The 129,172-nt window shown below is 51.4% G+C and overlaps 4 protein-coding genes and 1 pseudogene across 21 annotated transcripts; 3 read left to right on the top strand and 2 right to left on the bottom strand.

The window, feature by feature from the left end:
- Positions 1 to 15,814: 15,814 nt before the first annotated feature.
- MDH2 (malate dehydrogenase 2) lies at positions 15,815 to 28,569 on the bottom strand. Its single transcript, XM_061401970.1, has 8 exons — positions 28,340 to 28,569; positions 24,793 to 24,961; positions 23,233 to 23,316; positions 22,662 to 22,771; positions 21,124 to 21,249; positions 18,832 to 18,909; positions 17,821 to 17,920; positions 15,815 to 17,480 (listed from the first exon to the last, which is right to left on the bottom strand). Exons 1-8 carry the CDS (start codon positions 28,403 to 28,405, stop codon positions 17,299 to 17,301), a joined length of 915 nt encoding a protein of 304 aa, XP_061257954.1. The 5' UTR covers positions 28,406 to 28,569; the 3' UTR covers positions 15,815 to 17,298.
- On the top strand, positions 27,724 to 60,416 carry STYXL1 (serine/threonine/tyrosine interacting like 1). 14 transcript variants are annotated; one of them, XM_061401950.1, is made up of 10 exons: positions 27,724 to 27,986; positions 36,605 to 36,708; positions 37,613 to 37,674; positions 38,367 to 38,496; positions 40,992 to 41,093; positions 41,254 to 41,399; positions 50,068 to 50,213; positions 52,964 to 53,061; positions 53,613 to 53,725; positions 60,180 to 60,416. In XM_061401950.1, the coding sequence occupies exons 2-10, from the start codon at positions 36,606 to 36,608 to the stop codon at positions 60,309 to 60,311; spliced, it is 1,032 nt and encodes a 343-aa protein (XP_061257934.1). In that variant the 5' UTR covers positions 27,724 to 27,986; position 36,605; the 3' UTR covers positions 60,312 to 60,416. The 14 variants fall into 14 exon arrangements, with proteins under 14 accessions (XP_061257934.1, XP_061257932.1, XP_061257937.1 ...); XM_061401948.1 differs by having other exon boundaries at positions 27,724 to 28,012; XM_061401949.1 differs by lacking the exon at positions 27,724 to 27,986 and adding an exon at positions 28,628 to 28,764.
- A 3,255-nt stretch (positions 60,417 to 63,671) lies between these two features.
- On the top strand, positions 63,672 to 69,195 carry TMEM120A (transmembrane protein 120A). Of its 2 annotated transcripts, XM_061401946.1 has the most exons (12): positions 63,675 to 63,861; positions 65,520 to 65,638; positions 65,851 to 65,967; positions 67,335 to 67,394; positions 67,584 to 67,679; positions 67,761 to 67,850; positions 68,045 to 68,110; positions 68,212 to 68,273; positions 68,381 to 68,473; positions 68,566 to 68,630; positions 68,707 to 68,775; positions 68,853 to 69,195. In XM_061401946.1, exons 1-12 carry the CDS (start codon positions 63,781 to 63,783, stop codon positions 68,964 to 68,966), a joined length of 1,032 nt encoding a protein of 343 aa, XP_061257930.1. In that variant the 5' UTR covers positions 63,675 to 63,780; the 3' UTR covers positions 68,967 to 69,195. The 2 variants fall into 2 exon arrangements, with proteins under 2 accessions (XP_061257931.1, XP_061257930.1); XM_061401947.1 differs by lacking the exon at positions 67,584 to 67,679 and having other exon boundaries at positions 63,672 to 63,861.
- Positions 69,196 to 69,346: 151 nt separating this feature from the next.
- On the bottom strand, positions 69,347 to 123,683 carry LOC133238627 (NADPH--cytochrome P450 reductase). Of its 4 annotated transcripts, none has more exons than XM_061401943.1 (16): positions 123,581 to 123,683; positions 94,659 to 94,850; positions 81,989 to 82,037; positions 78,095 to 78,223; positions 76,465 to 76,614; positions 75,913 to 76,037; positions 75,425 to 75,514; positions 75,022 to 75,120; positions 73,934 to 74,050; positions 73,712 to 73,830; positions 71,729 to 71,910; positions 71,464 to 71,613; positions 70,897 to 71,167; positions 70,673 to 70,818; positions 70,510 to 70,595; positions 69,347 to 69,838 (listed from the first exon to the last, which is right to left on the bottom strand). In XM_061401943.1, the coding sequence occupies exons 2-16, from the start codon at positions 94,841 to 94,843 to the stop codon at positions 69,694 to 69,696; spliced, it is 2,043 nt and encodes a 680-aa protein (XP_061257927.1). In that variant the 5' UTR covers positions 94,844 to 94,850; positions 123,581 to 123,683; the 3' UTR covers positions 69,347 to 69,693. The 4 variants fall into 4 exon arrangements, with proteins under 4 accessions (XP_061257927.1, XP_061257928.1, XP_061257926.1 ...); XM_061401944.1 differs by lacking the exon at positions 123,581 to 123,683 and adding an exon at positions 116,944 to 117,123; XM_061401942.1 differs by lacking the exon at positions 123,581 to 123,683 and adding an exon at positions 95,781 to 95,867.
- LOC133238296 (large ribosomal subunit protein uL6-like) lies at positions 106,971 to 112,013 on the top strand (annotated as a pseudogene).
- Positions 123,684 to 129,172: the final 5,489 nt, after the last annotated feature.

Genomic DNA, 129,172 nt, shown 5'->3' with positions numbered 1-129,172 from the left:
GCCATGGCCGGGTGTGTGGAGGGGCGAGGGTAAAGGAAGCCATAGGAGGAACAGGGGTGCGGCACCCTCCCAGGGTGAAGCCTGTGCCTTAAGTGAAGTCACGTGAGTATTTTGAAACGTCACTGCACTGATTCGGTCCTGACCAGCGCCAGCCTCAACTCTGTTTGGGGCTAGTGCCTGGGAACACACTGCTCCAAGCTGGGCAACCCTCTTCCTGCCCTCCCCTCGTCTGCCTCTGCAGCCCCTGCTCCCTGGATTCACAGTGGGAACTGCTTTAGTGGAGAAGGGCAGAGGGACCTGTAAGCAGGCTTCCCCAGCTGCCTTGGGCCCTCTCTTCTACCAGACCTGGGATGACGGAGCCCTGGAAGCCTAGGTAGCCTCTTACCGCCAGTCACCCCCTCACCCCTGTACTCCCAGTTCAGAGGAACGGACCTCTATCTTGGTTTCCCTACCAGCCTGCCAATTTTCCAAAATGAGCCCCTTCCCTTGTGTTACTTATTTCAGCCAATGGCATCGCCACCTGCGCTGGTTTTCCTCTGCTTGCCCCTCTGGCCCCTGCTCCTCCTTCTCTGCCCTCTTCTGGGTCTTGGGAGGCTGACCTCTGCAGGTTGATTACCCAGGTTCCCTTGTTCTTGGCTGCTGACTGGGTTCATCTGAGGGGATGCATCCCCAGCAGAACGAAGGGTGGGAGGAGAGAGGTTAGGTGTTTATTCCCCTGCACAGTTCCTCTCCAGCTCGGGTCCAGTGTCCCCACATCCACCGCTCCATTCTCCTGGGCAAGCTCTGGCATTGTTTCCTCCTGGTGGCACTTCAGGCCTGGAGGTGCTAATGGCTCCCGCTGTGATAAGTCTCTGGGTGCTTCTCTGCCCCCCACTGGTCCATTCTCCTATCCCCAACCCCATCTCTGTGTTTAGTCCCTTCATCAGACTCTCTTCCATTAAACTTTTGGAAGTGCTGGTGACTTCATTCTGGGTCCCTGGCCCATCACCCTCCCTCTTAAGTCCAGTCTCTAAGTCAGAACCCTGTGAGTTTTTGAGCTTTCCACTTCCCCCTTCTCCCTGAAGACCTTCTACCTCCTTGAACTGTGTCTTTTCTTCACCCCCAGGGTGTCTGCCTGGCCCAAGCCTGGGTCCTGGACGCCGGCTAGTGCCTGTTCCCTCCCCGCGCACTCTCCCCTGAAACATACATCTTTGCTTGGCTAGCACTCAATCAATGAACCCTTCCAATGAACCTCACAAAATAGCATCTCCCAGTCCCACACTATCGTTCTTTCTTATTCTCCTTTAAAAAAGTTTATTGTGGTAAAATACTCATGACATCAGTCGGCCATTCTAAGTGTTTACAATTCAATGGTGTTAAGTGTATTCACACCGTTGTATAACCATCGTCCAAACCCAAGCTGAAACTCTACCGGTGAAACTCCCCTGGTACCACCGTTCTACTCTCTGTCTCTGTGAACCCCACAGCACTGGGGACCTCTTGTCAGTGGAATCATACAGTGTTTGCCTTTTGTGACTGTCTTATTTCACTCAGCAGAATGTCCTCAAGTTTCTTCCATGTCGTAGGATCAGTGGACTTTTGGGTTGTCGCCACTTTTTGGCTATTGTAAATAATGCTTCAGTCAACATGGGTGCGCACATGTCTGAGTCCCTGCTTTCAATTCTTTGGGTTAATACGTAGGTGGAATTATTGGATTATGTGGTAATTCTCTGTTTAATTCTTGGAGGAACCACCATACTGTTTTCCATAGCAGGAAAGACCCTGAGATGAGAGGCTAGGCTGGGTCAGGCTGTAGTGTTTCACTCGCCAAAGTTCTGAGGCCAGAGAATGACTTACAGTGGCTTTGACCTCAGAATTGGCCCTGCCCTTTCTCTCTTATGGTTCCCTGGTGGCTCAGAAGGTAAAGAATCCACCTGCAATGCAGGAGACCCAGGTTCGACACATGGGTTGGGAAGATCCTCTGGAGAAGGGAATGGCTGCCCACTCCAGTAACCTTGCTGAAGAATTCCATGCACAGAGAAGCCTAGAGGGCTACAGTCCATGGGGTCACAAAGAGTCGGACATGATTGAGCCACTAACACTTTCTCTTTTCCTCTGCCCTGTCTCTGACACCCTCTCTCAGTGCCAAGCTGCGTCTGGAACGTGAATCCCATGATGGTGGGGCTGTGTCGTGCCCACCTCCCATCACCCACTCTAGCTTGGAGGAGGCAAGAGTCATTGCTTACTGAGTTGAGTTGTCTGGTTTTCTATCTCCAAGCTGCTCTCTGTTCCCCACGCCCATCTCCCACTTTAGTTTTTCGTTTGTTTGTTTCTCTACTCCTCAGACAGTGGAGTCCTCCCTTTCTCTCTCCGTCTGCCTTGTCTCTTTCCATTTATCTTTCTGTACGATGTGATGCAGATGAGCCCCCTGGGGGCACTTGACTGAGGAGCCAGCACCCTCTCTTCTGGCACTTCTCAAAGTGTTTTTTCCACCCTCTGCATCAAAACCACCTTAAGTGCTTGTTGAACGTGCTGGTATCAGAGTCTCTCTCCAGACCTACTCTAATGGTTATCTACTGCTGTGCAACAAACACTCCAACACTTAATGACTCAAAACAACAACCGATATTTCACAAGTTTGTGGGTCAGAAATTTGGGCAGTTCTTGACTATAGGATTCTTCTGCTCCACGAGGCACTAAATGGGGACACTGGGTGGTTTTCAGCTGATGGATGGGTTGTGGACTGGAAGGGCCAGAATTTCTTCATTCACATGTCTGGGGCCCTGGTGGGGACAGCTGGCAGGGCTGAGCTCAGCTCGACTCCTCTCCTTCTGTGAGTCTTCTCAGGATTCTCCATATGGTGTCTCCAGCAGAGTCGTCAGACTTCTTACACAGCGGGTGAGGGCTCTGAGAGGAAGCGTTCCAAACGACAGGAAGTAGAAATTAGAGGGGAAGTAGAAATTAACTGAACTTCTAAGGCAGGGCAAGGCTCAGCAGACACAACATCACTTTCCCCATTTTCTACTAGTCAAAGCAGCTACAGAGTCCACTCCATTTAAAGCAGTGCTTCCACAGACTTCCCTGGTGGCCCAGTGGTTAAGAATCCGCTTGCCCATGCAGGGGTTGTGGGTTCAGTCACTGGTCCAGGAACTAGTCCCACAAGTGCATTGGATGCTCAGTCGTGTCTGATTCTTTGCCACTGTATGGATTGTAGCCCGCCAGGCTCCTCTGTCCGTGGGGTTTTCTAGGCAAGAGTATTGGAGTGGGTGGCCATTTCCTACTCCAGGGGATCTTTCCTACCCAGGGATCAAACCCACATCTCCTGTGTCTTTTGCATTGGCAAGCGGATTCTTTACCACTGAGCCGGCTGGAAACCCCCGAGAACCCACATGCAGGGCAGCTAAGCCTGTGTGCCGTAACCACTGAGCCCATGCTCTAGAGTCTGCACTCTGCAACAAGAGAAGCCATCGCAGTGAGAAGCCCACACATCGCAACTACAGAGTAGCCCCTGCTCGCTGCAACTAGAGAAAGCCCACGCTTTCCAGCAGCAACGAAGAACCAGTGTGACCAAAAAGAAATAAATAAAAATAAAGTGGTGGTGCTTCCTCACTCATACCCACAGGTAGGGGACAGAGATCGCCCCTCGTGATGGGCAAGGAGTTGGTGGCCGTCTTTAATCTGCCAAACCTACCGAGTCACACCCTTTGGGGGTAGACCCACAATTGTGCTCCTGACCTTGAAAAATGAAGGCTATGGCCCTCATCTACCTGAGACCTTGCCCTCCTCATCCCCTGGGTTGTTGCTTTGCCTCACGGCTACTGGAGCACCCTGGGAGGGAGAGTCTTGAGCTGAGTCCAAAGGGTGGGGAATGTGCGACTGACCCAGTGGGAGGAGTGGGGTCTGGAGTTAGACCCAGGCCTGAAGCCCTGGTGTGCTGCTGACTAGCTCTGTGGATCTAGGAAAGTGATTTAAGCCTCACTGAGCCTCAGTCTCCTCATCTGAAAATTGGGCCAGCAATACCTGTCTCTGAGCGTTATGCGCCTTTCCTAATTAGAGATCATCTCGTGGTCACAGGCTGCAGTGAACTGGTGATGCAGGTGACAGGCCAGTGATGTTCTGCTGTCTTTATCTGGAAAATGACAAAACCCGGGCGTCAGGGTCCCAATACCATAGCTGTTCACTCTTCTCCTGATCCAACCCCAAATGCATTTCCCCCTGTTGTCCTTTCTCTCTCCCTGCTCCCTTCCTTGTCACACGGCTGCCCCCTTGGAGCCCAGCACTCTGCTGGGTCCTCTGCCTTCAGGGACCACGGTGCCTCTTTCTCTCGGTGCCTCTCTGCCTGGCCCACCCCAGGCCTCTTCCTCTCTGTCTCCCTCCCCTCCTCCCAGCGCATCACTCTCTCATTCTCTCCGCAGAACCTGGGAAATTGAGGACTCCCTTGCGGCAGACAGGCAGGGCTGACCTTGAAGCAGATCTTTAATAAAAAATGAGCAGAGGCAGCAGCTTCCCTCCCACTCCCCTGCCTGCTTCCCCTGCACTCCCCTCCAGCCTGGGCTCTCTGGTCCTTCGCCTGTAAATCTGCCATAAGGGGCCATTGCTCTGGGTTAAGCACTGCCCTCATTATGGTCCTTTTTGCTGTTGTTCAGTCGCTAAGTCGTGTCTGACTCTTTGTGACCCCACGGACTGCAGCACGCCAGGCTTCCCTGTCCATCATCAACTCCTGGAGTTTACTCAAACTCATGTCCATTGAGTCGGTGATGCCATCCAACCATCTCATCCTCTGTCGTCCCCTTCTCCTCCTGCCTTCAATGTTTCCCCGCATCAGGGTCTTTTCCAATGAGTCAGTTCCTCTCATCAGGTGACCAAAGCACGGAGCTTCAGACTTAGCATAAGTCCCTCCGGTGAACATTCAGGACTGATCTCCTTTTGGAGGGGGCAAGTCCCTGGGCTGTGGGAGTGTGAAGGGAAGAAGGTTTTGTTAGAATGGGTGGGGGTTGGGGTGGGGCAGTGGTGATAGTGAGAGGGGAAGGGGGTTCTGCTCTGAGGCTGCGGGCCCTGCCTGTCTCTGCCTTAGAGTCTTTCATGAGAATTCCCCTCCCTGCTGAGGCCTCACAAGCAGCTCAATGGTTCAGCCCCACCCTGGGCTGGACCCGGGGGCCTGTCGTCAGCAGCCTAGGCCTCACCCGCAGACCTGGGTCCCACTCGGCCTGGGCGCAGGAATGAGAGGGACGCGCACTTTGAGCACTGCCGTATCCTAGCATTTGGCCTCATTCCCTCTGAACCTCCCAATGAGCCCCTGCGCCGGGGATCACTGTCCCATCTCACAGATGACAACACTGAGGCTCAGAGAGGTCCAACGCTGCTCACAGCCACCCAGCCCACACGTGACCTGGGCGATGACTTGAGCCACCGGCTCCTCCGCTCAGCTGCTGCAGAGATGCCTCCTCCTGGGTCATTCCTCTCTCCTCCTGCCTTCAGTCTTGCCCAGCATCAGGCTCTTTCCCAGTGAGTCGTTTCTTCCCATCAGGTGGCCAAAGTATTGGAGCTTCAGCTTCAGCATCAGTCCTTCCAGTGAATATTTAGGGTTGATTTCCTCTAGAATGGTCTGTACCATGCAATGCGTGGGATCTAACCAACAACCCCTGCAGTGGAAATGCGGAGTCTTAACCACTGGACCACCAGGGAAGTCCCTATGTATATTTTATTTTAATAAAAAAAATTTGTTTTAGATGCTTAGGAGAAGGGAGGGTCAGGGTGAGGAGATAAAGAGAGTAAAAGAAAACAGAAATGGCAGCAGAGGGACAAAGGAAGGGGACGGGCGGGCAGAGGACAGCCCTGCCCCTTCCCCCGTCACTGTGGCCCGGGATGTACATTTCCTGTTTCCTCGGCAGGACCCCCATAGGCCCTTACTCATCGCCCATCATCTCACCATCCCACACTGGGCGCCGACTGCGTCCGGGTCCAGAGAGAATCCAGGTTATCCCTGGGGGCAGGTGCCCTGGCCTGGGTCCCTCATCCCCAAGGAGTGTGCAGTGAACTCTTCTTAAAGTCCTTGAGCGCCATGCCTGGGTCCACGTGTTCACACCAGGACAGGGCAGGCGGGCGAGGTTGAGGAGGGCAGGGAGGGACGCGGCCGCAGAGATGGCAGCTGGGGCTGTGACCCAGTTTCACCACCAGCCTTCCTCTGCCAGCAGAAGTGATCCCCAATCACCTGAACCTGCCGTACACGTCCATGAGGCACACACACGGCAGATACACATCTCACACGTACCCCATGTACATGTCACATGCGTGCAGTCCCGTACATAGCCCCTTACACGTGCCCCACACACACACACACACACTCACACACACTCATGAACACTGTTATATCTCTACACCTGGATGACCCAAACCTCAGACACACACATCACACAACTCCTGGCATATGCAGCACGCACATACTCCCACACCAACATGCGACCCGCACACGTGCATCCACGCACAAACACACACACCAACACCTCAGACCCGGGGACAGATGGCTAGAGCTGGCTTGTAGGATGGGAGGGGCACACCCACGCTGAACCTGACACCCCCCCACCCCCGCACCTAGAGGTGGGAGGGGAGCCACTGAGGGTCTCTTTTTCTTTCCATTTTTATTTATTTCTTAAAATTTATTTTTCAATTTATTTTTTTGATTGAAAGATTATTGCTTTATCGAACTTTGTGGCTTTCTGTCCGATATCAGCAAGAATCAGCCACAGGTACACCCGTGTCCCCTCCCTTCCAGACCTCCCTCCCATCCCCTTCCCCACCCCACCCTCACTGAGGGTCTCTTTGAGGGGGGGTCTTAACCCAGGCCCCACTTATTTCATGGGGCCTTTCCTAGCTGTTCAGTGGCCCAAGAGAAGGCCACAGGCCTCACCCCAGCTGGAGCCGAAGTCAGTGAGCTGGGGGCAGGCCGGGGAGGCAGAGCCAGGGGCCTGGACCGCAGCACGTGACCCTGCGCTCTGGGGAGGGGGCTGCTGGCCTGGGAGCGCCTGCCTGGTGGGACAGGGGGAGCGGGAGGTACTTGGGAATGACCTGCTTGCGTGTGTCTGTGTGTGTGTACACGCAGTGGTATAAATATGATGCATTTAATTGCACACTACCAAAAAGCCTCCTTTTTCTCCCCCTGGCCCTGCTTTAATGATCCCTCCAGGGACCCCAGCAGCCTGAACCTGCTTCCTGAATCCCGGCAGCTCAGACAAAGCCAGGCTGGCCCAGCCCTGCAGGATGGCGGTGGGGAGGACCCTGCTCCTGTGCCCTGCCTGGGGCTGCCCCAGGACCCCAGCTTCCCCTCCTCCCAGCAGCCTCCACTCTCAGACCCAGAGACTCCCCCGTGGGCCCCAGGAGAGCCCTGACCTCCAAGTGAGTAACATGACAAAGACGATCACCATTTATTGAGCGCCCACTGTGGGCTGTGGATTGATTTATTTATTTTATTTAAAAAATTTTTTTAAAAAATGTTATTTTTTGGTCATGTGGTGCAGCATATCGAATCTTAGTGCTCTGACCAGGGAAAGAAACTGTGCCCCCTGCAGTGGACGGGCAGAGTCCCAGCCACTGGACTGCCTGGGAATTCCCCCGATGAGGACTTTAGACACTTAATCCTCTCAGCAAGCAGGGGAATGGCCACAATCCAGGCGCCACAGCTTTGGGGATGGAGCGTGGGGAGGAGGTTTGGGGTCTGGAGTGAGGCGACCCCTTCTTGGCCTCCAGTAGCCTCATCTCCCAGGCTGTCCTTTGAGACTCCACCAGTCCTGTTGGACTCTCCTTCTGGAAGGCTCTGTGGCACTGGGAAGCTTGGAGTCAAATTTATAGTGTAGCAAGATGCCAGGGAAAATTCCGCCATTCTGGTCCCAGCTCCACATTTCTGTTCCTCTGAGCACCTTCTGTGCTGCTATTTAACTCTTTCTTGAAATCACTTCCTGTTTGTGCTGAGCCTTGTCTGAGCCATGCTGTCCAGGGTGCGGCAGGCTTGATGTTCTGGTTTCGCACCTTGAGATGCTCGTCACGATAAATGTCCGAAGTCCAATCAGGGTCCCTTGGAGAGGCCTGGCCTCCTCCTGCAGTCTCTTCTGCAGCTGCTGGGACAGCCCCCCTCCAGCAGCCATGGATGACCCTGCTCCTTGCCGTGGAAAGTGCCCCGGGGCTGGGGTCTTCTCAAGCGTCAGTGGGGACTCAGTCCCACCTGCCAATCACCACCTGCAAGATCCCATGACTGAAGCCTCAGTTCACTGATCATCCCACATTGTATCTGTGCCCAGGAGGTGCCTGGCACAGAGGAGCTGGCCCGTGCATGCATGTTGTCACATGAGTCGTGTCTGACTCTTTTGTGACCCCATGGGCTGTAGCCCACCAGGCTCCTCTGTCCATGGGATTCTCCAAGCAAGAATACTGGAGTGGGTTGCTAAGCCCTGCCCCAGGGGATCTTCTTGATCCAGGGATCGAACCTGCACCTCCTTCATCTCCAGCACAGGCAGGCAGGTTCTTTATCACGAGCGCCACTGGGTAAAAGGGGGCTAAAGCTGCACTGGGCTTTCATCAGGGTGGGGGCTCCTGGGCAGCCCCTCCCTGCTTCCCCCATTGTAATGGGGGCCTCCTCACAGCTGTGAGATGGCAGACGTGGAAGGTTCAGGGTGAGGACAAGATGCTAGGTAATGCAAGGAGGCACTGCCTGGTCAACATCAATGGGCAGTGGGAGGGGCTTGAGGGTCCCATCGCTTCCCCCCTCCCCCACCTCTCCTTTCCTGAGCCAGACATTTCCTCCCCCCACCCCCTCCCCCAGTCTGGGCCAGGCACACCCAACTTCGGTCTCTGCTTTCACATCTTATGCAGTGCCTGCCACTCAAAACACACACCCCACGTATACACACACCAGACACCTACACAGACACACACACACCACACAAAATCACCCAGGCCCGTGAAAGAAGCACTCCCAGTCACCCCTGCCCCAGCCCCAAGCATCCGATCACCATCCGGGTCAGGAGCGGAGTTAACCTAATTACCGTCCTGTGGTCTGCCTGGCACAGGGCTCTCCGCCTGGCTGGGAGAGCATTAGCACCAGCAGGAGCCCGGGAGGGAGCGGGCTGGGCTGGGAGGAGTTATTTTTAGGCAACGGAGGTGGGGTTTGTAGTCGATCTGGGCTGGAGGCTTCAGGAGGAGGGGGCTTCACAGAGTGATGGTGGGGGGTAGTGCTTAGATTAAGGGGTGGCCTTTCCTAAGAGGGACCAGGCTGGCCCTGGGCTCTCTCAGGAAGGAGGCGAGGGGACCCAGAGAAGGAGAAAGAGACTTGCCAGGATCTCCTTACAGGAGCCGTCCCGCTGGGCCGGGTTGCCAGCTGGGAGAATATGAAATGGCTCTGAAGTGGAGAGAAGGCTCTGTGGGAGCTGATGGCTCCTCCCCCCACCCACAGACAGACAGACAGACACAGAGGGTGGGAGCAGGGCGGTGCTTCCCCGTCAGGCCTCAAGACAAGCAGCCGGGCATTGGCAGAGAGGGTGACCTCCTGAGGGGACACCAGCCCCTCTGTGAACGGCCAGTCCCCTCCATCAGCCCTGATCTGGGGTCAGTGTTCCCCCCACCCTCTATGGAGTGCCTCCAAGATCCTGTCTCCTGGGGTGGGGGTGGACATCGGGGAAACCCCCAACTCCCCATAGGGGACATCAGAGCATGGAGAGTTAGCAATCCAAGAAATCCAAGGGTCTGGTGTCAAGACACAGAACCAGACTTCCCATTCTAGACAGTGAACCAAGTTAATGGACATTTACACTCATTTAGGGGAGCGGTTGTTGGTGGTAGGTTTTTTTTATGGTATATGCAATCATATAATACCCATTTGTTTTCATGTAATAGGTTGTGGACCCACTCCAGTTTTCTTGCCTAGAGAATCCCATGGATGAGGAGCCTGGTGGGCGATTCAGCAGCAAGCAGCAGCAGCAGCAGCAATAGGTTGTGGAGAGGTTTTTCTTCCTGTTTTTTTGTCAGATCAGTGCTTCCTTGGAGAGGAAGTGTGCGCGTGCTAAGTTGCTTCAGTGTGTCCGACCCTATGGACTGCAGCCCCCCAGGCTCCTCTGTCCATAGGATTCTCCAGGCAAGAATACTGGAGTGGGTTGCCATGCCCTCCTCCAGGGGATCTTCCCAACCCAGGGATCAAACCCGCATCTTTTACATCTTCTCCTGCATTGACAGGCAGGTTCTTTACTGCTTGCACCACCTAGGAGGCCCTGGGAAGGAAGAAGGGGCAGGTAAAACTGCTGGGAATCACCCCAAAGCCTCGCCTCTGGACTCTGCCCCCTGGCTGAAGCCAGGCTGTGGTGGGGGACTGTGGGGGGATGTGAGGGGAGGGTGTCAGGCCTGTGGGCTCTGCTGGGGGTGGGAAGCTTGCCCTCTGGGACTGCCTTCCCCAGCCCCACAGAAGGCGCCTCATACCACAGTCGTACTGAAGTATGCAAGCATTGGCTAATGGGGTTGGGAGACGCCAAGCTGCCAGGTGGTACCTCTTTACCATGGGGCGGACCAGAGGGGCAGCAGCTGTGGATTACGTGGTCTAAGTGTTTCCCAGCCAGGTCAGCTGTACTGGGGCAACCAGTCAGCAATCAGCCCGCCTGGCTGTGCCTTTCAGTGCCCGGTTCTGGGGACCCTGTTCGGCTTCATGAGGGAATTGAATTTAACATCTACACCCGAGCTGTAGATGTTAGGGAGGTTGCCCAAGCCGTGAGCCCGCAGGCCCAGGGATGACAGGCAGCAGGATGTGGGTGGCCTCTTAAAGTGGGTTAATTGAAGAGATCCATCTCAAGCGCTTGGGGATTAGAAAGCGGAGCTGTTGAGAAAGGACCCTGTGGGAACTCAGGGGCAGGCAGGGCCTGGCCCAGCTCCCTCCAGGGCCGAACGAAGGAGGCAGGCTGCAGGTGTCCACAGGCTAGGCCTTCCCTTCCGGCCACCCAGTGGCTCAGTCCACCCTGGGTTTGGGTTACTTAATCCCCACCCCCTCGGGGTGTTGGACAGAGTGGCCTGTCCCTACTGTCCACTCAGGGCACTGGAGACAGGAGGAGCCAATGGTTACTCGGTTAGCGTAAGTGGGAAGTTATCCTCTGCCTACTCCTCTGGTGGGGCCTGTGGCCATGAGTTATAGGGTTATGGTTAAGTGAAAGTCGTTCAGTCATGTCTGACTCTGTGCAACCCCATGGACTGTATGTAGCCCATCAGGCTCCTCTGTCCATGGGATTCTCTAGGCAAGAATGCTGGAGTGAATAGCCATTGCCTTCTCCAGGGGATCTTCCCGACCCGGGGGTAAAACCTGGGTCTCCTTCATTGCAGGCGGATTCTTTACCGTCTGAGCCACCAAGGGTGGGGGTGGGAGTGGGTTTTCTTCTGAAACTCCCCACCTCAACTCTTCTGTGTCTCCAGGCTGGTTTCCAGATCTCCCTGGACTCTCTCCCACCTCCACTACCCCTGCCTGAAGGTGGCTGCCCACTCCGGTCGGGGTGAGCAGAGCCCAGACCCATGGGGAAAGCTGACCCTCCAGCCACCGCCTGACCCACAGGCCACAGGACTGATGCTGCAGCGCCAGCCTCCAGCTCCCTCTGCTGGCAGTTTGGGAGAACTACCTGGGAGGTTTGGCCTCCCTCCTGCAAGGTCCAGGCTCATCCTGAGCTAAGCTGTCACCCAGTCTGCCTTAGCAGTGGGGAGGCAAGACTCCGCTTTCCTTCTAATTACCCCACATGGCTGGGTCTACCCGGGACTTAAAGGGGAGCTTCTTTGCAGGACCGATTCTGTCACCATATAATGACCCCGAGTAGGTGCCCCAGAGCCTCCTCTCTGCTCTCTACAGACTGGTTGTTGGCTTCCTCCAGCAAAGACTCAGCCAGCTCATCATGGTCATTAACACCATCCACTCAGTCCCTGGGTTTTGTTCCTTGCTGAGCCGGATGGGAGTCGTGTGTCAGGAGGCAACCAGAAGGCAGGGGCTGGCAGCCAGTTCACAGACTGCGAGGCGGATAATTGGAGCTTGAAAGCGGGGAGCGTGGTTAGTTGAACCTACGCCGCCAACGGGCTGATGGACTGCTGGAGGGTGGAAATGAGGCTGCTGCTGTTTCCTCCATGTCCCTGTCACCCTCTGCCTCCCTGCCACATGCTCTGGTCCTTGCCCATTCTGCTGCCAAGTGTCACAGGAGTGGTCCTCGTGGCGTCTTTTTTCCTTAGGTGTGGCCGGCTGCAAAGACATCACCTGGATCCCTCCCTCTCCAGGCTCCTGGGTCACAATCTGTATCTTGACAAGCCTCCTCCCAGGACCCTGTCACCAGTCTGCTCAGCGCCTTTGACATCCTCCCAGTTCCCACACCCACAGGACGAGGTCCAGTTCTGCAGCCTGGCATTCAAGACTCCCCAACTCCACCCTGAATGGCCTCACTCCCCTCGTCGTGTAAGCACTGGCCATACCTCAAACCCATCTTAAGCCCATTCTCTTCAGCCCGGGAGTCTCCAGCCTGCCCTTCCGGCCAGCTGGAATCCTACCCCACCTGCAGGGCCAGGTCTGATGGCGTCTCCTCCTCCCTCCCGGCTATCTTGATGGGCAGTCTCCTCCAGTCCTGGCCTCTACCAAGACGTGCAGAAGTAACCTTGTCCTCTTTGGAGTCATTTGGTATTTGATCTGCATTTTTCTCACTGATTCTCTCGTCCCTGACTTATCCGTAAGCCCTAAAAGGCAGGAGCCTTATTGTGAAAACCCTTAGGGAAAAGAACTCTGGGGCAGCCAGTGTCCAAAACGTGGTCACTGACCACCTCATCCCCTCAGAATAATCTGGGAGAATCTGGAATATTATAGGTGCTTGGTCCTTGCTCTCAGAACTTCTGAGGGGTAGGCACAGGAAACCTGCTTTAATTTTTTTTTTAAACTTGACAGACTTCCTCAAGAATCTGTCTGCCAATGCAGGGGACACGGGTTCAATCCCTGGTCTGGGAAGATTCCATGTGCCGAGGAGCAACTAAGCCCGTGCACCACTACTGAGCCTGCGTTTTCTAGAGCCTCTGTCCGTGACAGGAGAGTAGCCCCCGCTCGCCCAGCTAGAGAAAGCCTGCATGCAGCAACCAAGACCCAGCGCAGCCAAAAATAGGTAGATCAAAACTTGGCCACAATGTGCCTGGGATCGTAGTTCCCAGCACTCTTTAGCATGGAGTCCTCACCACTGGACTGCCAGGAAATTCCCTTAAAATTTTTTTTTTAATTGAAATACAGTTGATCTACAATATTGTGTTGATCTCTGCTGTACAGCACAGCGATTCAGTTATACACACGCACACATCCTTTTAATATTCTGTTCCATTATGGTTTATCGCAGGATGTTGAATATAGTTCTCTGTGCTCTACAGTAGGAGCTTCTTATTTATCCATCTTATATATACTAGTCTACATCTTCTAATGTAAACTAGATAATAGTTTATATCCCAATCTCCTACTCCACCCTCCCCCTTGGCAATAACCACGGTCTGTTTTCTATGTCCGAGTTTCTTTCTGTTGTAGGTAAGTTCGTTTCTATCATATTTCAGATTCTGCAAATAAGTGATGTCATATGGTATTTGTCTTTTTTAGTAGGATAATCTCTAGTTGCATCTATGTTGCTCAAATGGCATGATTTCATTCTTTTTATGGCTGAGTACTAGTCCTCTGCATACACATGCCACAACTTCTTTATCCATTCCTCTGTTGATGGACGTTCAGGTTGCTTCCCTGTCTTGGCTATTGTGAATAATGTGGTTACAAACACAAGGGTATATGTATCTTTTTGAATTACAGTTTTGTCTGAATATATGCCCAGGACTGGGATTGCTGGGAAGTGAAAGTTTCTCAGTCGTGTCCGACTCTTTGCAACCCCATGGACTATACAGTCCATACCCACCCCTTCTCCAAAGGGTCTTCCTAACCCAGGGATCAAACCCAGGTCTCCCGCACTGCAGGCGAATTCTCTACCAGCTGAGCCACCAGGATCACGTGCTTAGTTTCCCGAGAAACCTCCATACTGCTTTCCACAGTGGCTGCGTCAGTTTACACTCCCACCAACAGCGTAGCAGGGAGGAACCTGCATTTTAAGCAAAGTCCTCGACGACCTTATGTGGTAACCACTGGTGTATGGAGGTGGGCGCTGACCTGACCATCCTAAACCAAGACAACTTGCTGAGTCATCTGCACTAGGTCCTGCCTGTCAGGGTCACGGCAAGGATCCCAGGGAATAGCAAACACACCCCAAAGAGAGCTGGCACAGTGCTTCACATACAGAATCACCAGGAGGAACTGGTCCAGCAGCACCATGACGTTCACAGCCACGCTCTTCCTAGGAGTGAAAACCCAACCACCTAATTACCCAACAGAGTGGAGTACATCTTACAGTACATTCACCTTAAGGATTACCCAGCAATTAAGCAGGCGATATGGGAAAACGCATATATACTTACAGAAAAGAATCACATGTAGCAGCTGATCTCCAAAGTTGGCTCCCACGGGACCAGGCCTTGGGTACTCAGGCCCTTGAGGCTCTTCCCAGCGTGGACCAGGGCTTGCCTTGTGACTTGCTTAAGCCACAGGGATGTAGCAGAAGTGATGCTGTGCTGGTTCCGAGCCCAAGCCTTAATGCCAGGCAGCTTCTGCTCCTGCACTTTTGGGAACCCTGAGCCATCAAGAAGAAATCTGCGCACCCCACTGTGGGGGCCTCATGGGGCCCAGCTGTCCTTTCATCCCCCCCAGTAGCAGCCGTGAGCCCGAGACATCATCTTGAACGTGCCGGGCTGGCCAGGCCCCTACACCTAGCAGAGCAGAATTTTCTGGTGGAAACTTGTCAACTGCAGAGTCGTGAGAAATTCTGCACCACTACAGTGTGCTTGTTACAGAGTAGTAACCAGCAGGACAGGCTGCACGTGGCATGAGCGTTCTCTCTGCTTTTGAAATATGCAAAATTAACAGAATAAATGCTACCGTCAGCGGTCATTTCCGCTTTATTATCTGGCTTACGTTTCAGGTTTTCAACAATGAACAGTATCATTTGTGTAAGAAAATAGCGCTGTCGTACCTGACATTTAATTGGGGGGACAAGAAAGCTGCAGATAAAGTGTCTGTCCACTGGGCGAAGCTCCATCCCCCACCTGCCTTTCACTGAAGGTCATCACCCATCGTCAGGAGGTTCTTTCCTAGGTATGGAGCTCTCAGTTTCCATTTCGGAGGCCACGGCTTCTGGGGAGCAGCCTGTGCCTGAAGGGAGTCGGGCCTCCCTTTAATCCCCCACACTTACGCTAAGCCCAGTTTGTGTGACAAGGCCCCTTCTGGCTCCTGACGAGGGCAGGAACCCCCCATGTCCGCGGCCCTGTGGCTGCAGCTGGTGTTCCGGCTTGGCTGTTCCCGCCCCTGCCCGGCCTTCCTCACGATTCTGTCACTGCCACTGAATATCAGGGCTCAACGAGAAGAGGATGTAATCCAGCCAGCGGTGCTGGTTGCTGGGCCAGAAAAACCACGGGACAGGAGACAGCAGCCTGGCGGCGCCCACTGAATGGCAGCAAGCGGGGGAGAGAACACGAAGGAATCAGGCCTGAGTGGGCCTTGCCCACCTCACAAGCCCAGGGGCGTGACAGCTCACAGCGCAGGCGTGAGAAGCAGTTACTGATAGAGATTTTAGACCTGAAGCTACTGAGGAGACCAGGATGCTTCAGTCTAAATTTTAAATAACATGTAGTTCTGACTCGTGATGGGAGAGACGCCAGACAGACACTCTGTAGTAGGCTCTAATGGGGAAGAAATCACAGGATTTAATTGGAGGAGACCTTGAAAAAGAAAATCAAAGCCTGCTTTTATTGATGCACCGACAGACTGACTGAGATTGCAAAGGGGTGGTTCGTTAATACAATCCTCCTCAACGAAGCAAATTGAAACGACAAAAGTATCTGAAATGGCTTTACAGTGACATGATGCCTTAATAAGTTAAGGAGACCGACTGCTCGCTAAGCGCCTTCTCATTTCATGTTCTTGACAAACTCCTCTCCTTTCTTGATGGAGGCTTTCAGCTCAGGGATGGCCTCAGCAATCATCTTCTCTTCGAAAGGGGAGACCTTGCCGATGCCTAGATTCTTCTCGATGCCCTTTTTCTGAAGGAGAGAGGGGAGATGGTAATATTTTACAAGAAAGCTTCCCTGAATGAGTTTGTTACAGAAGAGCCTGCTTGTAACTTCGTCAGCCCCGCCTAGCCTGTCTACACCAGTGGCCGGCGGCTTTGGGCAGCCTGTGGAGGGAGTCACACGCATCGGAGATGGGATGGGACAGGAAGGGACGGGTGTGAGCTGTGCTGGGAACTCAGGCTGCTGTCAGCCAGCCCAGGCTGGGGGCCAGGCCCCAGAACTCGCTGTGCACACAGCCCGATTGCTCACACGCCAGGTCTGTCTCCTCATCTGCCTCACAGAAGGCTGCCAGAACAAACCTGGGTCAGTTGGTACACAAAAAATTCAATAATTAGTAACACGAGTTGTTCTCCCCAACATAGAGCTTACTTCTCGGAGCTAGTTTCTTTCCCAAGTTGGTTAAGGACTGAAGAAACACTTAAATGTCCACCAGAACCCAATGTAAATACGTAGGTAAATGCTGGTTATTAGGAAGACAGCAGCCTGCCATCCAGGCCTCCTCAGACGCTCCCTGGTCAGAACCATCAGCCCGGGGCCTCACCATGCCACACACACCTGCTCAAAGGGCTCCAGGACTGACCTCTTCAGAGTGAGTCCCGGGGATTGTGGACACCAGGGGGCTGTGGGAAGGGCTTCTTTCTGGGCACGAGAGGAAGGATCCCAGCAGGTGCCCATGGCTGAGACACGGCAAGCTGCTCCCTGAACACCCGGTAGGAGTCAAGCAGACTGGACAGCTGTCCAAACCAGCCTGGCTGAAGCCAGCAACTTGACTAGAAGAGCCCTGTCACAACGGCCCAGGAACGTTGGAACTGAAGGTCCAACAGGCCTCGGCAGGCCCTGGGCTCAGGACAAGCACAGGCTGGTGTGGGGAAGCCGCTACTGGGAGCCGTCTGCAAGCCGCCTCGGGACACAAGGGTCCCGTTAGGATGGCTGCCCTGGTGGTCGCTGCCAACCAGCTGTTGGAGCCATGAGAGCCCATCAGCCCCACAGACGGAGGTGTCTCCCTGCTCCTGATTCGGTGGCGCTTCTACCCTCCAAAGGCGGCGGGATGGTCCCAGCTCACGGACATCCGAGTAACAGAGTGAAGGCTCCAGGTGCAGCAGCTGATTCTCCACTACAGAACGCGCTCCTCCTTCAGCTGAGCCCCGGCCCCCAGGTACGTACCCCCAGCAGCAATGGTGTGGAGAAATACGGACAGTCCGTTTCTTGGGACTTAACGAAGGAACATTCGACGACGCCTTCCTTTCCATTCATCGCGTCCACGAGGGAGAAGACAAAGCGGGCTCCAGCGTATGCCATGGACAGGGTGGCAGAGCCTAGGAGGACACATGTGGGTCAGCCACGCCAGCGCTGTGACCTGGAGATCCAGGCGCGCTCTCCTGCCAGCTGAAAATCTACCTGCATAACCTCCAGCCTTCTAGTCATCGGGAATGTATGTCAGCATTCCCTGACCTGACAAATGCATGAACGGCATGGAATTAGCTCTGCTGACCTTAGACGCTACTCCACGCCGCCCAGCAGGCCGAGCTGCCCTGACTGGGGGGTGGCATGTCAAGTGGATGGAGGTGAAACTGAGAAAAGGCTCTGCTCCTTGCCAGGCGCTCGTGTCTTCAGCTCAGACTCTAACCAGGGCCCGGGGCCACCCCTGAGACCTACCCGCTCCGGCCTTCGCCTTGACCACCTCTGTGCCAGCTTCCTGGATCCGACCGGTGAGGGTGGTCAGCTGGTCCTGGGGAAATTCCACCTTGGGGGTGCACTGCAAGCAGAAGCCACAGGGACCACATGAGCAGGGTCAGGCTCCAAGGTCCCGCGCCCTCCTAACCCCTGGCCCATGGGGGCCGGGCATCGCGCTCATGTGGGAAATCAGGACTCTTTCTTTAAAGAAAAAGCTGACTTTGTTGGGCGGTGCAGTGAGATCCCTACTCATTTTTTAAAAACTTGTTCTATTTTGGACTAATTTTAGACTTACTAAAATGCTGTAAAAATAGCAGGAAGATTTTCCTCACCTGCCTTACCTGACGTTAACATCTTACATAACCAGGATGCAGTTATGAAGAGCAGAGAATCAGTATCACGTGTGATGTACTAGACCACAGACCTTATTCACTGGTCACCAACTGTCCCCCTACCTCCCTCTGCTGTTCAGGGTCCTGGCAGGGCCCACTGCACTCAGGGATCGCGCCTCTGACTGCTCCCTCCGCCCTCCCCTGTCTTTCATGACAGGGGTCAAGGGCACTGAATGCTCGCTCTAAGGGATGTCCATCAATTCAGAGTTAAAGTGTTTACTCAGTATCTCCTTCCGAGGTCAGAGGTTCCGAGGTGATTTATCTCATTCTCGGGGGTGTTTACTTTGTCTCCTCATTTTTATACAGAGACCTTGCCTGCTCTGACCTAACCGGGAAGGCAGGGGGTGCTTCCACCAGCAGTTTTCAGGGTGTGTGGGAGCTGGCCGTTCTAACACCTTCTGGCCACACTTGCTCCCACAGCCCCCAGGCCATCGGGAGACCCCCCCAGACAAGTGGGGTGGGGCTGCACCCACAGTGGGAATCCTTTCACAGTAACCACGGAGGGTGAGGTCTGCCTGCCCCAGGGCCCCACCGTCAGCCTCTGAAGGGCGCTCGTGGGCTGGGGCCTCCGGGCGAGGAGACACACACCCGTGACACACACCTGGGAGATCAAGGGGATGATGGTTTTCCCAGCGTGGCCGCCGATGACGGGGACGTTGACTCGGGCTGGGTCCAAATCCTGGTCAGGAAAAGCGTGAAGTCTGATTAATTTTTAAACAAGCACTTTGAGTGTCAAACCCATCGTATGCACCTTAAGCAGCAACATTTGGAAAATCCACAAAACTCAAGAACAAAACAAAGGAGCCGGGAGAGAGGCCGCGGGCGAGTCCGGCTGCGCTCACCTCTCCCACCAGCCCCCGCGCCCGCACACTCTGACGTCAGCTTGAACACGTGCAGTGAGGAGTACCTGGCGTCTGGTGAGGACATGTAAGGTTCTCCCTTCACAACGGGCTGGCAACTGCCTCCGTGGAGGGTCCCAGCTGGTCCCCCTCAGCCTGACAGCTTCCTGGGACCAGAGGACGGCAGCCCTCCTTCCCACACCTGCCGTCACGCCCGTGTCAGCCCAGACTCACGTGCCCACACTGTGTTCACCGTGAACAAAGCAGATTCTCTTTCCCTCACACGAGAGCGAGATTCTAGAAAAGCCAGGGCTGAGAAGTCTGTCAGCTCAGTGATTGGAACCAAAAGGAGGGAACCACGTGGAAAGGGGTCACGACGCCACAGTTAGTTAAGCGGGGCTTGTTGAGACGGCTGATTCACTTGTTAAACCTGAGGCATGATTGCCCGCCCCTGCCTCCCGCCGAGAATCTGCGAATCAGGTATTTTTTATCACAGAAAAAGACACTGGTGGGAGTTATGGGAGAGGGGTTGCTGCCGCTGCTGCGTCGCTTCAGTCGTGTCCGACTCTGTGCGACCCCACAGACGGCAGCCCACCAGGCTCCCCATCCCTGGGATTCTCCAGGCAAGAACACTGGAGTGGGTTACCATTTCCTTCTCCAATGCACGAAAGTGAAAAGTGAAAGTGAAGTCGCCCAGTCGTGTCCGACTCCTAGCAGCCCCATGGACTGCAGCCCACCAGGCCCCTCCGTCCACGGGATTTTCCAGGCAAGAGTCCTGGAGTGGGCGCCATTGTTAGCAGTCCCCAAACGCTGCAGCTGCTAGAGAGAGATGCCCTGAGTTAGGAACCCGCTTCACCCAGCAAGGGGAGCCCAGTCACAAGGGTGGGCGGGCCCAGCAGCAGAGGGCTAACGGAGCAAGGAGCTTGCACAGGGTGCCAGGCTGGGCACCTGGGACATGGCACCAACAATCCCACTCCAAACACACGTGTGCTGAACTGGTTATTCAATCCAACTGTCTCCAAAATTGTTGCGGTTCAGTCATGTCCAACTCTTTGCAACCCCATGGACTGCAGACTGCCAGGCTCCCCTGTCCTTCACTATCTCCCAGAGTTTGCTCAAACTCACTATCTCTGGAATTAAAGCGTCTCTTTCCACTTTACTCCACAGAGCTCCCAGGCCCTGGGGCCACGTCTCAGGATCTGCCCCATGGAGAAGAGAGGCTGAGGAACACGCCACAGCAAGAATGGCAGTGGAGAGAGGTGCTGAGTGCAGGGGCGGAAGGTGGAGGTCAAATCCTGTGCCTGCCCTTCTCTCCAAGCCACGTGCATGGCAATTATTCCTAACTGGCGGGAGGTAGGATGGGAAACCTCTTCTGCAGAGTCACAAAAAATGGTCTGAAGCTCAGGAGGGATGTTTACTGGGGAGGGAGGAGTGGTTCTGCAGGGTCCACAACCAGGGACTTTAGACAGTGAGTTGTGAAACACACTGAGGACTCTGGACCCGGCGCCGGTGCCACACCCACCCCAGGACGAAGGCAGCTTGGAAGAAGCCGGCAGCTGGCGAGAGCAGAGGGGAGTCTAAGTCACTAGCGTTCCCGAGGAGGAGCGAATCAGGACACAGACCGGGATAACAACGCTGACACTATCTCAGGAGCTTGCCCAAGCCCATCCTGTTTGCTGATCTTATCATTTGCCTAACGATGAGCAGGTCAATCCTGCGAAGGCCAGTTATCAGAGGTGGAGAGTACCAGGAGCACAACCCGCTCCAGCCAGCGAGAGACCCCGGGAAAGCCTGCACCCTGGATGCTGCGGGGAGGAGACGAGCTGGTCAATGCAGGCGCTGGCCAGTCTCAGCCCGCAGGCGCCCGTCTGCATTCCCCACGAAAACGTGAGAGCTGCCGCCCATGAAGGAGGTGAGCTTTGAAGACATTTAACACTACCCTCAGGTTACACGTGGCCTATGGGGCCCTGGTGTCCTCCACGCCCATCAGTGAGCCAAGGATGGACACGGAGGATCAGAAAGGCCACGTGAAAGACGCCCGATGCGGCTCTCACCTTCAGCTCTGCGACGAAAGCGTTGGCTCGGACAATGTCCAGGGTAGTCACCCCGAAGATTTTGTTGGGGTTGTACACTCCGTGTTTCTTGAAAACCTCCGCTGTGATTGGGATGGTGGAGTTAACCTAGTAAATCCAAGAGAAAGGCAGAATTCACCTGCATTCTGAGAGCAGAGCCATGCGACAGAAGGAAAAATCTCATCCGACTATTAGCAAGCCCGAAGGTGTCACATTAAGTTGCCCTGTCTGGTAACTGAGCCTCACCATGGAAGGCCCCCTACTCTAAAAGACTGCTTCGTCCCCTAGCCCCCCACCCTGCCATGTGAAAGAAGCCCTTCACTGCTGCGGGCACTCTTCCCCTTGGTGACCTCCGACCCCAAAGTTCACATATGCACGTGACCCTTCAACAGTCAACTTAAAAATGTGACGAAGGCTCTGCAAGCCAGGTTCTGCTCCAGCTGGGCCTTAGGCCCTAAAGACCATTCTTTAAAAAAAAAAAACAAAAAAAAAACCAGCCTAGTACAGAGCTACAAGCTCAGATGGCCCAGGGCTAAGTTCCAGCTCTGGCACTCTGCATTGTAACCCTAGGCAAGTTACATCAACTCCCTGGGACTCAGTTTCTTTATCTGTAAAGATGGAAGAGTAACCTCATGAGGTTACTTTGAAGGCTAAGTGTCTTAATATACGGCAAACGCTTAACATATTACCTGGTACATGGAAAGAATTAAGACAAAACCAGCAAGATTTATATCAGGTACTGGTTAATCAGCTCCCCAACAACTTCTGACCAGTGGCCCCTGAGGAAAGGGGAGCTGCTTGGAAAGGGCTGGTCCCTCTTCCCAGAGGCCCTGGCCTCAAGCTCGGGGTGTTCACCTGCGGCCACGTCCCTCAGTCAACAGCACTGTCATCACACTTCACCCGGGTCCTTCTCGTACTCGGAGACCGGAGTCCAGATTCAATCAGGAGGGAGGGACGGAGGAGGCTGCTGTCAAATGCAACCAGGGGCCCTGCTGGGGTGGGCATGCGCGCCCTAGCTGACTTCTCAGGGGGACACAGCTCCCGACCCGGAGTTTCTGAACTGAGGAACAATCTTCCTGCAAAAACCAGCGAGCAGGGCCTGGGTAGGGGCGAGTGGAGGCGGCCGTGTATGTGATCAGGTGTGAGTGTGAGGAGGGAGAGGCCGGAGTGGCAGGAACTGCAGAGCCTGAGTGGAGCACAGTCAAAGAAGCTAACAGGCTGCCGCAATCTCATCTACGGGCGGCCTGAGGAGCAGACCTCCTTTCTAGGTGGAAGGACTAGGACACCGAGAGGGGAAGTGACCTGCCTTCAAAGGCACATGCTTGATGGGAAATTCAGGTTACCACTCACATGGTGCAGGCCAGAAAGAATCCTTAGGAAATAATTTAAGGCCTCTTAGTATGCATCCCCTTTATCCACTTCCACACATCAACCTGCTCATTCTCCACTTTAAGCACAGCCGCACGCTGAGCTTTCAGGCGGCACTTGCAGACGCCCACCTGCCAGCGGCGGGTACTTACTGGATTTGAGATGATGCAGATCATGGCTTCCGGGCAGTGCTGGGCACAGGCAGCGGTCAGGGTGGCCACGATCGTGGCGTTGGTATTGAACAAGTCATCTCGGGTCATACCTGAGAATGATCCAATTCAATATTGTTCATAGAGCACAGGACGAATTCCCAAACATGTGCCAAGTGCTGTGTGTTTGTTGTTAAGGATGTTGAAACGTGAGTGACACAGGGTCCCTGTCAAGTAAATCCGTCTTGTAGGGAAAATGACCCAGTGTGACAAGTGCCAAGACAGAGGTCAGTGTGGATCGAGTGTGGGGACGGGAGATAGGGGATTATACCCGAGGAGGATCAGTAAGCCTTCCAAGGCAGAGATGCGTGGAGAAAGGGCGTTCCGTGCAGAAAACCCAAGAGACTGGGCAAGGGGACCCAGTGACCTGTGCAGGGCTCTGTCTGCACCCCACGGGCATCTGGGAGCCTGGAATCTTTTCTGCAGCAGAGAAAAAACCAGCTCCACTTTTCATGGAAAACCACATCCTTAGCTGACTTTCAGGGAGACACTAGGCAAGGCTTTCAACACACACCTGGTTTTCTTGGGACTCCCGCCGGAATGACCACCACATCGCAGCCCTTCAGGCAATCTGGCAGCTGCTCAGGTCCGAGATAGCCTGGAAAAAAAAAACACTCGAGTGAGCAATTTCACAGTTTCCGACCCGCAGAGAGCCCAGGAGGACAGCCCCACCCAGGTCCAAATCTGACCACAGGCCTCAAGACAGGATGGAAGGGCTATCTGTGAAGGGGTTCCTCTCCTTGAGAACTACCGCCATGGTCTGGACGACTCCAGCTGGCAGGACAGTCCCTTTCATTCCACTTTCCCCAGCCTCTATGGCCCAGCCCCCCTACAGAACGGCATAAGCATCCAACTCGGCCACTTGGCCTTATCTGACGCGACTTGCCAGCACCTCGGAGTCCTGCTCAGCTCCCGCTAAGAGCTGCTTATTCCACATCACGGTCATCCTAACAAAAACTCCATTTTGGGGTCAGATCAGAAGGTGCACTGGAGGCCAGGAGAGAGACTCCACGACACACAGGGACTCTACATATTAGCACCGGCTTTGCTTATTCCTATCACCTGAGGAGAAGAGGGTTCACTTTCAAACATCTCGGGAATTGGCTCCAAAGACCAAAATCTGCTTTGATTTGACTTTTCCCTATTGTGTGAGCTTCTGGAAACTCTGAAATATACAGCCCAAGAGAAAGTAAGCCAACTAATGCACAGGGACCTTGGAAGGCACACAAGCAAGTGACCTGACAAGTCAACCTTCTGTACTGTCTGCACCCACTGAAGACACGTGCAAACACCATCGGCAGCCTCACACCATCAGTGGAGACAGGAAGCAGTACGAGGCTCCTGCACAGCAATCTGACATTCTACAGTAAAAGCTGTAAAGCAGCCGTTACTTGCTCATTCTACTTTTACGATCCTAAACAAAATGTAAAGATAACAAGATGCTTATGCTTACATAAATACTTACAGTACAGCGCAACACAAAACAGCCCAATGGCCAAGAGCATGGGTATAACAATAAATAAACTGTAACTTACAATAACTCTTTAAAAATGATTTTACCAAAAATTTGGTGACGTGGATAAACGCTACTATAATGAGCAGGCTATACATAACTGTATGTGATTATGAATGACTTCTTGGATAATATACCTATATTCATTTCAGATTTCCCTAAGGTGGCTGTGCTTTGAAGAAGCTGGCGGAGGAAACCCTGGGGTGGAGGGATGGCCCGGCCCGGAAGGCACTGGCAGCACACCAGGGACAGCACCGCTTACTGCCCCCACGTCCCTGCAGAAGGCTCCCCTACCCCTCCCCCTACCCTCCTATTATTTTAAATCATACAAAATTGTAAATGGGAAGATCAGGCCACTGTTGTTTTTCTGAAAGACACTAGTTACATTTTCAGATGCAAGTGCAAAAAGCTGCAATAATTCATAAAATGTAATTCTAAAATGGACACGGAAACCCCAAGTCTCTGAACACCTAGTTCCACCCAAGAATCTCACTCTAAACCTGGATCCTGGTCTCCTGGGGAGAAGAGGTGAAAGGTCTGTGGGGTCAGCGGGCCCAGTACCTTTCACGGTCGCTCTGGTCTCGATGTGGCTCAGGTCGGCGGCCACTCCGGGCGTGTGAGCGATATCGTAGAGGGTCAGGCGGCTCACCAACGGGCTGTTCTTCAGAAGAAGCGAAAGCGGCTGCCCAATTCCTCCAGAGGCCCCCAGCACGGCTACTTTAGCATTGTTCTAGAAAGAGGCAGAGAGAGAGGACTCTGAAGACGGACTCAGCATTAAAAGGATTCACACGTAAAAACTGCAGACTGCGGCCCCTGGCCTCTTTTACTGCAGTGGTCCCAAACGAAGAGGCGAAGGTATTCCTACCACCCCAAAGCCCTGTTTCTTTCCGGACGTTCAGAGGCATGCCTCAGGAAAACGGGGGACAACCTGTGCCTTCAGGTGCTGTGAGGGTCAGGGCACACTTCTCCCGTACCCTCGAGAGACAAGCAGACTACTCACTCGGCCGCTGGACTGCTAACAGAAGCCTCTCCTGCAACATGCAGTTTTAAAAACTATAAACAAATATTTCTGAAATCCTACCAATGGGCCAGTGCTTGGACCTGGGGGCTGTAGGAGTGAAACAGACCTTGGCCAGCTCCCGAGTGGCCAGGCAGTGAGATGCTCAGGAGCTGAGGGCAAAGAGCTGTCCTGAAGCGAAGTCCTGCCCTAAAGCTCACTCCCCTTACACAAGAGGCACTCTCCCCTCTAGGTCTTGCGCAGGGCCTAACCCAAACCCCAGCCATCCTCAGGGAGGCTGCTTCCAGCCTAAACTCACAAAACGAGAAGGGGAGCCTATACTGGCAAGCAGGCCAGGAAGAAGACAAACTGAGAAAAGAGCCTCTGCGGGAGTTCAAAGGCTGGTACACAGTCCTGGAGGGCAGCGTCTACACTACGGCTCCAAGTTGTGTTCCATAGCAACCGAAGCCAGCAATACAGGGCTTCTGTCAACAAAAGCAAACCCAGCAAACCAAAACAAAAAAAAGCCCTCAAAAAAACACCTCATACACAGTGTGATTTGCTTGAAGAAATTAAAACTCGAAAGGGGATATACTACAAGTTAGATTCAAATTCACGTGTTCTTTTTTTAAAGTTGTACCCCTGACTTCACAGAAAAGTAGCTGGACCAACCACCCAGAACCTGAAGTCTGGAATCTCACCCACCTCTGGAGCTTCAATGATCACCCTCACACCTTGTTCCGAATCCCAGGGACTCCCAGATTCCAACTCCACATCTCCAGTTCTGTTAGGCATTCCACTGGTCCCACTAACCCAAATGTGTAAATAAATTTATCCTCGCTACCTCTCCCATCCCTGTCCCCAAATGGCACCTGTGTTCACCCACATTCAAACCTTTATTCCTATCTTCTGCCTCTTTCCTTACTGGAGACACCCAGTTAAGACACGAAGGAGCTGGCATCTCAAACATCTTCCTAACCTGCCCCTGATTTCCACTCTGATTCCACTGTCTAACTTAGGTCCTCAGCTCTACCTCTCAACCATCCTCTCCCAAATTCAAAGGTTTCATCATTGCCTTGCTCAAAAATCCTTTCAAGTTCCTCATGCCCAGATTTCTCAGCCTGGCTCCCACGACTGACCAGGGTTCCAGCACGGGGAGCACAGCACAGTCCCCTTGGTGTGTGGGATGTAAATGTCAAAGATTATGTCTTAATTCTATCTAACAGGTGAAGAATTAACATCTACCAGGAAACAGACAGACCTGGTGTCCTCAACTAGGGTTCTTGGATCAATCAGTCCCCTGTGACAAACAAGATGAATGCAACACACTCTCAGTGGAATGAGGCCATGTTACTTTTTGTATAAGGTTTCATCAGCTCAGCTAATATTTATAAAAACATAACTTGTAAATGGTGGAATCTTTACAGTGAGATGAATCTCTGCTATTGCAGGACAGCGCATGATCTCTTCCTGAACAAGCTGTTGCCAGATTTCACATCCCTTCCCAGTGTTTGGCACACTGTTTAGCAATGGGCTTTGAAAATGGATATACAGTAACACTTCCTTCACAAGTTTGCTTTCTAAAGTCTGTATAACAAACTTTATTTAACAGCTTGTTTTTAAATTTTTTTCTTGTGTTTATATATTAAAACATTAGTACATACAGAGACATAAATACACGCAGGTTGAATGCTCACTCCATTTTTCCGGTTAATGACACAGGATCTAAAGTCTCTAGGCCAATGCACCATCTGGCTCAAGCTCATCTTTCTGACTTCTACACCTGCCTTCTCAACGACTCTGTCTGTATGTCCAGTAGGAATTTTAAACTCAGCATATCCAAACCTGAGCTCCCGATATCAATACCACCCTCAACTCCCATCACTCTTTCTGAGCAGTTTTTCCTACCTTAGCAACTCAACTCCAAAATCCAAAGCCTTGGTTTTCTCCATGTTCCTTCTTCTCTCAATACCCCTCATGAAATCATAGCAGCAAATATGGGTCTTATCTTCAGTTAGGTCCCTTCCCCCACTCCTCAGCGTCACTCTTCAACACCCCCACCGTCCTAGGGTCCTAAGCTTACTCACTTTTGGCTAAGTGCTGCTTCTCACTCACCCCAGTATCACCGGCAGCACCCAACACAGTTCTGGGCAAGCAGATACTCAAAGGTACTTATGTGTGTATTTATTTTCCAAATGAACTGAACACACAGGAGACGGGTCTGAAAGGCGGAGGCTAAGAAATGCAGAACCTCATTTAACAATCACCTCCCTTTTAGGGCAAGGTACTTAAGAGGCGATGTGGGCATTCCAGGGTTCACTTACTTGGGTTGTATTAGAATCACCCGGGGCACTTGATAAAAACAGAGGCCCAGCAGGTCCTACCTCCTTCACTGACCCTCTGTCTCTGATCTTTATCAGTACTCTGGTGATTCTGATACACACCAGAGTTTAGGAATCGCTGCCCGAGACGGCTAAAAATAGCTTAGGCTTAAGCAGTCCCAGGCCAAGCCAGGCCCAAGCGGCCCACCCGCAGGCAGCAGCGTTCAAAAGGTCCTTAAGAGGAAGCAGTCTTCCGGTTCTTAGAGGGAAGGCTTGGTGATCCGAAAAGAAAAAATTACAGTGGTCAGGAGAGGGGAATTTTAATCCTCTGGCCAAAAGACTGTGTAACCTTGGACCAGTGTTCTACCCTGGGTAGCTCCGTCTGCACTATGAAGTTAAAAATTACACAATGCTGGTACGGAAGCTGCAACAACAAGGTTAGTCTCTCAGAATACTACGGAAGGTAAGTTACTTTAGGCCCTACAGCCCTGGCTTCTCAAGCTTGAAGGAGCACAGGTCAAGAGCAGACTCTGGGGATGAACTGGCAGGCTCGGAGAAGAGCCCCGGTACTGGAGCTGGACTATTTCCCACCTCCCTGACTCCGGGACTTTCTCCCGCGCACCTCCAGCCCAGTATCAGGGCCGACCCAGCCGACACAACTGCGGGTCTGCACCAGGCGGCCCAGCGGTCCAAGCTGACTGACCCGGGGTCAAGGCTGCTCGCGAGCCAGGAACACACGTGGCCTAGGCCAGGGAGCCTCCACCTGCAGGCTGCCCCTCGCAGGGCCTACCTGGGCCGAGGTGCTGAAGCTGCGGCGGAGAGCGGTGCCGGCAGGCCGGGCGAGGGCGGAAAGCATGGCTGGGACGGGCGGGGCGCGGACAGGCTGGCAAAGGAACTGTCACCAGACAAGTGACTCCAACGACCTCCACACTGCACAAGGCTCCCGGCGCTGCTCCGCCTTGTCTCGCGAGAGCGGCGCTGCTTCCGGCGCCCTCACGTCCCAGCTCTCGCGGTATCTCGGCCACATCCGGGCTTTCTAGGAGGCCCGCAGAAGGGTGCTTCCCGGAGCGCAGTCCTGGGCTGGGTCATAGCGCTGGTCGTGTTGCGTACGGCCTGTGAGGGAGACGCGGTCAGAGTGGGAGGGAGAGTCCGCACTCGAGAGGTGGAAGAAGACGGGCTGTAGGCTTGGAGAGCCTTAGAGGAGCCATTTTGCAGGTGGGGCCCCAGACAGAGGCTCTGACAGGGCGACCGGCCGAGGTCAGGTCGGAGGCCCGACGGAATGGGTGCGATCCGAGCCGCTCTTCCCCTCCGCCAGCTCAGCCAAACCCACCCATCCTGTCCCTGGGGACTGGAGGGGCTCCGAACTCTGGAAAGCTCTGGAAAGGAAATGGGGGAGGGGAGGTTGAGAGCCCCGGGATTGAGGTGGAGGATGGGGGCTCCTCTAATTTGTCAATCCTGTGCACCACCCCTGATTACACCCAGTCCGTCCACTTGTCGTTCCTCATGATGCCCAGGATCTTCTATTAAGTTTACAAAGTTTTAGGGACACCACTCCCGAGAATGACAGACCCTGAGCAGTGACTCATCGCTAGAGTTTACAGATGCGGTAACAGATATCCAGGTGATAAAACTTGCAAAGTCACGCCGTCCCTTCACCTCTGGTCGGCCCAGCAATGCTGTCAACCTGGCCACGTCGTTTCAGCTTTAGGAGCCAAGAAACCATGTTGAGCACAGTTAGTGGATTTGTTCAGAGTCCACCACAGACAAAGTGAAGACATGGTTTTTGCTCACTGGAAGCTTTCCATTCAAATGTATCAGTATACTTAGAAGCTTCGTTTGTCCTGCTGCTATTTTCTGGGGGTGCAGAGACCTCCTTGCCCTCCAAAAGTTCAGGGTCAAGTGGGGCAGATCGGTGTGTTGCAGGTTGTTACCTTGGAGAAGTGTGCAAACCCAGTGAGGGGGAACCGATGACAGCCTACTTGGGAACGGGGTAGCAGGAGGTGAAAAAGAACAGTTAGCCCAAGTACTGACGAACATACAAGTAGGAGGGTGCGTGTGATGACGGGCTTACTCTTCCCTGCCTCCTTTCCATTTGTTCATTGAGCTACTAAGATCACTTGCTTCACAGGTGAGCGAGGATCCACACATTTTCTGCCTTTAAGGAGCTCACAGTCTAGTGAGACAGGTACATTGCAAGCAGCATGATATGGGCAACACTAGAGAATTATGAGGGGCTGTGGGAACACAAAGTGTACGTTAAGGGAGTCAGAGAAAGCGAGGTTTGGAGAAAGAATGAGACCTATACTCTACAGGAACAGATCACCTTTAATGAGGCGAGAAGGGGCAGCAGTCAGATGAGTGAGCTGCTGCGCTAAGTGGAGAAAAGAGGAGGTATACAGGCAACATGGATGCGGAAATACATTGTCTCGAGGGGGCTGTTTTTCTTCAAGATTGTTTGGATTAGTTAACTTTTAACAACAAGGGCAAGGTATTCCTGAGGCCGGCTGAAGACTGGGACTGGCTGGGAGCTGGACCTAATCAATCTTAATGTCCATTCCTTCCTTCGGGGGGCGAGGGGGCGTCGGGGAGTTCTTTGTTCTGTATAGAATGCTGGGGAAGGCCCCACCATTGGAGGGGAGTTTTAACTCCAGGCTATTTTGAGCCGTGTAGCTTTCCTTCACAAAGGAGGACTATCTAACTCAGATTTGGGGTGGAGGTGGGGGCCGTGTGAGAGAGGACTTTGGAGGATGAAACATCTAAGCTAAGATGTAAAGGAAGAACAAGAGTTAGACCGTTCAGCGCCACAGGAGGGAGAGATCCTTGCACGTGGGCTTTGGAGTTCCCAAAGGAGGGGCACTGAGAGTTGGGCATTTAACAATAGAAAGTGTTCAGATGAGAAAGAAAGGGAAAAGAGCCCAAAGGAAAACCTGTAGGAGGGGACAGTGAACAGATCATTTCTGTTGGGAGTTGGGACATGAGAACAGTGTCCTTTATTGTATCACTGACTGTGTTCTCTTGTTAATTGTTTACCCCTGTATCTTACCACTGGAACTGAAAGCATCGTGCAGTCAGGTACTTTTATCTCTTTATTGTCCAGCACCTGACTAGGTTGAGAGTGGGTTTCTGAATTTGGGGAGAGTCAAGTGGTTTTAGATACAAGACTGGAAACCCCAGATTGTGCAGGGTTTATGCATGTTAGCGGAGAAGTTTGTGTTTTATTGCTTGGGAAGCAAGTGTTTGTCAGAGGCTTTTGTGATGCCACCAGAACTGTGTTTGAGGAAGATTAGACCGACTTTGGTATGTCAAAGATTCCAAGGGGAAAATGTGCAAGGCAGGGAGGTTGTTCAGAAGGCTTATCTTCCATAGTATTTTGAGAGACTAACCTTGTTCTTCTTGTAGTTTCTGTGCTGCAAGAGTCTTCAGTCATGTCCAACTCTGTGTGACCCCAGAGACGGCAACCCACCAGGCTCCCCCATCCCTGGGATTCTCCAGACAAGAACACTGGAGTGGGTTGCCATTTCCTTCTCCAGTTCATGAAAGTGAAAAGTGAAAGTGAAGTCGCTCAGTCGTGTCCGACTCCTAGCGACCCCATGGACTGCAGCCTACCAGGCTCCTCCGTCCATGGGATTTTCCAGGCAAGAGTACTGGAGTGGGGTGCCATTGCCTTCTCCAGCAAGAGTCTTAGGAGATGATAAATAATCTGAGTTTTGATGGTAGTTTTAGAAATGGGAAAGTGGGGCCAATAAGGGAGGGGGAAGAATTGATAAGAATTGTTTGTGCCTATCTGGATTTAAATAAAAGTGCTGTGGGAACTCAGCCTGAGAGAAGTTGTGTGGAAGGAGAGCTGTGTGGAGAAAAAGAGCTCTGTTTTAGATGGGCTGAATTGGAAGTGGTGATGAATTGTCCACATAAAAATGTCAGTGGACACTTGGGGGATTACTCCAAGAGGCAGTATGGGATTGAGACTCCTGAGAGAGGCCAGGGCTGAAGTTGTCCCTGTAGAGGGGAGAGTTGAGGCCACAGGAGAGGAACTTGAGTCAGATTCTCATGTTCACTGCTACATCTGGGGGTGGGACTTCTCCCCATCCCTGCCAAGTCAGTCAGCCCCTGTCAGCATCTCTAGGGCAGGGAACCCTTACCTCCCAAATTCTCTATTGGGCCATCCCCACCCAAAGTAGAGAAGTGTCCTCATATTTCAGGGGATTACAAAAACTGCCATATAGTTTACATACGATACAGTATCCAGATCTTAAGTGTGCAGTTTGATAGTTTTGACAGTTTGTAGTCTTGTAACCACCACCCAAAACAAGCTATAGGAACATTTTCTTTATTCCAGACAGTTCCCTTATGTCCCAGTCCCCCAGAAAATAGAAATACCTGACTTCCTGATTTCTATCACTATAGATTAATTTTTCTCGTTCTTCATTGTATATCTTTATGCACAATATAGGAAACACACCGATACCCTCTTTGCTGCACCCCACACGAGCCACGCATAAGCACGCATACTGACCATTTTGTTCCTTGCGAGAGGCTTTGGACCACGGTCACGAGCTATCAAAGTTTTGCTCTTAGGTGCACATATTCTGTGCTAACTTATCTTCTCTTCAACCCTAAAATTGTACCACAAGTGAAGTATTTTACTCAAGTGAAGTATTTTACATCTTTCATATCCTTGGAGCTAAAATGAAGAATTAGATTTAATTGTCCAACCTGTATGAGAGTTTTATTTCCCTCTAGGGACCCTAGAATATTGGAAATTGGGGACATGCATTTTAAAACAGAACTATGTTTATATAGCTTAATTTTCAGTTGTGGCCCATCCCTGCTGGGCATCAAAGGACTTGGCTTTCCAAGTTACATGCCAGCAGAGCGCGAGGAGGTGGTGGACTGGTGACAGCAGAGGCAGCCTGGAGCTGCTGGCCAGGAGCTCCCAAGAGCTGAGATGCTGATGGTGGCAGTTCTGAGTTGAGAGCAAAGGCTCCAGTCCCCTGGGCCAGCCAGAGGTCAGGGAAATGAAAGCAAAGCTGGGTCCAGAGCTTGGGCATATCCAGGAACCCATGTCAGGAGCAGAAGGTGGGGCACAAGCCTGGCTTAGCACCTCATCAGTATTTGTTTTATGGTTCTATATAAAAGTTTGATATCAAATTATTCTTAGGACCTAAACGGTGGAGCCAAGAACCTCTCATACCCTTCAGAGTTTGGAGCAGGAATTCCCTGGTGGTCCAGTGACTAGGACTCCATGTTTCCACTGGCGGGGGCACAGGTTTGATCCTGAGTCAGGGACCTACGATGCCTCCTGATGCTCAGTGTAGCCAAAAAAAAGAAACAAAAACGAGTGTGGAGTTGTGCTGGAAGGGCTGTTAGCTGTGTCCAGTCCTCTGCCTGCCCAGTCCAGTGGCGCTTCTCACTGTGGCTCACAGGGCTGCGTCTTCTCTCAGGAGTGTGCTGTTGGGGGGGGCGGGGGGCAGGACAGTGCACACCCTCCTGAGGTTTGCCAGCAGGTGAGGCAGATCTTGCCTGACAAGTGGGAGTGCACCCTTTGGGAAGGAGAGATGTCAGAAGGAGTTGATTCCTGGGGCTAGACTAGGTTTTTACCTGAAAGCCCAGAGACAGTGTGTTAGCTAGTGAATGAAGAGATGGAGGTTGTCATGGGGAGAAGCAGATGGGAGGGTGAGGATGGACTCTGAGTGATCGCTTTTAGGTTGGCTTCATGAAGTTTGGGGACTGGACACAGAGTCCATCCCCATTCCCTGATGCTCACCGCCTCCAAAATGGCCTGAGATCAGGACTTTCAGAGGCAGAGGACCTGGGGGGATGAGTTGGGAGGTCCTTTAGGAGGGCTCTGTGTGTGGCATCTAGGTGTATGGCATTGGGTCAGGATAGGCCCATTGGTGAAGGCAGGAATGGTGACTAGTAATAATGTATTGGTTAAACACGTGCTGACTGAGCATTGGTCTGCATCAGAAATCCTGGGCACCATGTGGGGGTACTGCAGTGAACAAGAAGGGCAAGGCCCCCACTCTTATGAGCCATGCATTCCACTATGAGGAGACTGATGATAAAAATAAGCAAATGAGTGAGTACAGGTGAAGACAATGAACTCATACTTCACAAGGATCACCCTGACTGCCATGTGAAGTTTAGACTATAGGGAGAAAGCAGAAGCAAAAAGCCCAGTTGGCAAGTACTGTGTCCTTGGGAGAGAGATGCTAGTACTTTGGTCTAGAATGCTAGTACTTTGCTAGCCCCCTGGAGATGGGCTTGGAATGTATATATTTAGGTGTTGTTGCTTAGTCACTAAGTCATGTCCGACTCTTTTGGGACCCCATGGACTATAACCCACCAGGCTCCTCTGTCCATGGGTTTTCCAGGCAAGAATACTAGAGTGGCTTGGCGTTTCCTTCGCCAGGGGATCTTCCCGACCCAGGGCTCAAACCTGCGTCTCCTACATTGGCAGGCAGATTCTTTACTATGAAGCCACCTGGGAAGCCCAATATATTGAGGTTGTAGAGCTAATAGATGGGAGCTAATGGGAGGGAAATGAGGGATTAGACATGTGACCTCGAGTAACTTGGTGGATAATGGTGCTGTTTATTGAGACAGGGAAGACTAAAAGACAAGAAGATATTGGAGATGTGGGCTTGTATAATTTAAACCTTCTTTTTTGGCTACATTATACTTGAGCTACCTACCAGGCATCCACATGGAGCCTGGAGCTCAGTGGAGAGGTCAAGTAGAGGCTATGATTTGGGAGTCATTGGTATACAGGGGGTCTTCCAGGGACTGGATGAATCCCCTAGACTCTAGGGGAGTGGTGGTTGTCAACTAACGGTGACTTTGCCCTTCTTGCAGGGGACATTTGGTGACGTCTGGAAACATTTGTAATTGGAGGGTGGGAGTTGGTACTGGCTTCTGCTGGAAGGGGCTGGGGATCCTGCTAAACATCCCGTGGTGCACAGGTCAGCCCCACCACCAAGAATTACCTGGCCTCGCATGTCAGTGGTACCAAGGCTGAGAAGCTCTGTCCCAGAGTGAGAGTGTAGGTAGAGAAGAGAGGAGATGACTGTGTCTGAGGGTGTGCTCGTGGGGAGAGTTGGAGCCATCTGAGAGGGAAGTGGGAAGCCTAGAGAGTGGGGGGTCCTGGGAGTGGAGAGTGTTTGGGGAAGGAGGCATTCAAGTGGGTTACAGAGGAGTGACTAAATGGATTAGGCAGGAGGAGTATTTGTGATGACCTTGATAAGAGCAGTTTCTGTGGTTTGGGGTTAGAAGTTCCAGGGGAGAAATTTGTACCAATAGCTAACAGTTACCGAGCCCTTCCTCCCTGCTCAGAATGTCTTCCGTGTGTAGTTTCATTGATCCACACACAACAACTACTATTATCCTTGTTCTACAGAAACGGCAATACTATTTTTACCCCCATTTAACAGAGGCAGAAACTGAGGCACAAAAAGGCTAATTATTCCCTGAGGTCAGGCAGCCAAGAATAAGTGGCACAACAGGCGTTCAGTCTAGAGTTCAGAGGTGAGGAAGTGGAGGCCGTGTAGACATATCCCTTTTGAAAGGTCTCAGGTGACAAAGGGAACAGAGACAGGCACGGAGGATGCTGGCACGCCACTGGGAATGACCTACATGGAGACCGAAACTGATGGTGTTGGAGGGGAGGCCGAGAACTGAGGTGCTGGAGGAGGCGAGAAGGTTCAGGGCCCAAGATGAGGAGTTAGCCTTTCTGGGGAGCATCGTATTGGCAATTCTGAAGTGGACCCTAACTGTCCACTTGAGCAAGATTGTCCCTGGACTTGACTGGCCTGCAGAGGTCTGCTGGCTGCTCCTGGTCGTTCCCACCCCAGCTAAAAGGTAACCTTGCAGGAAGCTTCTTCACAGGCCTTCTCCCCTCAGTGTCCGGGGGCAGCAGAGACTGTTGTGCCCAGGAACCAAGAGCAGCCCTGTAAGCAGGAGCCACAGCCCAGGCTGGCCGGGCAGTTCTGTCAGTACCAGTGAGCGATGAGCCACCTTCCACGAAGCACCAGGATCTTTACAATAAGCCCACAAGGCCCCTCACAAGGGACCTGCACCAGCCTCCCCAGGGTCTCCGTCATCACTCTCTTCTCACTGTCGTCACCCCAGGCTCCTTTGGAAACCTCAGGTGCTAAGTTCCCTCCTGCTCTCAGGAGTGTCCCCACCTCCTTCATCCTCTCTCCCTCCTCCACCTGCCTAAGTCTTGCCTAACCTCCTGTCTCAGCAATCACATCTCAGACAGCCCTTCTCTGACCACCCATCCCCCGACTAGGCGAGGCCCTCCTGTTGGCACCTCCTGTGACACTGGATGCTGACCCTTTTATAATGCTTTCCCTGCTTAACGAAGTATTTTTTGGTCCAATGTCTGCATTCCACGCTTGACTTAATCTTCATGAGGGTGGGTCTAGTTGACCACAGTTATTTCCAGTGCCTGGCATGTAGTAGGTGTTCAGTGATGATTTACTGAAAGAAGAAATGAATTGGTGACTGTTTTACAACCTGTTTTATTCAGATATGTTGTGTGCAAAGTTTATCTCCCCTACACACATTTCACTTTAAGTTTTTGAAGTTTCTTTGATCACTTTGGTGATTATTTTCACCTTTGTTTGAACACATGTTAAGAAAGTTTAATTATCTTACTTGGTAGTCCTTCATCTAAAATAGAAAGATGTACTAAGCTTTTGGGCTTCCCTGATAGCTCAGTTGGTAAAGAATTTGCCTGAAATGCAGGAGACTGTGGTTCAATTCCTGGGTTGGGAAGATCCCTTGGAGAAGGAATAGGCTACCCAAGCCAGTATTCTTGGGCTTCCCTTGTGGCTCAGCTGCTAAAGAATCCACCTGCAATGCGGGAGACCTGGGTTCGATCCCTGGGTTGGGAAGATCCCCTGGAAAAGGGAAAGGCTACCCACTCAATAATATTCTGGCCTGGAGAATTCCATGGACTGAATAGTCCATGGGGTCGCAAAGAGTCGGACACAACTGAGCGACTTTCACTTCACTGAGCTTTTATTAATACGTTATGGATTCTTTCCTGTAGGATGACCGGTTTGGTTTTGTGTGAACCAACAGAGCTTTATAACATCTTGAATCAGGTCACAAAACTATCCAGATTAACTGAACCCAACTACCTCTGTTTATTGGGTGAGTACTTTATTTATGGGTGTGGAGGTCTTAGCTGTGGCAGGTGGGGTCTTCCGTGGCGGTGGGCAGACTCTCTCGTTGTAGTGTGAGGGCTTAGTGGTTCCACAGCATGTGGAATCTTAGGGATCGAACCTGCACCCTCTGCTTTGGAAGAGGGCTTCTTAACCACTGGACCACCAGGGAAGTCCCAGTTACACTTGTTTTTAAGCCAGATAGACCATGTCTCTGACCTTTGCTCAAGACTATGCGATGAAGATTCACTTATGTTGTTGCATGGAGCTAGAGTGTAGTTAGTTCATTTTTGCTATTAGATCATTAAATTCTGATTTAATGATCTAATTTAATCGGTAGTGTACTATTGCAATAGGGAGGAGCCCAGAGTGAACAGGACTCCAGTTTGCACAGAGGCCTTTGCGATGGAGAATGAGGGAGTAGAGAAGGGGAATGTGGGGCTCAGAGTCAGGGAAGTGAAAACTACGAACTGGGTGGGAGTTGGACCATGTGAGACCCAAGGGGGCTCGCTAACTGGTGCTTATCGAAGCTAGGCTCTACCCTCCTCAGAGGCGGGAGCAGGGGCCCTGTCTTCAGGTGCCAGCTGGAGCAAGAGTAAGTTCTTTGGCGGCCTTGAGTGTCCTCAGGCAGACACTTCACAAGGGCTGGAGTCAGCCTTGGAGGTACTCTTGAGCTGTATCTGAAGGTAAAGATGTCTTCAGATGTAGTTTTTTTCCCCCATTGATTTCTAAGTTCTTTACAAATTCTGGATACAAGATTTTGTTGGTTATTTGTATTAGAGCTATTATCTCTGTTTCTGGCTCATCGTTTTACTTTAACGTATTTTAGTGCTCTCATTGGTCACGTGTTCCTTTGCAAAAGCAGTTACTCATTCAATGCTTTTCCTTTTCAGATGTGCGGTCCAAACGGGAGTATGATGAAAGCCACGTGATTACAGCACTCCTTGTGAAGAAGGTATACTGACAAGAGTCTGCACGTGGGGCGGACGGGCTACCTTACTGGAGGGCCGGAAGAATGGGAGGGTTTATCCGAGGTCCAGGAGGGACACCTCCTACTGGACACTGTGGGCGGCAGGGGCAGGACCCCGTGTGTCCACCACAAGGGTCTCTGACACTGTCACATACTCCCTGAGGCCTCTCCCTGTCCCCCATGGTCAACAGCTTCATTAAGAAATGTTTATTTAATTCTTTGATGTGCCAGGCAATGTTATGAACCCTGGGGTTGTGACTTTTGCCCATTCAGGCCTGTCTGCTTACTTCCCTCTTCACGGCAGATTTTGGATTTGGTCTCCATCGCCCACACCCTTCTCCAGAGGATGTCAGTAGTTCCAGTGGCCGCAGCTGCTCTCTCAGCACCTGTGCCAGGGCTCCTAATCAGCTGTGGGCTGGTCACTAGACCACTGTTCTTTGGCCAGGGTATCATCTCTGGTCCAGTCAGCCGTGGACAGCTTCTCCCAGGGGGGACCATGGGTGTGGAAGACTCTTGGAACGTGGCAGCCTCTCTGGTCCACTCTCAGGGCTTCCGGGCCTGTGTGTAGTCAAGGAAGGGGGAGCTGTCCCACCTGGGCTCCTCCCAGTGCTGGTGTGCAGGGCGTGTGGGCTCAGCCTAACCCACCTGCCAACAGGCTTCTCCGGTGGTTTCTTTAGAGGGCAGGCAAATATCTAATCCCGGAGTCTGTGGATCTGGAGTGTGTGGAATACTGTGTGGTATACGATAACAACACCATCTCCCTGGAGCTAATGCTGAAAGACGACAGCACTGATGACGGCAAGCACAGTGAGTCTTTACCAGAGCAGCAGGACGAAGAGTTAGGCTGCTGAGCGCCTTTGCCACATGCCGGGAGCTCTGCCTGGGCCACCTCTACAGAGCAGCCCTATGGGCATGGCAGTGTCAGAACCTGGGAAGGGTCTGGGTTGTTTCCTTCTTTGCAAGGTGACAAGTGAGCCAGCCATGGTTTCATGGATGCTGGCATAAGACCTGAGGCTCCTGGCTCAGAGATAAAAGACTTTATTTCTCAGAGCAATAAAAGTGGCCAGAAGACAGTGGGTGGTGGTGTTAGAGACCTCTGAGCTTAGGGGGCCTAAATCTTTTCTAACAAACATGCAGAAAGCCTGCCTGCCCTTGACTCTGGAGGGAGGAACTGTCTCTATCATCCGAGGCTGTTTATTACACAGATATCCTTGAAAAGCCAGCGCCTTTGTTCAGAGGACATGTAGAAACATGAAAGGCCGTGGAGAGTGGTCTCCTAGTAAGTAACGTCTCTGTTTTATAGGGGAGGAAACTGGAGTCCAGGAAGGTGAAATAGTCGTTCCCCATGTCTGGGACCGTGGGTTTCTACTGCTATGTAACAAATTACCCCCAAAGTCAGTAGTTTAATACCATAATCGTTAGTTGTCTGCTTGTTTCTGTGGCATTCGGGAGCACTTAGCTGGGAGATTCTTGCCTATCCTGAGGCTGTAGACATGACGTCAGCCAGGCTGCTGTCCCGAGAAGGTGAGATGGGGCCAGGATGACATGCCTCCGAGATGGTCACTCCCGTGGGAATAGCCAGGAGTCCTCTGTTCCTCACTGCACGAACTTATGCAGCGGGCTGCTTAGACGGCCTCACGACAGGGCAGCTGGTTTCCCCAGAGGGAATGGGCCTAGACAGAGGGAGAGAAGGGGACAGCTACGCGCCTATTTATGACCTGGTCTTGAGATGGAAATACTAGGTCACATTCTGTTCATTAGAAGCAAGTCACTGAGTACAGCCCACCCCTACAGGCTGCTGCTGCTGCTGCTAAGTCGCTTCAGTCGTGTCCGATTCTGTGTGACCCCATAGACGGCAGCCTACCAGGCTCCCCTGTCCCTGGGATTCTCCAGGCAAGAACACTGGAGCGGGTTGCCATTTCCTTCTCCAACCCCTACAGGAGAGGGGAATTAAACTAAAGGGAAGCATTTGAAAGCGTTTGTGGGAAGAGTTTTTAAACCACCACACCTAGTAAGTGGTGGGGCCAGGATTCAAACCCGAGTGATCCTGGAGAACAGTCACTTCATCCTCGAGCTGGACCGCGGCCAGTTCCAGTCTGCTTCACTGAGGCTCCGCTGCATTCTCCATTCAGCCCCTGCTTTGGGCTGACCACGCGTTGCTGCTGCCGGCCGGCTCAGTGACCGATAGGGGTGGATGAGTTCCATGGACTGGGCACTCATACCAGTGGCCACTGGGTGGCGTTAGGCTTCCGCCTGTAATAACACCAGTTTTCCCAGGAGGCCCTTAGCCAGGAAATTGTCCCCTCTTTGCTACACTCGTCCCTGGTCTGCAATCCTAGGATTGTCGGCTGAACCCTGAAGTCCTAGGAAATGGTGGTCGGTGAAAACAATCCCCTCTACACTCTGTACCTGACCTCACTTTAGCACTACGGAGTCGCCATCCTTACTCAGTAAGAAATCACAATCACAGAACAACAAATCCCAAAACCACACACTGATGATTTGCTTACTCGGGGAAGGTTGCACAGTCAGGGACGACCGCAGTGGCCAGTGGCTTGACGGCCACAGTGTTCTTTGTTTACTGATATGGCAAGCAACATTCTTTGTCCATAGTGTATACTAGAGAGAAGTTGAACATGTGCACACAAAACCTTGTACGTGGGTGTTCCTGGCAGTCTGATAATAGCCACAAAATGGGAACACCTGAAATAGTCATCAACAGATCAGTGGATAAACCAGACATGGAGAGCCACACAGAGGAATATTATTCAGCTGTGAAAAAGGATTGAGTGCTGACACTGGCTGCAACATAGATGAACTTTGACAACATCATGCCCAGTGAAAGAAACCAGACGCAGAACGCCACATTTATACAATTCCATTTCTATAAAATGTCCAAAATAGGTCAAGCCGTAAGAAATTAGGTTAGTGGTTGCTTAGAGCTGAATGTTTGCAGGGAAGTGAGAAATGAAACCCCCTAACTGGTACATGGTTTCTCTTGGAGGTGATTAAAATGTTCTGAAATTGACTGCAGTGATGGTTGCACAACTGGGAATACATTAAAAACGTTAATTTATATACTTTAAATGAATGAATTGTGTGGTATATCATTTATGATATTGTATATACATATATGTGGCTCAGCTGGTAAAGAATCCACCTGAAATGTGGGAGACCTGGGTTGGGAAGATCCCCCGCAGAAGGGAAAGGCTACCCACACCGGTGTTGGCCTGGAGAATTCCATGAGTATAGTCTGTGTGGTCACAGAGTCGGACATGACCCAGCGACTGTCGCTTTCATAGGCACGCGCACACTTCACTTGTCTTGGATCGTCCTTCCTTGCAACAGTATGGAAACGAAAAGGAAATCTTGGAGTTTACAGACAAAGATCAGCTTACTCGGTGGTGAATCGCTTTTTAAATTTTAATTGTAGCTTTCATCTCTATTTATATTCACTTCAGTTTCCTCGATAATTGTTTTCCAGAGTGGAGTGCCTGCCCACTGGGCCTCTAGGCACACGGTGAGCACAGAGGGGACAGTCATCTCTTTGGTCTCTGCTCTTAGGAATAGTGCTTGGAGCGGCTGTTGAGTGTGGCAGAGCCCTGACCCACCTCACGCACCACCCCGTCCTTATCCTAAGAGGAGGCTACGAGCTCTTCTCGGCCATGTATCACTTCTTCCGGACACAGAAGATCATCTGGATGCCTCAGGCAAGCTGCGCACCAAGCACAGGCAGGCTCGGGCGGGAGTGGGGCCTTTCCCTGGGGGCCGAAGGGGTCGAGAGCAGGGCTGGAGAAGCAGGAGACAGATGACGTGGAAAAGGTGGAAGAGGTGTTGACGGAGGCTTGGGAATGAACTCGGGCAGCCAGGAGGTGCAGTCCAGTCCAGTGTGATGAATTATAAGTGCCAGATGGAGGCAGAGCCAGTGTGGCGTTTCATCAATGAGGCCGGTTTAGAGAGCAGGGATCCGCGGCGGGGGTTCTGGGTGATGGGCCGTGGTCAAAGCCACACAGGCGGGGCCATCCTTAGCCGTCTGGCCTCACGAACCCTGGCTGGGTCCAGAGGATACAACGAAAGGGTGAGAGAGCAGCCCCTGCCTACAAGGATTCCTTTGTCTAGTGGGGGAGACCAGGGTTGTGACAAGGTGTGGCCGAGGTGTTATGCAAGGTGTCCGGAGCCAAACCAGAGGGTGAATAAGGTGAGCACTGGGATGCAGTGACAGGCAGACAGGGGCACTCCCTGCGGGGATTTCATAGCATCCGGTTTCTTGAAGAGTCAGGAGTGAAGTGGAATGTGGACCTGCAGGGGTCTCATTCTTTCTAGCGATTACTTCAGCCGTGCTCTCACTCGCCGTGGGCAGCATCATGGGCCGATAACATACTTTCCAACCACTCTTGGTTATGAAAAATTTCAGTTTCATCATATTATAAAACAACTGGAGAAGTGTGCCTAGGAACTGGAATTTGGTGATAGTAAGGAGTTCCACCTGATGCGAAGAGCTGACTCACTGGAAAAGACCCTGATGCTGGGAAAGATTGAGGGCAAGAGGAGAAGGGGACGACAGAGGATGAGAGGGCTGGATGGACATGAGTCTGAGCAAGCTCTGGGAGTTGGTGATGGACAGGGAAGCCTGGTGTGCTGCAGTCCACGGGGTCACAAAGAGTCGGACATGACTGAGTGACTGAACAGCAAGGAATTATTATTATATATTTTTTAAGGTTGTGATGACATTATTATGGCTATGTTTCTGAAAACGCGAGTCTCTATCTTTTAGAGATACATAATGAGATATTTATAATGAAAATAACATGATGTCTAGAATGTCCTTCAAAATAATCTGGGGAGGGTCGGGAAGTTGGAGGTACATATGAAACAAAATGGGCCATTAGTTGATAATGAATGCTTGCTGAAGGGTGAGAGATCCAGAGGTTTGTTACATTCTTCTCTCTACTTTTGAAATAATTTTTTAAAAGGGAATAAAACAGTCCAGTACAGGCTAGACTAGTTTAGCCTCAACCCAGGTCTTCTTTCTTCTCCCTTCCTGGAGTTGGGCAGCTTTCCATTGTCTGTGGGCTCGGGACTGGGAATGGGGAGGAGTGTATGATAGCTTCAGGGATACCTCCTTACTTCCCCTCTTCCGGTCCTGGTCCCTTTGGTGCTGGGGGTCCGGGTGGGCCCTGTCTTGTGTGACTGGCTGCTTATCAGTGGTGGGGACGTGCTTTCTTCTCATTTTGCCCCGCTTGGTTCTGTGTGCCACAGATGATGGCCTTTGAGGCTGGTTTCCTTTCCATCTGTTACCAAGGATCCTTCAGAGAGAGCCAGCTGAGAATTCCTGACAGGAATGCCCCCAGGTCCCTTCCCTTCCCTTGGCAGCTCACGACCTCCCACCCCATCCACATTCCTTCACCTGAAGCCCAGAATGAGCCCCCGGAGGGTGTGATGATGGGAATGAGGCTGCTCCTGGCCTTGCTGGCACGGCTGCTCCAGCCAGCCCGTGTGAAAAGGCGGGGACCCACGCCTGGGGTCATACCTGTTCCCAAACACAGGGTATGCGTGTGACGCTCTCCAGGGCACTTCCTCACCTTCCACTGAGCTGTGATTCTTAGCTCAGCAGCTGTACAGCCAGTCTTCCCGGGCCCCCCAGGCACCCCTCTTTTCTCCCAGAGGAGCGTCCTTACTGGCTTTGCAGGGACGAAAGAGGGCCTTTCTTGTCTGCAAACATGACATGCTCATAACTCACCTTCTTTCTTTTTCTTTTTTTTAATATTCACTTTTGGCTGCAGTGGTCTTTGCTGCTGTGCATGGGCGGAGAGCAGGGGCTGCTCTTGTTGCGGTGCTTGGGCCTCTCATTGCAGGGGCTTCTCTTTTTGCGGAGCACGGGCTTCAGTAGTTGCAGTGCATGGGCTTAGTTATCCCGTGGCACGTGGGATCTTCCCAGATCAGGGATCAAACCCTTGTCCTCACCATTGGCAGGCAGATTCTTAACCACTGGATCACCACAAAAGCCCCTTTATTTTCTTTTAAAGCTTTAGGAAGTTGGAATTGGCATAGGTTAAAACAGCACATACTTAGAATGTACAGTTCGGTCAGTTCTGACGTGTATACCCCTGAGACTGGTCCTTGCCCCATCTTCTTAGGTAGTTTGGGAAGAGGGATGGGGTGGTATCTAGCAGGGCCTGGACAGGTGAGTTCTATGCTGCTTGTTCGAGGCCCTCGTAGGATGTACGTTCCTAGATTGGCTTCTCCCTACTTCGGGACTTTTGTTACTAATTCAGGGGCAAGAATGAAAGCCCCACTCCCTTCCTGTTATGTGTTTTGACACGTTATGAAGCAGATGTGTCTCTGCTGCTCCCCAAGGAACTCCTACCAGGGGGATGGAGGCACGGAGTTTAGACTCTGAGATGGCCCCTCTACTTTAGACAGAGTGACTTCTAATTTCCTGTTTTATATGTTGTTGTCTAGTCACTAAGTCATGTCCAACTATTTGTGACCCCATGGACTATAGCTGTGTCGGGAGAAAGCAGTGGGCTCAATTTGGACACGTTAGTTTGTGATACTGGTTTCTCTTACATTTGTTGACGTGGTTATCAAAACTGTGTCCTCTAGAATTAACAGGCAGTGGCTGTTTAGAGCAGAGCATTTTTTTATCCATGTCACACCCACTCCCCCACGGCCCTTAAAACTATTGGGAAAGTAGGCTGGTTCAAAAGCATCAGGAAGATCCTTGACAGATTTGTGGTGAGACTGAGTGAGATTTTCCAGGTGAAACCATGAGGAGTCCACTTGGCTCCAGCAAGCTGAGCGTCCTGAGGGGGTGGTCACCCAGAACCCTGGGGAGTGCTTTGGGTCACATTTGCAGGTGGTGGGCCTGCCTGCCCGCGTGTGGAAGGGCCGAATGTCTCACAGACTTGGGGGTTGACTCGGAGTGGTGTCTGCTTATTGATAAAAAAGCTTTTGAGGTCGACAGTTTTGGAGGAGTGTGGGCTGGTGGGGGGTTCACTGGGAGGGGAGGTGTGCTGAAGCCACAAGGCTCTGAAAGGCGCAGGTGGGCTGCACACTAGCTTGAGGTCTTAAGATGTTGTTTCTGAGTTGAACTTGGAGCCAGAGGTGGTTTAGAACTGGTTTGACCTTTAAAATTATATTGGTTAGCATTTCCTATGGAAAACTGGTGAAAAATAGGGGGTTTCTAGACAGTTTGAACATTCTTTGGCATTGCCCTGCTTTGGGATTGGAATGAAATCAGTCCTGTGGCCACAGCTGAGTTTTCCAAATTTGATGCTGAAGTGGAAGCTCCAACAACTTTGGCCAATGATGCAAAGAGCCAACTCATTGGAAAAGAGCCTGATGCTGAGAAAGATTGAAGGTAGAAGGAGAAGAGGGCAGCCGAGGATGAGATGGCTAGATAGCATCACTGACTCAATGGACATGAGCCTGAGCAAACTCTGGGATACAGTGAAGGACAGGGAAGCCTGGCATGCTACATACAGTCTATGGGGTCACAAAGAGTCAGACACAACTCAGCGACTGAACAACCACCACCACCACCAGATCATATTCAATAAACATCAATTTATTCAATGCTAGTGGATTTCTTTTTCTTTTTTTCTTGTGAGGTTATGCCTAGGTTTTATATTACTAAATATAACAAGTAAGTTTTCAGTCTATGCCAACAATAAACAAGTATCCACTGTTTTATTACAGACATCTGAACTACAAGAGGTCACCCAAGGAACCATTAGGGGAATTTTCATTAGTTCTGGAGGCATGCTTTGAGAACAGTCTTAGACTGGTGTGATTCTCTGGCTTGTTTATAAGTCTCATTAATAATTGTTTAATAATTATTTTTATTAATAATTGTTTCTAACCACCTGATGGGTGCTCTAATAATCTTTCCTTGGAAACACTCAAATTTTGTGATCCAGCCCCCCAGCTTTATTGAGGTATAATTGACATATAAGACTGTGTAAGTATAAGGCATACAACATGATTTGATACACATATATGTTGCCACTTCCCTGGTGGCTCAGATGGTAGAGAATCTGCCTGACATGCAGGATACCCGGGTTTGATCTCTGGGTCAGGGAGATCTCCTGGAGAAGAGAATGGCTACCCACTCCAGTATTCTTGCCTGGAGAATCCCATGGACAAAGGAGCCTGGAGGGCTATAGTCCATGGGGTCCCACAGAGTCAGACAGGACTGAGCAACTAACACTTTCACTTCATATGTTGCAAGATGATTACCATAGTAAAATGAGCACATCCATCACCTCACACAATTACCATTTATGTGTGTGTGAGCGATGAGAACATTTAAGATGTACTTTCTAGAAATTTTGTTAAAATTTCAAGTATATAATACTGTGTTGTTAACTGTAGTCTCCATGCTGTACATTAGATCCCCAGAACAGCATCGGACCTTGCTTCTATCACCAGTCACATCCACAACAAGAGATGGCGAGAGTGAACGTCGACATTCTAGGAATCAGCGAACTAAAATGGACTAGAATGGGTGAATTTAACTCAGATGACCATTATATCTACTACTGCAGGCAGGAATCCCTCAGAAGAAATGGAGTAGCCATCATGGTCAACAAGAGTTCAAAATGCAGTACTTGGATGCAGTCTCAAAAACGACAGAATGATCTCTGTTCGTTTCCAAGGCAAACCATTCAATATCACAGTAATCCAAGTCTATGCCCCAACCAGTAACGCTGAAGAAGCTGAAGTTGAATGGTTCTATGAAGACCTACAAGACCTTTTAGAACTAACACCCCAAAAAAGATGTCCTTTTCATTATATGGGACTGGAATGCAAAAGTAGGAAGTCAAGAAACACCTGGAGTAACAGGCAAATTTGGCCTTGGAATACGGAATGAAGCAGGGCAAAGACTAATAGAGTTTTGCCAAGAAAACGCACTGGTCATAGCAAACACCCTCTTCCAACAACACAAGAGAAGACTCTACACATGGACATCACCAGATGGTCAACACCGAAATCAGATTGATTATATCCTTTGCAGCCAAAGATAGAGAAGCTCTATACAGTCAACAAAAACAAGACCAGGAGCTGACTGTGGCTCAGATCATGAACTCCTTATTGCCAAATTCAGACTGAAATTGAAGAAAGTAGGGAAAACCACTAGACCATTCAGGTATGACCTAAATCAAATCCCTTATGATTATACAGTGGAAGTGAGAAATAGATTTAAGGGACTAGATCTGATAGAGTGCCTGATGAACTATGGACTGAGGTTCGTGACATTCTACAGGAGACAGGGATCAAGACCATCCCCATGGAAAAGAAATGCAAAAAAGCAAAAAGGCTGTCTGGGGAGGCCTTACAAATAGCTGTGAGAAGAAGAAAAACAAAAAGCAAAGGAGAAAAGGAAAGATATAAGCATCTGAATGCAGAGTTCAAAGAATAGCAAGAAGAGATAAGAAAGCCTTCTTCAGTGATCAATGTGAAGAAATAGAGGAAAACAACAGAATGGGAAAGACTAGAGATCTCTTCAAGAAAATTAGAGATACCAAGGGAACATTTCATGCAAAGATGGGCTCGATAAAGGACAGAAATGGTATGGACCTAACAGAAGCAGAAGATATTAAGAAGAGGTGGCAGGAATACACAGAAGAACTGTACAAAAAGATCTTCACAACCCAGATAATCACAATGGTGTGATCACTCACCTAGAGCCAGATATCCTGGAATATGAAGTTAAGTGGGACTTAGAAAGCATCACTACGAACAAAGCTAGTGGAGGTGATTGAATTCCAGTTGAGCTATTTCAAATCCTGAAAGATGATGCTGTGAAAGTGCTGCACTCAATATGCCAGCAAATTTGGAAAACTCAGCAGTGGCCACAGGACTGGAAAAAGTCAGTTTTCATTCCAATCCCAAAGAAAGGCAATGCCAAAGAATGCTCAAACTACCGCACAATTGCACTCATCTCACACGCTAGTAAAGTAATGCTCAAAATTCTCCAAGCCAGGCTTCAGCAATATGTGAACGTGAACTTCCTGATGTTCAAGCTGGTTTTAGAAAAGGCAGAGGAACCAGAGACCAAATTGCCAATATCCACTGGATCATGGAAAAAGCAAGAGAGTTCCAGAAAAACATCTCTTTCTGCTTTATTGACTATGCCAAAGCCTTTGACTGTGTGGATCACAATAAACTGTGGAAAATTCTGAAAGAGATGGGAATACCAGACCACCTGACCTGCCTCTTGAGAAATTTGTATGCAGGTCAGGAAGCTACAGTTAGAACTGGCCATGGAACAACAGACTGGTTCCAAATAGGAAAAGGAGTACATCAAGGCTGTATATTGTCACCCTGCTTATTTAACTTATATGCAGAGTACATCATGAGAAATGCTGGGCTGGAAGAAGCAAGATTGCCGGGAGAAATATCAATAACCTCAGATATGCAGATGACACCACCCTTATGGCAGAAAGTGAAGAGGAACTCAAAAGCCTCTTGATGAAAGTGAAAGTGGAGAGTGAAAAAGTTGGCTTAAAGCTCAACATTCAGAAAACTAAGATCATGGCATCTGGTCCCATCACTTCATGGGAAATAGATGGGGAAACAGTGGAAACAGTGTCAGACTTTATTTTTTGGGCTCCAAAATCACTGCAGATGGTGACTGCAGCCATGAAATTAAAAGACGCTTACTCCTTGGAAGGAAAGTTATGACCAACCTAGATAGCATATTGAAAAGCAGAGACATTACTTTGCCAACAAAGGTTTGTCTAGTCAAGGCTATGATTTTTCCAGTGGTCATGTATGGATGTGAGAGTTGGACTGTGAAGAAGGCTGAGCGCCGAAGAATTGATGCTTTTGAACTGTGGTGTTGGAGAAGACTCTTGAGAGTCCCTTGGACTTCAAGGAGATCCAACCAGTCCATTCTGAAGGAGATCAGCCCTGGGATTTCTTTGGAGGGAATGATGCTAAAGCTGAAACTCCAGTACTTTGGCCACCTCATGCGAAGAGTTGACTCATTGGAAAAGAGTTTGATGCTGGGAGGGATTGGGGGCAGGAGGAGAAGGGGACGACAGAGGATGAGATCACTGACTCGATGGACGTGAGTCTGAGTGAACTCCGGGAGTTGGTGATGGACAGGGAGGCCTTGCGTGCTGCGATTAATCAGGTTGCAAAGAGTCGGACACGACTGAGCGACTGAACTGAACTGACTGAATGTCTCCCCATTTTACCCACCCCCTCAGGCCCTGGAAATACCATGAGTTTTGCTTTTTCAGAGTTTCACATGTGAATGAGATCATGCAATGTTTTTTTTTTTTTTTTTTTTTACTTATTCACTCAGGACAGTGCCCTCAAATTCCATTCATGTGGTCACAAATGACAAGATTTCCTTCCTTTTTATGGCTGAACAGCATTCCATTGTATATACATGCCATATTTTCTTTATCCATTCATCCATTGATGGACTTCTAGGTCATTTCTGTCTCTTTTGTGAATAATGCTCAAATGATCATGTGGGGTGCAGATCTATCTTTAAGATGGTCATTTCATTTCCTTCAGATATATACCAAAAGTGGGATTGCTGGATCAAATGGTAGTTTTGTTTTTAATTTTTTTGACATAATTTTTTAAATTAAATTGTATTTTATATTGGGATGTAGTTGCTTTACCATGTGATATTAGTTAAAGGGGTACAGCAAACTGGCTCAGCTGTGTGTGTACATAGATCCACTCGTTTTCAGAGTCTTTCCCCGTATAGGTTATTATAGAATACTGAGTAGAGTTCCCTGTGCTATTCAGTAGGTCCTTGTTGATGATCTGTTTTATATATTGTAGTGTGTGTATGTTAATCCCAAACTCCTAATTTATCCCTCCCCCTACATCTTTCCCTTTCGATAACCATAAGTTTGTTTTCAAAGTCTGTGGGTCTGTTTTTGTCTTGTAAGTAAGTTCATTTGTATCACGTTTTTGTGTGTGTGTGTGTGTGTTTTCTTTTTTCTTTTGTGTTTTTTTGTATCATATTTTTAAGATCCCACATATAAATGATACCATACAGTGTCTGTCTGTCTCTGTCTGACTTATTTCACTTAGTTATAATAATTTCTAGGTCTATCCATTGTTGCTGCAAACAGTGTTACTTCATTCTTTTGTATGGCCGAGTAACATTCCATTGTATATATGTACCACATCTTCTTTATCCATTCCCCTGATGTTGGACGGTTAGGTTGCTTCCACGTCCTGGCTACGTAAATAGTGCTGCAATGAACATTTGGTTAGTCTCATTCACTATCCCAGTTTGCCTTTCTAAGCTTGTTTGCTGAGCTGCATCTCAAGAGACAAAACAAAAACAGCTTCTTCTCTGGGGATTGTTATCACAGCAGGCTTTCTCCATCCCCTCCTCAGGAACTGGATGCCTTCCAGCCATACCCTATTGAGATAATGCCAGGCAGGATCTACCTGGGAAATTTCAAGCAAGCCTGCGACCCTAAAATTCAAAAGGATTTGAAAATCAACGCACATGTCAACATCTCCATGGAGACAGGGCCATTGTAAGTAGAAATACCATTGATCTTTTTATATTAGTATTATTTATTTATATCAGCCTTCTAGTGTCATGCACTGATAGGATTGAAAGGGCTTTTAGAAACCAGTACACACTGGAATGGGATCTGCATTGTTCATCTATTCCTAGCCTGCTCTTGACTTCCCGGCATGAGCATAGCATCCTCTGCCCCAGACTGAGACCCTACACTTGCCCCACACCCCATACTTAAATCTCACCAAAAGTAATGCTTTTTTGGTGCTTTGACATTCTGATGCAAAATAATCCTGGTTTACCCTGCTTTTCTTGTCTCAGGCCCTCTGGGAAGTAGCCCTTCTCTTAGTCCATCTGGGCTGCTGTAACAGAATACTGCAGACCAGTGGCTTATGAACAATGGGGTTTCTCATGGTGTGGAGGCTGGGAAGTCCAAGATGGAGGCACTGGCAGATTCCGTGTCTGACGAAGGCTTGCTGTTGGTTCACAGATGGATTCTTCTTGCTGTGTCCTCACTTGGCGGAAGGGGCAAAGCTCTCTAGGGGTCCCTTTTACAAGGGCAGGGTTCAACATATAAATTTTGGGAAGACACAAACATTGGATACAGCAACTGTTATGCCTCAGATTTTCCCTGGTGCTAGGGACACACACACACACACACACACACACACACACACACTCACCATTGTTCATGGAGCAGGAAAGTTCTTTACAGCCTTGCTTGTCAGCCTGTGTCTTCTCAGCTATGTCCAGTCATGATCACCAAGGCCTCTACTTCCTCTAGTTCCTAATCAAAAGCTAATAAAATTCAGCTCAGAGGGAATTTATATAACATAAGAATTCGGTGAGGCATCTGATAATAAAAATTACTATATGAAAATCAATAAATCTAAAGAAAGTCACATCAAGGTACTTAATGAGACTGCTGAGAACAAGAGAGAGAGAGAAGTGAAAAGAAGCAGATAAGTAAGACATGACTTTCAAAGGAACAGTAATCAGACTGACGACTGACTCAACAGAAATCAACAAAAGGGAAACGTGGAATATGTCTTTGCAGTCTTCCTGGTGCTTCCCCCTACCTACCGTTCACAGCATTTGGGCTGGACTTACTGAGGTACACTAATGGATGGGCTAAAGCAAAAGTGATGGGCGGGCACTTCTGAAATTGGGTCACAGAAAGACCGTGGCGTCTGTCTTACCGCTCCGTGCTCACTCATCCTGAAGGGAGTCAGCTACCATGCTGTCAGCTGTCCTCTGGAGACAGGTCTGCATGGCAAGGGCCTGATGGCTTTCAGCCAACAGCTAGTGATGAGCCGAGGCCCTCAGTCCAAGAGCCCGTGAGAAACTGAATCCTGCCAACAGTCATGTGAATTCCCCGGTGGCCCAGCGGGTAGGACGTGGCACTTTCATTCCTAGGGCCTGGGCTCAGTCCCCGGGGAGGGAACTATCTCGCAGGCTACACGGTGCAGCGAAATAAATAAATAACATTTAAATTTCTGATTGTTGCTAGTATATGGAAATCCAGTTGATTTTTATATGTTAACCTTGTATCCTTCAACCTCCTCCATCCATGTCTCCTCCATGTTAGGCTTTCCCCAGCTCCCTGCCCCTCCTCTTCAGCAGCATGTGTAGGTCTTTATCCTCAAGCCTAGCCGATTGGATTAGCCATGTGTTGTGTGCATACCTCTCCCATCAGGGTGAGAGCTCCCTGAAGCTGGGAGAGGCCCTATTTGGTTCATCTTGTGTCCACTAGGGTCCAGCTCAAGGTCTGGCACACTATAGGCATTGAGCGAGTGTCTGGGGAAAGAACGGATGATGGGGGATAGATGGATGAGTGGGTGGTGGGTGGGTGGTCGGGTGGGGAGGGAGCGAGAGAGGAAGGGGACGGGAAGGATGGAGAGACAGAATGAATGAATGCATGCATGCATGGTGAATCGTGCTTGTATTTGTCACAGCAGATGCTCATGAAGAAACTAAACCAGAATATTTTCATTCTTGAATCTACTGCACCTTTCTGCATGCCACGGCAAATGCCCAGCAAGCTGTATTCTTCATAAATAACATTTACCAAGTGCTCACTGCACACCGGGCATTGTGCCAAGCTCCGTGCAGGCATCTTCTCAGGGAATGTGCCTCATGCCTCATCTCCCTCTTCTCTCTCCCTTGTTCATAAAGCTTTAGCCACTCCGATCTCCCTGATGTTTCTCAAGCATACTAAATATCCTGGCCCTTGGAGCCTTTGCACTTGGATTCTCCTCTACCTGGAACACTCTTTGCTGAGATAACCGCCTGGCTTGTCCCGTCACCTCCTTTAAACCTCTTCCCAATATCACCTCCTCAGGAAAGCCTTCCCTGACCACCCTATCTAAAACAGGAGCCCCTCCACTCTCCGTCAGTCTTGTTAATTGACTCTCTGTCAGTCTTGCTTCCTCCATTTAACATGGCAGACTCATTACATATTTCCATCCTCACCATCTGCACTGTGTTCCAGGAAAGCACCAGGTTTGGTCGATAATAATAATACCCCATTTATTGAGTACTGCATGTGTCAAGCAGATTGCTAAATGCCGTACATAGATGAGTTGATTTAATCTGCACAGCACCCCTCTGAGGCAGGCGCTCTTCTTCTGAGAGGGGATCATTTATCTACCCCCATCCCCCTGCTCAGCATCCTCCCCTTATGGTCCTGTTGCTGTGGATGAAGGGACACTACAGCCAGGCTCTGGGCGAATCTGCCCGATTACATGCTTTTCTTTTGTTTAGTTTTGTAGGTGACGCCGACAAGCTTCTGCACATCCAGATAGAAGATTCCCTGGAAGCAAACATTACACCCTTTTTACGCCACCTCTGTCACTTCATTGGTAAGGGGCATTCTTCAACTAGGCCCCAACTGGCCTGTGCCTAGGGAGCAGAGGGGTCCATGGCACCTTGTTCCTATTACTGACAGTGACTCCCAGCTCGCAGGAGAAAAGGGGCAGGGCTAAGCACGGTGCAAAACCTCATGAGGCAGGCAGTGCACCGCTAGCACATGTTCCGGATGAGGAAACGGTGGCTTCACGTGCCCAAGCCCCACAGCCAGTGCTCACTGGTTGTGGTTCACATCAGGCTACACAGCCTCTGTCAGCACCCAGGTGCCTGTGGGGATGGTCCTTCCATCCCCACCTGGGAAGTCAGCCAGTGGCCGACCTTCCTGGGAGGGAAGCATGGATAGCTCAGAGAAGGCCTTTCTATGATGATGCTAAACACATCATCTGCCAGGCAACGAAACAGTATCCGAGAGCTGTCACATGACCCGCCTAAACCGTGGTGTGCTGGTTCTGAACCTACTCTTGGATCCACTGAGGCCAGGCGTCTTCTGGATCCTCAGGGAAGGAAGCCACGCACAGCCTTCCACCTTTCCTTCCCTCTCCAGATATTCACCTGGAGCTCAACTCCGTCATCCTGGTCTTTTCCACCTTGGGCATCAGCCGCAGCTGTGCAGCCATCCTGGCCTACCTTATGCATCGGAATGGGCAGACCCTGAAGGTACGTATTGCCTGGTCCAGGAGGTCAGGTCAGAACTGCACCTCAAAGGAATGGCTCCCCAACACTGCCTCAGGACCTTACCTGATGGTGAGGAGTTGAGAGGGCAGGGTCAAGGGCTTTACCTAATATACCACGCCCAAGAACAGGGTGCCAAGAGCTGGGCTAGAGGCCTGAGGCTGGGCACCTGGGGCAGGCCTGGGACGCAGGCTGGGCAAGGCTGTGGCCATCAGGACCACCTGCACCGCCCCTAGTGCTGCCCAGCTCTCTGCTAGTGTTTGCTCAGGGCTTTCCAAGGGAGGTGCGTTTTGGCTGCTGCAATGTACCTGTTGGCCATCTGTATGTCTTCTTTGGAAAAATATCTATTCAGAATCTTAGCCCTTTTAAAAATCAGATTCTTTGGACTTTTTTTGTTAGTTTCTTTCTTTTTTCTTTCTTTTTTTTTTTGCTGTTGAGTTGTATGACTTCTTTAAGTACTTTGAGTATTAACCCATTATCAGTTATATGATTTGCAAATATTTTCTCCCACTTCTTAGGTTGCCTTTTCCTTCTCTGTTCAGTTCAGTCACTCAGTCGTGTCTGACTCTTTGAGACCCCATGAACCACAGCACACCAGGCCTCCCTGTCCATCACCAACTCCCGGAGCTTGCTCAAACTCATGTCCATCAAGTGAGTGATGCCATCCAATCATCTCATCCTCTGTTGTTCCGTTCTCCTCCTGCCTTCAACCTTTCCCAGCATCAGGGTCTTTTCAAATGAGTCAGTTCTTCGCATCAGGTGGCCAAAGTATTAGAACTTAAGCTTCAGCATCAGTCATTCCAATGAATTTTCAAGACTGATTTCCTTTGGGATGGACTGGTTGGATCTCCTTGCAGTCCAAGGGACTCTCAAGAGTTTTCTCCAACACCACAGTTCAAAAGCATCAATTCTTTGGTGCTCAACTTTCTTTATGGTCCAATTCTCACATCCATATGTGACTACTGGAAAAACCGTAACTTTGACTAGACAGATCTTTGTCAGTAAAGTAATGTCTTTGCTTTTTAATATGCTGTCTAGGTTGGTCATAAGTTTTCTTCCAAGGAGCAAGCGTCTTTTAATTTCATAGCTGCAGTCACCATCTGCAGTGATTTGGGAGGCCCCCAAATAAAGTCTGTCACTGCTTCCATTGTTTCCCCATCTATTTGCCATGAAGTGATGGGACTGGATGCCATGATCTTAGTTGTTTGAATGTTGAGTTTTAAGCCAGTTTTTTCACTCTCCTCTTTCACTTTCATTAAGAAGCTCTTTAGTTCCTCTTCACTTTCTGCCATAAGGGTGGTGTCATCTGCATATCTGAGGTTATTGATATTTCTTCCTGCAATCTTGATTCCAGCTTGTGCTTCATCCAGTCCAGCATTTCTCATGATATACTCTGCATATAAGTTAAATAAGCAAGGTGACAATATACAGGCTTCTTTGTAATCTTTTTTTTTTTTTTTTTCTGACTGCACTGCACGGCATGCAGGATCTCAGTTCCCCCACCAGGGATTGAACGTGTGCCTACTGCAATGAAGTGTGGAGCCTTAACCACTGGACCACTGAGGAAGTCCAGATTGCCTTTTTAATTTGCTGATGGTTTTCTTTGTTGTGCAGAAGCTTTTTAGTTTGATGTAGTCCCACTTGTTTATTTTTGCTTTTGTTTGCTTTGGGTGTCAATTCGTAAAAGTCACCACCAAACTGATGTCAAGGAGTTTACTGCCTATGTTTTCTTCTAGGAGTTTAATGGTTTCAGGTCTTCTATTCGAGCCTTTAATCCACTTTGAATTGACTTTTGTGTATGGTGTAAGATAGTGGTCCCATTTCATTCTTTTTTTTTCCCTTTGGCTGCATGGCTTGTAGGATCTTAGTTCCCTGACCAGGGATTGAACTTGGGCCCCCGGCAATGGAAGCAAAGAGTCCTAACCACTGGACTGCAAGGGAATTCCCACCAGTTTCATTCTTTTGCATGTGGCTGTCCAGTTTTCCAGCACTACTTATTGAAGAGACCAGTCTTTCATCATTGTATATTATTAGCTTCTTTATCCTAAATTGACCATATATGTATGGGCTTATTTCTGGGGTTTCTCTTCTGATCCACTGATATATGCGTCTATATTTTATGCCAATACCATACTGTTTTTTTTACTATAGCTTTGCAATATAGTTTGAAACCAGGAAGTATGATGCCTCCAGCTTTGTTCTTCTTCCTCAGGATTGCCCTGGCTATTTGAAGTCTTGTTCCATACAAATTTTAGGATTGTTTGTTCTATTTCTCTGAAAGATACCATTGGGATTTTGATAGGGTTTGTGTTCAGTTTGTAGATTGCTTTGGGGGGTATGGATATTCTAACAGTATTCCTCCAATCCATGAGCATGGGATATCTTTCTGTTTACTGGTGTCTTTAATTTCTTTCATCATTGTCATAGTTTTCAGTGTACAAGTTGTTCATCTCCTTGGTTAAATTTATTTCTAGGTATTTTACCCTTTTGACACAATTGGAAGTATTTTCTTAATTTCTCTTTCTGATGGTTTTTTATCAGCATGTTGAAACATAGCTGATTTTTGTATATTGATTTTGTATCCTATAACTTTGCTGCTTTGTTTATTCATTCTAACAGTGTCTTTGTGAAGTCTTTGGGGTTTTTATATATAATATGTTGTATGCCAAGAGAGACAGTTTTGCTTCTCCCTTTCCAATTTAGATGTCTTTTTCTTACTCTGTCTAGGACTTGCAAAACTATGTTGAATAAACGTGGTAAGAGTAGGCATCCTTGTCTTGTTTCTGATCTTAGAGAAAAGCTTTCAGCTTTTCACTGTTGAGTATGATGTTAGCTGTCAGCTTGTAATGTGTGGTCTTTATTATGTTGAGGTACATCCCCTTGATACACACATTTTTGAGAGTTTTTTTTTTAAGAGGCAAATGCAAACTATGTGAACATGCTTTTTATTACCAGGTTCTCCAGATATGTTAACACATGGTTACCATTTGTACAACTTTGCCCTGGGCCATCTGGCTTCTAAAAGGTTAATTTTGGGCCCTGTGGCAGATTAGGGATTCCAGTTCCCCAAGTCTACTCTTCATACCAGAACAGCACTCATCTCCCTACTTGTGATGAGAACACCTTATTCTGTCTTCTCCCACCTTCCTCATATTTTCTCAACATTTCCCCTTAGTAACTTCTGCCACAAAGCCTTCCACTCTGCTTTGAAGCCCACTCACTCACTGACTCCCCACTACCCAACCTTCTGGAAGCTTCTTCCTTTCTTCCACCCCCTGCTCATTTTGATCCCTGTTCCTACGAATTTTATTCTTTTGATGCTAGCATAAGTGAAATTTTCCTAACTTCCTTTTCAGATTGTTCATTGTTAGATACACAACTGATTTTGTATCCTGCGACTTTGTTACATCCTAACAGTTCTAGTTTTTTTTTTTTTTTTTTATTTACTCTTTAAGGTTTTCTACATATGAGATCCTTAAGTTCATATCAGCTGCAAACAGCTGCAAAACTTCATATTTTCCAATTTGGACGCCTTTTCTTTTCTTTTTTCCTAATTGCCCCAGCGAGGACTTCCAGTACAATGTTGAGTAGAAGTGGTGCAAGTGGGCATCCTTACCTTGTTCCCCTTAGTCTCACAGGAAAAGCTTTCAGTCTTTGACCACTGAGTATGATGTGAACTGTTTAATACGTGACCTTTGTTATGTTGAGATAGTTTCCTTCTGTTCCACAGTCTGCTGAGGCACCACTTTTTCCTCTTTCCTCCATCAGATGGAGACGAGCTGATGACCTTCCTTCATGTGATAACCTTTTCTGTATTTGGGGATGGGCACGTGAATGAATTTGTTTTCCTTCTTCAGTTTTCCTTCTTCAGAGAATTTGCCCAAGTTCTCTTCCTCTTGCCATTCATGTACCCACTTCCGATGCAAACCTTTGTTTTTATTTATTTATATTCTCTCTGCAAAAAGCAAAGGAGAAAAGGAAAGATATAAACATCTGAATGCAGAGTTCCAAAGAATAGCAAGAAGAGATAAGAAAGCCTTCTTCAGAGATCAATGCAAAGAAATAGAGGAAAACAACAGAATGGGAAAGACTAGAGATCTCTTCAAGAAAATCAGAGATACCAAAGGAATATTTCATGCAAAGATGGGCTCAATAAAGGACAGAAATGGTATGGACCTAACAGAAGCAGAAGATATTAAGAAGAGATGGCAAGAATACACAGAAGAACTGTATAAAAAAGATCTTCACGACCCAGATAATCACGATGCTGTGATCACTCACCTAGAGCCAGACATCCTGGAATGTGAAGTCAAGTGGGCCTTAGAAAGCATCACTACGAACAAAGCTAGTGGAGGTGATAGAATTCCAGTTGAGCTATTCCAAATCCTAAAAGATGATGCTGTGAAAGTGCTATACTCAATATGCCAGCAAATTTGGAAAACTCAGCAGTGGCCACAGGACTGGAAAAGGTCAGTTTTCATTCCAATCCCAAAGAAAGGCAATGCCAAAGAATGCTCAAACTACCGCACAATTGCACTCATCTCACACGCTAGTAAAGTAATGCTCAAAATTCTCCAAGCCAGGCTTCAGCAACATGTGAACGTGAACTTCCTGATGTTCAAGCTGGTTTTAGAAAAGGCAGAGGAACCAAAGATCAAATTGCCAACATCCTCTGGATCATGGAAAAAGCAAGAGAGTTCCAGAAAAACATCTATTTCTGCTTTATTGACTATCCCAAAGTCTTTGACTGTGTGGATCACAATAAACTGTGGAAAATTCTGAAAGAGATGGAAATACCAGACCACCTGACCTGCCTCTTGAGAAATCTGTATGCAGGTCAGGAAGCAACAGTTAGAACTGGCCATGGAACAACAGACTGGTTCCAAATAGGAAAAGGAGTACATCAAGGCTGTATATTGTCACCCTGTTTGTTTAACTTATATGCAGAGTACATCATGAGAAACGCTGGACTGGAAGAAACACAAGCCGGAATCAAGATTGCCGGGAGAAACATCAATAACCTCAGATATGCAGATGACACCACCCTTATGGCAGAAAGTGAAGAGGAACTAAAAAACCTCTTGATGAAGGTGAAAGTGGAGAGTGAAAAAGTTGGCTTAAAGCTCAACATTCAGAAAACGAAGATCATGGCATCTGGTCCCATCACTTCATGGGAAATAGATGGGGAAACAGTGGAAACAGTGTCAGACTTTATTTTTCTGGGCTCCAAAATCACTGCAGATGGTGACTGCAGCCATGAAATTAGAAGACGCTCACTCCTTGGAAGGAAAGTTATGACCAACCTAGATAGCATATTGAAAAGCAGAGACATTACTTTGCCAACAAAGGTCCATCTAGTCAAGGCTATGGTTTTTCCTGTGGTCACGTATGGATGTGAGAGTTGGACTGTGAAGAAAGCTGAGCGCCAGTGAATTGATGCTTTTGAACTGTGGTCCTAGGGAAGAATCTTGCAAGTCCCTTGGACTGCAAGGAGATCGAGCCAGTCCATCCTAAAGGAGATCAGTCCTGGGTGTTCATTGGAAGGACTGATGCTGAGACTGAAACTCCAATACTTTGGCCACCTGATGCAAAGAGTTGACTCATTGGAAAAGACCCTGATGCTGGGAGGGATTGAGGGCAGGAGGAGAAGGGGACAACAGAGGATGAGATGGCTGGATGGCATCACTGACTCGATGGACGTGAGTCTGGGTGAACTCCGGGAGTTGGTGATGGACAGGGAGGCCTGGCGTGCTGCGATTCATGGGGTCGCAAAGAGTCAGACACGGCTGAGCGACTGATCTGATCTGATTCTTTCTGGCCGTGCTGGATCTTTGTTGCTACCTGAGGGCCTTCTCTACATGTGGCAAGTGGGGCTCATTCTTGGCTGTGGTGCATGGGTGGGCTTCTCACCACGGGGGCTTCTTATGTTGCTGCAGATGGGCTCTGGGGCACACAGGCTTCAGTAGCTGTGGTGCACTGGCTTTGTTGCTTTGAGGCATGTGGAATCTTCTGGGACCAGAGGTCAAACCCGTGTCCCTGCCTTGGCAGGAGGATTCTTAACTACTGGACCACCAGGGAAATCCAGTGCAAATCTTTTTGAGGCAGCGCTGAGTGGCAGGCATGGGCATGGTGCTTCCTCGTCCACAGTAGGTTTCCCATGTTTTCTCAGCCTTCACAGGAGCCACCTGACAGAAGAGTGACTTCTGTCTCTGTGTTCAGTAGCAGAGGTGCAGAGGGGCTTGCCCAAGGCAGAGCCAGCTCTTTGACTCCTTCACCCTAGTCTGTTAACCGCAGGCTGCTGCTGTTTCTTTGTCCTGCCCTTAAGCTCTGCTGCTGGCCCCTGGGCAAGTGTCTCTTGTCCCCCCTGAGCTGGCTCTCTTCAAGGTGGAAGGGGCCCAGTTCCAACCCTGAAGTCTGCTTTTCTCTCCTCGGTTCACAGAAGTCCTGGGCCTACCTCAAGAAGTGTAAAAACTACATGCGTCCAAATCGCGCTTTGGTGGCTCAGCTGTCAGAGTGGGAGAAGGTTGTCCTCGGAGACATCGTCACGGACATCCAGAATCCACCCTACTGATTCTGTGGTCCAGCTATGGGGCCAGAAGAACCTGACTTGGGGGCTTTTTGTGGGTAGTGGGCCAGGGTGTGTAACCGAGGAATAAGAAGGCCTTTGCTGCCTGGAGCCTCGTGCCAGCCTCCTGCCGTGGTTCTTCCCGGGTTCCTCATTGGTGCCACATAGCAGGTGTTCACACTCAGCAAGAACCCATCCCTTGGGTGTCTGGATCACGCCCACTGCACTCCCGAGGCTGCCTTGGGAGGAGCATCTGGCTGCCAGAGCACCTGCCCCTCCTGTCTCCCATAATGTGGTCCCTTGGGAGGCTGCCCCAGGGGAGCTCCAAGTCTTCCTCCAGCCTCGTGTTGCTCCACAGGGGATGTCAAAATGCCCACCAACCGGCGGAGATCCCCAGCCCCTGAGATGCCAAGCCCAGCCTTGGCTCAGGTGCTAGGCTTCATAGCTTTGAGAGACTCGTGGCACAAGGGCATCTCCTTGCCTCATCTCCAGCACTCCTCGGTGCTCCCACTGGTCCATTGCTTGTGCGCTGGATCTTTCCTTTTGTTGCTCCCCACTCATTTTTGCCTGGCTGTGTTCACCATGAAGAGAGTCCCACCCTCCCATCCCCCACGCCAGTTCAGTTCAGTCGCTCAATCCTGTCCAACTCTTTGAGACTCTGTGGACTGCAACACGCCAGCTTTCTCTGTCCATCACCAACTCCCAGAGCTTGTTCAAACTCCTGTCCATTGAGTCGGTAAGGCCATCCAACCATCTCATCCTCTGTTGTTCCCTTCTCCTCCTGCCTTCAGTCCTTCCCAGCATCAGGGTCTTTTCAAATGAGTCAGTTCTTCGCATCAGGTGGCCAAAATATTATAACTTCAGCTTCAGCATCAGTCATTCCAGTGAATATTCAGGACTGATTTCCTTTAGGATTGACTGGTTGGATCTCCCTGTAGTCCAAGGGACTCTCAAGAGTTTTCTCCAACACCACAGTTCAAAAGCATCAGTTTTGTGCTCAGCTTTCTTTATAGTCCAACTCTCACATCCATACATGACTACTGGAAAAACCATAGCTTTGACTAGATGGACCTTTGTTGGCAAAGTAATCTCTCTGCTTTTTAATATGCTTTCTAGGTTGGTAATAGCTTTTCTTCCAAGGAGCAAGCATCTTTTAATTTCATAGCTGCAGTCACCATCTGCAGTGATTTTGAAGCCCCCCAAAATAAAGTCTCTCACTGTTTCCATTCCAACCCCGTGCCAGGGTTTCTAGAAATTCCTCAGGTCTTAAAGGGAGTTTTCCTCAGAAATGTGCTTCTAAGTGAGGGCAGCAGCACCCACCGAAAAAGCCTGGAGTCAAGGGACCAGGGGACTGATGGAGAATTTTAACATGTCTGTCCACGGTCGTTCAGCAAATGTTTCCACCACCTGGACAGGGTCAAGGCATACAGGTGAACGCTATGTTGCCTGCTAGGACTCTACAGAGGGTTGGAGGAGCGCCCCCGCACCCCCTCCCCACTCCACCCCAACAGAAGCCTATGCCCTCAAGCAGTGGCTTTTTGCCCAGGGGTAACTCACATGCTAGTAAAGTAATGCTCAAAATTCTCCAAGCCAGGCTTCAGCAATACGTGAACCATGAAATTCCTGATGTTCAAGCTGGTTTTAGAAAAGGCAGACGAACCAGAGATCAAATTGCCAACATCCGCTGGATCATGGAAAAAGCAAGAGAGTTCCAGAAAAACATCTATTTCTGCTTTATTGACTATGCCAAAGCTTTTGACTGTGTGCATCACAATAAACTGTGGAAAATTCTGAAAGAGATGGGAGTACCAGACCACCTGACCTGCTTCTTGAGAAATTTGTATGCAGGTCAGGAAGCAACAGTTAGAACTGGACATGGAACAACAGACTGGTTCCAAATAGGAAAAGGAGTATGTCAAGGCTGTATATTGTCACCCTGTTTGTTTAACTTACATGCAGAGTACATCATGAGAAACGCTGGGCTGGAAGAAGCACAAGCTGAAATCAAGATTGCCGGGAGAAATATCAATAACCTCAGATATGCAGATGACACCACCCTTATGGCAGAAAATGAAGAGGAACTAAAAAGCCTCTTGACGAAAGTAAAAGTGGAGAGTGAAAAAGTTGGCTTAAAACTCAACATTCAGAAAACGAAGATCATGGCATCTGGTCCCATCACTTCATGGGAAATAGATGGGGAAACAGTGGAAACAGTGTCAGACTTTATTTTTCTGGGCTCCAAAATCACTGCAGATGGTGACTGCAGCCATGAAATTAAAAGACACTCCTTGGAAGGAAGGTTATGACCAACCTAGATAGCATATGGAAAAGCAGAGACATTACTTTGCCAACAAAGGTCCATCTAGTAAAGGCTATGGTTTTTCCAGTGGTCATGTATGGATGTGAGAGTTGGACTGTGAAGAAAGCTGAGCGCCGAAGAATTGATGCTTTTGAACTGTGGTGTTGGAGAAGACTCTTGAGAGTCCCTTGGACTGCAAGGAGATCCCACCAGTCCATTCTGAAGGAGATCAGCCCTGGGATTTCTTTGGAAGGAATGATGCTGAAGCTGAAACTCCAGTACTTTGGCCACCTCATGCTAAGAGTTGATTCATTGGAAAAGACTGTGATGCTGGGAGGGATTGGGGGCAGGAGGAGAAGGGGACGACAGAAGATGAGATGGCTGGATGGCATCACTGACTCGATGGACATGAGTCTGAGTGAACTCCGGGAGTTGGTGATGGACAGGGAGGCCTGGCGTACTGGGATTCATGGGGTCGCGAAGAGTCGGACACGAATGAGCGACTGAACTGAACTGAAGGGCTTTTCAGGCAGTATAGGCTTTAGTGAGCACTTGAACTGGAGCGGAGCCTGGGATGGCTGCAGATCTGTGGCTTAGGCACCTCCTGGTAAGCAGGGCAGAGACACCGGCAAGTTTTCAGCAGGGACACGATAGGGATTGGTTTTAGGCAGGGTAGCCTGGTGTCTGTGTGAAGGGGCAGTAGCGGTGAACCTGGAGACAGGGAGACATAAAGAGGTCCTCGTAAAAATCCAAGCAAGAGAAGAGGCTCAGAATTGCCTCCCTGCCAAAGAGCAGCTTCCCCAGGCGGAAAGTGTTTGAGGCAGGATGCCCCCTCCCTGGGCCTTGGTTTACTCCCAGAGTGACCGGCAGGGACACTGCTGGCAGGACCACGCAATTGGCATCCCGCGTAGAGCCGCCCTCCACGCTAGAGCGGCCAGGCCAGCGGCTCTCGGACCCTGTGGCCCCGCCCCAGCCCCAGCCCGGCCCCGGATTGGCTCTGGCGGGGGGCGGGGCCAGCGGGCTCGCGGCCCCAGGCTTTTCCCCATTGGTGGTAGCGGCGGCGCGAGCCCGGAAGCGGACGGGGGCGGAGGCGGCGGAGGCGGAGGTGCCTCGGGCCGGCCGGGGTTGCGGTGCTGTCCTCGGCTCTTGGCTCCTCCGGCCCGCGGCCCGGCCGCAATGCATCCCCCGCCTCCGGGCCCGCTGGGCGACTGCCTGCGGGACTGGGAGGAGCTGCAGCAGGACTTCCACGGCATCCAGGTGAGCGCCAAGGCGGGCTCCCATTGGTTCCGAGCCATGTCTGTCTGGCTCGGAGTCAAGGGTCGGGTAGCCCCGGGTCGGGCTGCGGAAAGCTCGGGGTCAGGGTGGGGGACCCTGGTGTTGCTCCCGACGGCGGCGAGGCCCTGGGTCCCGGTGTCCCCGGTTGGACCCTCCTTTCGGCCTCAAATCTATGTCCGGCGGTGGTATCTTTCGCCCGCGCAGTCGCCGCGACACCGGAGTGACCCTACTGACCAGGGCAGACCTCCGGTCTCTCGTGAAGATCTCGGAAAGAGGCCCCGACTCCGACCTAGTCCCCTCCCAGGAGAGTCCGAGCTAACCAGGGCCAGTCTTGGGTCAATCACTGAGCAAACGCGCCGTGGGCGCTGGCCGGGCCGGCCTTCCCCTCCCTCGGGCCGGGCGGTCTGGGCTGAATGTGGCTGGGGAGCAGGACGGGAGGCCGCGTGGCCTCGGTCCGGAGAAGTGGGATTTAGGTGAAGTCCCTGGATGGGGGCGAGGCCGGTCCTGGGTGCAGGACAGCTTCCAACCACACAGGACCACGTGGCTGCTGCAGAGAGTGAGGGGAAAGTGGGTGGGCGGGGCCCAGCCAAGAGACTTATGGGTCTGACAGGGGTGGGAGTCTCTCTGAGACCAGTGGAAGCCTGGCATAGCGGGGGTGGGTATTGTCTGGATCTGGCTGCTATGGGCCGCTGTGCTGTTCTGTGGACAGGCGGACAGGGGAGTGTGGTGGCTGGGGGTAGGCCGAGGTGGCCCCTCCTTGAGCGTGAGAAACAAACCCTAGCCAGGGTAGAGCCCAGGCCAGCTGGGCACTTGATCAGGCCTGTGCCTCTCTTGGACTGGTGCCAGCCCTTTCCTGTCCACATTGAGCCAGACTGCCCCCTGGCCTGTCCTGGCCAAGCCGCTATCATTCGTGCGTCTCCCCAGGGCCCTGAGCAGGGCAGACCCAGGCTCCCGAGCCTGGGCACCACTGTCCTGGCCTCAGCCCCTGCCTGACCTTCCTCACACTGCCCCTTGCCCCCCATCTCCAGGCTGCTCCTCGAGACTCACCCCAGGGGGCAAAGTGCTCTGGGAAGCCCTGGGCCAAAGGTGCTGGGGGGAAGGGTAGAGGAATGGTCTAACAACAAAAGGCCCAAGGGCTGAAGCCTGGTGACCTTTAACCCGGGAGGAAGATGCTGGGAGTGCCAGAGCAGCAGTTATCTTGGACAACTTCAGCTTCCCTCTCCCTTGCAGGCTGTCTGGACGGGAGGCTCTGAGAAGGCCATGGATGGCTTTAGGCTGCCTGCTTGGTCCAGACTGTGGACCCGTGTGGGCTTAGAATGCAGACTCAGGATGGGCAGAGAGGGGTGCGAGCAACTAGTAGATGGGCTGAGACTAAGAAAACGTTCCGAGAACGTGTCTGTTTCTGGGGGCTAGGTGCTGGGGGGGCTCCTGGGTTTGCCAGAAGAGCCCCGTCTCCTTGCCTGCCTTGGAGAGAGAGGACCCTCGGGGCATTCCTGAGGCTGGCTCAGCTGGCTGCCTCCTTTCCTGCTGAGACCCTCCTGGGGAAGCCCTGGGCGAATCCGTGCCCCACCCCCTTCCCAGCAGGCTCTGGCTTGGGGGTCCCCTAGCCAGCCTGAGCCTTCCCCCTCCCTGGTCCCCAGGAGACCCACCGGCTGTACCGCCTGAAGCTGGAGGAGCTGACCAAGCTGCAGAACAGCTGTACTAGCTCCATCACTCGGCAGAAGAAGAGGCTCCAGGAGCTGGCCCTTGTCCTGAGGAAGTTAGGACCTGTCCCCCTACATGCTCCCCGCCCTCCCTTCTCATACCCCTGGCTGTGGACCGGGGGTGGGTGTTGGGCCTGATGGGGTAGGGAGCTGGCGCTGACTCCGAGGTGCCCCTGGGCACGGCTTCTCCCCTCTCTGGGCTGCGTCTGCTCCCCTGCCTCCCAGGGGTCGGGTGTTCTGACTCTGGCTTCTGCGGCCCCACCTGCAGATGCAAACCCTCCCTCCCGTCAGAGGCCGAGGAAGCCGCGCAGGAGTTGGAAAACCAGATCAAGGAGCGACAGGGCCTCTTTTTCGATATGGAGGCCTACTTGCCCAAGAAGAATGGGTGAGCCACCCCTCCCCCAAGCTCGGCTCACAGCCCTGTCTCCCTCTGCTTGGTTTCCTGGACCCAAGGGGGCCGTCAGACCCGGTCATCCCTCAGGGACAGCCTCAGTGACTGTGACAGCTCACTGTGATGATGGGTGCTTTGTGCGGGACATACAGAGAATCGGGGAGAGCACAGACAGGGGTGCCTCACCGCTTGGGAGGCCGGAGACAGCCTCTTGGGGTAGGTGACCCCTGGGCTGCGTCATGAAGGATAGAGGAGGTGGCCGGCCAGACCTGGCGAGGTGCAAACAGCAGGTGTCATGTCCAGAGCATAGGGTAGGAGGCGAAAGGTTGCAGAGAGACCAGCTCAGGAGCCAGCCTGTGGTGCTCCCCTCTGGCCCAGTGGGCAGGAGAGAGCGACAGCTCAGTTATGCATTTAGATCAGCCGCCGTCACAGCAGAGGACGCGGCAGAACCGGGGCTCGGGGAAAACAGTCCAGCAGAGAGACTGCGGGGAGAAAGCCTGTCCCAGAAGGCAGGGGAGGGAGTGGGCCGCAGCCTGAGATCAGATGGCCCCCCCGGGGGCACGGTGGGGGCCGGACAGAGGTAACACTGAAGGGGAATGTTTCCTGGAAGTCCCGGTGACCTTGGAGAGAACCGCTTCCAGGAGGTGGGGCTGGAAAGGTGATATTGGGGATGACAGAGAGCCGAGGAGACAGCCAGGTTTAGGCCACGCTTGTGAAGCTTGGAGGTGAGTGGAAGGAGAAACCAGTGCCTGGAAACCAGTAACTAGAGCTCGTCGTGAGGGTTAAGGGGTCCTTCTGTTTGGGTGTGCGAGTTTGTACACAGGAAGGGCTTGAGCATCTCTACCTGCTCAGTGATGGAGCCTGCAGAGGGTGAGACCCAGGAGGGGTGCAGTGTGCACTGGAGGGAAGTCCCTGGGGCTGTGGGAAGGGGTGGTCTGGGAGGAGGGGCGTCCAGAGAGGAGGGTGGGGAGGCAGCAGGGATAATGTCACCTGCCTGAAGGTGACAGGGTGGAGGGTTTGGGGGAGGGTTGGCCAGGGCGCCACTGGGAATGGGAGAGGGAGGAGCTTGCAGCGAGGCGGAGAGGCAGCCTGGCCTCCAGTCCCAGTCCCCGCTGTGCCCTGTAACCTCTCCGCGGCCTCAGGCTGGTCCCTGAACCACCGTGAGCCCGGGCCTCGGGCTTGCGTGTGAACAGGAGCCCATACGGGTGCCGCTGCTCAGTACACGGCTGTGACTCTCAGATGAGAGGAGCTTGGATGGGGTGGGTGATGGCACCCTTCGGGGTTGGCAGGAGGTCACGGTGGGGTCGCGGGTGTGGGTGGCTGCAGTGGGCTTGGGGCTGAAGGCTACTCTCCTTCCCCAGGTTGTATCTGAGCCTGGTTCTGGGCAACGTCAACGTGACACTCCTGAGCAAGCAGGCTAAGTAATTTGTGGTCGCCACACTCCTCCCCCTGCAACCTCCCGCCCTGGGGCCCTTTCCAGCCTGCCCCAGCCTCCCTGGCTGAGCCTGGGGCTCGGGGGCCACTGCCCGATGGCACCCCAGGCAGCCCATCGGGAGGCCTGGCGGGGCCCCGCCAGCACCCCAGCCTGTCCCACGAGTGTGTCCCCCCAGGTTTGCCTACAAAGACGAGTACGAGAAGTTCAAGCTCTACCTCACCATCATCCTCATTCTCATCTCCTTCACCTGCCGCTTCCTCCTCAACTCCAGGTGGGTGTCCTGTGGGGGCGGGGCTGGCTTCCCGGACCCTCTCCAGGCACCAGCACCCACCCTCCGCACCCCTGCCCACAGGGTGACAGACGCTGCCTTCAACTTCCTGCTGGTCTGGTATTACTGCACCCTGACCATCCGTGAGAGCATCCTCATCAACAACGGCTCCCGGTGGGCGAGGGCGGGGCCCCGCCCCCAGGGTGGGAGGGCGCCCCTGGAGCTGCCCTGCAAAGTGGGGGCAGTGGGGGAGCCATGGCTGAGAAGCAGGGGGTACTGGCTCCTTCCCACTGCAGCCCCGCTTCCTGCCCCCCGAGCCCTGATCCTGGGGCTGAGGGGACAGGGGTGACGGCGGCTCCCTCACGCAGGATCAAAGGCTGGTGGGTCTTCCATCACTACGTGTCCACGTTCCTGTCAGGAGTCATGCTGACATGGTGAGCGGGTCGGCTTGGTCCCCGGGCCTCGGGGGAGCGAGGGGCAGGGAGAAGGGGGGCATCCCTGAGCCCCTACCCTGCCCTCTGCTCTCTGCTCTCAGGCCCGACGGCCTCATGTACCAGAAGTTCCGGAACCAGTTCCTGTCCTTCTCCATGTACCAGAGTGAGTGTCTCTGAGGTCCCAGCTCTGCTTAGGACTCGTCCCCAAGGAAGGGCAGGCCCGGGCTTGGGGCTGCGGCCCAGTCCTGATGCCCCGCCCCCCCTCGCCAGGTTTCGTGCAGTTCCTCCAGTATTACTACCAGAGCGGCTGTCTGTACCGCCTGCGTGCCCTGGGCGAGCGGCACACCATGGACCTCACTGTGGGTGAGTCGGACGAGGCTGCCCTACCCTGCCGTCCTTGCCTCTGGCCCGGGCTCTGAGTGACGGGTCCTCTCTGCCCCGCTGTGCCCCTGCAGAGGGCTTCCAGTCCTGGATGTGGCGGGGCCTCACGTTCCTGCTGCCCTTCCTCTTTTTCGGACACGTAAGTTGTACCCGAGCCCCCGTCCACCTGGCTGTCTCGAGCAGGGACCGTGTGTTAAGAGCCCCCTCCCTCCCAGTTCTGGCAGCTTTTTAACGCGCTGACGTTGTTCAACCTGGCCCGGGACCCCGAGTGCAAGGAGTGGCAGGTGAGCCGGGCCCCCGCCTGGGGAGGATGCAGGAAGGGCTGGCCCGGCTCCCATCCTGACCCCGATTGCTCCCCCAGGTGCTCATGTGCGGCTTCCCCTTCCTCCTCCTCTTCCTTGGCAATTTCTTCACCACCCTGCGGGTCGTGCACCAGAAATTCCACAACCAGCTGCATGGGAGCAAGAAAGAATGAGGCTGGGCCCTCCCTGCCCAACAGCACCCCCGGCCCGGAATGGGCTTCTGAACCTCTGTGTGGAGGGGGTGGGGGCTCCCGGTGTCCGAGAGGGTCTCATCTGCCCTCCCCTGGGTTTTGTGGGCTCTGTGGGCCCTGAAGGCGTTGCTGGAGAGGAGGACCTGGGCCTGTGTCCCCGCCCCTGGGAGCTGGGCACCAGTGGCCTGAATAAAGGAAGACAGCTCAGAGAGCCTGTGTGTGTGTGCTCCTGCGGGTGAGATGGGCTTGGGGGGCCTGTCCCGCCACCACTCGGGACCTGGGGGCCCCCGAGGTGTCTCTGGGGTCTGAGCTAAGGAGACCCAGGTGGAGGCCTCAGATCTGTGCAAGTACTGCCGGGCAAATACAGAAAACAGAACTTTATTCCAAGGGCCAGAGGTTATTTAAAATTATTTACACTCATCGAAAATCACAGGAAGGGGCCAGGCCTCATCAGCTGAGAGGCGGACCCCTGTGTTCAGCCACTGAGGGTCCCGAGGCACTCACACACCTCAGCCTGTGACCCTCGGCCGCGCCCCCTGGGCTGACTGGAGGGCACGGCTTGGGCTGGGAGCAGCCTCTGTCCTGGGCCTGCCTCCGGGGCCACACCCGGCAGAGCCACCCAGGAGACCCAGCAGAAGGGAGTGAGGCGCGAGATTACATGATGGGGAGGAAAGTCTGTAGGGCATGAGCGGCGGAGCAGGGGGGCGGCCTAGCTCCATACGTCCAGGGAGTAGCGGCCCTTGGTCATCAGCTTCTTGACATAGTCCACGGCCTGGGCGTGCTCCATGGCCCCCTGCTCGGCCACGATGTCGTAGAAGGTGTTCTGCACGTCCCTCGCCATGTTCCGAGCGTCCCTGCGCGCAGAAGGGAGGCGGCACTGGGGGAGGGCCCTCCACGGGCAGGCCAGCCCCCAACCCCGGCCTCTGCTGCACGCACCACCCCTCGTCTGCTCCACCCACCCCCCGCCCCACTCACACCCCCCACTCACCCCCCGCCTCTGCCCCCCTCACCCCCTCCTGCCCCACTCACCTCCCCTCCTGCCCCTCTCACCCCCCATCTCTGCCCCCCTCACCCCTCTTCTGCCCCCCATCACCCCCGGCCTCCCTCACCCCATGTCTCTGCCCCCCACCCCCTCCTGCCCCCTCACTCCCCTGCCCCCGTCACCCCCTCCTCTGCCCCCTCACCCCCCCACTCACCCCCAATCCACCCCACTCACCCCCTCCTCTGCCCCACTCACCCCTCCTGCCCCCCACCCCCTCCTCTGCCCCCTCACCCCCCCATCCGCCCCACTCACCCCCCCATCCGCCCCACTCACCCCTCCTGCCCCCACACCCCCTCCTCTGCCCCCTCCCCCCCATCCGCCCCACTCACCCCCCCATCCGCCCCACTCACCCCCAATCCACCCCACTCACCCCCTCCTCTGCCCCACTCACCCCTCCTGCCCCCCACCCCCTCCTCTGCCCCCTCCCCCCCATCCGCCCCACTCACCCCTCCTGCCCCCCTCAGGCACCCACCCCCCACTCACCCGCACACGTAGATGTGGGCGCCCCCCTCGTGGATGAGTTTCCACAGGTGCTCCTTGTCCTTCTTGAGTAAGTGCTGCACGTATACCTGAGGGCGGGGGTGCCTGTGAGGGAGGCCGGTCGCCCCCTGCACCCCACCACCCCAGGGCCTGCCCCCGGCCTCACCTTCTGCGGCTGCTCCCGAGAGAAGGCCACGTTGAGCTGGGTGAGGGCGCCGTCCTTGTGGAAACCGGCCAGCTCCTCGCGGTACAGGTAGTCCTCGTCAGAGCGCCGGCAGCCGTAGTAGAGCAGCGTCTCGCCCACCTCCTTGCCTGGGGCGAGGGTGGCCAGGTGAGCGAGGGACCCAGGCCCGGCCCCCTGCCCGGAGCCCGCCCGGGCCACACACTCACCCTGCTGCCTCAGCCACGCCCGCTCCTGGATGAAGCCTATGAAGGGGGCGACCCCGGTGCCAGGGCCCACCATGATAACGGGCGTGGTGGCCTTGAAGGGCAAGCGGAACTGGGACTTGCGCACGTACATGGGCACCAGGGCCCGGCCACCGTTCTCCCCGGCCGGCTCCTTGGCCCGCAACCAGCTGGTGGCCACGCCCTTGTTGATGCGGCCCGTCTTGGTTTCATACTCCACGGCCACGGCACAGATGTGCACGGAGTTGGGGTGGACCTAGGGGTGTGCAGGGGTGAGCATGGCTGTGCCCGGGGTCCTTCCCTCCTGCCACCCACCCCGTCACGGGGTCCCTGCTCAGGGCCCCTTCCTGGCGGCCAGCCTGACTGGCTCTTGGCACCAGGGCTGGAGGGCAGGGTGCGATCTTACGGTCCAACCTTCTGGATACACAGCCCGGGAGTCTTGAGCAAAGTGCCCGCGGATATGGGGCAGAGCTGGGGCTGCGGCCCAGGGACCTGGGGCTCTCTGAGGAGCCAACATTGTCTTCTCTACGGGGGCGGGCCCGGAGCCCCCACCTTGGAGGATGAGGCGATGGAGTAGTAGCGGGCCTGGAGACGAGGCAGCAGCTCGCACAGGTGGTCGATGGGGGGCCGCAGGGACGGGTAGTCCTGCAGGATGGCCAGGATGTGCCGCCGAGCCTCCAGCACCCACCTCAGGTATAGCTCCTGGGAACACAGACGTGGGTAAGATGGCAAGCAGCCCAGGGGCCCAGGCAGCTCGGGGGATGGCCGGGCCGGGGAGCTGGCACTCTGGGTGCTCGGGCGCCGGGGGCAGGCCCACCTTGCCCTCGCCTGACGAGGAGGCCATCTTGCGCAGCTGCTCGTGCTCGGCGGGCTCCGAGGCGTACTGCGCCAGCTCGTAGAGCACGTTGGTGCGTGGCGGGTTGGTGATGTCCAGGTAGTAGGTGAGGGCCGTGCGGTAGGAGGTGGGGCAGGGGAAGGGGTGCTTCTTGTTGGACTCCTCTGCAAGGAGAGGGCAGCAGGGTTCGGGGTGAGGGGCCACCCCAGGGCTGGTGGGGTGCCACAGGGAAGGGGTGGGCCAAGCCTCGGTGGGCAGGAACCAAGACCAGCTCTCTTGGGGTCTTCCTTGGGTTTGGGGCAAGGCCTGAGGCGCCTGGCTGCTGGACAGCCAGTCTCATCAGAGGCAGGACGCTGCTGGGGGCGGCCTGTCACTGTCCCCATCCAGGACGGTCACTGCTCAGAGAGGGCGGCCAAGGGGGAGCCCCCCGGTGGGGCCTGCCTGCCTGCGGGTTGGACCTGATCCACCGTGGGGGCTCCAGGCTCTGATGGTGAGATGCCAATACCGGGCCTTCGGCTGTGATGACAGGGCCCCTCCAGCTCAGGTTTTATTCTTGGACACAAGCAGAGGCTGGTGCACGCCACACCCACATGCCAAGCTTTTGGGGTGGCATCTTGTACACTCAGGTGCTCCGCCAGCCCTTGCCGAGGGGCTTCCACTGCCACAGTCAACAGGCCGGCTTTCCTGACACCTCCCCACGGCCAGGCCGGAGCAGGGCTGGACCCAGGGGTGACTCCACCTCCTAGAGGCACGACCGCAGGGGTGTTGACTCCTGTGCACCAACGAGCCCCAGAGAAGCACAAGGCTGCCAAGCCACCCAGAGAGGAGAGGGCCTGGCCCAGGACGGCTCAGCCTTGAGGGCTGAGGGCCTAGCTTTGGGGGAAGGGTTGAACTCCTTACTGAAGCACGACCTACATACAGTGTACAAGTCACACGAGCAGAGCTTGATGGATTTTCGTGAACTGAACGCCATTGTGTACCCAGTGCCCACATCAAGCAGCAGGTGTTCCCCGCACCCAGGCACCCTCTTGTGTGGGCTCAGGAATGGGGGCTCAGGCCTCGCACCACAGGGCAGGTGTGGGCGCGCCTTCTGAAGTCCCACTTCTGCCTCGCGTTCTGAGCCTCCGCAGCCCCCTCTCAGAGCAGCCCCTGGCAGAGAAGGGCCCCCACCACGGGAGCTCAGGCACTCCTGGGAGAGAGTGAGCCCTGACAACACCCCCACCGCCAGAGAGGTGCTGCTTCAGACAGCACAAGGCCTCCCCCGCCCCCACCAGTGAGAGGAAGAAGACCCGTCCACGGCCCACGGGCCAGCAGGTCCCCTGCCAGCAAGAGGAATTCCGCTGCAGACCAGCCCCCTTTCCTGTCCTCTCAAGGCCGACTCTGGAGCCTTGAGAGGTGAGGAGGAGCAGCCCAGGCTCGGATCACCAAGGACACAGGTGGGCGAGTGGGACAGGGCCAGGCCGAGGTGGGCCCCAGGTTGGTGGACGGTGTGGGGCGCTGGGGGGCGGGGTCACAGTCAGAGGCTCAGGCCGGGGGTGCAGGCTGAGCACCCTCAGTGCACCTAGAGGCTGTCAGGATTGCTGCCTCAGACCCCTGTGCACAGGTGAGGAGACCCTGGAGCTGGAAGGGCCTGCGGTGGCTGGCTGTGGCTCTCTTCCCCACAGGACATGGGGCTGCATGGACAGCTGGGCCTGGCTCTGTCTTCAGGCCCCTATTCCCTCAAGGGGGTATGGCAGCAAGGGGATGGGGAGCCCCAAAAGGGAGCCTGCCAGACCCTACAGCTGCCTTCTCCCCCTGCCTCCCGGTTTGCTCTGCAACTTGCCCCTCGGGTCTTGGGTATGAGGGCTTCCAGGATACCAGGTTTTAGGTCTAAGCAGAAACAACCTCTGGGCCTTTCCAGGGGGCCCATTCCCACCAGCGCCCTCAGGCCCAGGTAGGGGGGGAGGCCTGGGACCCAGGACTCACCATCAAGGTTGTTCAGGGACATGATGATGTCCAAGTTGGCACCCAGGATCTCGCCAAGCTGGTTCACCAGGGCAGAGTCATTAGCCGGATAAACAGCCACATGGTCCCCAGACTCATACCTGGGGGTGATGCGAGGCTCAGGGGGAGGGTGGAGGGCAGCTCTGTGTGGGAACAGGAGGCCTGGGTGAAAGCTTTGGGGAAGGGCGTGGTGGCAGCTGGTACCTGATTCTGGAGTCCGAGATGTCGAGTTCCAGGTGCATGAGGTGCCGCTCGGCTCCCTGGTTCAGCTTCCGGTTGGTGGTGACCACAGCCAGGAATGGGTTCTTGGCGTCGAAGGGGCTGGGTGGGGCGAGCAGTGCAATGACTGGCTAGGCCTCTGGTCTGAATCTCCACACCCTCAAGGACCCTCCCGACCACACAGAACACGGGGAACCTCAAAGCTGGCCTCCTGGGTCATGAGAAAGCCTCTCCAATGAGGTAAAGGGCTTTCCCGCCCCCGCCAGAGTGGTGCTCCCGGCACCCGCAAGGGGGCAGAGCCGGGTTATCAGCGTCCCTGTCTGCAGACACAGAAACTGAGGCTGGTCTGAAACCTGGGGGACCCTCCGCACCTGGTACCCACTGGTGGGCAGAGCACAGGAGGGCCTGGCCCAAGAAGGTGGTTCCGTAAGACAGAGGAAGGGCCTGGGTCCTGAGTGACTAGCCAGGGCTGCACAGGACAGGCTTTCCCACCGGGAAGTCACTGAAATGTGCTGTCGGCCGCAACTGCAGTGGCTGCCTAGAGTGGGGCTGCTGGAGGGTGAAGGAGGACCTTCCTGGGCGGCTCAAGGTGTCTGGGTGGGGCCCAGGTGCAAGTGAGGGGCCCCAGAGAGGAGCACTTAGGACAAAAAAGTCCAAATATGGAGGCAGATTTGAAGGAAATGAGCCCTCTGGCCAAAGTTCAGCCTAGACCCAGAGCTGAACTCGCTACGTCCTGGTCCAGGAAGTGGTGGTCACCACCCCACTGGATATTTAACAGGCAAATGAAGTACAAACTGAACAGGTGCCAGTCTCCCCGAGGCCACGCTCTGGACCAAAGGACCACCGAGAGGGGAGGGGTCCCCAGGGCCCTGGGCTCAGAGCAGCCTCCCCTCTCTCTGCTCCGGGCCTTGTGCCCTCCTCTGGGGCGGATATGGACATGTGTGTGGCCCTGGCCAGGCCCCTTCCCAATGGAGGGAACGAGGAAGCCCATGGGATGGGGCCCGGCAGGAAAGGCCTTGTGGAGACATACAGAATGGCCAGCCATCTGGGCCCCAGCCACGCTCTCGACTCACGGTTTCTGGTTCTCGTAGCTCTTCAGGCGGCCCATCTCGCCCGTGTACACCTTGGCCATGTCCATGTCTGTGTGGACCATGAGTTCGTACTGGCGAATGCTGGAAGGGGGAGACCCAGGGTGAAGCTGAGGGCTGGGAGGGTCCCCAGGAGGGAGTGAGGCTGTGAGACCATGGGGCACGCCTGAGGGATCCGGGGCCAGGCGTGACCCACGAGGAAGGAGATGTGTGAGTGTGGGGCAGGCAGGAGAGGTGAGGCAGCCGGGCTAGTAGGCCCGAGGAGGCCGGGAAGCCCACCCTGACCCTTGCGTGCGGGTCCCCTTCCACACCCCGACTGAGCCTCCCCCAGCCCCACTGCGCCCACCGGGCCGGTGCCCCACCCACGGCCCCAGCTGTATGCACTCACCTGGACTCCTCTCCAGTGGCTTCCACCCCGAAGTGCTCGCACACGGCCGGCCAGAACTGCTCTCGCCATGTGATGAAGTCCTCCTCCAGGCTGTGGACCAGAGGGGATGAACCCGGGGCCAGATGGGGCTGCCAGGCCAGGCTTAGACCCTCTGTCCCCTGGCTCCCCCTCAAGCTCGAGGGTTCATTTTACACCAGCCCGCCCAGTGATGTAACCCAGGGCATCAGGAAGCGTCCAGAGGGTCTGCAGTAACCACGGGCAGCCCTGTCTGAGCTGGGTGAGCTGGGAGGGTGTGGACAAGCAAAGAAGGCGGGCCTGGTGATGGGGGCTGGCCTTCCTTCTCCGTGGTGAGGCAGGTCACAGGGGTGCGCAGACACTAAGGCTCTGCCCTGCCCTCCTGGGCCCCGGCCAGCCTGAATCTGGGGCTCCTGACACTCGACAGCCTGGGTGGGGGTTGAGGGTGGGGCTCGGGGTGGGGGGGCACTCACTTCCCGTCATCGTCGCCCAGCCCCAGATCAAAGATTCGCTGGGCCCCGAGCTGTTCCAGCCGCTTGTCCACGTACTTGCCCATGGCGTTGAAATGCTCGTATGTCTTGTTCCCAAGGGCAAACACCTGTGTGGATGAGGGGCCAGGGTCAGCAGGTCCGGCCAGACACCTTGTACGGGGAGGCCCCGGAGCGGATTTGTTTCATGGACCCACAGCTCAGGCTCCTCCATGACCACTTGGCCTGGACCCTGGCAGCTGCAGGGTGTTCACCCCACCTGATCCCTTGCCCGGCCGAATCCTGGTCAGCCCACTCCTCCTTTCTTGCCTTTTGTCTCTAGAAGCTAATGCCCCTGGGCACGGTGGGGCTGGGACAGGGGAAGAGGGCTCTTAGTGCCGGGGCTGGGCGGGAGAGGGTCACCGCGTGAGCCCTTCCCGGGATTCCCACCTACAAGCTCCCTGCCAGGCCTGGGCTCTGCAGATCGAGGTGAGAACTGGAGGTGTCCTCTTGGACACGAGCTTCTGGAGGTCGCACGAGCCCACACGGGTGACTCACCGCGTACTTGACCCCAGAGAGGTCCACGTCCGTCTCCTGGAGCCAGTCGTAGAAGTCCTGGGCATTGTCGGTGGGGTCCCCCTCGCCGTAGGTGGCCATGCAGAATATGGCCAGGGCTTTCTCAATCTCTGGTAGGCTGCTCAGGTCGGCCTGGGGGAACAAAGACAGGGCCAGGCCAAGTGACCATGACTAAGCTGGCTCCCAAGTGCAGACGGGTGAGTTCTGGGCTCAGGTGAACGGAGTGCATCTCAAGAATGAAGAGACAGCAGGCCCAGAAGAGCATGGCGAGGGCCTGGGTGTGGACAGCAGCAGCTGGGTTCCAGGCCAGGAGTGGGCACGTGGAACACGTTGCCACCTCTGGGGCACCTCAGCACCCTACGGAGTCCCGGGGGGCCTGAGTTCATGTGATTCCTAACCAACTGTCTGTCAACTCGAAACCCAGGTCCTAAGACAGAGGGATAGTGGTGCCATCCCCAAGACTGAAGGGGGCGTGTGTGTGGAGTAGGCGGGGGCCGGTTTGGTTAAGGTGAAGGAGGGGCACAGGTGGGAAGCAGCTGGCACTCAGAAGACAGGGCTTCTCAGGGGAAGTTCATTCATCACGTTGGAGCCCACGTGATGACTGGCAATGACCCTGTGGGGAGAAGCAGGAAGGCGCTCCCTGGGGCGTCTTCCCAGGACTAGCTGCTTTGTCAGCCCCGCCTCTCCTGGGGCCTAAGGACCACTCCCCTTTCTCTGCCCACCGTGTCCCCTGGGGCCAACGGCATGGCCGTCCCAGTGAGCAGACTGCTGGATGTTTCCTGCAGTCTGGAGAGCTATGACCGGGGAAGGAGCCAGTGCTGGGAGGAGCGTGAGCAAGGTGAGTTGGCCCCTACGGCCTCAGAGACAGGCTGGGTGTGGCTGGGGCCAGGAGGTGGGGACTAAGTCCTGCAGACAGCACTGTGTGGGCCCAAAGGAGCCACGTGCCGAGGACAGCTGAAGGAGGAGACGGGGGAGGGGGGATCCTATAGCCCCAAATGGGGGCTTTCCCCTCAATCCCCGGGCTCTCCTGGGCCCTCCCCAAGCCCAGACACATGAGTTTACAGCCTCCATGCAAAGCTGAGCTGCACGGTTCCTAGAGATGGCTCGTCCAATACCCTCACCTCTCCCTGTAGACGAGGCCCCCCAGTGAGGGGCTGGGCCAAGTCCCCCAGGCAGTCGGGGGAGCAGGGTTAGAGTCCAGAACCCGCCCCCCCCGGCTCCTGAGTCTGGCTCCCCCGACACTGCAGTCCAGGAGAGGGGGTTTGAGGAAACACAAGAGACAGTTCCTCTCCTGACCTACCGAGACCCTGTCATCTTTTAAGCCACACCCAATGCACGAGGTGCCCGGGTCCCTTCTGTGGGCACCTGCCCAGCGCTCATAGAGCCTGCAGCGTGGAGAGCCGGGCAGGCAGCGCACATGCACACACCTGGGCCAGGGGTTCTTTATGTCTGGAGGCCGCCTGGCTGCTGGGACAAATGACAAGAGGTGCCCAATCCCGCCTGTCCCTTTGCCTAACTCTGCCCTCGTGTCTCCACGATCCAGATACGCCTGCCTTAACACCCTGGACCGCACTGCGCGGGAGGAAGGGGCCGGGGCGTGGCGGGCACTCACCAGGTCATACTCCTCGGGGTCAGCTGCCATGCCCCGCATCCCATAGCGGTGGGCGTCCTTGGACAGGCGGTTGGCAAACTCCTCAGCAGTCCCCGTCTGGGAGCCGTAGAACACGATGATGTTCCTGCCCTAGGGATGGCCGGACACACGGGGGTCAGTGAGGGGCCAAGAGCCACAGGCTTCACCGGAGACTCAAGGTGACCACAGGGGCAGGCAGGTCCCTAAGGATACCCTCTTTCTTTCCTCCTTCAGGTCCTTTCTAAGTCACCTTGGGCCAGCATCTCACTACCACAGCCACTGCGGCGGGTGGGGTCAGAGGCCACCCAGCCGGCTCCAGCTGAAGCCACCAAGGTAATCCAATACACACAGCTGCTCAAAGTCACACTGTGGGCAGATCTTTACATAACACTTGAAAACAGCAGAAATAAAGTTCAGTAAAAAACAAGAAAAAATACACTTATAGTGACCAAAGACTATGTATAGCGTAATCCAATTTTGTTACATATCCACCCGACATGTGTGTGCACAGTCTATACACATTCATGCAGAAAGGAAAAAGAAGAGCATGAAATATACCAAGAGTCTCTAAGTGGGAAAATATGGGTGAGTTTTCCTGGATGTTTGCAAAAGTAATCACACATGCTTTATAAAAACCTAGACAGTGGGGGGAGGTACCCCATCTAGACTGGCCCACAGGCTCTGACTCCGCCGCCCTCCCACGGCGCCCTCCGCAGCAGCTCTGGAAAAGCCCCAACTCCATCCCCCAGACGCCCTGCAGTCAGGGAGGCAGCAAACTGGTCCAGCCAATGGGATGCACTCTGCAAGATACGGAAGGTGGAAGCGAGGCACAGGCCACCTTCCGGTCGGTCCCTTTCTGCAGACCTCAGCAGCAGGCCTTCCAGCGGCCAAACTGCCTGGAGGGTCTCTGGTCTGGCATCGAGCCCTGACTGACAGGTGCGGGTGACGACAATAAAACGCAGGGGTTACAACTGCTGTGAAGTGCTCCCATACCTTTTTCATTTCCTGAATTTTCTTACAAATCATTTCCAAATCATTTAAAAATGTATTTTAAAATGATGCTTATGATACCAAGGAAAGGAAGGTAAACCTGATATAAAACAGTAGTTACGGTAGCATCAAAATATATAAAGAACCTAGAAATAAGCCAAACAAGAAACACGTAAGAAGCCACCGAGTGACAAGGGGCTTCCCAGGCGGCTCAGTGGCGAAGAATCCGCCTGCCAACGCAGAAGCTGCAGGAGGCTCAGCTGTGATCCCTGGGTCGGGAAGGTCCCCTGGAGAAGGGAATGTCTACCCACTCCAGTATTCTTGCCTGGGAAACACCATGGACAGACAGCCTGGTGGGCTACAGTCCAGGGGGTCGCAGACGAGTCAGGTATGACCTAGCGACTGAAGAGCAACAACAACTACTCAGTGGCGGAGGGCCCCGCCGAACGGAAAGACCTCTGCTTCTCACAGAGATTCGACAGCAGGATGCTGGGCCTCCACCCACGATACGGAAATAACGCGATCCTAATAAAAACTGCAACAGCTCTTCTTTTTCATCAACAACATGATCCTAAAAATCTTGTAGCAAAGTAAGTATGAACCCATTGCTGCAACATCATTTGGCAGCAGAAAGGAAAGAAGTGCTGGCACTTGCTACAGCACAGGCGAACCCTGAAGACACCAAGCTCAGTGGAAGAGGCCACCAAGGGCCAGGTACTGAGTGCTTCACTCACGTGGAAGGCCCAGCACAGGCAGCTCCACAGAGACAGCAGATGAACGTGGCTCAGGGCTCAGGGTGGGGAAACTGGAGTGACTCCTAATAGTAAAGTGTTTCTCTTGGGTAAGATGAAAATGTTCTGAAATTGACTGTGGTGATGGTTTGTGCAACTGAGAATACACTAAAAAACCACTGGTGTGTAAGCTTTAAATTGGAGAACTGTATGGGGTATGAATTAAATCCCAATAAAACTGTTATCCCAAATAAGTGAATATACATGAAGTAAAAGCTAGGAAAGTGAAAAATAAGAGTGATGGGGAGAGGGAGGAAGTGCTTAGTGCTACAGATATTAAAACAAGTTATAACAGTATGATATTGTTTATATACAGACAGCTGGATCAAAGTATCAGAATAGGAAAATGTAGAAATAGACTCAAATACCAATGAAAATTACATTTATGACCAAACTAGTGGGGAAAAGATGGACTTCATTACATGGAATTTAGACAGCTGAGTAAAAACGTGTTGGACCCAAACCTTACATCTTACACCAGGATAAACTCCCAACAGATTGAATTTTAAATATGGAAAACAGAAATCATAAAGATACAAGAGAAAACATGGAAGAATTGTTATATCTCTTTAGAGTGGGGAAGCCTTTCACATGATGACTCAAAGTCCAGTAGTCATAGAAAAGTAAAACGGACTATGGAATTTTTAAAACAAACACACAGTAAGCTGAGTGACACACAAACTATCAACTGGGAAAAATATTTTTAAGTCATATCACAGACAAGGGGTTAACTTCCCTAATAATTTTAAGGAATTTCTTGAGAAAGATCAATCCCAACAGAAAAGTGGGCAAAAGAGCTGAACAAAGAATCTATTAAAAAAGAAAAAAATAAAAGCCATCCCATGAGAATTTGCTTTAATTCATAGAAAAAATGCAAATTAGAACTGCAGAGGTAAATCTTTTTTTTTAACCTAGAAAATGGGCAAAACCCCAAACTCTGGTAGTGGACTCTGTTGGCAAAGCTGTGGGGGAACAGACCTTCTCACGCCTGCTAGTGACTGCCCTGGTGTGAACCCTGGGGGGTGGGGTGCAATTTGGCAGCTTTTATCACAAACACGTGTACCTTCTGATTCAACAATTCCGCATCCGGGACCGTATTTGCAAATATGCAAACTGATCTACATGGTCACAGTGGCTCTCTCTGTAAGAGCTAAACGAAAGTCATTCTGTCGTGTCCGACTCTTGGTGACCCTATGGACTATACCGTCCATGGAATTCTCCAGGCCCGAATACTGGAGAGGGTAGCCTTTCCCTTCTCCAGGGGATCTTCCCAACCCAGGGATTGAACCAAGTCTCCCGCATTGCGGGTGGATTCTTCACCAGCTGAGCCACAGGGGAAGCACAAGGGAAGTCACGAAGGAAGAGCTAAAGATGAGCAATATTCCAAACACCCATCAACAAGGCAGCGTCGAAGCAAATTATAGTACTTGTGGCCACGAGTGGAATCATTATGCAATTACAATAAAGGATGAGGGAGGTATCTCTGAATTGCTGTGAGGTAATCTCCAAGACATTAAGTGAGAGAAAAAAAAAAGGTCTATAGCAGTGTATGTAATATGCCACTTTTTGTGTTTAAAAAGTAAAAATAAAAGTTTGTTTGTTTTCATTACACGCACAGAAAGAAGTTCTCCGAACGGTGATGGGTGACAGGGACAGGAGAGAAGTTTTCCACCTCAATAGTTTGTGTTTTGGATTTAACCACATGAATGAAGTACCGTGTCATAAAATTTGATACTTAAATAAACAAAAACAAAGAGCGAGAACTGTAGCTGCGCTAGGACCACAGCCATGTGAGGTGGACATCTGCTTGTGGACACAGCCTGGTCTGGGAGGAAGGAGCCAGGCGGCATCTGAGACAGAGGGAGGGTCTGTTCCTAGAGTTTGGTTTGTTCAAGAAGTAAACATTCAACAAACAGAGTAAACTGTCCCGGCAACGGCAGAGCAGCCTCAAGGCTCTGGTTAGACTAGAATGTACACGCGTGGGAGCGGAGTCCGTTCCCACCCGCCCTCTCTCTTCCTGTCAAGCGAAGCTGGCCTTCTGCTGGCCATCTCCACCTGCCCACCAGGGCCGAGCACAGACAGAAAGAGAACTCACCGTCTTCTTCATCTTCTCCACGAAGCTTCTGTCTTTGACAGAGGAGGTCCTGAAAAATAAAAGTGTCTGATGGGCACGGGAGACACCATGGTGCCCACGCCATTAGCTGCCTCCAGTCCAGTGCCAGGCTGGAAGAGGGACGACCCAGGCTCCCGGACCTGGTAGACCCAAATCTAACACCTCACGGGACCAGGGCTGACCCACTGGGTACAGGAGAGCATGAGAATGAAAGGTCAAGTTCACTCCCTGGGCCCCTACCAGCCCATGGTCCCCATGGCTTTGTCTCACCTCCAATTTCCACCTCTCAAGGCAACCAGGAGTCTCCCACATAAGATTCTGACCACGCTACTGCTGCACTCTAAAACCTTCCATGGCTCCCATGATCCACAGGCCAGAGGTACACAAGTCCCTTCAGGATCTGCCCTGGCCTTGCCTGCCAGCCCCCTCCCGAGGCCACCCCTCCGTGATGGTCCCTAGGATCCTGTCAACTCCACCGCCTTGTGTCTGGACATCAGGATGGCTGAAGACATACCCTGGGAGAGACCCACACCAGAGAAGCCATTCTAAAGAAAGAAATAGGGCCCTTCGATTCAGAATCCATCCTCCTCCACTGTCTAAATGATCGGCCACAATGACCAGCTGGGCATCTCCTAGTTCCTCCCTGCCCTCGGACCCACTGCCGCCTTGGCCTAGAGCGCCTTCCTTTAACCCTTTTCCCACAGACTCCTGCTTATCCCGAAAACACGAGGCCTAAGCTCCTGAGCACCTTCCCTGCCACTGACATGAGGCTGTCTGTTACCACCTTCAATGCGTCTTCACGCCTCCGTCCAAACCCTTCAGTGTGTTCTTGCTCAACCTGAGGGCTGGGTGTCACAACTGGGGGGAGCTGCCTGTGTATCTCTTTGCAATCAGCATGAGCACGATTGCACTTGGCACATGAAGCCTTATCAGCTTCTGGGATGGTCGGTCCTGAGTCCTCGCCCAGCAGGAGGTTGGCTGAGGTGGCCTCAGAGGCCTTTGGAGGCTCCCCGACCCACCTGAGGGTCTGACATCAGTGGAAAAGCTCTCCTCTCTCAAAGGACAGAGGCTTCCATACAAGCTTCAGCCAAGTGGACTTGAGTCCTCACTGAAGACAGGGACTAGGGCACACCCACCACCCACTGAGCACCCGGCTGCCCGTCCTCCACCTCCAGGTGATGTGGGCCACCCAAGGGGGGGCAGGCATGAGACTACACAAGGTGGCCCCTACCTTCCCAGGGCCTGTCACCAGGCTCGGAAAATCAAAGAGGAAGAGGAGGGGCCACACCTCAGGAGCAGAGAGGTTCAGGGTCAAAGCCTGCTTCTTCTACTAAATAGGCCCCCGACTGGATAAGTCAGGCCTCTCAAGGCCTCGGACTCCTTGATTGAAAACCCTGCATCTCCACCTTTGCAGCCGCCCCAGTGGGGTGCTCTGCACTGGGAACTCGTCTAACTTTTAGGGATAAAGAGGGAAGGGGAAAGTATTTAGGTGGCTCTGTGATTTCAGCAGGGTGAGGTGTGAGAAGACCAAATTGATGGGGCATCCGCAGGCCACAGGCTCCAGAAGGAGCAGGCACTGTGCCCAGAGAGACAGGAAAAGCCTCGAGGAAGAGCTGGGCTCTGGTCTCAGGGAGGGAATGGCTCTTGCAAGGGAAAGCCGCGGCAGCTGAGGGGCTCCTGGATGAGGCCCAGGCAGCCGGCGGGGATGAGCTCTGGGGAGGAGGGCCAGGGAGGGGGGGCTCCCTATGCAGCTGCATGGAGAGGGTGTTCCAGGCTGGCAGGAAGGGGAAAGGGGGCCCTCTACGCAGGTCTGGTTGGGGGTGTCAGAGGGCAGGCACAAGGTGCTAAGGCCCCCCACCCCCAGGAACAGGGTGCTCCTGAGAAAGGCGTGCACTTCTGAAGGCCAGCACTGTCCTTAGCTTCAGCCCCTGGGGAAAGATCACACCCACAGAGCCACGAGCGGGACAGGAAACCCGAGGAGGAGGGGGAGACTCCGTCCGTGCCTCCAGTCACTGCCCGACACGGGGCAGGCTCCTCACGCTCCCACTGCTGATACCCGGCTGCCAGGCCCTGAGCAGGGCCACCCCTGGGTGCCCTTGCCTGGCTTCCCCGCTCCTGACCGCTGTGCACTGGGATTCGCACTCAGAACCCAATCTTTCCCAGGGTGAGGGATGGGTAGGGTGACTGCGGCCCTCCTGGTTTCTGGTCTAAACCCCTTTCTTCAGGAAGCAGAGACATGCAGCCTGCAAACCAGGACCTCGGGGGCCAGGGTGGCCGTGCCCCGGCGAGCCCCCGGGGGCTGCTCTTTAGGCCGTGCCCTCCTTGTGCCTCCAGACGTCCCTGCCCAGGAGCAAGTTCCCTCCACACCCCAGTGGGGGTGCCTGTGGGCATCCACACCATCTCCCTGGATGCTGTCTGGAACTGACCTCGGGATGGGCTCGTCCTGATGAGCTGAGTAGGTGCACCCCATGGCTTCTCATGCCCAGCTGCTCTGGATCGTGGGGGCCAGGCAGAATGCTGCGCCCCTGGATGCGTGCAGGGGGCCAGCAGCTAGCAGGTCGGGCTCCGTCCATTCTCTACCGGCGCTGGAGGCGGGCAGCCCGGCCCACGGACGCCACACATCCTCCTGGACGCTCTGTTCTCTCGGGAGCCCCGCAGAGCCCCTGCCTGCCTCTGACCCCGGTGCCTGGGAGAGCAGCCGCATCTGGCGGGCCCAGTGGGGAGGAACCGAGACTCCCGGCTGGAGCCTCCCATGAGCCCCTGCGTCTGGCACACACCCCTCCTCCTCCTGTATGGACCGAGGGAAGGAGGCAACCTCCCCAGCCCCAGCTGGAGTCTCCTTGGTAACTGTTTATAGCAGAGCCCTTTCTCCCCACAGCCTCCCCCTTTTCCACTTTAAGGAAAAAAAAAAAAAAAAAAATGAAGTCGTGCAGGCTGAACAAAGCTCCTCTGGACCCTGGGAAGCGGTGGGGCAGGTTGCTATGGCACGGCTGCATCCCTATAAAGGAGCCTGCTGCCGGCCTCCCTGGAATCCCGTTAAATTAGATCTGGCTCCCATCTCCCTCCCTACAAAAGAACTGCGGGGGACAGAGCCTACTACACTGGCTTCAGTCTCCTGGGGTAGACGGTCCATGAAACTAACACATCTTGGCCCCTCACTGCAGTGCGGGGAACGCCCAGCAGGGTGGGCTGAGATGGTTCCATGTGGGGAGCCCCCCTTTGAAGGCACCCAAGTAAACAGCCATCAGGAGAGGCCGCGGCTGGCCCAGGCGCAGAGCTGAGACCACACGGCTCCAGAGTACAAACGGTTCCAATTAGGTTCCCCACCCCCAAACTGGGAGCAGAAGTGCCTCTGGTTTCTGAGGTCAACTATAGCGGGGGTGGTGGGGGGGACTGTATCGGCCCGAAGGAGGGTGGACAAGAACACTGAGTCACTTGGACCGAGACAAACCACAAGGGCTGGCGTGATTCATTCTCTTTCCAGTCCCAGGCCATGCTCAGAAGGCTTTGTAAAATTTAATTTTCAGCAAAGCGGAACTGACTTCTGAGACTTTCCCTTGCTCCCGGCAACACGTGGGACAGCTGCTTTTGAGTGGCTCCCTTCAGAGCCTTGTGGGTGGCGACAAGTTCTCCAGGCCCCAGGGCGGCAGGCGGGGAAAAGGGCCGAGAGCTGGGTGACATCGATGGTGGTAGAGCGGGTGGTAGAAGGGGGCAGACCCACCAGAGCCTCGTGGCGGAAACCTCGTGGCTAGTGGTTGGGAAAAGCTGCCTGGGGTGAAAACAAAGTGGCTCCCTGGAGCTTGAGAAACAGCAGCTTTCTCCACCACCCGGGCCCAGAGTGGGAACCGCCGTGGGCAGAAAGCGGCGAGGCAGGTGGGAGCATGCAGCAGTGTGGGAGGCCAGGGGTCAGAGACAAGAAAGGGGGGGACCCCTGCGTACAGAGTGCTCCTGTTCACTTCCTTTTCTACTTCAGGTAATTGCCCCGCCCACCCCCACCGGGAAGGTGGAAAGGATTCTGCCCCATTTGACTTTGGAGGGGAGTGAAGCTTGGGGCTGAAGCAGTAACTTCAGCTCCAGGAAAGCCCAGAGGCACCCTCCCACTCCCCAGCAGGGCAGGCTGAGGGTCTGCTCCCCACCCGCCCCCAGCAGAGCAAGGCTGCATCTCCCTGGTCACCCCATTGGTCAGGACACAGGACACGGCGGTCCCCATGAACACTTCACTGCCCTTCCCAGGGATTCCTCCCTGTCACTGAGGGTACTCTGAGCCTCAGGGGGAGTGATGTTCCCCTGGTGGACACCATGGGCCCTGGTCAGCAGGACACCTCCTGATGACCGTCCTCCAATCTGTGTGGGGCCCAGACGCAAACCGTAGCTCTTGGGGCTGCCCTGGCACCAGCCCTCCCCTCGGCTCCCCACGAGGGTCAGACAAAAACCCCAAGGCCCTGCGGGTCCCTCCCCAGCCTCAGCTCTCCTATCTTGGCTCCCTTCACGACCCCCGACTCCCTTGGTGACTTACACCCAGGCCCTGCCAGGATACACCTTCCCCAGAGCAGGCCCTGTTCTCCTGGTCCTGGCGTCAGTACACGAGGCCCTCTCCCAGCTTCCTACTCAGCCTCCAGACTCAGCCTGGGGGGTGCCTCCCTCCTGACACCCGCCAGTGGCACCTCGGCTGTCTGAGCCTTGTCCACTGTACCACCCTCGTGCGTCCCACCTGCACATGAGGCCCTGAGGATGCCCCGTGTCCCTACGCCCTGGCCCCTGGCCCCCAGAGATGAAGCCACTGGCACCGAGAGCCCAGAGGATGCCAAGTGAGGTCAGAAGGGCCACTGACACTCGGCCCTGCATCGCTTCCCAGACAGGCCACGTCTGAGCTTTGGGGCACTGGCTAGAATGGCAAAACCTCCCCAGTCCCATCAAGGGACGGGAGCGGTCCCTCGTGGTCAGGTGGCAGCAGAAAACCCTCAGCTCCGAGTACAGGGGCAGCGTGAATGTCCTGAGCCCACGTCCTCGCCGTGTCCACCACAGATGCAGGCGGTTTCGGGCACGGTCCACCCTCCACGGCCTTTCCTCATGCTTTGCTCTTTGTAAAATCCGTTTGCGTTTCCACTGTCAGAGCCAAGGACCCCTGTCTAGGAAAGGTGGCCCTGAGCTGGGTGTGCAAAGAGCCAGCACCAGGACAGCACTCGGGAGACAGAGAATGGTCAGAGATGGTGCTGGTGGCCTCGACTCCTGGTCTTCCTGGCCTTTCTGCTGAGAGCGAGCCGTCAAACAAAGGTCATGGAGGAAAATGAGCTTCTTTGTGGCTTTTCAGAAGCAACCCCCAGTGGGATGCAGTCAGTAAAATCTAGACCGTGGGAAACTCGGGGAAACAAATGATCTGGTTTCTTCAACAAAAAATGCTGTGAGGGAGTCACAGGGGTGGAATGAAGCCTTCGGACCGAAAGAGATCTGTCACTGTGTGATGGGGAAGCAGCCAGGCACGAGAGGCCACAGCCCCAGTGAGCATGACTTGCCAGAAAAGGCGAAAGTGCGGGACAGAAGTAAGACCAGCAGTTGCCAGGGGTGGGGGCTGGGGAGTGCCAACCGTGAAGGGGCCTGTGGGGGGTGCCTTCTGGGGTGCGGAATGTCCTTGGTTATCTTGACCGTAGCGCTGGTTACGCAACTGCACACACCTGTCAGGACTCATCAAACTGTGCACTTCAAAAAGGGGAATGTGCATGGCAGAAACCAGCATGATATTGCAAAGCAATTATCCTCCAATTCAAAATAATTTTTTAAAAAAGGAGAATTTGGGGGGTTTCCCGGGTGGTCCAGTGGCTAAGACTCTGTGCTCCCAATGAGGGGGCCTGGGTTCGATCCCTGGTCAGGGAACTAGATCCCACATGCTGTAACTAAGACTCAATGCAACCAAATAAAATAAAATATATTTTAAAAAATTTAAAAAAAAAGGAGACTTTTACTGCATGTAGACCTGACCCCTCCAAAAGAGAGGTTGAGAAGATTGAGTAATCAATTGTAATGTATGGCTTTAGATCCTGAATCTTTAAAAAAAAAAAGGTTTAAAAAAAATGGCTTGGTCACTCAAGGAACTATGAACAATGCCGGCCGAGTATCCACTGATACTGACACATATTGTGGACTTGAAGGGGTGGGAGGGAGGCGGTGTGTTAGGTTTAGAAAGGGGAAGTCCTCGAATGTGAGACAACTGGAATATTCTGCTAGTGCAGGTTTCCCTATAGTTTCACAGGAGATATTTCCAGTTTCCTATGAAAGCATGTGATTTCTTTATTCATCATTCATATGAGTTACAGGACTAATGGTGAAATCATACGCCAGCTTTAAGGTAATCTGGCAAGAGTGGGGAATGGCCCGGAGTGGCGAGCTGAAATGGTGGCGGGGGCCTGGGTGCCCCCCATGCTTCGGTGTTTGCTTGCAACGTTCTGTAAGAAGCAGCTTTGTTTCTCCTGAAAGCACTCTTAGGCCCCACAAGAGGAGCAGGCTGCAGGCGTGAGGGCTTCCCAAGGCTGTGAGCAGAGCCGAGGGGGAGCACGGCCGGGGCTGGCTGGGGGCGCAGGCTGCTGTGCGGACCCCCTCGACACGGGCGGCCCTGCTCAGCCCCAGCCCCTGCTGGCCGCGGTCACGGTGGGCTCACAGCGTGGCCGGGTCCTCTGGAATGCTTTTTTTTTTTTTCCCCCTTTTTCAAAAAAGGTTATATAGAAGTGAGTTTTAAGTGAAACTGCTAGGGCTTTCAATGTTGTAAATTAAAAAAAAAAAAAAAAGTAACGTAAGCCACACCCAGCCTGTGAGCCAGTTTGCTCGAGAGGCAGACACACGTGCAGATTTTAGCATTTACTAAGTCAACAGCCTTTCTCTGAGTATCTTCACTCCGACAGGCCGGGGGCTGGGCTGGAGACCCAGACAAAGGACAGGATGGGAACAGGACACTATCTCTGCACCATGGAAGGAGGAAAGAAACAAATTCCCACCCAATAGGAAGGGGCTGTATTATACGTGCAAGCAAAGTGCATGTGGCACAGAGGGGCCCTGAGCTCCAAACCCCACTCTGGGGTCCCCCACACTGGGAGTTGCCCTGGCCCCACGCGCTCTGCCCAGAGGTACAAGCTGAGCGAAGGGGGAGGAGTGAGAGGGAGTGGAGATGAAAGAGGGATTATTACTATGAGGATGCGCTGCTTGTAACTGCTCTCTATTACAAGTCTTTAATTGCTATCGTAAACTGTTCGAAACACCTCCCCAGGGGGATAAAACCATGTTTCCGGATTAGAAGGCTCAAGGCTCAATACTGGAAGATGCCAATTAATTGCGAGATTCCATCCAATCCCAGCAGGTTTTTTTTTTTTTCATTTGTTAGTACTCTTGCCTGGAAAATCCCATGGACGGAGGAACCTGGTGGGCTGCAGTCCACGGGGTTGCTAAGAGTCGGACACGACTGAGCGACTTCACTTTCACTTTTCACTTTCATGCATTGGAGAAGGAAATGGCAACCCACTCCAGTGGTCTTGCCTAGAGAATCCCAGGGACGGGGAGCCTGGTGGGCTACCGTCTATGGGGTCACACAGAGTCGGACACGACTGAAGTGATTTAGCAGCAGCAGCAGCAGCAGCAGCAGCAGCAGACATTGACAAACTGACTCTGAAAGTTACATGGAGGCGAGTCCCTGCAAGTCCAGTGGTTGGGACTCTGTGCTTTCATTGCTGGGGTCTGGGTCTGATCCCCGATTGGGGAACTAAGATCCCACAAGCTGAGCTTTGGCCAAGTTAAAAAAAAAAAGTTACTTGGAAATGCCAAGGGCCCCCAAAAGCCAACAGAATCTTAAAAGAACAAAGCTGGAAGACTTGGACTACCAGATACCAAGTCAACAGTTACTATAAAATCACAGAAAACAGAACAGTGTGGTACTGGGGACAGGACAGAAAACAGACCAATGGAACAAGGAGTCTAGAAGTCAACCCCCATCTCTCTGGCCCCCCGATTCACATCCACAGTGATGACACTTTAGTGCAGTGAGAAAAGAATGACCTTTTCTATTGTAACAAATGGTGCTGAACTGAATATATGGATATCCGTAAAGGAAAAAATCAATCTCAAAGGGCCCTGACAATTGGCTGATACCCAATCAATTTTAGCTGGATGGCAGATCTAAGATAAAAACTACAAGAGTGAAGCTTTCAGAAGAAAATACAAAAGATAAGCTCCATGACCACAAGATAAGGCTTCTTAAACTGGACACCAGAGCATTAGCCATAAATGTGAAGGCCAACCAAAAGTTCACGATTGGACCCGTTTAAGAACTTCTGATCACAAAAAGACAGATACTGTTCAGAGAGTTAAAGGCAAGTTACAAAAAGATTCTGAAGATATGTAGATATCTAATGAAGGACTCGGATCTAGAATACATGAAGAACTGTGACAAATGAAGAAGGTTAATAACCTGGCAAGAAAAAAATGGCCAAAGTCTTGAATGACCTTCACAAAAGATACCTCAGTGGCCAGTAAACATGAAAAATCACTGAAATGTGATTAAAACAGGTACCACCACACGCCCATTAGAATGGCTAAAATTTTATTGTTTTTTTTTTCATTAAAAAATTGTTTTTTGCCCATATATGCAGCTTGTGGGGTCTTAGTTCACTGTAGTGGTGGTGGTGGTTTAGTGGCTCAGTTGTGTCCGACTCTTTGTGACCCTGTGGACTGTAGCCCACCAGGCTCCTCTGTCCACGGGATTCTCCAGGCAAGGATACTGCAGTGGGTTGCCATTTCCTTCTCCAGGGGACCTTTCTGACCCAGGGATCAAACTTGGGTCTCCTGCATTGCAGGCAGATACTTCACAATCCACGCCAGAAACCCCTTAGTTCGCTGACCAGGGATCAAACCCAGGCACTGATAGTGAAAGCAACAGGTCCTAAAAACTGGACCGCCCGGGAACTCCCTAGAAAGGCTAAAATTTTTTAACTGATAAAAGTAAGTGTTGGTGAGGATGGGCAGCAACTGAACCCCTGCATGCTGGGGGCAGGGCTGGGAGCTGGTACTTGCAGGCTGGGAAACTGGCCGTATCTAACAGAGGCACATGTGAGCCTTCCCTCTGACCCCACCTCCACGTCCACCGCACACCCAGCAGAGCGACGTCCACACGGGAACCATGTCCACTTGTACAGGTGTTCCCTGCAGAGCCGCTGGTAACAATGCCTGAGGCTTGAAGCAATCTAAAGGGCCTTGGTGACGGGAGTGAATAAGTCATGGTTTATCCCACAACTGAACGCCATGTAATGATAACGAAAGAACTATCACTATACGTGATGTGGAGAAACCTCAGGAAAAATGGCCAAACGCTACACATCCTGAGACACAGACGACACTTGTCACGAGAAGTCAGGAGAGTGGGCGACCTGGGGGTGGTGAGACTGGTGGGGGGAGTTTCTTACATGATTATGCCCCTTTTGTGAAAAATGATCAGACCATGTGCTTAAGATCTGTGTACTTTTATGTCTGCATGTTATGCATTTCAATAAACAGCTTATGAAAAATACCATGGAGGCCTTCTAGAACTGACCTTTCTTTGAAGCCCTCCCTGGGCACCTGAGGTTCTGAAGCCCAATCCAGCCTTGTGATGAGGGCCCCCCCGAGGCCAGCACGCCTGGGAGATTCACCTGCCGACATGGGGGCTCCTTGGGGATCGCGTGCACCCCGAAGTCCGGGGTCAGGGGGCTGCGGACATGCATCCTGTGCTTGCTGTCAGACACAGCCGCTCCCACTGGCCTGGTTTTTAAAAAATATCCATGCTCAAAGGTCTGGACTCACTATCCCAGGTGGTGAAGGCCTGAAAAGGCCTTAAAAGACCAACTGGAAGCCACTGGGAATCAGTGAGGACTCTGGATCCAGCTGTGGGCTACAGACAGTCCCCACACCGCTGGCTCTCCACGGGCCTGGCGGTGAGGGAGGCCGAGCTGTGGCTGGAGCCGCCTGCGCTCACCGGAAGCACGAGAGAGCAGGGGCAGCATGGAGGGATTTGCACGGGGCCAGCTGCGTGGCCCAGGCACATCAGCAAAGCGGCCTCTCTGAGTCTCAGCTCTCTCACCTTTACACTGGGATATTACCCACATCTTAAGAGACAGAAGGCAGCCTGGCAAAGCGGGGAAAACGGGGCTGTGCAGTCTGTAGATCCGGGTTCAAAAGAAAAACCAGCTCTGCTTGTAAGTTAGGTGACCTCAGGCACACTCAGTCACTAACACCTCAGCTTCCTTCTCTGCCAAACAGGGTAATGATGGTGTTCTGGAAGGTTCCTGTAAGACTGGAGATGGTATTAATGATGAGGGCTCTTCAAGCACCAGGAGCTGGGTAAAGAGCTCTATGACGGAGCATGTCGGTTAATTTTTACAGCCCTATGAGGTCAGTTCTACTGTTATCTCTGATTTATAATTAAAGACACAAACTTCAAAAGATTAAGTGAGGGCAAATGTCACAAGACTAATACAGGGTGGGGTGGGGTCAGGACTCAAACCTTCGTAACCAACATCAGGGCCCAGACCCTAACCACTGCTCGACGACAGCTTCTCTTACAGTGTACAACGCAGGACCCTGGCCACAAGATATTCAGCGTGATACCATGAGGGACGAGAAGGGGACTGAAATATGGAGGGTGAAAATTTTAGGATTATAAAGAGGGAAATAGAGTTTCAGCACTCTGGCAAAGAGAAACCATTTGAATCTGAGAATCTGTAAAGTCTAGGACTTCTGTTTCAAGTTCATCTAGTGACCCCAGGGACCCTGGTAACACAAGAATGGTGGCTCCAGGCTCTCTCATGGCACAGCCTTCCTCAGGGGTAGGGGTTGGGACATGCCTGCATCTTACAGATGAGCAGACGCAGGGCCCCTTTAAACTGGGACCTGGGCACTGGTCCTCTTGAGTGCCATACCTTTTCACCAAGAACACTTTGCCACACCATGAATGTACCTGTCCAGTTCCAGGGGTACAGGCTGGCCTCCACTCGCCTGCCAGCCTCCCCTCGCCTGCCAGCCTCCCCGCCCCGCTCTGGCCTTCTGCTGGCAAAGCCCTTGAAGTCTTGGAATGTGGTCCCTTTCCTGCAGCACACCTTTCTGACCTCTCCAAGAGAGGATGCCTCAGTAGAGACCCCAGAGCCTGTGTCTCCCGCCTGCTCACCTCTCCCTCCATCATGAGCGATGAGGCCACCCACTCTGTTGAGCTGAAAGTGTTTCAGAAACAATTTTTTAAAGTACCTTTCCAAGTCATGACTTGTTAGCTTCTTTAACATAAAGGCCATTCTTGCATACCTGCGGCGTCCAGCGTAGTGCTTGGTACGAAACACTTTGGGACACAAACACCTAAGCAGCTGCCGAGTGGCAGGACTAGAGCTAGTTGATGTTACAGACGTCACCCACAAGAGCCCTGTGAGGGCGGGGTCACTGCATTTAGGGTTAGTGACCTCCGGGGAGGGGAGCGGGCCTGGAGGCTGCATTAATGCCCAACGGTCAATGATTAAATCAATATGCACACACAATGAAACCTCTACAAAAACCCAAAAGGATGGGGTTTGGACAGTCCTGGAGCTGCTGACGACACAGAGGGATTGGGCAGGTGGCAGCCCAGAGAGGCAGGGGAGCCCTGGGCCCCTTCCCCACACCTTGCCCTATGCCTCTCTTCCATCTGGCTATTTCTTTTATTCTTACTAAATCACACTAAGCAGGTGATCTAGTAAGAAAGGTGTTTTCCTGAGTTCTGTGTACCCCTCTAGCGAATTAATCAAACCCAAGCAGAGGGTTATGGGAACCTCTGACCCAGGTAGTTGCTGGCACCCGGACTTGTTGATCATTGTCTGAGGGGGGCAGGGGGCGGGCCTCTGGGGCTGAACCCGTAACCTGGGGGAGCTGATGCTAACTTCAGGAGACAGTGTCACACCCAGCTGGGGTCCAGAGAGATGGAGAACTGCTTGCTCAAAGGAGCGTTCAGTCTGAGCACTGACAGTAGAGGAGGAAAAAATAGCTTTTCTCTTACTTTGTCACCAACCCTTGACCGCAACCAATCTCTAAGCTCCAGGCTCCTCTCTTCATTTAAAAAGAGAAAGGAAATATCCTCCAATTAAAATAAATAAGTTTTTAAAATAAAATAAAAAGAGAAATGAGCAGCTGTTAGGTGAATAGGATATGTTAAGGCAGCGTCAAACTGCAACTCTCTCCTTGTCGACAATGAAAAGGATTCGAGGGAATCCCAAAAGGACCCGTTACCTTGCGCCCTGGCCCTGAGGAGGGTGCCTCGGTGAGCCCGTGCATTTACGAAAGGCACGGTCAGGGCCTGGAGTGAGGCATTAACTGGGAGCCTTGTGCTGAGGCCCCTGCATGCCAGAGCATCATGCTGCCTGTCGGCGTACGGCGACTTCTGCTCTGACTGGTTCCTGCGACGCCTGAATACGAGACAGGCATCAAAGGACCTTGACCGACGTGAGGGGCAGCACAAACAGAAGCACTTATGAAGCTAGACCAGAAGCAGAGCCCACCAATCAGGCAAAACCCAAGACGCTACGAGGGGCCCTGCCCCTCTCAGCTGGCTTGCTCCTGCCTGAGCACTGCCGGGAGGACAGCAGAGACGTGCTCGGGGGGGACCCTGAGTGTTGTCACTTACGTGGTCTGAATCTTGGTGAACTCGGGGACTTCTTCTTTTTTCTTCCTGAAGAGGAACCAGTATGTCATGACACCCACGATGAGAGAAAACAGGATCACGTCTGTCGTGCTGAAAAGGGACACTTCTTCAGCCACCATCTCAGACGTGGTGGTGCCGGCATCCATGTTGGAGTCTGCCATGTTCATCAGGAATCTGTCCAGACAAAGAACGACAGAAGTCAGCAGGGGCCGCCTGGGGCCTGCTGGGGAGCCCCCTGAAGGCTTCGGTCTGGGCTGCACACCCCAAGGGATGCAGCAACAGGCAGAGCCCCGGGACCAGAACCGAGCGAGCATGCGGCTGGCGTGGTGCCTGCTCAGCCCCGGGTGCACCTGGGCACAGGCTGGAACCAGGACCGGGCCTCCAGTGCCCTGAGGAGGAGCCACAGGTTCCCCACACCAGCCTGCTTCAGCCCCACAAGGACACAGCGGGGCGCAGCTTCCCTTTCCCCGGCAGGCCCGGGATGCCCCGAACCAGCACGCTCCACAGGTCTTCAGGGACTGGCCCTTGGACAGCTCCATGGAAATAACCTCTGAGCCCTTGGGATGTGCCGCCTAATAAGAATGTCTCTGCATACCCGAGACCTTGGGTCACCCAGACGGTTTATGCTAATGCTGCAGCGTAGGGGAACACCTGGGGCTCTGAGTCACATCGTACTGCTGGGACCTCTGGGGCTCTGGAGACTCAAGAGGTGAGCTCAGACATGGGGGTGCCCCGGGCCTTCAAGACTGATTCTCAGTAGGGAACCCTGGACGCCACAGCTAGAGGGGGCCTCGCCGGCTGGCAGCACCTAAGACACGTGGCCGCACGTGGCTGCTGGTGGAGAATATGGTGTGACTCCCCCGGAGGACAGCCCGCCCGCGGGCAGAGCACACCTGGAAGCTTCTGCCGGCTCCTGCTGGACTGTCCTTTCGCGTCTCCCTCAGCCGTAATCAACTATGACTGGGAGTAAAGCAGCTTTGCCAACTTCTGTGAGTCCTGCTGCATCACTGAGCCAGACGGTGGTCTTGGGGGAACCCCCCCCCACACACACACCAATTGGCTTAGTTCCCAGATGGTGTTCTTGGGAACCCCCACCACACCAACCTATTTAGTCCCCTTGAAAGGTGCTCGACTGGTCCTCCCACCACTGAAACCTGGCAGGTATGTACAGATGAGTCCACAGAGGCCCAGACACTCCCGCAGTGCATTTCTGCCTCTTGTCACCAAGGCCGGGCTGGCTCTTCAATCTCATTGTGCCCTTTTGCAATCACTGCTCCTACCCAGTGGCTGGCTCTCAGCGCAACCACGGCTCCAGGCTCGGTCAGAAATGCCTGAGTCACAGCTCGGCGAGGAGGGCAGCGCGAGATTACTTCACACGTGACTTCCATTAGCTGTCACTGACTTCGGGGAACCAGAGCGGGGGCCCCGGGTCAGCTGAGGGCCGGGAGCGGGCCCTTCAGGGCGGCCCTCAGCCTGCTTCTGAGCTTGGTCACTAATCTGAGGGGCTGGTTTCAGAGGCTGAGTTCCCGATATCACCTCAGCTCACCCTTTCCGATATCTGATGTGAAAAGACAATCTTAACTCGAGTACCCAGAGAGTACTGTTTAAAGAATTGTCTTATAAACACACTGAATGTTTACTCAGGGTTAGTCACGTCTCTCTACCCACCCCAGCAGTGGTGTCTGGCGCGCCCACGAGACTTCTGCTGTGGAGGGGACCTGTCCTCATGGTCTCGGAGCCTGCCTGGGGGTCCCGCCAGGGCTGACATGCTGACCCAGGAGAGCCCCCCATGACAACTGCCAGCTCCCTGTCCCACCACCTTGCTGACTCAGGCTGCCCGGCCCCCTTACTTACCAAGGGGGGACTGACACCCACAAAATTAAACAACTGCTCCTTGCCACACGCCAAGTCAACCACAGCACTAAGACTGGGGTCTCCACAGCTCTGAGATGTAAGATGTCAGACAGACCAGAGCTGCAGAGGGCGGTGCAAAGGACCCCGGAGAGCATCTATTTCCACCAGAGGCCGGGAGGCTCCAAGGGCGAGGTTTACTCGCCACTCACCCAAGCCGGGGAACAGAGTGGACACGTCTCTTTGTTCTGTCCCCAGTTCCCGAGGGACAAACAGTTCCCCCAAGACACCTGGGTATCTGGCTCGTGGTGAGAAGGAAGGGTTGGCAGGCTGGCAAGGAGGAAGTCAGGAAAAACCTTCACCTCATGCTTCCCAACTAGGATCAGAGCCACGTGCCTGGGGGCTGAAGCCAAGAACAAACTGTTAAACCACCAACGTCCCACGGAGGTGTACATGAATGCACCTGCCCTCCTCTCCAGCCTGTGTCCCTGTCCCCAGGGCCTTGACCCAGGCCTGGGATGCTCTCCTTCTACCTGCTCCCCACTCGGTCCTCAGACCCTGGCTCAACTGTCACTTTCCGGGTGGGGGTGTGTGTCACACTTTCCCGGCACAGTGCTTGGCACATCACCTAGGGCTGGAGAAAAGTTCTCATGGAATGAAAAAAGTCAATGAATTCACTGAAACACACAGGATGTATCAACTGCATGAACCACTGACATGAAGCCTACAGACCGAAAAGAACTTAGGGGCTGGGAGCATGCCCATGCAGTAATCCTCCAGGACACAGGTCTCCCGACTTTCTCGGCTTGTGAAGCCCCTGGAATCTGAGTAAATGGTATCCCTAGGCCAAGAGACATACCAAAGAGTTCCATTTAGGAGTAGTTGGATCCCAACAACTTCCAAAAACCCAGCTCTGCAAAGACACACAGAGTGTCAAAGGGAATGCAGAAGATCTCACACTGATACTGAGAAACACCCCAAGCTGCGCTCAGGGGCACAGATGTGGAGTCTCTCTGAGCACCTCTGCGTGCCACCAATGATGCCCCGAGGCACCTCAGCAAGGTCAGGGAATCAAGGCCCTGCTGCATAAAATCACTCTACTCTGAGTGTGAAATATTCAGATGGAAGAAATTTGACCATCCTGCCTGGTGGATGGTCTCCATTTCAAGTGTTGGGGGCTGACCGTGAGATAGTCTGAGGTCCCCACAGGCCCTTGAGGTCTCCCTCTGGGAGCCCTGTGCAATCTACCTTTCAATCATTCATTCTTTTGCACTTAGTGGGAAGCAGGAAAACCAAACAGTATAGAGCTCACGGGGCCAAAAGCAACATCTGTCAGCAACAGAAGAAAATAAAAAGGCTGTGGGAAAATAGAGGAAGTTCTTAACCAGACCAGGCTCTTGCCACAGGCCTGTCGCCAGCTGGGCAAATCCCTTACTGGCAGGAAGGAGGCTTCCATGTTCTTACATGTAAAAATTAGACACAGAAAAAATGGGGTTCATCAAAGACAAGCCAAGTAAGTCTCCCCCACCCCAAACAGAGCAGGTCTGATTCAATCGTTTATTATATATTAGGTCTGTACCTAAGTTTTTTCACTTTTATCATAAAGACAGTGTACATATGGAAACGGGCATAAACAGTCAGACAGGTGCTATTCCTTCTTTTGAACTGCACCAATTAGCCAGTTCCCACTGATGCTGAAGGTCAGAGGCAGCAATGCCAGGGCTTCCCAGGTGGTGCTAGTGGTAAAGAACCCACCTGCCAATGCAGGAGACGTAAGAGATGTGGGTTTGATCCCTGGGTTGGAAAGATCCCCTGGAGTAGGAAATGGCAACCCACTCCAGTATTCTTGCCTGGAGAATCCCATGGACAGAGGAGCCTGAAGGGCTACAGTCTGTGGGGTAGCACAGAGTCGGAGGCAACTGAGCAGCAGTCCCCGGGGCAGCCCGACACCCTGCAGAGCGGGGTGAACAAATCGCTGGCCACCCGGGGCCAAGGACGTGGCGGGAGCGAAGTCAGCTTTGAAGGGACACATGTGGCAAAAAGAGAAGGGCTCTTTCTCCATCCGACTGTTGACAACACCTGATGTCTCAGATCGTCCTCTGGAAAGGATCTGCAGCTTTGCCGTCACTGTACGTTAACTTCTCGTCAGTAAGTGATCGACTGAGCTGGTGCTGACATCACAGTGAGTTGGCATGAATGCAGCAACAGGAAGGAAGGAAGAAAGGAAGCCAGCGAGCGGTGCACGCCGCCCCTTTAGTGTGCATGTCACCCAGGCACCGTCGCCTCCAAAGAGCCCAGGACCACCCCCCCCAACCCCCGCTGCAGCGGGAGTAGGGTCTGCTCCGGGTCACAAACCTCTGCCAAGGTTCTTCAAGATGAGAGAGAGAATCCTTAGGGAAACCAAGCCTCCTCTTGCCTAACGGCTAACCCTCCAGAGCCTGAGCGATAACTCAGGGGAAAGGGCCTCCCCAAGGCAGCCTGCTGAGAGCACTGCTCAAAAGAGCAGCTGGAACACACTCCCCTCTGGGTACAGTGTCCGCCTCGCTGACCTTTTAAACCCACACAAGGCCAGCGAGGCTTTCTTTGGGTTCATCCTGTTTGCCATTCACTCAGCTTCTTCCATCGGCAGGTTGGGAACTTATCATCTATTTTGTCTCCAAGTTCTTTCTCAGCCCCACCCTCTTTCTCTTTCCCTCCCGGGGCCACGCTGGCCTATGTGTATGGCTGTCCCCAAGTCCCCGCGGCCATGCTCAGTTTTATCACCTCGCTTCTCTCCTGGCTCAGATTGGGTCATTTCCATTCTCCTGAGTTAACCAGTGGTCTCCTCTGCCAATTCTGCCGTGGTGCCATCCGTGGAATTTTGGTCTTTTCTTTTTGCTACGGTATCTTTCAGTTCTAAAGAACTTTCGGCTCTTCTTTATCTTTTGTATGACTGCTTTTTCTCATTCAAGTTGAGATTTTTCCTAGTTCTTAGGATGGTGAGTGATTTTTTAAAAATTGGATCCTAAGCATTTGGGGTATTATAACACTCTAAATCTTATTTAGGAGAAGGCAATGGCACCCCACTCCAGAACTCTTGCCTGGAAAATCCCATGGACGGAGGAGCCTGGCAGGCTGCAGTCTATGGGGTCGCTAAGAGTCGGACATGACTGAGCGAATTCACTTCCACTTTTCGCTTTCATGCATTGGAGAAGGAAATGGCAACCCACTCCAGTGTTCTTGCCTGGAGAATCCCAGGGACGTGTTTAAGTCCTCTCTTTTGTCAGGCCTTCTCTGTCCCAACGCTGGTAGGCATATTCCAGTGGTTTCAAACCACGGAGGGGCCACACATAGGGGAAAACGGAGCTCTGAGGAAGAAGAAGGGAAGATGGTCCAAACAGTCAAAGATGGGTCACCCAGGGACCAACCTCTGAGCTGGGGCATGAAAAATGACCAGGGTCCACCAGTTGGGTAAAGGAGGGAAAAGTTCCAGCTGGAGGAAGCATGTGCCTACTGATAAACGAGCAGTAGTTACTCACTTGTAACCACTGATACAAATGATAAAAGAGCAGCAGTTACAGAATCTAGTGTGACTCAAGAGCGTTAGGACAAGATGCGTATGCGTGAGTATAAGGGTGATGAGTAAGAGGCTGGCCTTTAAAAGGAGATTTAAGACCAGTGCGTGGAGGAGTGTTCTGCGCGCCTAAGGCCTTTGAGCTCTGGGTGGCAGTGATGAAAGGGTGAGGGTGTGGCACAGTCAGAACAGGTGGCGGGGTGGGAACCCCAAACAGTGGCTGCACCCACAGGATCAGTGCAGACGTGGAGCCATGACCAAGGCATCCTTGACTAGAACTCATGCAGGCCCACGTTCCTTGCAGATGCCCAAATGCCCCGGCTGATGACTTTTCCCCTGATTAACAGGGCTTATGGGTGGGATGTGGAGACACATGACGGACACTGTGTCTGATGCAAGGATGTGAAAGAGGAAGGCAGCCAGGGAAGCTGGATCTGTGAAAGCATGACTTGGTAAGAAGCAGGCAGAAGAGCGAGCTAGCATTACTCAGCGTAAACGGAGCTGACAAAGCCCCATGGCCACTGACCACCGGAACTGCAGCCGGTCGTGGACGGCCACATGCGCTTGTTTCTTCTTTCGGCCTCTCTGGGGCCTCAGCCACCTGGCCTGAACCAAAAGCACTGTGAACCCACAGATCCCCTAAGCCCTTGGCAATAAACTCTGGGGCATTCTGAGGCTGTAACTTAGTTGACACTACTAAAAGTTAGCAAGGGCAATTTATGGGTACAAGAGACTTCACACGAGTGCTGTGAGATAATAGAAAATATATATATACATACATACAGGGGGCTCTGCCCCTGCTCCTGGCACAGAGTTTCTATCCTAAAACTCTTGGAATTTCCTAAAGTGATAAGAGCACCAGGAGCATCTTCTGTTTGAATGCAACTGTGAGTGGGCTCCTGCACGGGGGCTGGTTACCAGGACGACCAAGTGATGAATGTGTTGTTGTTATTTAGTTGCTCCGTCGTGTCCAGCCGTTTGCGATCCCATGGACTGTAGCCCACCAGGCTCCTCTGTCCACGGGATTCTCCAGGCAAGGATACTGGAGTGGGTTGCCACTTCCTTCTCCAGGGGATAAGCTTGGAATTTTCAGTCCCTACCTGCAACGCCTTCTCCAGAGAGGGGAGAGGGGCTGGAAACGGACTGAATAACTGATCATCCCCACAGGAGGAGGCCTCCCTCAAATCCCAGAAGCACGGGGCTTGGGGAGCTTCCAGGTTGGTGAGCAGAGTCACGTGCTGGGAGGGTGACCCTAAGTCTACAGGGACAGAAACTCTTGGGTTCAGGATCCTCCCAGACCTCACCCTATGTGTCTCTTCATCTGCCTGTTCACCTGTATCCTTCATCAGATCCTTTAATATACTGGTAAATGTGTTCTCCTGAGTTCTGTCAGTGGCTCCAGCAAATTAATCAAACCTGAGAAGGGGGCTGTGGGAGCCAAAATGCAGAGTCCATCAGTCAGAGGCACAGATGCCAACCTGGACTTGGGACCACCATCTGCAGTGGGGGTAAGGGGGGAGCAGTCTTGAGGGACTGAGCCCTTACCCTATGGGATCTGACTCTCTCTCCAGGGAGACAGAATCAACATGGAGTTAAACTGCAGGGCACCCAGTTGCTGTGCTTGGTGGGGAAGCTCCCCCACATTTGGCATGAGAGGTGAAGGAGAGACCCAGGAGGAAGGGCTGGGCCTCTCTAAGCCAAGTTCATATGGCTCACCCCTCAACTACAAACCGGCACTTGTCATCTACCCCACGAGGATTAAATCATGGGCTACTGCAGCTGCTGACCTTCAACACCCCATGAAAGGAGCTCAGAGTGGAGAGCAGAAATGAGGCATCTGTGCTCAGGGGAAAACTGGCAGGACAGGTCTTCAGACAGATATTTTCAGGAGCTGATTTTTCTGAGCCCAATTCTTGCATCTCCTCATACCCAGAAAAGCACTAAAATCCTTCATGGTAATGACTGCTCCTCATGGCTAGCAGAAAGCTTCATGAGATGAGCAGAAACCTTCTGGAAAAATCTGTGCCTGATTGCATGTATTCCCCCTTTACCAAAATCACATGCATACTGTCCTCCCCCCACCCCGTCTCTCTGGAGCAGTTTCTCGGAGCTGAGGTGCTGTCTCCCAGGCTGCAGTCCTCATTTTGTCCCCAATAAAACCTATCTCACAGCTCTCATGCGCATTTTTAAGCCGCCACCCTCCTGACCACGCCGTCGCCTTCACTGACTATGAATACAAAGACGGAAAAGAGAGGCACAGAGCTGCAGACTTGCCCTGCTTTACTCAAGGTCTGGGCAGATGTGGTCGGCTTCTGCCTCTAGTGACTGATTGGGAATAAGGGGTGTTGGTGTGATGAGAAACGCCAAAGGGCAATCAGAACCCCCCCATCCCCAGCAGGGCACGCCACCATTCACTGGCAATGTCCACATAGCAAGGCTGCAAAACAGATCCTATGCCTCCCTTTCCAAGAAAAGGGAATGGGATGGGCCAGAGCCTACGGGGCCTTCCCAGAGTGGACCTGCACTAAGGGCCTACTGACAGGGAGCATCAGAGACAAACCAGAACACAGTCAGAAAAGGGCCCCCAGAATGGCGTGGTCCCCAAAACATGACACATGAGAAGCTAGAAAGGAACCGGAGAAGTTTACCCTAAGAGATTGAGAGGCAGCTGATCCCTGCTTTGGGTGGTCAGGAAACAGAGGTGGCGGCGGCCCTGGACTGCAGAAGTGGTAACGGAGGGACGGAGGTTCCCACACTCTCCAGGAAGAACTTTCTGACAAAGATGCACAGAAAGAAGATGAACCGTGGTGAGGCGTGCCCCACTCCCATCAGTGGACGTGGGTCAACACAAGGCTAGGTAATCTGCACTTAATGACAGACTGTCTGCCACTCCAGGGGCCTGGGACACAGACCCACCAAGTTCATGATCATAAAACCGAACCAGCTGACTGGTGACGATACCAGGAGGAAAACCCTCGTCTCTGACCTGAGTCAACACTTCAATATGGATTCCTGACCTTCTTTCCCTTCTTTCAAAGGCTTTGAAACACACACACAGACACACACACATGCTTCTAGTTCTCATTAAAGAAGAGCTGTGGAAAGCGAAAGCAGACAATGACGCAGTGATACATCCGCCGCACGGCCTAAGGACTTGGGCAACGGGAAGAGACCGGGAGGCGCAGGGCAGACTCTGAAAGAGGCAGGAAAGGGGAGCAAGTACTAACCCTCTTGATGAATCAAGATCACCAGTCCCAGCATCAGTCCGTGCTTCCCACGGAGCTGGGCTTTCTGCTGCGGAGAGAGGAATCCTGGGGGGTTGACGAGTCTTTCAGCCCCCTGAAGTCACACAGCTGATGAGGGGTGCAGCTTGAATTAAAACATGTATCTAGGGACTTCCCTGGTGGTCCAGTGGTTAAGACTCTGTGCTCCCAATTCTGGAAGGCATGGATTCAATCCCTTCTCAGAGTACTGTATCCCACATGCTGCAACTAAGACTCAGCATAGCCAAAATAAATAAATATTTTCATAAGTAAATAAAATGTGTGTCCGTTACTAAGGTCCATTCTGATTCCCTCCGTGAATAATAATAAGAAAAAAATATTTTTCAACAAAAAGTTTTCTCTTAAAAAAAAAAATCCTTAAATTCTCAACTATACTAGAATTTTTAGAACTCATGATATATACATTGTTCTCAAATAAATCAACCTCAGGCCGAATGACCAGGAGAAAAAGAAGATATAAATCACCAATATAGGGAATGAAAAAGAGGACATCAGCAGATTCTTTAGACATTAAAAGGGTAACATGGGAAATTATGAACAACTTCATGTCAACATTTGATAACTCAGATGAAATGGACAAATTCCTTAGACATGAACTGTCAGAGCTCACTCCAGAAAAATAGATCAGCTGAAGAGTTCTCTAAAAGAATTCAAATTACTAGTTAAAATCATCACCAAAAGTGACCTCCAGAAGCAGACAGCTTCACTGATTAATTATATCAAACATTTAAGGAAGAAATTAGACCAATTCTGTACAAATTCTTACAGAAAATAGAAGGCTTCCCAATTCTTTTATGCCTGTACTACGCTGATACCAAAACCAGACAGAGATAGTACAAAAAAGACCACAGACAAACATGCCTCATGAACACAGATGCAAAAATCTAAAATATTAGCCAATCAAATAACACAAAATGTAAAAAGGATACTACATCATGATCAAATGGAGTTTTCTCCAGGAATCAAGGTTAGTTCAATATCCAAACATCAATGTGATTCACTCTATCAATAGGCTTCTTTAAAAAACCTTGTGTGGTCACCAGTGGATGAGAAATAGCATCTGACAAAATGCAACATCCATTCATGATGAAAAAATTCGGTACACTGGGAGTGACAGGGAGCTTCTTCAACCTGATACAGAGACAAGGACATGTTATTACAATAATATTAATAGTAGTACCCATTTCATTGGGTTATTCTGAGGATTAAACAAGCGCGGAAGAATTGATGCTTTTGAACTGTGGTGTGGGAGAAGACTCTTGAGAGTCTCCTGGACAGCAAGAAGATCAAACCAGTCAATCCTAAAGGAGATCAGTCCTGAATAGTCACTGGAAAGACTGATGCTAAATCGGAAGCTCCAAAACTTTGGCCACCTGATGTGAAGAACTGACTCATTGGAAAAGACCCTGATGCTGGGAAAGATTGAAGGCAGGAAGAGAAGGGGATGACAGAGGATGAGATGGTTGGATGGCATCACTGACTCGATGAACATGAGTTTGAGCAAACTGGTGTGCTGCAGTCCATGAGGCCGCAAAGATTTGGCCCCGACTGAGCGACTAAACTGAACTGAAACAAGCTGAAATTGTCAAGGATTTAGAACAGTGCCTAGCACAGGGTTATGTGCTGTCATAAATGTAGCTGTGACTACTATGAAAAGTCTTAATGATAAAGAAGTAAACAACAAAAGCACCCATGACCATGATAAAGAATGAACTGCTGCTACCCACAATAACACAGTTGAATCTCACGGATGTAATGCTGAACGAGGGAAGCCAAACTCAGGAGAGGACTTATTAAAGGATTCCATTTATGGCTGAACTTCAAGAAGAGGCAAGAGCAGTCAATGGTGACAAAAGTCAGAACAGCGGTTACCTTTAGGTCAAGGGTCATCAGTGGAGAAGGAGGCACAAGGGAACCTTCTGGCTTACTGGGCAATGTCCAGTATCTCATCTGGAGCAGTAGTTCCTGGGAAGTTTATGTAAAAATTCATCAAGCTGCAAAGACTGAAGTTACACTGGAAAAAAAAGTACCCACAAAACAGCACATGTATTCTAGGATGTAAAGTACTTACGTCTCCACATGCATATGTGTGGAGAAGGCGATGGCACCCACTCCAGTGCTCTCGCCTGGAAAACCCCATGGACGGAGGAGCCTGGTGGGCTGCAGTCCATGGGGTCGCTAAGAGTCAGACACGACTGAGCGACTTCACTTTCACTTTCTTGCATTGGAGAAGGAAACGGCAACCCACTCCAGTGTTCTTGCCTGGAGAATCCCAGGGACGGGGAGCCTGGTGGGCTGCCGTCTATGGGGTCGCACAGAGTTGGACACGACTGAAGTGACTTAGCATATAGCATAGCATGCATATGTGAACGGAGCACCAAAATATTATCTCGGGGGGGGGGGGATTTTTTTCCCCACTTTATTTTTAATGTATGACGACGGTCAACAGGTACAAACAGTCCCGAGATGTGTCCACTCTCAAGAGCGGCAAGAAGAGCCTGGAGACGGAGCACAAGGCCCTGACCAGCGAGGTGGCGCTGCCGCAGTCCCGGCTGAAGACCGAGGGCTCCGACCCGTGCGACAAAGTGAGCGAAATGCAGAGACTGGACGCGCAGGTCAAGGAGCTGGTCCTGAAGGTGGCGGTGGAGGCCGAGCGGGTGGTGGCCGGCAAGCTCAAGAAAGACACATACATCGAGAACGAGAAACTCATCTCGGGAAAGCGGCAGGACCTGGTTGGCAAGATCGACCACATCCTGGATGCCCTGTAGCCCTGCAGACACAGGCTTGGGCGTGAACGGCAAGGCCAGCACAGACCGGCTTCTGGAGTTTGCAGAATGCTTTCAAGGAAGACAGAAGTCAGGCCCCGCCTCAGGCAACGCAAGAAGCTTCATTTTTGTCCCTAAAATATCCCTTTAAAACAACAGCAAAACTTAAACGTCATGAACAACAAAATATCTTTGTGTTCTGAACAAATAAGTTTTTGAGTTTTGTTTATTCTGAATCCTAGGATATTTTTGGCACCTGTAAGCCCCTTGTTTTATGGCCTTCTAATTCCTGATGTGTGGGTATTTTACAAGCGTGTGTGTTTTTTAAAGTGCGTGTGACCAAGTGACAATAAAGTTGGGACTGTGAACTTGAAAAAAAAAAAAAATAATAATGAGTATGTGCTATTTACCTAACTGGAAAAATACTTTTAAAGCTTTTTTCTTATGGAAAAAGAAAAAAATATATACCCAGACCTTTGGGTCTGGTGACTTCGTTCTTGACTGTGTCCCCCCCTGAGCTCAGCACTGCCTGTAGCAGCCCCGAACTGGGAGCTTACGTCTTCCATTCCAAGTAATGGGATGCTATACAACAGTTAAAAAACAAGCTCTGTGGGACTAGCGCACTCGCACTGATACCGTCATCATATACACGGAGCACAGAAGGCAGCGACAGTCTCATTAGGAAACCACTAGTGAAATGAAAGAAACATTAGGTAGTGCTCCAGAAAAATGATCCAGGAGGATATATACAATAGTGATTTCCTCTAGGAAACATCTAGAATATGATGGTGGTGGGCGGGTGTCTCAAAGGACCTTTGCTTTGTCTATTCTTTATAAGGAGATGACTGTGTTACTTACGATATTAGATTCACAGGAGCTGGATTTCTTACTGCTGAAGGAGGCAGGTACAAATATGGGAAGAGAGATCAGGGAATGAATGCTGTGGGGTTGGACTGAAACTAGAGATATCAGCATACACAATGGTTCCTTCATATATGAAGATGAACATGGAAATGCGTATGTGCTTGTGTGTATTTCCTACTTTCGTCTGCTGAGAGGAAATAAAGATATCCTAGGAGCAAGAAGCCATTTAGCATCCAAATCTTGGCTTCTCAACACCATTCTCCAACCAAAGAAACTCAGGCTCCTTGGAGAGATGGCTGACTCAGGAACAAGGGCAGGAAAAGCAGTGGATGAACCTGGATCACTTTGCTGTGCTGCTTGAAGAACGACAGGGACGTGTCTAAAGAAGGCAGGAGTGCACCTGAAGGAGTTCCCACTGGGAAATCTGGGACAACTTGAACAGCAAGATAAACACCGCCAGCAACAGATTAGAACCCACTGGATAAAAGAATAATGCAAGAGTCAATACTGAAATAAAAGGTGGAGAACGTGGCTTACGCCACCATAATCAAGAGATCAAAGTTCAATACTGCGACGAAGTGAAAGCACCTGATGCAGGCCTTTAAGGACAAAAGGCCGTTTCTGTGACATTCCACAAACACATCTGAATCATATCAGGAGGAAACAGACAAATCCACACTGAGGGACATTCCATAAAGAGATGGCCTGACTTTTTGAAAAATGTCAAGGTCACAAAGATAAAGAAAGACTGAGGAACTGCTTCAGATCAAAGGAAAGTAAAGAGTGGGCGGTTACAGTTCAGTGCAATCTTGGACCAAGAAAAAATAAAAAAATTTTTCTTTTTGCTATAAAAGACAGTGGTAAGTTTGAAAAAAATTCTATGATTAGACAATGAACACAGAATATCAGTGTTAATTTCCTGATATTATTAAACCATGGCTATGTAAGAAAATGCCCTTGGATCTCAGAAAAGAAACACTGAAGTACTTAGGGGTACTTCATATGTCCATATGTACAACTTATTCTCAAAAAGATCAAGGAAAAACATGACAGTGAGAAAGACAAGTGTTGGTGTGAATGTAGCAAAGAGAATGCTTGTGCAGTGTTAGTAGGAAGAAGGTAACTTGCTGCAGCCACTATGGAAAACACTATGGAGGCGCCTCAAAAAATCAGAACTAGAACCATCCTATGATCCAGCAACTCCACTTCTGGGTATTTTCCCAAAGAAAATAAACACACGAATTCTAAAAAACATAGTGCACCCCTAAGCATTCTTTACAATAGCCAATATATGCAAGCAACCTAAGTGCCCATCCATAGATGAATGGATAAAGAAGACATGGTATGTGTATAACACGGACACTTTCTCAGCCATAAGAACGAATGAAATCTTGCCATTTGTGACAACACAGATGGATCTAGAGGGTATTATACCAAGTGAAATAAATCAGATGGAGAAACAAATACCATATATTTCATTTATCTGTGGAGTCCTAAAAAACAAAACAGAAATAGATTCAGAGAACAAACTGGTTCCCTGAATGCCAGAGAGGATGTGGATGAACTGCACAGCATGGGGAATAGAGCCAATACCTCTAAGGTCTTTGCATGAGGACAGACGGTTACCAGACTGACCATGGGATCGTCTTGCGGCACACAGGAATACCGTGTGCTGTGTTGCGCACCGGGAACTAACACAGAGACGCAGGGGATTACACTTCAGTTTCAAAGAGAAAGAGAGGGACTTCTCTGGCTGTCCAGTGATTGAGACTCTGCACTTCCACCGCAGGGGATGAGGGTCAGATCCCTGGTCAGGGAACTAAGATCCCGCCTGCCTCACGGGGCAGCCAAAAAGTAAAATATTAACAATAAAAGGGGGAGAGAAAGAGAGACAATAATAAAGTAAAATGCTAATATCTGGAGAATCTGTAAAGAGCACTCAAAAACTCTTTGCACTATTTGTGTGACTTCTCTGTAAATCTGAAACTATTTCAAAATAAAAATAAGTTAAAATAAATACAAGCTTATTGAAGAAAATGTATTACATTAAAAAACATAAAGAAAACACAACCCAAATGCTTTGTTTCTGTCCCACCCATTTTTTTACGTGTATACTATAAAATATATTTATTTTTAACATCATTGGTTTTATACTACAAATAATTTTGTCCTGCTTTTTTCATTTGTTAAATTCTGAACATTATAAAAATCTCAAATGTTCTTCCAGCCTACGACTACACAGTAGCTTACTGGATATCTTCACTATTACAAATACCACCACGATAAACATGATGACTGACACCTTTTCAAGATAAAACTTTGTGCACCTCTGATTATTTGTTTAAAATAGGGTTTCCAAATATATCTTAGAAACATTTCTGAATCAAAGGGAATAAAGATTTTTAGGACCCTTGACTCACTTTCAAATTATTTTCCACAAAGCAATTTCTTTTCAGCATTTCTCTGCAGCTTTCCCTTTGCATTCTAACCTGGGGAGGAGGGAGTAACTCCACAAAACACTGCATCCCCATCAGCGTGGGAAGGAAACGGGGTTAAAAAACACAAAAACAAAAAACCCCACTGATAAGAATCCAGAAGGACTCCAGGGAGGCCAGGACACTGGCACCCAAGAAGGGCAGTCTTTCAGCCATCCTTGATGGGCTCGCCTTGATTTCCGACATGGAAACCTTAACTTCCATGGGGACGGAAGGTGGGTGTGCACACAGGCCCCGGAAGCTCCCGCAAGGAGACAGGAGACAAGTCTGGTACCCAAGGAGGGCAGACCCAGAGCGGAGCTCGGAAGGTTTGAAATGACTCAAAGAGGTGCCGCAACAGCTCTTCTGGGCTTTAAGAACACACAGGTAGGAGTCGAACCCCTGCCAAAGCCTGGTAGTCCGCTGTCTGCACTTTTCTACCATCAGCAGACAAGATCAGTGAGGTCTCTGTCAACCTCCATCGGTCGGAATGGAAAGACGATGGCACATCTATCCAAGCTCACCTGTCCGCTCTGGCGTGAGGAGTAGCCTGTCCTTGTTCCAAACCATCTTACCAGGAAGACAAAACAAAGTAAAAAGCAACCTGCCCACCTTTGTTTATTCGTTCACAGTGTTAAGAGCCGTGGGGAGTTTTTGTTTACTTTGTTTTATTCATATGTTAATATTTATAGTAGTATGTCAAATTCCCAAACGCCCCCATTCTAGTATTCTCTAGAGAAAGTGAGTAACTACTCTTTCATCATCTGGTGACTCTTGAATCCCTACACTTCAGTCACATCAAAGGAAACCAAGACTACTTTCCAAAAGGAATATTTGAATTACAACTAGAAATTGTGACTTTTCTCACTAGGAGTGGTTTCACAGAGAAGGGGCTATAACACAGAGGGGAGTGAAATAGCCCCATCTTCCGTTTGATTTCTCTCTAGTCCACTGCTTTATAAAACAGAAAAACTGGGGCAGAGGGACAGAGTGAAAGGGTATGGGACTTGGCAGGAATTTAGTGAGCCAAACCTGCAGACTGGTTTTACCACCGCCAGCCTCAATCACTTCTCATCTTAGCGAACCAGGTGGTTTTTTAACCCTTGTTTGGCTTTTACATAAATGATGCCTGTGGCAACATTGCAAAGAATCACAGAAATACTGATGGTGATGCTGATTTGAAGACAACTGTCCAGAGGGAAACTGCCCTGAGGAGAAACCGCTGCACTCATATCAAGAGTGGGTCCTCCATGCCCAGGTACCCAGCACCATACTAACCAAACAGGAGAAGACAAACTAGGTAGGAGATGTCCTTTCTATGGCAAGAGAAGGGACACACAGTTACTTCCCCCCAAAACAAGCAGCACAGGTTCTGGCCCACGCGGTTCGTGGTTGGGCAGAGGCTGCCTAGGATGGCTTCCTGATGGGAGAGGGTAAAAAACCGCAGAGATGGAGGCATCGGGGATGGGGTGAGTGAAGAGGAGCCAGAAGGGCCTGCAGGTAAAATGGGGTCATAGCTCTAAATAAAATGAGTTCAAAATTGCTCTGCCACTTATCGTTCTATGACTGTGGGCAAAACTTGACTTCCCTCAGCTGCCTGCCCATCTAAAACAGAGAATCATCATTATTAATAATTCCAAAAAAAAAAAAAAATTCCAAAAGGGCTGCTGGGAGGAGAATATGGGTAAAGCTGCAGAGAACACCTGGCAGGCACCCAGAGAAGGTCGGTGGATCACTTCTTCAGGGCAGAAGCAGATTAAAAATAAACCGCATCGGGAACTCCCTGGTGGTTCAGTACTTAGGACTCCATGCTCTCACTCCCAAGGCTCAGGTTCAATCCTTGGCTGGGAACTAAGATCCCACAAGAGGAGTGGCACGGGGTGCGGGATGGGGCATCCTCTTTGCTGCATCTACTGTGGGGAGGAAGCCCATTCTCAGCAATCAGACCATCAAGATTCCAGAAAAGGCTGACATCACTCTCTCTGAAGGGATGCACAATGATTGTGAAGGGCCCCCGGGCCACCCTGTGGACGGTCTTCAATCACTTTAATGTAGAACTCGGCCTCCTCGGAAAGGAAAAGAGGCTCTGGGGTGATGAATGGTGGGGAGACAGGAAGGACCTGGCTATCACTGGCATTATCTATAGTCACACACAGAACAAGATCAAGGGTGTTGCACTGGGCTTCCGTTGTAAGATCAGATCTCTGTATGCTCATTTCCCCATCTATGCGATCACTCAGGAGACTTGCTCTCTTGTCAAAATCCAAAATTTCTTGGGCAAAAGATAACTCTACAAGGTTTGGATGTGGCCAGACATTGCCTGTTCGCTATGTCAAGCCCAGGGAGATGAGCTAACTCCTGAAGGAGGTGGCAGTGGAAGTGCGTCAAATTCAGCTGCTTCGATTCAGCGAGCCCCAACAGTTAAAAAGCAAGGATATCAGACACATTTTTGGATGGCATCTATCGTTTCTGACAGAGGAATGCTTCAGCAGACTGATGAATAAAATCTAAGCTATTTGGCTACAGAAACAGCGAGTCCATGTCTCAGCTTGGGGCTGTTGTTATGAATACTGCAGACTTAAAACAACAAGCATTTATTTCTCATTAATTCTGCAGGGTGGGAAGATCTTGGCATCAGAGCATGAGCAGACTCCATGTCTGACCAGAGTCCCTTGTGTGTTCTGTAGACAGCTGCTCTCTCACATGGCAGAGAGCAGAGAAGCAGCAGTTCAGCATTTCCAGGGTCAGGATTTCAACACTGAATTTTATGGGGACACAAACATTTAGTCCATAACAGACCGATTTATCTGTTTTCTGTTTTTCCTTTGGTTGCTTGTGATTTGGTATCATATCTAAGAAACCACTGCAAAATCCAAGATCATGAAGATTAACCCCTGCTTTCTTCTAAGATCATCCGTTTGGCTTTGACATTAAGATCTTTGATCCATCTTGAGTTGATTTCTGTATATGGTGTGAGGCAAGGGTTCAGCTTCTTTCTTTCACATGTGGATATCTGGTTGCCCCAGCACTATTTTTTCCCTATTGCATGGCCCTGACATCTTTGTCAAAAAGAAAAAAAATCAATTAATCATACGCAAATGTGTTAAGTTCTGGAGGCTCAGTTCTATTCCATTGATCTATCCATTATCTATCCTTATAATGGGACCACACTGTCTTAATTATTGCAGCTGTGAAATAAGTTTTGCAATTAGTATGTATGCGTCTTCCAAGTGTGATCTTTTTCAATATTGTTTTGACTCTTTGGGGTTCCTTGAAATTCTATAGTAATTTCAGAATCAGCTTTTCCATTTCTGCATAAAAAGCCATTAGGACTTTGATAGAGACTGCACTGAGCCTGTACACTGCTTGGATCAGAGTGAGGATAATGCCACTTTAATAGTAAGTCTTCCAATCCATGAAGAGAAATATATTTCCATTTAAGTCTTCTTCATTTCCTTTCAGCAATGTTTTGCAGTTTTTAGTGCAAAAGTCTGGCATCTCCTTGTTTAAATTCATTCCTAAGTATTTTGTTCTTTTTGACGCTACTATAAATGATTTTCTTAATTTCCTCTTTGGAGTGCTTGCTGCTAATGGAGTTTTAACCATAGGACAAATAAACATTCCATGAGTCCAGATATAAAAATGGGAGGGAAAGAAGAAGCCTTCCTCACAGTAGAGTTCCAACTAATAAATGTTTTAGAAGGAAAGAGGAAGAGACAGGACTACCATCAGAGAAACACCACAGTAAGAACTACTGCAGGTAAGATCCACCAATGGATGTGTTAAAATCAGTGGGCAAAAAGTTCTGAGGCAGGGCTGGGTGGGGAGGACAGGACTGACATAGTCTCAAAGTTATCTCCTCCAAGATACCTAAAAAACTGCAAACGGAAAAAATAAAAACTTCACAATGGAAAACCGCCACAGACACCAACCTAATCAAGAGGTCGAGGTAGGCATCATCAGTAATGGACCCCTGAGACAAGACACTGAGAAGGGCACAGCACCAGTTTTGTTGTGCTCTTGCCACAAATGCACAACCTCAAACCAATCACAAGAAAGCACTGGTCAAACCCAAACTGAAGGGCATTCTACAAAACAATGGACTGGCCCTCTCCTAAAGCATCAAGGTTATGAAAGGAGAATTGTTAGGGACTGGAGGAGAATCAGGACACCTGACAAGTCGGGGCACTGTAGGATCCTGGGTGAGAGCCTGGAGTAGAGAGAAGATGAGTGGAAAGACAAGTGAAATTCTCATGAGGGGTGGAGCTTCATTCAAGGACTGGCAAACTACGGTCTTCATGCCATGCCCAACTAGCTGACTACTTTTGAAAACAAAGTTTTACTGGAACACGGTCATGCTTGTTCATTTACAGATGATCTATGGCTGCTTTCTCGCTGAAGCAACAGACTTGGTAGCTGGGACAGAGACCTCTGGCCCATGAAGCCTCAAGTGTTCACTATCTGATCCTTTATAGAAAAAGTTTGTCGACCCCTGGTTTACAGTTCATGATACCGTGCTGATCTTAATTGCCTGTTCTTGCTAATTTTATTATAATTTTTTAAGATGCTAACAACAGGGGAAGCTGGGTGAGGAATATAAGAAAACTTGCAACTATTTTTGCAATTTTCTGTAAGTCGAAAATTGGTTAAAAAGTTTTTTTAAAAAATCCAGTAGCATCCTTACTGTGAGGCCTTCCTATCAGCCCCCCAAAACACACGTGCTACACTGCTGCCTGTTTCTGCTTCACTGCCTTCCCCCCAGAGGATGGTCTTCCTTTTCTTTCTGTAGCCATCAAAGCTGTCCCTTCACAAGTGCCACTTCCTCCAAAAAACCTTGGCTCCTGGTTTCATGGCCACACACAGCTCTGGCACGTGGCAGCCTCTGCCTCAGGTTGTAGTTACCTCCATATCTGCTTCTCTCACCGGATTATAAGCTCCTAAAGCTCACATTATGTTCTACTCATCATCTTTGGACTTCTCCAGCCAGTCTCGAGAATCTGACAACCAGGATTCCTCATAATCACTGAGCAGCAAGAGTTAATACCTCGATCCTCAAAAAGCCAGCCCTGGGCACCACAGGGGACAAAAAGGCTGCAGGGTCCTCATCAGCACCTCGTGCGCTGCCTGCCTGCTCAGCAGGCAGAGGGCAGGCCTAGAGACAGCACCCACCCAAAGAGCGCCGTGGGTCAAGCACCACGCTAGGCACTTCACACAAGCTCTTTGGTGCTTATGATTAGCCTGTTTAGGTAAATATTTCACCCATTTCACAGACACAAACCTGAAGACCTAAGGAACCAGCAAATTACTTACGGTCCCACAGCTAGTAACTCAAAGGGGGAGATTTAATGGCCGTGTGAGACCCTGTCACTGCTCTAGCCATCACTGGCTGCCCACAGATGAGAAGGGGGCAGCCCAATCCTGGTGCACCATCCTCCCAGGTGGTTCCCAGGCTGGCTGGTCACCCCAGGTTGGGCCAGCAGCAGATGGTGCCTTTTGGTTCAAAGACCGACTCTCTGCCGTGGCAGTGAGGACCAGGCAGCCACACAAGGCCAGGCCAGGCAGCAGCTCTGCACCCAGTGATGGAGGCGCTGATGGAGGCCAGCATTCAGAGACGTGGCCGTGCGCTTTCCGGGGGCCAGCTTTTATCATGAGGTCAGGCTCGGGCCTCAGATGGCATTGTTTTGATCCCCGGCTCTGCCTGTATTTTGCCTTGACATTAGGCCACTGCCGCCCATTAAAAGCCTGTTGTCAATCAAGTTGTATGAGCACAACTGAAGGTCATTTCCATGATCTTTGCCTGCCGAGTCATATCACGCTTTCAGGTAGCAGGGTTTGGGCAGATGGGTTATCTGAAGTTCACAACAGAACAGCATGAACGAGTCGTGAAGAATCAGACCCTGTGGGGATAGAGGATTGTCTCATGGTGCCTATAAAAGTGTCCATGGTTATTATACCACCTGCACTAAACCACAAGCTGCTGAGCTGTGGACTGCCTGACCGTGTTCTCTTAATACGAGGAAGAAAAATTCAGCTTATTGGTCTGATTTTTTTAAAGCAAATAGTATTAATATTTTCTTTCTAAAATTTTATTTATTTATTTATGGCTGGGCTGGGTCTTCGTTGCTATGGGCGGGCTTTCTCCAGTTGCGGAGAGTAGGGGCTACTCTCGAGTTGTGGTGCACAGGCTTCTCATCACGGTGGCTTCCCTTGTTGAGGAGCACGGGCTCTCGGTGTGCAGGCTTCAGCTGCTGAAGCAAGGGGGCTCAGTAGTTGGAGCACGTGGGCTTAGATGCTCCAAGGCATGTGGAATCTTCCTGGACCAGGGACTGAACCCATGTTCCCTGCACTGGCAGGCAGATTCTTATCCACTGTGCCACCTGGGAAGTCCTGATATAAAAATCAAGATATAATTCACACACTCCCAAATTCCCAAAGTGTACGATTCTGTGGTTTTCAGTATGTTCACCCGCTCTGCAAGCAGCACCATTAACGACCTCCAGGACATTTTCATCACCCCTTTCCCCCAACAAAGGAAAGCTGTATCCATCAGCAGGCACTCCCACCTCCTGGTGCGTCTTCCTCTCTTTGTTCCAGACATCAGGAAATTCAAGACAAGGCCAAACAGCCTCCAGCAGCCATACACTAGCCTTATCCCTAGGTCTCATCATTTTCTATTTACCTCATCTACTTTATTTTCCTAAATAAACACTAACCGTAACAACAGTTACCAGGTTATGAAGCACACACATTAGGACTTTCCACTATTTATTTTCCTCCTCACACCAATGCTCTGAGGTATAGGAGCTACAACTAGCACGGTGATCAGAGTACCTTGTCTAAAGTCAGGGAACTGATAAGCGTTAGAACCAGGATTTCAACCTAGACCAACTGGCATCAGAGCCACTTGATTACCCACTTGCACGCCCTTCACCACCTTTTCCGGACAAGGCAAAGCTTAAAATGCTATTAATATTATGGAGGGGCAGTACAGAAGTTCTTTCCCTTCTTCAATTAAAAAACAATTACTGAATCAACTACCAAAGGCAGGAGGAATTTGAAACATTTAAAATGTCACAACTAGATGGAAAACTAAAATTGTACCAAAATTCATATTGTGTCTTAGAATAATCTTTAAAAAATACAGATGAGACCCAATACTGGCATCTCAGTCAATATGCAGCAGAAAGTTTGGCAAGACACTGGGCAGAGAGAAACCAGAGGCACTCACCCTCCACTCATCCCATTAGTGTTTCTGAGGGCCTACCGCACACCTGGCGCTGTTCCACGTGCTGGCTGACATATGCGGAAACGGTGGGGATTTCTCTGTCCCCGACAAATCACATTCTATTCCAACCACGCTGCCATTAGGGAGAGGGAGAATGAGGCTCCTTATTATAAGTTACTTCCATATTCAGGCTTCCCAGGTGGTTCAAGATGTTAAAGAATTCGGGCTTCCTAGGTAGGAAAAGAATCTACCTGTAACGCAGGAGATGTGGGTATGATCCCTGGGTCGGGAGGACAGCCTGGAGAAGGGAATGGCAACCCACTCCAGTATTCTTGCCTGGAGAATCCCATGGATGGAGGAGCCTGGTGGGCTACAGTCCATGGGGTCGCAGAGAGTCAGACTCGACTAAAGTGATTGAACACTTCCATATTCTTGTTGGAAGCAGATGAAGAAAGAGGAAAAATAAACAGAAAGCATTAAGACAGTGAGACTGTATTCTTGAGCAAAGAGTGATAATGAGCAATGGTACCATGGACAGATCATGAGAAATGATGGGGAGGAGCGGGAGGGAGAATTATGGATGCGGGGAGGCCAATTCGAGGGCTGGTGAGGCAGGAAATGACAGGGGCCACAGAAAGACCGCAGCAGCGGAAGGGGATTCAAAGACTAAAAACTGTCGGGACTAAGTGCTGGTGGCAACCCAGAGAGAATATGAGGGAAAGTGGAAATGTCCTCTGTCCTTAGAGCTTCAGGGACCAGGGGATGGTGAGGTCATTAGCAGGGCCAGAGACCTCACTGGTGAGGGTTTCAGGAGGGACAGGCTTGCCCATTTCTGCTGTCATGCTCAATGACCTTTTAAAATTTGCAAATCACATTACATAAGTGACTGTGTCCAATGTGTCCAGGTAACGCCGTGTGGTTTCATAATCACAAAGGTTCTGCAACCCTAACTGAAACCGATAAATGCCCTTCTTCACAAGACCACAAATTCCTAGTGGGCCACTCTCCCGTGACTGGAATGCATACCTCCCTAAACCCCACCCCTGAAAGAAGCCGGGCACAATTGGCTGATGCACTGTCCTGGGTTTTTAAGAACCGCCACCCCTGTTTACAGTGCTGAAAGCTGACCTCAAGCAAGCTACAGATAGAGAGTCAGCACACGGGGTTCAGAGCTGAGCACAAATTCACGTGTTCCTACCCAGCCCTCAAACCTTTGTACAGACCCGGCCCACCCAGCTCAAGGACACGGTGTATGCTGCGAGGATCAAAGTTTCTTGAGGTCAAGGTGCTCTTAAGGCGCTCTTACCTGACCAAGGTGCTCCAAGGTGATATGAAAGGCTAAGCTCAGGCAAAAGGAATGGGGTGGGCAGGGCCACGGGAGAAGGCACTGGAGATAAGAACTCAGGGAGATTTTTTTAAAAAATGACTAAACATCATTCGTGACTTTCACTTAGAAGCGAATTACATAACCCCACATCAGAGTACCCTTACAGTCTGTCTTCCTCTCTGATTATAACCAGGGGACAAGAGTCTGCTTTTTTCCATTCTATTTTCCTACCACAGGTCACCTCCCAAAGAATCCAGTTTTCTGAAAAACAGTCTTTGGCTGAGGGCATCACAGTTTCGCCCATCATTTTGTTCTAGTTTAGCCTTGAAACAGATTAATTTTGGGGAAGCACGTGTACAATTCTCTGAGCTCTGTCCAGATCAGAATGCCTCACCCTCTAGCAGTCCAAAGAAAGGATAATTCTTAGATGTTCACCCCCACCGGAGCCCCTCTTTATAAGTGAAATAAATAAGCCCCCCATATCAGTGGCTTTCTCCACAAGCCACCCAGAAAAAGGACCAGGTCCCCCAGCTGCTTTGTTCACAACATTCCTGAGCATGTTGCCATGCCAACCAGCATCAGGCATAACAGAGGTGGATGAATTTGGCTCCAAAGGACCCAACCAACAGCAGCCACCAGCCTTCAAAGAGCCATGGTTTGCACAATGGCACTCCTCTGCCACCATTACACATGCACACACCCGCAGGTGCACAGCTATTGTAAACACCTCACTTGGGGAGGGGGATAGGGAAGAAAAAACACTTTTGAGGATGTAGAGCTCTAAAATGGTATGATACAGATTTAGGCAGAGTCAGCTTCCTAAATGATGGATTCACCTATAGGGAAGTAAGACAAGAATACAGTGTTCTGTGCTAGCCACATCCCTGACCTATTTAAAAGCCTTCCTATCACGTAGCATGGTTCACAAGACCCCTTCAGATAAGCCCCAATCACTTCCAAGCCTCAGGCAACCTACACTCTTACATGCCCCAGAGCTGGTGTGCCCTGGTGGGCTCAGGGAATTCCCATCTAACCTCCAAGATCCAACTCAGACACCCACTCTTATGCTGAGCCTTGCAGGATACCCCACATAAAGAGAGTGTCCCAGGGACTTCCCTAGTGGTCCAGTGGTTGAGAGTCTGCCTTCGAACACAGGTTCGATCCCCGGGTGGGGAATTAAGATCCAAACGCCAATGGGCAACTAGAGAAAGTCCGCGTGCTGCAATACTGACCCAGGACAGGCAAAAAAAAAAAAAGAAATTCTCTGAAAGAGAGCTCTTCCTGAGCATTCCCCAGGGCACGGTGGGCTCAACACCAAGAGGAAATGCCTCGCACACCTTAAATCCAGAAGGAGCTCAACACATTCTGCCATCGTTGTTTACTTCTGTTTGGTCCCCTCCCCATGAGCGTTTGCCAGGGCTGAACCAGACCCTTCGCCAGGGCTGAACCAGACCCTACGCACAGTAGTTTAGACCCTAGAGGCCAAATATGTGTCTTTCAAGTGTCCCTCCTCAGGGATGGAAACGTATCCAAGAACACAGAGAATTCACTGCCAAAAATAAACACCCCTTGGGCTGTTCCAGGAGGCAGTGGGGCAGGGACTCTCCTCCGCTTCATGGATGAAGAAAGTAAGGCCAGGTGTGGGCCTGTACAAGCTGGTGCCTGTTAAACAGAAACTGAAGTGCTGCCTCCAACCCAGGAGCTTTTCTGGGAACACAAGGTTTGGCCTATAGTTTGTATAATGATGATGATGATGGTGATGATGATAATAATGATGATCATAAAAGAACTGGCTTCATCTATCTCTCTATGAGATACTCTCATGTTTCTTACACTATAATGAGATGCATGGTGAGACATCTGAGATGCACACACTTGCACACTGCAGTAACAGAATCGAGGAAGAACAATTATATTACTCAGTAATACCATGTATTAGGAGATTTCCTTCCACTCCCCCCACAAAAGAATGTCCTCTACAGTCAGAAAATGAGGTAACAGCGCACAAAGAGAGCAGGGAGGGCTCTGAAGGCAAACGGCCCTGCGTGAGGCCTTAGTTTTACCATCATGGACTTGAGCAAGTGATTTCACCTCTGAGACAGCCTTCCTGGGGGTGAACTGGGCATGGAAACACCAGGCTTTGGGATCATCAGAAGAACTTGAAAGAAAGAGAAAAACACGTATACCTCATACAAACAGCACAAAGTGTCCTGCACCTACTTTTCCTGAAATAAAAGCACGGCTGCTGTTAGCGGCTAGCGACTGGCCTCAGGATTAGGAATTAAAAACGACGCATCTCTGTTGGTGGGAATGTAAGGTTAAGATTTTTGGAGGGAAGTTTGGCAATATCTACTGACATTTAAAGTCATACTTTTTTTTTTTACAAACACACATACTCCTTTGTACTATTTTTTTCCATATGGAAAATGTCTCAGTGTAAGGCTAAGAAGAATGTTCTTTGTCTATATTGCACATTTCTGTAATTGTCTTTTTTTCTTTTCTGGCTGTGCCACTCAGCTTGCAGGACCAAGAATCGTTAACCCATGTCCTCTGGAGTGAAACTGAGGAGTCCTAACCACTGGGCTAGCAGGGAATTTCCTATAATAATAGTCTTTTCATAACGAGTACTGAATATTTTTGTAAACAGAAAAAATACACTCTTAGAAAAAAGTCATTTCTCCACTGCACTTTTTTCTGATTTTAATTTTCAAATGAAACTGACATATAACTAAAAGTTAAGTCTGAAATTACATCATCATTTGACAAGCCATGTGTCAAATCCACAGAGGACCTGTCTATTTTCTCCACTGCTATAGGCACGACACCTCAAAGAGCATCTGTATATTGGAGGTAGTCACTACCTGTTAAATGAATACTTTTAAAGCTCATAAATATTCTAGCTCTTCCACTTCTAAGAATTCATTATATAAAAATATTTGTCCAATTGCCAAGAGATAAAGAACAAGGCTAATCCCTATAGCAGAATTCATAACAGTAAAAGGCCGCAAACAAAAAATTTTTTTCAATCATATTGGTTACTGGGCTACTGTCATTTTTAAAAGGAATGAGGTTTTAAAACAGAAATGAGGTAGCTATTTACGTCGTGTTATAGAAAGACATCATGTTAAGTAATAAAAAGTAAGACTCACAACAGCATGACTAGTTTCATCTTAATTCTCTGTCTTAAATTTCAATAGTAGAAAATTCCTGCTGTTTTAAGTAAAAGAACAAAATCTAGGTAATAAGTGCTTTTATATATAAGGAAAAACATCTGGAGAATATATATTACATGACTAGCAATAATTTTTTGTCTCAGTGTAAGGCTATGAAGGATGTTCACTGTTATATCACTATCATGTTGAGTATTTCTATAATAGTATTTTCAAAAATAATGAGCACTTAGCATTTCCGTAAACAGAATAAAATATATTTTTATAAAAACCATCATTTCTCTATTTCACTTTTATTCTGATGTTAATTGTTAAATCAATCTGACACCTAAGTTAAATCCCGTAGCACTAAACTGAGGCCCCTGGGCTTGGGGTGGTTCGGTGAACGGCACACAGTGCTCGTGCCTGAGATGGGACTCAGGTTCCCTGATACTGCCAGCCCACACCACCCCATCCAGGGCTCAGCCCCTTCCAAAGTGTGAGGAAGAAGAGATGTTGCAATGGCAGTTGGACTCTCTGGAACCATGAAAAGCTCTGCAATTAAAGAAGCATCCCAAAGGAAGAGAAACTAAAAAAAAAAAAAAAAGAAAGGATTGCTTAAGAGCTACACTTTTAATGAACTTGAAAAGTTTGTGAGTAAATGTGCTCAATTTGCCAAGCAGTTCTGATTTCAAATGGTCTCTCTCCTAAGTACACATGAACTTTATTTAACTCAGATTCTGATTTTCAAAGAGTCAAGGGATCAATTCAGAGTGGCCAGCAGGTCCTAAAATTTCTGGCTTGTCTAAAAACAAACATCTGAAACATCTCATGAATTGTTTACAAACCCCTATCACTCAGGAGTTTCAGCTGCCTCACTCATGCTGGCTTTGGTCAAAGCTGTTTCCAGGTGCTGAAGTACATCCCTGGGGCTCCTTTCACCTCAAACCTACCTATTACATTTTCAAGTGCTAGACAGGAAGGATTTGGGAAGAGTTATCATCACTGTGAAGCTGTCAACACTACAACCCAGTTGGAAGCCAATATTCCATTCTCTGAAATGCAGATCTATTTTTTTTAGACATGATTAAACTAGGTATTATTAAAATCATGAGAGGCTCAAGAACTGACCACTCTTCAAAAAGAAAATGAAAATTCCTTAGAGGGACACAAAGAAAAGAAAGTGATTTCTTCTGGGTTCACTGCTTTATTAACTTAGACTTTTGGACTTTTTCCTGATCAAGACAACCCCATAACCACTCAAAAGGGATTTGTGTAGATAGAACTTGTGAGTGGTTAATGAATCAATGTCTTCTCCCCAAACAGGCCGGCCTGTGAACTACAGTAACACACAGTGAAGATACTGGATCACAGAAGTTAGTTAAAAGCTCACTTAGGTGGAATGTCACAGTTCTCAAAGTCACTCTTCAAGACCCTCTCTTGAATTTCAACCTGGTGGGGGGGCCTAACAGAGACTGTAAAAACCTGTGGTCCTGCCAAGATGCCAAGGTGTCAGACCCAGGACTACCCATTCCAGCCCCATCTCCCTTGGTCTTAGCGCTATTCTCCACTCCCGCCAAGCTCAGAGGGAAGGCTGTAGTTTGCTGGTCTTGAGAGGAGGTAGCCACGTTCTTTGAAGTGGCCCCGAATTTCTCAGTGTGGTCACCGGCTCACACAATGGTGACTCTCGTGAAGAAATGAAAAAGCGAAAAAGTCGAGGTCAAGTGCCCCCGCCGCCCAGGAGACCTCGCCCTTTTACCCAATTGCTCCCAAGAGCGAAGAAGGTCATGGCTACCCAGCAGAGCCCGGCAAACCCCTGCCCGCGAGGAGCACTGTCTCCCGGGGATGCCGCCGGCACCGAGAACGTTTCCCAGGAGAGGCCGGCCTTGCGGGCTCCCCTGAGTCCACCTGATGCTGCGCGGCCAGGCTGGGGTCCCACCCACACTCGAGCGCGTCCTACGTGACTGAACCCAAGAACGGGCCGGCTCCTGAGGCCCACTGTACAGACTGAAAAACTGAGGCTCGGAGAGGAAAAGTGGTTTAGCCCGAGGATGAAGGCGTGGAGGGCTGGAGCCCGAGTTTTCTCACGCCGAGACCCAATTCTCCGTCGACGGGGCCCGTAGTGCGCCCTAGGCCGTGGAAACGACGACCCTCAAGCATCCGCAAGAGGTCAGCTAGGGGGCGGCGGGGGGAAGGGCCACCCCCAAGAAGGGCCGAGATGGGGGCCGCGCTTTCCGCGGGAGCGGCGGGCCAAACAGGCAGCCGACCCGGCCCTAGAGCCCGTCCCCGCGCCGGGAGCCCCGGCGGCCGAGGCAGCCAGAAGGCGTCGGGCCCCGGAGCCTCGGCACCCGGAACCCTGGCGCCCGAACCCCACCAATCCCAATCTGGCCACTAGAGAACGAACGCACTCACCACAGGCGTCCGGCTGCACTCGAGACATCTGAGCAGGACGCAGGCCCACACCACTGAGGCGCTACCACCGCCCGCGCCGGTCGCGGGGGTGGAGGCGTGGCCAGCGACGGAGCCGCTCCTCCCCAACCCGGCCATGCGCTCGCTTCTAGGGGCTAGGCCTCCCCCCTGAGAATCCGCGCTCGTGGTACGGCCCTGGAGGCCACGCCCCCTTAGCCTCCCGGCTTCGCCTAGAGGCCTTGGGAGCCCGGCGCTCTGTTCCGACCTGGGCTGCAGTGCCCGGGCAGACGGCGCCCGCGGCCCACGACGCTTCCGCAGGGTCGGTGGCCAGTGAGCTTCGCCGCCTGGCTTCCTGACGACCGCCGATCGCCTGTGTTCGTGGCTTTTTCTCATCCACGGTCCTCAGTTTCCTCGCCTTCGAAAATGGCGAGGCGAGTGTCGGGGTCAGTCCAGCCTAGGATTGGAATGCTGACCTGCTTTTTGGGTGGGAGGGCAGGAGGTGAGCAAGCCGGGGGCGACGACTGGACCAAAGAGCTGGGAGGGGGCAGAGGGCGCTTCTGGTTTGGAAAGTCTGGCTTCCTTGGTTGAGGGGTAAGAAGCCCACCTATGCCTCCTGCTTGATTACAGGGTTATGAGGATTAAGTGATGTAACTCTTGTTCCTAAATAGTTTAGCTTGGTGCGATAGTGCTCTAGAAATGTAAGTCATTATTATTACTATTATTGTTACCATGTGGCCCGTGCTTTGGAAGCGGGAGTCTTGTCTTAACCATTGGACCGCCAGGGAAGTCCCTATTATTATTAATTTCAGGCTCTGCTACGAATTCCTCTGGGAACAGTGCGGGGGACAACTCACTTGTTCAGAACCAGTTCTCCATCTTTAAAAATGGGACCCACCAACGACAACCAAGTATGAATACTTTGAAAATTGTAAAAGGGTGTATAAAGAGAGGATCCTTCCTGTGGCCTCAGTTTTAGGCTTCCTACCTTCCAGTTTGTCCGGAACAAGTCTGATTCACCTCATTAAACCAGTCCCGCCTACAGGTTGCATAAATGCCAGAGCCTTCAGGGTGGGGCACATCCATGTCTAACTTAGGGACTGAATGTGTAACATACTAGGCCCTCAAGACTCCTTGTTTCAGTCGTTAAGTCGTGTCCGGCTATAGTCCGACCCCATGGACTATAGCCCGCCAGGCTCCTCTGTCCACGGGATTTCCCAGGCAATAATACTGAAGTGGGTTGCCATTTTCTTCTCCAGGGGATCTTCTGGACCCTCAAGAGAGCAAGAGGGAAATTCATCCCCCAGACCTCTGATACTCTGTCTCACCCTTCCACCACTTTGTTGAACACCTCCCCGGCGTTTCCCAAAGAGGCTTCCATGAATCCTTGCACTCTGCTTATGTGAAGCCAAAACACTGAACACTCAGTTCTCTTTCTCTCTGCTAATGGCCTGCCTGGGGCCAGAGATAGACATCTTCTTTTGCTGTTTCTGGTTGAGTCTGTAACTGAGTCCTGTAGATTTCTTCTCCAGGACCACCCTCCCCATCTTCTCATCTTTCCTGCTGTCCCTGCCCTAGTTTAGGCACACCTGGGCTTACCTTTCCCCCCGGATGATCTCAACAGTTCCTGTCTCTCATGCCACCTCCAGTTTCTTCTCCACTTGCTGCCAGGGAAACTTCCTCTTCTACTGCTCTGCTCACTGCCCTACCTTCCTGTCCCTTATCTTTTCTTTCTCAAAAACACACTCTCACTAGCCAGCTGGGGAAAAATGTAAGTTGGATACACACTTCACACTTTACACTAATAAAAACTTCCAGTAGATAAAAGATTTGAACAATTTCTAAAAAGAAGAAAAAGGAGGGACTTCTGGGGTGTTCCACTGGTTAAGAATCCGCCTACCAATGTGGGGAACATGGTTTTGATCCCTTTGGTCAGGAAAGATTCCCCACGCCGAGGGGCAACTGAAGCCATGGACTGAAACCAAAGAAGCCACCACAATGAGAAACCCAAGCACCATAACTAAAGAGTAGCCCCCACTCACCACAACTAGAGAAAGACTGCATGCAGCAATGAAGACCAGGTGCAGCCAAAAATAGATAAATGAATGAAAAAAAAAAAAAAAAAAAGATTCTCTGGGCCACTAATCCCAGTGAAAGAAAAGAAAGCAAAAGTCCTGCAAGAAACCATGGGAGAATTTGTGTTAATCTCCAAGAGACCTTTCTGAATTATTAATAGAACACAAACCCCTGAAGCCATAAATGACTGAAAAAACTACCTACATAAAAATCAAAACATGATGTGTGACAAAGACCTACAGGCAAAGTCCAAAGGCAAAGGACAAACTAGGAAGAAATATTTGTAATTGTTAATAATCAATAATCAAAGGACTGGGCGCCGGGTGACAGAGGGAACCGAAGTGCTAGTGCTGCGGTGGCGGCGGCGGCGGCGGCGGACGGCCCAGCCAGAGCAAGAGGGTCTCGGCGGGGAGGAAGGGGTTTAAAAAAAAAAAAAAAAAATCAAAGGACTACTTTCCCTAATAAACAGCCCCTACTAATTAATAAGAAAAGGATTGATTCATATAAATGGGCAAAAGATAGGAACCATCAGTTCACAGGAAAAAAAAAAAAAACCAAACAGATGGCTCTTAACCATATGAAGAGAAGAAATTAAAATAAAAAATTGACCGAGATCCCAGTTTTCACCTACAATGACAACAAAATCTGAAAGTTTGATGACTCACGGGGTTGGTGGAACTGAGTGGAAATAGACAAGATCATTCATTGTTGCCACATCCAAACATGAATACCATCCAACCGTAAAGAAGACAAACAAGGAAGCTCGTTGCTGATAGGGAACAACCTCAGATCAGTTGACAAAAGGCAAATTCAAGGTGATGGCCAGTGGGTAGAGAAGGTTTTCATCTGTGTTTTAAAAACTATTCTGTGAGAGAAAGTGGAGGGAGAAAAATGTACATACTGTGTATCTGTATTTGGATGTATAAGTATGAACTCTCTGGAAAGGAAAAAAAGAGATAGCATTGGTTGTCTCTAGAGAGCTAGGACCAGGAGCAGAGGAAGCGTCATTGCACACCCTTTGTATCTTTCACACTTTGTGCATTATCCGTGTTTTATTTATTCTAAGTCATACATGAATACTGATTACCCAGACAGCCTCGTCACCGGCCAAGGAACCAACTCTCTTACTGGCTCCCAATATGTAAAGAATAGTGACTATACACTTCATTTTTCTTAAATCAAAATTAAACATGTGTGAGGAGGGACTTCCCTGGTGGTCCAGTGGTTAAGACTCCTCACTTCCACCACAGGGGCATGGGTTCAATCCCTGGGCAAAGAATTAAGATCCTGTAAGCCCAACTACATGCCCTCCCCAAAAAAAAAGAAAGAAGAAAGTGTGGGGTTGCGAACGACAGTTTCGCGCCAACTCTCCTGTTTCACCTCATCTTCACTGCCCAGAAAGAATCAGCTTCTTACCTCATTTTGGACTTGCTTCTGGTCCTTATTTCCATGCTGGTAAATAAATGTTTTTGTGGCTGGCTGTTGTCTGAAATTTTAGGTCTTACCTCTAGAGTCCTGCTAATGATGAGTCAGGTTGTTAAAATCACAGCCAGCCTCCCCTGCCCACATGTCAACATAATTATTTGTGTACCTGTTTTACATCCTCTATTAATCATTTTTATAACTGAAGTAATAGCCTTGGATCTTTATTTCTTGAGTCTTCCACTGTAAGCGATATCTTTTCACGCCATACAGCCAAGCAATCAGCATCGGGTCCTCCCCTTTCCTCTGAACCCCTTGCCTCTGCCTCCCCACTTCAGCTGTCTGAACCTCGATATTTTCATTACTGAGCTTGACAGCATTTGCCTTCTACATAACATGTTCTTTGCTTTGTTTTTCCCTTGAGCCTAAAAGTCAAGTCATCAAGCAGCCTTAGCAGTGTCGTCGCATTCAGCCGGGCTGCACAGCTGAAAACCAACCACCCTTATGATTACAGGGCTCTTCCTGTGCGTCCTCTTCCTGAAAGTACATTTCGCCTCCGCCAACATGATTTAAAAGAAACAGATTCTCAGTCTCTCCATGGATCTGGTAGATCCAGATTTTTCCTGAGACTCCCGCCAAGATTCCTGGGCACCCCCAACCCCTATCCCAGGTTGATTACTGTAAAGGATGAGACTGAGTTCCTATCTGTGTTTCAGTTCTCATAAAGGGGCACGACAGTTTGTGGAATGGATGGATGGCCTTAGTCTGGAATGCGAGAGGAGAGTTCAAAACCTGGCCCTAACTTACCTTTCCTGCTTGATCTTTACAATTTTCTTCCACAAATTCTACACTGGAGCAAAACTGGGTGCATCCAGTTTTGTACATGCTGTGCATTTTTATTATTCTGTTGAGCCACTAGGAATGTTGTTCTCTTCCATGTTTATGTAATATGTCCATCTCCTACCAAAGCTCCCACCTCTGGAAGGTGCTCTGATCCCTCCAGAAGTGATGGCTCCCCACTACTGTCCAGATCTCCAAGGTCCAGAGTATTTCCTACTTTAAATCATATCTTCAGAGTATCTGTCCCTCATCAGAGTCCCTCCAGGGCAGATCTGTCTCAGAAGCCTCCTCTCTCTGCCTCCCCAACCCTGTGCGTGCGAGCGTGTATGTTCAGCCACTCTGTTGTGTCCAACTCTGTGCAACTCCATGGACTGTAGCCCGCCAGGCTTCTCTGTCCATGGGATTATCCAGGAAAGACTGGAGTGGGTTGCCATGCCCTCCTCCAGGGCATCTTCCCAACCCAGGCATCGAACCCAGGTCTCCTGCATTACAGGCAGATTCTTTACCACTGAGCCACATGGGAAGCCCTTCCCTTCCCCAGATTCTGCCAAATGAAAGCAGCATGGAGGCTTTTGCAGGATGAGCCTTAGAGGATTCAGGATAGGCAGCCTGGAGTTAAGGAGCTTGGACTTGGATGAACGAGAGTGAGGGATGGGAGCTAGAGCCAAGGCTGGGGCGAGGGGGAGACGGGACTGGACAGAGGTCAGGGCAGGACAAGGATTTTGTGACCTGTCCTGACAGCTGCTCTGTTGGTTTTGGAAGGGCTGTGTCCCCTGAAGAGAACGGGAGAAGATTTGTCCAGGTGAAGGTGTGGGTACCACCGCATCAAGGAATCATCAGAAAGGTGTGATCTTAGTCTAAGGGAGAGACAGGGACCGTTAGTATAGTGGGCCTTTCTCTGCTGTGGGCAGTGCTGTCCCACACTCTGCAACCCAAGGTTCTTCTGAATGTGAACAGCCTGAAAACTCCGGGCACCTACAATAGACAGACAGCCTAGGGGCTGAGGGAGGGGGCAGAAACTGGCCCTTGAAGCAAAGCTTCTCTGCAGCAGAAGCATTAAAGAAAATATATTTATTTGGTTGTGCTGGGTCTTAGTTGCAGCATGGGCATCTATTTCCCTGATCAGGGATTGAACCCAGGCCCCCAGCATTGGGAGCACAGAGTCTTAGCCACTGGACCACCAGGGAAGTCCTTGCAACAGAAACTTTTACATCCCACAAAGCCAAGGGCTGTACCTCGTATTCGTACCTTCTGATCAGT

The sequence above is a fragment of the Bos javanicus genome, chromosome 25 (assembly GCF_032452875.1).
Source record: "Bos javanicus breed banteng chromosome 25, ARS-OSU_banteng_1.0, whole genome shotgun sequence".
NCBI classification, from domain to species: Eukaryota; Metazoa; Chordata; class Mammalia; order Artiodactyla; family Bovidae; genus Bos; species Bos javanicus.
Note: the sequence above shows the minus strand (reverse complement) of the source record. Positions and strands in the feature narration are given on the sequence as shown.

Excerpts from the sequence above, each read along its gene's own strand:
- STYXL1 (XM_061401948.1), top strand. The coding sequence starts at position 27,939 with ATGAAGTTAAAAATTACACAATGCTGGTACGGAAGCTGCAACAACAAG. Across the intron at positions 28,013-36,604 it reads CTCTCAGAATACTACGGAAG|GATGACCGGTTTGGTTTTGT; the intron begins GTAAGTTACTTT and ends TCTTTCCTGTAG. Across the intron at positions 37,675-38,366 it reads CAGCACTCCTTGTGAAGAAG|AGGGCAGGCAAATATCTAAT; the intron begins GTATACTGACAA and ends TGGTTTCTTTAG.
- MDH2 (XM_061401970.1), bottom strand. The coding sequence starts at position 28,405 with ATGCTTTCCGCCCTCGCCCGGCCTGCCGGCACCGCTCTCCGCCGCAGC. Across the intron at positions 18,910-21,123 it reads CTTTCGTCGCAGAGCTGAAG|GATTTGGACCCAGCCCGAGT; the intron begins GTGAGAGCCGCA and ends TTTCCTGACCAG. Across the intron at positions 17,481-17,820 it reads CAAGGCGAAGGCCGGAGCGG|GCTCTGCCACCCTGTCCATG; the intron begins GTAGGTCTCAGG and ends GTGTCCTCCTAG.
- TMEM120A (XM_061401946.1), top strand. The coding sequence starts at position 63,781 with ATGCATCCCCCGCCTCCGGGCCCGCTGGGCGACTGCCTGCGGGACTGG. Across the intron at positions 67,851-68,044 it reads CTCATCAACAACGGCTCCCG|GATCAAAGGCTGGTGGGTCT; the intron begins GTGGGCGAGGGC and ends TCCCTCACGCAG. Across the intron at positions 68,631-68,706 it reads CCTTCCTCTTTTTCGGACAC|TTCTGGCAGCTTTTTAACGC; the intron begins GTAAGTTGTACC and ends CCTCCCTCCCAG.
- LOC133238627 (XM_061401943.1), bottom strand. The coding sequence starts at position 94,843 with ATGAACATGGCAGACTCCAACATGGATGCCGGCACCACCACGTCTGAG. Across the intron at positions 78,224-81,988 it reads TGGAGAAGATGAAGAAGACG|GGCAGGAACATCATCGTGTT; the intron begins GTGAGTTCTCTT and ends GGCCATCCCTAG. Across the intron at positions 70,596-70,672 it reads CTCGGGAGCAGCCGCAGAAG|GTATACGTGCAGCACTTACT; the intron begins GTGAGGCCGGGG and ends CCCCGCCCTCAG.